The 144,179-nt window shown below is 37.1% G+C and overlaps 3 protein-coding genes across 5 annotated transcripts; all 3 read right to left on the reverse strand.

Moving 5' to 3' along the window:
* Positions 1-1,367: 1,367 nt before the first annotated feature.
* LOC127934337 (rho guanine nucleotide exchange factor 17) lies at positions 1,368-71,115 on the reverse strand. The gene is made up of 21 exons (XM_052531646.1): positions 70,079-71,115; positions 66,323-69,807; positions 22,985-23,062; positions 20,562-20,744; positions 17,613-17,729; positions 16,907-16,999; positions 15,729-15,905; positions 14,683-14,733; positions 14,489-14,598; positions 13,965-14,050; positions 13,484-13,602; positions 13,032-13,239; positions 11,714-11,975; positions 9,941-10,182; positions 9,629-9,854; positions 7,631-7,717; positions 7,492-7,559; positions 7,269-7,417; positions 5,440-5,614; positions 4,369-4,641; positions 1,368-4,152 (listed from the first exon to the last, which is right to left on the reverse strand). The coding sequence occupies exons 1-21, from the start codon at positions 70,608-70,610 to the stop codon at positions 3,941-3,943; spliced, it is 6,933 nt and encodes a 2,310-aa protein (XP_052387606.1). The 5' UTR covers positions 70,611-71,115; the 3' UTR covers positions 1,368-3,940.
* A 546-nt stretch (positions 71,116-71,661) lies between these two features.
* Positions 71,662-81,521, reverse strand: LOC127934738 (P2Y purinoceptor 3). The gene is made up of 2 exons (XM_052532309.1): positions 81,387-81,521; positions 71,662-75,980 (listed from the first exon to the last, which is right to left on the reverse strand). Exon 2 carries the CDS (start codon positions 75,955-75,957, stop codon positions 74,980-74,982), a length of 978 nt encoding a protein of 325 aa, XP_052388269.1. The 5' UTR covers positions 75,958-75,980; positions 81,387-81,521; the 3' UTR covers positions 71,662-74,979.
* A 5,404-nt stretch (positions 81,522-86,925) lies between these two features.
* LOC127934398 (protein FAM168A) lies at positions 86,926-119,423 on the reverse strand. Of its 3 annotated transcripts, XM_052531768.1 has the most exons (9): positions 119,126-119,423; positions 103,476-103,598; positions 100,602-100,693; positions 98,228-98,308; positions 94,895-95,020; positions 93,139-93,281; positions 92,044-92,218; positions 91,136-91,266; positions 86,926-91,029 (listed from the first exon to the last, which is right to left on the reverse strand). In XM_052531768.1, exons 2-8 carry the CDS (start codon positions 103,544-103,546, stop codon positions 91,154-91,156), a joined length of 801 nt encoding a protein of 266 aa, XP_052387728.1. In that variant the 5' UTR covers positions 103,547-103,598; positions 119,126-119,423; the 3' UTR covers positions 86,926-91,029; positions 91,136-91,153. The 3 variants fall into 3 exon arrangements, with proteins under 3 accessions (XP_052387728.1, XP_052387730.1, XP_052387729.1); XM_052531770.1 differs by lacking the exon at positions 94,895-95,020 and having other exon boundaries at positions 119,126-119,418; XM_052531769.1 differs by lacking the exon at positions 103,476-103,598 and having other exon boundaries at positions 119,126-119,410.
* Between the last annotated feature and the right edge of the window lie 24,756 nt (positions 119,424-144,179).

Genomic DNA, 144,179 nt, shown 5'->3' on the forward strand with positions numbered 1-144,179 from the left:
ACTGTGAGATGACGTGAATTGGTCTTGTGTATTTCATTCAGTTTGTATGAATGCCGGACAGTCATTCAAAACCATGTGCTGCTGACACACCAGAAACACAAGCACTGATCAAAAGTAGCAGTTAAGACATTTGTAATGACTAATATATATATATATATATATATATATATATATATATATATATATATATATATATATATATATATATATATATATATATACACACACACAGTACACCCCAAAAGTTTAGAAACTACTATTTTTTTGTTTTTGAAAGAAGTTTCTTCTGCTCATCAAGCCTGCATTTATTTGATCAAAAATACAGAAAAAAATGTAATATTGTGAAATATTATTACAACTTAAAATAATAGTTTTCTATTTTAATATACTTTAAAAAAATAATTTATTCCTGTGATGCAAAGCTGAATTTTCAGCATCATTACTCCAGCCTTCAGTGTCACATGTAACATCAGTCGATCACATGATCATTTAGAAATCATTCTAATATTCTGATTTATTATGAGTGTTGGAAACAGTTCTGCTGTCTAATATATTTGATCAATAAAAGGTTAAAAAGAACTGCATTTATTCAAAAAAAAAAAAAAAAAATTTCTAATAATATATTTTCTTTACTTTTACTTTTTATCAATTTAACACATCCTTGCTGAATAAAAGTATTGATTTTATTTTAAAAAAATAAAGAAAAAAAAATAACTGACCCCAAATTACTGACCAGTAGTATATAAATATATATATAGTGCAAAATATTTATATTTTAAAAACATAACTTCTTTTTTTTTTTTACTTTTTATTCATCAAAGTATCCTAAAAAAGTATCACATGTTCTGGAAAAAATATTAAGCAGCAGAAATGTTTCCAACTTTGATAATGAATCATCATATTAGAATGATTTCTAAAGGATCATGTGATAATGATCCTAAAAATTCAGCTTTGCATCACAGAAATAAATGATAATTTAAAGTATAATACATTTAAAAACAATTATTTTAAATTGTAATAATATTTCACAATATTACTGTTTTTTTCAAAATAAATGCAGGCTTGATGAGCAGAAGAAACTTCTTTCAAAAACATAAAAAATAGTAATGTTTATTACATACATACATACACACACACACACACACACACACACACACACACTTTTGAACACATAAAATGTCCTTTAGCTCCTTAAAATTGTGACAAAGCTTTTGAAAGTTATTTTAATCCTAAGCTAGGTGATGATTCAGACTTTCCACTTATCACACACAGGGCAAATATTAATTAGAGCAATCAGTAAAACTATTAAGCATAAATCATCACCTTTTGACACCAATATAATTAAAAGAAGACAAAAGAGCACGCTGTAAAATGAACTTATTTTAATTGCCACACACATAATATTTAGCTGTGTTCTACATTTTGTGAGCAATCATTACTGCGTGATTTTAAAAATGTGATGTTTCATAAATATGTGATACCCAGAAGTTAGAGAAATAGTGGAAATCTACATTATCTATTTATATTATCATTTAATGTCACTTTTTGTTGTTGTTCAATTCTGGTCAGAAACATCTCAACTTCTGGCTCCCAAAATTTCCTTCACCTCATTTCATTACAATTTACAAGTTTTGTTTTGTTCCCTTTTGAATTTGAAAACTAATTCATAAACTTCCTGGCACTGACAGCGACTCATCTGACGGGTGAGATCATGTGTGAGCGTGTTTGTAAAGGAATCATCAGAGGCTCTGGATTCTGGCATCAGTGAATGTTTAATCACAAAGAAACCCACAGTGACAAAATAAAACAACGGTGTGAAATAAGCACGACGACTGTTACAGGAACCACAGACGCAGAGCGGCTTCTCTTCTCTTCTCTTATACTGGAATAGTTGAAAAAATAAAATAAAGAAATAGTTTTAATTTAAATGAGACTTCACATGCCAAATGAGGAAAAAAAATACTTATAAAAATATGCCATTAGATTCATATGAACACTCGTGGACTGTGAGAGCACTATGTACAGAGAAAAGCAATATATACAATAAAGAGTGATGATGTCTTTCACTAGAAAAGGCTGTGAGGGTCACTAACAACAGTACGACTCGACTCGGGACTGTCATCACTGACTGATTTAGATGTTTGATAAAAAAATACAAATAAAAAAGCAGACTAAGTTTACGAAAATATGATTCTCTGAGGATCCTGTTTGTAATAAGAAGTTACGTTCTGCAATGCTTCGACGTTTCTACACACGTGATGCGGTCTGGGAAAAGTCTGACTTCACATCCTTCAGGTGAGCGAGAATTTGGGTGTGTTTGTGACTGACGCGGTTCTTAATAGGCAAACTAAGGCAGCTGAAATTGTTCATGGAGCGATTTAGTGATTTAATTGTCTTTCATAAGTGCGCGCAAGAAGCCGAAGGGCTGTAACCCGTCTGACTTCATTCTACATGTCCTAATCTACACACAGACACACTTCAGCCGTCTTCAGCAACATCATTTAAGAAACAACACAATTCCCTTTTCCTGAAATATCATAGTGATGAAGACGAGCATTGAAATAGATCGCAGCAATCCTGAAGTTATATTTCACCACAAAATTAATCATTTGTTTTTACACAATTCATCACATTTAACCCAAATTCTAATTGCTGTAATGCACAAAATTGTTACCGTTTAATGTGAAAAAAATACAGTAAATAAGAAAAGTATTATTTGGACTAGATTTAATAAAAAAAAAAAAGTGAAGTGAAGAATGAAACTGTATTACAGGAATGTGAAATCTTTTTTTTTTTTTTTTGGTTGGAGGGGGGGGGGGGTTGTGATGAAAACAAAGACGATAAAAAAAAAATCTTAAGTGGTTTTTATTTTCTTTATGCAGAATATTGATTTTGGGGTGAAATATGACCTGGATGTTACTTTGTGAGATTCACCTGAAGAATGTTTCAAAAATCGTACGACTGCGACCTCACTGACCCAACTTGAGTTGAGCGCTGGGTCTCACAAAACCTATATATGGAATGTAAAGAAAAACGCCAGACTACTTTATTTATAAATTAAGTGCTATAAAAAAAGACAACTAAAAATGAAAAAACATAAATACTGTACAAAAGGATTTTTGTCACAATACCTATATATGGAATGTCATTGCTGTTCTTTTACATAACATAGTGAAATCTTGTTTTTTTATATACACAAAGATGATTCGATAACCAGAAGAATAAAGTGATAATGTGTAATAACTCTAACTGTGAGTTTGATGATTACTGAAGTAGTAAATTGTGTGTGTGTGTGTGTGTGTGTGTGTGTGTGTGCGTGTCATATAGCAGTCTGTAGTTACTCTAGCCTTATATTGCACATTGGTTATGTAAGATTAACTCTCATCTCGCTTTAACAAAAACATCTTCATTCTCCAATGAAATCACAGTCTGTCAAGACCAGTAGTTGACCATAAAAGTGTGCGGACTGTCCTCTAACGAAGTGAAGGATGAAGAAAACACGTCTTTACACTTTGCACGTCCATTCAGATTACCCACAATCCTCCCTGCCTCATGCTATGCATTCAAACCCTCTCGCTATCCAACAAATCTTGCTTCCTTGCTTTTTTTTTTACTTCACCTTTTCCTGCTTTTTCTCTTTCTGATGTCTATCTTATGTTCTTCAAGGGTTTTTACAATAGTTCTGTCCACTTCTTTTAAAGCTGCTTTAAAGTTTCAACACAATATTCAAAAGCGGCCACAGGAAACAACACATGGTAAGCTAGATTTTACGTCAAGAAACAAAATGACCCATAACACAACGTAACGATAAACAAACACCCCATTGGTCGGCGTCCTACACGCTCATGCACAATGCATCAGAGAACAGGAAGGGGCGGGGTTTCATGGGAAGTGCGTGGGCTGGTCCAGCGGCTTCTGTGTCGAGGGGGCGGGGCTTCCGTCACACGCGCCACAGCAGTAAGTGGTTGGTGCTGTCGTCCCGCCCCACCGTCTCGCTGCTATTGGTCAGTCTGAAGTCTTCATAGCCGTCACCACCGCTGATGACCAGCAGGTTGGATTTGACGGGGAGGATGGTGGAGGCACGCCGTCGGGTGGAGTCTCGTCTCTGCAGGCCTCCACTGCTGCTCTCTGAGCTGTTCTGTGTGGAGTTCACTATAACAGAAATCACAGATTCGTCATCCGATGCCATTTGGATGCATTTTATTGAACGCCTCTATTTCTAGACATCTGTCTTGGATGCATCCAATCACAAGTATTACTCAGGCCTAACCAGGCAAGTTTAAACTACTTGATTGCACTAATGTAGAATTCTGTTGCCAGATCCTCTGTTAATATCACCCTCACTGCAATAGGCTGTGAGAAACTTACCTGATTCAGACGGCAGTGGGAAGTTGACGTCAAAGCCCTCTGGCAGCTCAATGCACGTGAGGAAGCGCACATGTCCGGTGTGTCCGTGGGCGGAGCCCATGGGGAGGAGGGGGGCACGCAGCGAGCCCAGCCCAGTGCTGGAGGACACGGGTGGGATGGCCAGAGTCAGGACCACCCCTGCACTGGTGCCGATCCACAGCAGGTCCTTACACGCCAGAAGAGCCGTGATCCGCAAACACGCTGCTTTGTGCTGCCGGATAATGGCATCAGAGCCTAAAAGACAAAAATCAGACAGGGGTTTTATTAGTTCTTTATAAAAGCAGAGTTATTTTACTATCACTGATATACTATTATAGCTCAATTAAAAAGCATTTTAATGAAATTTTTAATTAGACTTAATTTTATATTTTAGTAAACTTTTTTGTCATTTTATTGCTTTTTTTTTATATGGTTCTAAATATGAAAAAAAATGCATATTGTAAGTGAAATTATATATTTTTAGTTATTAAAATTGAAACTTTTGATATTTGGATGTTTCTGTTATTTTGATAACTGCATTAAAGTGATACATATACCGTATTTTTCGGACTATAACTCGCACCTGAGTATAAGTCGCATCAGTCCAAAAATACGTCATGATGAGGAAAAAAACATATATAAGACGCATTTATTTAGAACCAAGAACCAAGAGAAAACATTACCATCTACATCCACGAGAGGGCGCTCTGTGTCTTCAGTGTAGACTACAGGAGCACTGAGCAGCATAGAGCGCCCTCTGGCGGCTGGAGACGGTAATGTTTTCTCTTGGTTCATTTCTCTCGGTTCATGTCAAATTAATTTTGATAAATAAGTCGCACCTGACCATAAGTCGCAGGAACAGCCAAACTAAGAAAAAAAGTGCGACTTATAGTCCGGAAAATACGGTACTGTATAATACATCTAAAATCTTTAAAGTGATGGAAAGTTTTTACACAAAATAGAGATAGTTTTGAACTCGCCATCATCAGATTAGATAATACTCGTCTTGTTTTCAGGATGCAGGGCTGTTATTATAATGCACACTAACAGTACCTGCAAGCATCTTGTGCACGGCTGGTGCCACGTCGACCTCCGTCAGGCTCTCGTAGGTGGAGGCGTGATAGAGTCGCACATGAGCGCTGCCCTGAACAGCGATCCACACGCCTTTACCACAGCTCACGATACTGGTCACGCAGCGCCCGCTGTCCTGAGCCACCTGGAACGAGTGCTGAAGAACACATCCAAACACACAATGGCAAAAATGATTCAAGTGCATGAATGTCTATCGCTGTTCATGAATGTGATGTCAAGTGTATACATCATTGTCATATTTTAAACTCAATCTGCTCAATCTTCAATTCATTTTTATTTCTGTGTGGATGTTGCAGAGTTAGTGTCATTATTCAGTTCAAATGTTATTCTTATCCGATGATAATATTACTGAATAGTCTTTTAACCCTTTTTCTATTTTCTGAAAAATGTTTTGGCATTGGACTAAAAGTTACTGACTTTTCTCACGAAGGGTATAAAAACTTCTCGTAAAAGTGGCGATAATTTCCCAACTTGCTGCACATGTGATGTTTTCAGTCAAAAATGATGCATTTCTCAAATGTTATATTATAACTAGGGCTGTCAAATGATTAAAATTTTTAAGAAAATTAATCAGAATTTTCAGTGGATTAATCATGATTAATCACTATTTGCAATTACACCTGAATCCTAACCATTTTTATTTCTGAAATGCATACCAAAAGATAAATAACAGGACACAGATACATTATATTCATGTATTGATTCATCAATATGTGGTTCTTTTTTTCTGAATTTCAAAAGTTTAACATTTACTTAGATCAAATATACCTGAGCACTATATCAAACCATGCCATTTAACTACAGATAGTGTAAGAGTTTTAGGTGAACCAGTGGTTAAATATAGCCACATATCTATGAAATTATGCATAGAGAAACTCGAAAGAATGAACTCAGAAACACAAACATGCTCCACCATCACATAAGCAGCACTCTGGGCACTCTTGTTTTTGGGAGGTGTTCATTTGTTCTGCCACAATACTTTAGGATCGATATTTTCACATTCTGAAGGCTTCAAGTGAGAGTAAAACCAAGTAAAATGCATATGCTTTTCCAAACAGCTGTAATTTTCCCTGCATTGCATGTAGGCGTTCTGCGCATGCGCAGTGTGAAACACAGGACGCTATAACAGGAAAAAGTTCCAGCGTATCAACTACCAAAGTCGTCTCTGTTTATCGAGCTTGGCATGAATGTATTTGAGAGTAACTGAGGTAAAACATTAAGCTTCTTCGGTGTTTTCGTCGCGGCACTCGCCGCTGTTTTTTATTATCTTGAGAATTCAGAGATCGACGAGACTTTCCTGACCTGAATAATTTGTCACACTGCGCATGCGTGAAATGCATTAAAAAATTTGACGTAATTAACAACAAACAACTAATTAACGTCGTTAACGCGCTATTTTTGACAGCCCTGATTATAACCCAATATTTGATTCAATTTTTTTGTCAACTTGTTTTCTTTCAGTTAGCACAGGTTTTGCATTCATCTTTGGAATTGGTTGATCATAGGCCTCACTTATCAGAGCTAATGCATCTCAGTTTTTAAATGTGAATATTGTCAAAATTATTCGCAAGTAATTGTTTTTTTGCTCAAAATCTGAGGTGCATAAACTCAGATCAATGAATCTTATGATCAATCAGTTCCAAGAAGGAATCCAAACCTGTGCTAACTTGAAACAAATTTACAAGCAATTTTTAAAAAGGCGGTCATTTTTGATCAAGAACACTAAATCAGGTAAAGTATATCCAGCGTAAGGCTTAAACCGAAATGCCTGCATGTAGTTTGCATCTGACCTCTTGTGCTAAAGTGCTGGTGTTGATGATAAGGATTCGGTTCTGACAGCCACACCACAGTTTTCCTGCCACGGGAACCATTTTGGTCACAGGTCCGCTTGGAGAGCCCAGACACAGAGTTTGAGAGCTCTGAGGATCCCAGAAACTTCCTGTTGTGCAGAAGAAGCACAGAGAGTTGGCGAAAATCACTTAAATTAATCATTTGGGATGGATCTGAGCTCACCTGCTTCCCTCTGATAGACAATCACCTCTCCGTTGGCCAGGGACACAAACACTTTGTTGTCCAGATACCTGGGAATAGAAAAAGATGTTCAGTCTCCATGCGGACGTTGCGTCAGATCATTGAGGAGGAAGCTGCTTACAGGATACACAGGATAGAAGCAGAGTGCTGCATCTTCATACTGTTCTTCCTGTTTCTGATGTTGTCTGATGACTGGTACACATGAATACTGAAATAGAACATTCATTATTACAACAGCATTATGGTTATGAAATGCAATATTTTTTCCTTGGTAATCATGAACTTAAGTTACACAAATGTTAAAGTCTGGGGTCAGTTTTTAATGTTTTTGACATTTTTGTTGTTATCTGCAATTATTTAAAATAAAAATAAAATTGTGAAATTGTATTGCATATTAAAACAACTGTTGCATATTTAAATATATTGTAAGATGTAATTTATTCCTGCGATCAAAGCTGTATTTTCAGCATCATAACTCCAGTCTTCAGTGTCACATGATCTTCAGAAATCATGAAAATATGCCGATTTGCTGCTTAAGAAATATTTCTTTTTTTACTGTCACTCTTGATCAATTTTATAAATTCTTGATGGAATATTAAATATTCTCTTGAAGAGTACCATATTTGGTAACAATTTATTTGATCTTTGTTTCAATAATGAATTATAAATGTGTTGTTAATTTGGGTTGGGATTTGAGAATCAGTTTCATTAAAATAATGAAAAATGACTGATATTAGAGACAGAATGACTGGGCATGAAATAGCACAATCTCCAAACGAACAACAACAAATCTAACTTAGTTAACATTGACTTGAATAGAAATGAATCGGCCCAAAAGACATTCATACTTCTCTTTATCTTACTCACAATGCGAACACATGATCAACACCTGTGTAATGTCTTGATTCCAATGCATTTTAAAGGTGTAATCATAAACTGGTAAGCATTACAATGTACTTGAATAACATCCGAAATAACATGAAGCAGTTTATATTATTAGGAATTAAAATGCATTATATTTTCAGGCATCAATCAAACGCTCTCTAAGAAATCTGACTGTGTTTAGTTTGTTTTGACGGGCAGCTGGCAGCGAGGCAAGAGCAAGCGCTGAGAGAGAGAGAGAGAGAGAGAGTAAATGTTTGCATGGAAAGAGACGGATGCACTGAGGACACGAGCAGGTCTGAGCTTGAGGTAATGAGTGTCTCTGTGGGAACACGGCACACGGGAGCAGGGTCACCTCAGGTTAACCCCAAACAGAAGGAGCACAGTTACTATCGTTCATATTTTAATTAGGCCCATGGGCTTTTAAATGCTGCCTAAACACCAGTTTGAACACTCATAATAACTACCTAATATTACATTAACAAACATTGTCACATTATATAACGGATTATACATTTTTCATTCAAATAATCAGAAGTGTCATGAAAACAACGGTTAATTTTTACACTGATATGAATGTATTTTTTTCTTAATTTTTTTTAAATATAAATGTCTTATACACACACACAAAGCATTTTAATATTGTTTTTGTTGTTATATGTTATATTTCTTTTTCTTGTCATTACTTGTTGTGTGTATATATATATAACCTGCATCTAAAAGTTAACGTCATAAAATGAGCATTATTTACCTTCTTAATAATTTCTCTAAATTTCAGGTGTCACTGCAGCACATTACTTTTAAAGAAGAAAAAGTCTTCGTTTCAAACACAATAAATATATATATATATATATTGGTTTATACTGATATAATCATAGTGAGTTGGCTGGTGAAAATAAAAACCAATAATATCTAACTTTAACAGATCCAATCAAATAGCTCCATCTATAACATTAGGAGTTATTTCTTCTCTTATAATATAAACATAAGCTTAAAAAGAAAACTTAAATTAGAAATGTTGCCTTGGAAAATAAAGGTTAAGGTGTAAAGTTAAGTAATACAAATGAAATATTAGAAATATTTTTCCAAAAGCACACAACAAAATGACTACACCAGACTAAACTAAGAACTGTAAAAATAAATGCTTATTCATAATAGTATATAAATAGTACTTAAAGTGCCGCCCTACTGTGCATCCCAATGCAGAAGTGATTTATTCTGTCATGCGCTGCCTCACCAGCCGTCCTCGGTCCCGAGCCAGACAGAGCTCTGGTACGCCTCGGGGTCGATGCTCAGCAGGTCCTCCAGACTGGCACGGGTGAAGGACCCTCGACTGGACCGCCGCATGGCTCGGCCGTCCATGGGACTGTCCGCACTGAACGAGCTGGGGACGGGAAACTCCTGTTCCTCCTCGGAGCTGGTGGTCTCGGTGACCATGTCCTTTGAAACGGTTGCTTCATCATCTGACAGAAACAAATCACCATCAATACGACCCAGATTTCAAACACGAGTACTCTGTGTGATTCTAGAGACTGTAAGTGTGACTCACTGCCGAAGCCGGATGAGATGGTGGAACGGGAGGCTTGGCTCTGCAGTGTGGATGAAGGGCTGGGAGAGTCTTCATCATCGCTGTCGTCGCTATCGAAGGGCACGAGCTCTGCGGCGGGGACCGCGGGCGGCTCGTTGAGCTCCAGAGACGAGCCGGAGATGCAGATGTGGAGCTGGGGCTGTGTAGACGCGGTAGGATTTGACTCAGATGGGACGGAGGGGCTGGAATGACCCACACGTTCTCTGCAGGAAACAGAATGGACATTTTGAACATGCAAACTGCTTATTATGTGTGGAAACATTGTGTATTATACTGAAAGGCAAACCTGTTTTAAAAGGCATATTCCAGGGGATTTTCAACTTTTTCAACATGCAAGAGATGTGGACGATTACCACATATAATCATATAGAATTGTCCAGGATTATATATTAGTGTTGTTATTGTTAAATTTGTTACATCCCAGATCTAGGTGCTAGGAAAATAGCATAAATAAAGGTCTTTAACAGCGGACTGCTTTTTTTTTTTTTTTTTTATTTTTTTATAATTATTATTATTTTTAAAAAAAAAAATTTAATTTTATTTAATTTAATTATTTTTAATTTAATTTAATTTAATTTTTAATTACCAGTCAATTTCAATGGCAATAAACAGCGCACAAATAGAAAGTGAGGGCTTTAGGGTTGGGCTAAGGCCAAAATAATAAACAAAAACTGAATCTACCTCTTTCCCAAGAACTTACTACCCTAAAAAGAAAAGTCTATTTAAAAAAGAAAGAAATTACAGGGACTGAACTAACTCCCCCAACCCCTACAGCTTCCATGCTGACGTGAAGAGCTAAAAATATTTGCAATTGAAATAAAACAATTAATAAGATTCAATGAAAAACTAACTTAAAAAGTCGTTGCTTTGTTGCAAATTAAATAATGAAATGCTGTTTTATTGCAACATAAATAAATTTAAGATGAAGTCCTAAAATTTCTCAAACTGAAATAAAACTAAAACTAAATAGAAATACAAAAAATATACAGCCACAAAACAGGGTATTTTCAACGTAATAACACGTGTATGGCATGTTGTCAGTTACCAGAAACAATCATTTAGAATATCAGTCTTGTTATTGTTAACTAAAACTATATAAAAACAAATTTGGCAATTAAAATCAACCTGAAATAAAATCGAAATATTTGATAAAACATTTTTTGTTTTGTAAGTAAAAGTGCTAAAACAAAATGCAGATACAAAAATATCTTTAACAAAATAAAGATATTATATATATATATATATATATATATATATATATATATATATATATATATATATATATATATATAGTATTTTTTTTACTCAAGCACGCAGCAAAATGACTAAAATGAAATTCAAATGAAAAATATAAAAATAAAATCAAATTAAAAATAGTACTAAAATAACATGCACATAATTGTATATATTCACACACATACGTGTGCACTTATAAATGTAGATGCACAAATTGTTCAGTAAAAATGTTTGTTATTTGTGCTACAAAATTGTCTAAAACATAGATTATCCTTAATAGGTGGAGCTAGTGGACATGTTCTGTTCTTTTACATACATCGAAAAATGTTGAAACTAATTTCCATGCATGCCTCATATGCAGAACATAAACATCAGGATGAAAATAACCTCTATTGTTCTTTTAAGCACACTGTGACATTAGCAGTGTGAGCATGATGCATCTGGTCTCATGGTGCTCATTAGGACAGCTCCTCTATTATTAGTCCTGTCGGGTCTCACCTGTTCTTCAGGCCCGGCACGGCTGCGATGCAGATGATGCGAGCGGAGCAGACGGCGATGCAGGCCTCCACCGTGGGCTCGTCCCGGATGTTCAGCAGACACACCTGACCCACGTAGCCATCGCTGTTACACACCCACACCTCATATGTGTTCTCTGGACAGCTGTGACTGGGGGAGGCGCAGGAGAACTGCATCCCGCTGCGGGTCTTCATGATGGGAATGGCCTTCAGGAACTCAGGGTCCCACTGGTCTTTGTTCATGGCTGGACAAAAGATGGGAAACAGCGTGCTTTTGAGGAAAATGTGGGGCAAATCATCAATATACAGCATATTTAAAATGCTAACATGAAATATATGAAGTATATATTATTGGCCTTCTCAAAAATATATGCAAATTTGTATTTTATCATAAAAAATAGGTAGTATTTATTGGGCTTTGTTATGAATTTTGTGCAGCATTTATTGACATTTGCATTGAATATATACAAAAAAAAAAGTTAATATAATCTGTATTTATTGGATTTTACATGAATATATGCAGTATTTCTTGGACTATGCATAAATATCTATTGGATTTTTCCATGAAAATCCTAACAAATACTAGATCAATTTACAAAAACACATAAAAAATTATTGCAAATAGGAGCTTCAACAAATACTGTATTTATAAATCAATATGCAGTATTTCTTAAACTTCTCATGAAAATATGAGGTACTTTCAGAGCTTTAAACACACACACACACACACACACACACACATTAATATATTAAGTACTTTTGTGCCATTTGTGAATATATATAATTACTGTTCGATTTATCAACAGCCAATCAATTTTAGATGTAAAACTTAAAAAAAATAAAAAATAAATTCAGAAATATTGACAACTAAAATAGGTTAATTTTAAGTAATTTTAGTTTTTTTTATTTGTTTCAGTCAGTAAAGGTAAAACAAATTATAAAATAAAATTAGTAAATTACAAATGAAAATATATATTAAGCGAAGTTAATAAGCTAATAAATAAATAAATAAATAAATATTTATATATATGCTTGCTATTTTGTATTATTTATATCATAGTCTTACATATACTGAATTACGATAATTACTTACAATCACATAAATATTAGTAAAACAACACTGGTTTCTGTTTATACAGTGGATTCTCGATTTCTTGTTTTATAAATGTCAACGAAAGATTCATAACAGAAAATAATAATTTCCCCCTTTTCTCTCTGTAGGAAAAGAATCATTTGATGTGACTTGCTCTCAGATCACTGTACATCAATCAGAACAGAAACAGAGGGTCAGTCTGATTTACCGAGCTTCTTCTTGGCCTCCTCGAAGGCCTGCTCGAAGTTACTGCGGGTGTCAGGGCTGCTGAACTCAAAGATGAAGGTGGTCTCGGCTGAAGTGCTGGTCAGCTCTAGTTTAGTGGGCAGTAACGTCATGCTGAAGGCCACAGACTGTTTATCTGCCAGCTCCCGGTGAACCGACGCCATCAGATCCTTTATCACATCGTCCAAACTCTGACACACACACACAAACTCACTTCAGAATAAGTCGGCACAAGCAAAACAACTTGTTATATTTTCTTCTAAAAGTTGCTCTTTTTTATATCCTAAATATGCACAGATAGACTTAAATTTTATTTTGTTTATTTGCATGCACCATTATTTCCCCACCACTGCTGTCTACAACCAATCAGGACTGGTATGTAATCTGTCAGAAAAAAACCTGAATGAAGTATTTTTAATGCTAAATCAGAAAGACCTGATGGGGGAAACTGAGTGTTTCTGACAGCTTGCTTATTTGGCCCAGCGTGCTGAGATCTTCATCCAGACGGCTGATGGTTTTCTGGATGTTTTCTCTGTTCGTGGCTTGATTAGAACCTGTGATGAAGAAATGACAATGGGTCAGTAACAGAGCACCAAAGTTCAAGTGTAATAGCAAAGAATAATATAAAAGGGGGATAAAATAAAATAAATGAATAATGCATAAAATGTATTCATTAAATATAAAAATAATGCATGAAATAAATAACAGAAAAGAATAATAAAAATGCAACAAAAAAAAAACAGTTACAATTAAATAATTAAATGATAATTAAAATGAATAATTCATTAATTTAAATAAATAAACAATCAAGAAAAGGTAAGATAACTCTAGGACATTCAAGAAAGGGCTCTTAATTTTAAAAATGAACTCAGTGTGAATTTAAACTTTTAAGAGCATGTTAGATGAAAATCAGTACCTTTAACCACTTCAATGTCTTCTAAAGGCAGTTTCCACAAGAACTTGTATTTGCTGGAGGTGTCAATGAAACTAGCAGTGGAGTATCTGAAAGAGAGACCAATGTTCATCAGTCAAGGATATTTCCAACATCGTTAGTGTGCACTTGTAGTCCTAGTCTGGTGTCTGAAATGTTGCTGGTTCAAATGCGGTGCAGGGTTCATCATGAAAGGTCACCGAACTCTTAAACAAGTCACAAAAGAGTATTTACAGAGCTCTAATGTGATGCATTTCCATATTTCTGCTGCTGTCAAAGAAATAAGCGTCCTGCAAGTTAACGACACATGAAACAGACAGTCTCTGTGCTGTTTCCATGACTGTCCACTAGAGCGCAGTGCTATTCACAAATAAACTGCTTTTATTGTGGCCATCTGAACAGAAGAGCTCAGGGGACTCTGGGGTTTCTAAACCAAACAGCAGTTTCCCAGGCCCTTCTCACATCTCTGGACTATTAAAAGAACGCTGCAAATGCACAGCCGCACTCACAGACTCATGGAGCTCCGGCGCAGAGATCCAGACTTCCTCTTCAGCGTGGTGCAGATGAGCAGATCGCTGAACAGAAACAGAGAGCGGTCCTTCTTACCGCCCACCGTTTTCTACAGCACAGAGAAGGACAGAGGTTTAGGAAGCTCAACCGTTTGCTTAAACTAATTTGATTTCTTGTGCTTATTAGTGCTCACCGCTTCCACCACCATCTCTTGTCTCAGGAACTTCCTCTGGGGATTCAGGATCTGACAGGAAAATACATTATTAGGAGTTACTGAGGGCGAACTAGTCTTCATACCACTGGAACATGTTTGTGTGGTATCAATCGAACATATTTAATCAGATTTTCAACCGAAACTGTAAATACACTGAAAAAAGGTTATTGCTTGATAATTGTCTTTTTTCACAAGTACATATACCCAAACATATTCAACCTTGTTTTCTGAAAAACAATAAAAATATCTGACAGTGAGGTTATAAAAATAAACTTCCATTTGACAAATATATTCTCCTTTTTTTGTGCAATTTGTGCATTTGTCACAAAACAACACTTAATATCGTAGAGTAAGGCAAGGTATATTAATATGATAATTTAAACTGCTTTAAATAAAGGGATTTATTTATTTTTTAATCAATTTAGTTTTTGTTTGTTCATATTTAGTCCATTACATTTTCTTGCTCACTTTTTTTGTCTTTTTCCAACCGTACAAATATCTAAACATGATATAAGATGATATAAAATATTAAGTCTTGTCTTCTGAAAAATGTATCAAAATTTAAGCTTTAAAAAAAATCTGCAAATGTTGTCATAAGAAAATAACATAATTCAAAGAGAAAACAATATTATTTTTCTTACCTCACTAACAAATATAATATTTTTCTTGATTTTATGACAAAAAGCACTTAATTTTGATGCTTTTTTATTTTTCGTAAAACAAGACTTAATGTCATCTTGCTTCTCAAATAAATATATAAATCTGGATTAAAGAATGTTTCGATATATTATACTGGAAAACAAGAAGATATTAAAAAAGCATTTTTACAATGTATTAGTAACTGTAATGGTGGACTAGTCCTCCAACAATTAGGCAAGGAAACGGAAGTTTATTTATATGCCAAATTTCATAAAAGCGATTTTAAAAAAAAATCATAAAAATGAATAAGAAATAAAAATGGATTTAAAATCAGGTTTTAATCAAAGTGGCTGATGAATTGCCGGAGTGAGTCTGAGTGATCTCACATGCTCCACGCCTTCGATGTGCGCCTCGATCTCCTGCATGACGCGTGTCTCTCGCTCCAGCTCCTCGGCGGTGTGTCGGCCCTTGTTGATCCTCTCAGCCAATCGCTTGATGTTCTTCTGGGCGTCCTGCAGGAACAGGTAGTCTGGGTGATCCTCAGGAGTGTGCTTCAGAAGATCCTGAAGCACAGAAACAGAACGGTTCATTCAAAAACTAAACTAACAAAATTAACAAAGACACGTATAAAATCCATAGTTTCGGTCCTGAATATTCAAGAACAGCATCTCAGAGCAAAAGGACAATGAATTTAAGCATTTTGTCCCTAACATTAAGAGACGAGATGAGTAAACATGAAGAATTTTAACTAGCTGCTAAACTGTGATCACATACAAAACATGCGATTTGTGAAATATCAAATAGCATTCGTTTTTCCTGTTAAGAATTGCGATTGTGATTTAAAATATATTTTTTTAAAGAGGTCCAGATTTTCTTTAGTTGTTTGTAATTAGGCCATAAAAACATATTTATCAATATGACTCATTATATAATTATCATTTTAAATTTTATAGAAATTATTACATTTTAGTCCTGTAATTTTAGAGTTAGATTGTTAGATTGTAAAATAAAACTATAGTTTTTTTTTATTGAGTACTCTAACAATAGTCTATTATTATTATTACTACTACTATTACATAAAAAGTATATTTTATTTATTTATTTTACAGCACAGTAACATTACAATATTAAAATGTATGTCGTAATTTCCTAATTTCAAACATTATATCTTTGAGCTTTCATTTAGGGGAAAATCTGCTAAATTTAGGTTTACAAATTTGCTCAAATGGATGGCACATGTTTTGTTCCCAACTGAACATGATAAGTGACACAATGATACAAAGATTGAAATGATGCAGCGATGCATTTACTGTAAAAACAGTGTTTAAAGAAGCTACATGCTTGTGAATGAACACAGCTAGCAGTTACAAACACGCTGTGCACATGTTTAAATAAAATGCAGTTTTTGCGATTTGCCAATTGCACGTTATTTTACAATTCTGAATTTATTTCAATTAATCATTCAGCTCTGTCTGATGTGTTTCAAACGAACAAGACATGTTATCAATAAAAAAGCAAACAGGCACAAAAAGGTAAAAGAAAAATGGGAGAAGGTTAGTGTCACCTTAACTAGCAGCTCGTATCGTGGGATCCGCTGTACCGGCTTTATCATCAGATCACCCAGAGCTTGTTTCTCTTTATTCTCACGCATGCTTTGCTGAAGAGGAAAGAGAGAGACAAACAAAAAGTTTAGAAGAACAACTATACTTTATCTTGATTTTAACTACATGTGTACAGTTTACCCAACCATGCTTTACTAGATAACTTGGTTTCGGGTCAGTTTAAGGAGGCACCACTAGAGGGCAGTAACCCTCGAAACATTTTATGATTCGGCTGGGAGTATATGAAAGCATAAATATGCATATGAAAGGAGGAGGGAATTTATGTGTATATATATTTATTATAAATGTTGCTTTGGAAACTAACTTAAACAGTTTCAAGGTTACTAAAAGTAAAACAGAAAAAAGAAAATGAAACAACATGAACATAAAAGTGATTTCAAACCATGAATAAATAATACTAGTATAAATAATACTGTAATAACACTGGTTTAACCTCATGTGTGTCACCACTCATGTGTAGTCCATCTTTAAACACTTAAAATGAACCCAGTGTAGCTGTTTGAACAGTTTCTTTGCACATCTTCATATCATTCAAAGCTAAACTGTACCAAATGGCCAAGAGCTGCTAAAACAGCCTCTCGAGAGGATTACTGCAGTGTAAAAGTATTTCTTCCAACACACACGCACAGAAACAACGTTGTAATGTACCTCTAGAAACTTTAGGAAAGCAGGCTTGGCTTCCTTGGCGATTCTCACTGCGTCTTTGGCGTTCATGAAGTTGTCGATGTACGCTGAATAAATATTGGCGAGGATCTCTTTGGAAAACTGTGAGGAGAAAGCCGAGACATTAGCAGCACTGAACAGAACAGCTGTGCACCTTCACATATCATTGATAGAAACCTGTCTTATGGCTTTAGAGAATTTTTCAATGTTATCATGTTAAGCCACAAAACAAAAACCAACACAAATGTGCTTTTTGTAACTGAAACGGCTTCCTATGTGATAGCAGGACAACACTGAGTATTATCTTTGTCTGTGGATGGTGTGTGTCCTCAAATACATCTCTGGCGGGTCATGAGGAGAAACAGAGCATCTCCAGCGCTATGAGCGTGTGACTGTAGCGCACACAGGGGGATAATTTGCCCTGTTTTACGAGCCCTGAAGAACAGGCGGACACATCTGCACAATCTCCATTTCATGGATGCTTTTCATTCTGACACTTCGATGAAACAAAATAAAATAAAAACTATTTTAAAATGTTATGTACCACCACCTGATGCTCAGGTTTCCCTTTGTGTAGTTCACAGCTATACTGAATTTTAAAGTGCACATAAATGCAAAAAAAGTAAATCAAATCAAATAAAGAAAATATTTTTATAAGCTTTAGGTACAGCTGCCTAAGCGTTCATTGTGTCTAGTTTACAGTTGTGCTGAAACATTAAAGTGCACATGAATGTAAAATAAAATAGTAAATAAAAACAATGAAGTTAATAATAATTATTAACGCTCAGGATTCCTTGTGTCTAGTTTGCATTTGAACATTACAAGTACACATGAAAATAATAAATAAAAAAATACAATAAACGGTTTCATAGTTTATGTTCTGCCACCCGATGCTCAGGTTTCCTCGTGTCTTGTTTTAAGTAGTACATTAAAGTGCGCATGAATGTAATATAACAAACGAAACACAAGTTCGATAAAATAATTGAAATAATTTGATATTCTAGATTACTGAATATAAGGTGAACGACCTTTTATGTTTTGTTTTTGGTCATTCTGGCTTCAGCATGTGACTTGGCTTTTTTGTTATTTAATAAAATTAATAAAACAAGATAATGCCCCTTTCTTGCAGTACAAAAAGTCACAAAACTTTGCTATGTGTGTGTGTGTGTGTCTGTAATGTTAGATGAATCTCAGTGCTTTTAAAAGTCCCTATGGAAAAAACTAGTAAGAAAAATGTCTTTCAGATCCATAAAAAACTTTAAAAAAAATTATTACAAAATTACAATGAAAACACTCAAATTACAACATGAGCATGAGCGTAGGCATGAGCATAAGAGACACAGTGCGGCACTATAAAGCGACGCAGATCCTGAAAGAAACTCATAAAACTCTAACTACCTGAGTTGGTCGACTCATTTAGTCAGAGCCCATAAAAATCCTGCATTTGTGAATCTGTGAATCTGACAGGAACGTCTAAACAACACTGAACTAGCGGTGGTGAGGTGGTTTACTCCAGTATAGCGGGACAGGGGGTCAGACAGATTAAAACCCCACACAGAGACACTCAGCGTCCCTTCAGCTTCAGCAGACTTACACAACAGTCACTAGAGTTCCAAAGAATGGGCTTCGTAAGATTTTTACAAATATTTCAAAAAAGTTTTTTATGCTCACCAAGGCTGCATTTATTTATTAAAAATACAGTAAAATTTTTTAATATTATTACAATTTAAAAAAATTATTTCCTATGTTAATATATTTTAAAATATCATTTATTTCTGTGATGCGCAGCTGTATTTTCAGCATCATTCCTCCAGTCTTCAGTGTCACATGATCCTTCAGATCATTTACTGCTCAGGAAACATTTCAGATTATTATCAATGTTGAAAATAGTTTAGCTGCTTCATTTTGTTCTGTGGAAACTGTGCTATATTTTATTTATCATATATTTGAAATAGCTATCTTCTGTAAAATGATAAATGTCATTACTGTCATTACTGATCCATTTAAAGTGTCCTTGCTGAAAGAAAGTATTCATTTTGAATGGTAGAGATGATATTTAAGGTAAAATGTGGACCTAGCAGCAGGAGAAATGCTGTGTGTGTGTGTGTGAGTGAAGGACAGTGAGGTGAACCAGTGTGGCGTCTCTGTCGGCTAATAAGCTGACATCTCTTTAGGACGGAAAACAAACACCTGCTACACGTTCTGAGAGCCTAGCCTTCTCATGCACTATCAGAGCAGATCTCTGGTTAAATGCACCAGCCTTGTGTGTGGCCAATTACAGAGGATGAATGACATCATCATTATGAGACATGGCAGGAAGTGAAGAGTATTTCAATATCTCTTTTCTTGCAGCAAACTGAAAAAGATTGTTCATTTGCTATTTATGGGAGTACACTCTGAGTATGTAATAAAATTAAATTTGAACAATTTCTTTACATGTTTGGCAAACAAAGTGCTGCACAACAAAGTTTTCCAGTTGAAACTAAAACATGGATTAAAATTAATAAATGGAATTATTATTATTATTACTTTTAAGTACGTTCTGCTGTACATCAGTAATTAATTTCTTTCATAATTTAACTGATGATAGTTTTAAGTGAAATTTGATTTTCCGATTTTCCACAAACAAAGGGCCCAATATTAGCATCCAATTATACTTTAATATTCACTATATTCAGAATACTAATGTTGCATACTACTTAGAACAGATAGTATGCAAACCGAGACACAGCATTCGTTCCTCTCTTCCAGACAGTGGGCAATATTATCCTAAAAACATGCACGGATCCAGAAAACCAAAAAACTATTGAAAATGTTCACCATCTGAGCTTTTCTGGTACAGTACAGTATTTTCAGCATAGCCTAATATGGTTCTGGATGCTATGCTCATATAATACGTTGCAAATTGTTTTGAATTAGTGGTTAGGATCTCACCGACTGAATGAGCACATGACCGATCGTCTGTTTGTCGTGCCACTGGTTCACACAGTCCAGCACCTGCTCCAGGAACTGCTCGTGATGCTCGAAGATCTCAGGGATCTGGTAAAACATCTCATCCACCAGAGACGGGTCACAGAGAGGCGAGGTTTCCGGGTGCTTGAGGGGCTTCATGTAGCCCTGAAACCAGAACAACAACACAGAGAGACAGCGGTAATATGAGAAGAGCTGAAACTGGAACAATTGTTACATTTTAGTACTGAATGAATTATTATTGAACATTTTCATTGCAATGCATTATGGCCAGCTCAAAAATAAACCTAAATGAGTATGCATGCAAATAGTAAAGGATCTGCAATAGTAAATGACAGAATGTGTTGGTGTGTGCCTGTGGTGGTCTGGGACAGACTTTGATTAAAGGAAATGCCTGCCTCTCCTCTTGGGACGTAAACTGTGTCACATCAAATGCAGATAAACATTCTGCTTCTGTGTCTTTACTGTTACAAAACAAGTCCTTTATAAAACCAAAGATGCATCTCAATGACTTACTCAAGCTCATTCAAAAAAGTTAAGGTTAAATGTCATGTGCAACCCATTTTACTTCTATAAAACAACTTATTCATAGGTAATAGAATGTTAAATGAAACAAAAAGTACACATAATATTTAGTTTATTTATGTTTGTACATTTAAGTGCTTTACCTTCATATTTTATTTAATTTTTAGGTGAGGTTTTCTGGGTACTAAAGGGGTTTCATTTCCAAATGTCATTTCCAAACCATTTTATTTAAAATGACACGTTAACAACCAACAGGACACTTAAAAACTAAACTAAACAAAAAAACATACAGATTGTTTGCACTTAGTGATTCTACTATTCTGTTCATCTACGTTTGTATTTTTCAATGCTTTACCTTCATGTTTTATTTAATCATTACCTTTAAACACAAATATTTATTTGTAATTTTTATTTTTCCCCACCCTGTATAAATCAGAATAAATAATAATAATACATAAAACACACACACATCCACACAAACACTAGATAGGTAGCATTACATTACTATTACCTCAAATAATTATTACTGAAATGGAATTAAAAAGAATATAATTTGTTGATTTAGATCTCATGTTATTTCATGTATTTTATGGTACTGAATGATAATCATACGCATACATTATACTATGGTCTACATGATAATTTAAATTATACTTAAAAAAAAACTATTGCTTATTATAGTCATCTATAAAGTCACACACACACACACACACACACACACACACACACGAACACGAACACACGTTTGTTTACGTGTGTTCATCCCATAGGTGTAATGGTTTTTATACTGTACCAACTGTATATCCTATGGCCCTACAACAACCCTACACCTAACCCTAACCCTCACAGGAAACTTTGTGCATTTTTACTTCCTCAAAAAACTCATTCTGTATGGTTTATAAGCGTTTTGAAAAATGGGGACATGGGTTGTGTCCTCATAAGTCACCATCTCCTTGTAATACCTGTGTCATACCCATGTCATTATACAGAGTTGTGTCCTGATATGACACAGAAACAAGAGCACACACACACACACACACTCCCTGTTGGCACACAGTAGTGTGTCTGGTTCAGTTTGTGTTTTGACAAGCAAACATCTGGCCAACATTCTTCTAGCATTTCAAACGCCCTAAAACGTGCCCAGAGACATGCCAGTGCCACGATCAAGCGCTCTCGCCTGTCATCCGTCCGTCCACATTCACACCTCGAAGCTGATTGACCTGCGCTTGTGCTTCTCTCTCATTGTTGGCTCAGATTCGCCCGCTGCGGGCCATCTACAAGTAATGATGTTGACTGGAACACAATCATTTACCCCACAGCTAACCGCTTCCTTTAACACAGAACGACAGCACTAACGCTGGTGAGAATTACTCAGTAATGGGACATTTTAGAGCAGCGCTGGGTGATCGAGCTCAAACACTGCTGCGCTCCAGGACTTGCTCACCTTGTTGCCACGGCAACCGCTGCACCAGCTAGAATAGGTTGTTATGAGTCAGGAGAGATTGGAAAAGATGATGATTTATTGCTCTCTTTTGCTTATTAAATTCTGTATGCAGCTTCCGCTCTTGCTCTTTCAGTAAAATCATGTTTCTGTTCTTCTGTTCTGTTCACAAATGACATATTCTTAATGATAGAGTACTTTTTTTATTTTAATGAAGAATGTTCTGCAACATCCTTGGTTAGGCCATTGTGTTTAATGTGATGACTGTTATTTACTGTCCCAAGAAGCGAATCAAAATGACAAAAACTTCCTTTGGAGACATCCTCAGAGGTAAAATCAGAAGTCAAAACCAGTAGTCAATATTATCAGCTTTATATAAGCTCAAAGGCAGCCAGTATTGATTTATTTATGTGTTTCATACCTGAATAAGTGTGCGCAGAGACTCAACGTAAGATTGTTCAGTATCCAGCAGAGTCATGATCACATGTCTTCTCATATCCTGTAGAGAGAAATATAGAGATAAAACTTACAGCAAGTCACATAAAACATACAGTACGCACACACATAAACAAAATGAATGCACTTAAAATAAAGAACAAAAATAGACATTAAAGTAGACATCTAAGATCGCAGCAACCTCATAAAAACACTATGGCATAACATCATAGTGAGTTTTACTCCATTTTATCCAAAGGAAAAAATTCTGTAATAAAAAAACGTATAATGATTTGAAAGCAGTCAAGAACGTTATTATGGCATTTTGGATGCTTTAGTAATTTTTGGAAACGGAAACACACACGAACACACACTTTACAATGAAGCTCTAATCAAAATAAGAGTTTCCTGTTTACTGGTTCGTGTCAGAGACTGAGCCAAATATGTTTATGTTTCCGTCTAAGAGCAGATAACCTTCACTAACCACTGTGATTCAGCCCTGAGCGACACCACATCACAAACACAACTGACCAAGACAGGCAGAGAGACGTTTAAGAGAAGAGCTGATAATGGGCAGGATGTGTGCTGCTCTTTCATGATGGAGTATGTTAAGCAGCATCTTCTCTGAAATGCCCAGCTCAAACACGCAATGTGACACGGATGTAATCTGAACAGGAAGTCACGTCCAGCGTATGCCACCCAAAGTCACGTATACCATGAAACAGGCCAGAGGAGAGATCATTTACTAGGCTTGCTTTTTAAACTGGTTACTGTGAGTAGAAAAGCTCCAAATGTTTATTAAAACACCTGTACGGCTTCATAAGAGTTTATTTCTCAAAGTATGTCAGTAGCATCTCACACAAAAATCACCATACAAAATTGGTTCCACATATGATTTCTTGAGTGTAACGGGGACTCTTGAATAGATCCAAGTATAAGCTTTATTAACACAGAAGGCATGGTCAAAACAGGCAAGGTCAATATCAAACAAACAATGTAATCCAAGGCAGAGAAAAAAAAGAGCAATCCAAGGGAACAGGCAATGTTCAAAATCCAAGTGAGCAGTCCAAAGTAACAAATAAACCAATCAATGAAACAAGGCTACGGCAATGGCAATTGAAAAACACTTGGTAGAGTCTACAACAGCAAAATAGTACTTTTCGCAATGTGAGAGTGATTGTGTGTTATTTAAATAGTCCTCCTAAATGCAAACAGTTGTGCAAGTAATACGCTCCTGGTTTAGGGTGTTATGGGAGATAAAGCCAGTGAAACAATGGTACAGGTAAATGGAGTGCCCTCTAGAGGATCTCATGTGCACTCCAGTTGGAGATCCTGACATTCCCTCCATCCTTAAGCCAAATCAAGCATAAGTCCAGGAGTGCGGTGAAGCACAGGCGGAACAGGGGGAGGGATGGAGGGCCAGGTCCATGAAACAGTAGCAGACCGTGGAGTAATGGAGGACTGTGGAGCAGTGGAGGATCTAGGCCATGATGCAGAGCCGGCGGAGCAAAAGACCACCACTGCAGAGCAAATGGGATGAAGGACCACTTCAGTGGAGCTGATGGTTACCACAGTGAATCAGACTGGACTGGAAATAAGAGCACAGAGAGGTCATGACAGCGACCTCAGTGGCTAGTGTGGAGTATGTAGTGGCATTAAACATGAAATTTCCTTATTTAAACCAAAACTAAAAATGTCTTTCAGAAAAGTGTCATTGAATTCTACCTGATAGCAAAGTTTGCAAAAGCCACTTAATTCTCAATAGAAAGGTCTCTCTGTTGAAGATGAATCAGAAGATCGCCTGGATCCATTTTTGTACTGTGTTAAAAAAGCTGCTGGTTCCGTGTAAGGTGAAGTATTTCTGTAACGAGGATTCTTAGATAGATCCCAGTGCAAACTTTATTAACACAAAAGGCATTGTCAAAACAGGCAGGGTAAAGATAGAACAAACAATGTAATCCAATGCAAAGACAAAAGAGTAATCCAAGGCAACAGGCAATGGTCAAAATCCAAGTGAACAGTCCAAAGTAACAAACAAATGAAACAAGGTAAGGGCAATGGCAAAACAATACTTTGCAATGCGAGAGTGATTTTGTGTAACTTAAATAGTCCTCCTAAAAGAAAACAGCTGTGCATGTAATTAGTTCCTGGCAAGGGGTGTTATGGGAGATGTGGTTCTTAAAACAAGGGTACAGGTAAATGGAGTGCCTTCTAGAGGAACTCATGGGCACAGCAAAGCTGGGTTAAAACAACATATTTTAAATTCAAACGAAGAGCTTATTTAAATGGGTTAATGTTTAAGTTAGTTTATGTGAGATGGATATGTCTATCTTTTTTTTCAGCTTGTGACTGTGAAGCACTTGGGCAACGTGAGTTATATTAAACTGTGATATATAAATAAATAAATAAATAAAACTCCAGCTGGATATCCTGACACTGAGCAGCAAATCAGCATATTAGAATGATTTCTGAAGGATCATGTGACACTGAAGACTGGAGTAATGATGCTGAAAATTAAACTTTGATCATAGCAATTGAAATGCAATTTTACATTATTTTCAAATAGAAAAGAGCTATTTTAAATCGTAATATTTCAGTTTTTTGCTTTTTTGTATATTTTTTGTATATCTTATATAGAATTAACTGATTATATTTTTTTGTAAAAAATTGTACTATCATGGCAGTATAGAACTGGAAAAAGGTCATGTCCACCCCCCCCCCCAAAAAAAACAAAACAAATGGAAAGAAAGAAAGCAAGAAAACAAGTGGCTGATATGTGCTAAGTGTGCTTGTATCTCTCAGACTGATGCTCATGTCATCCAGTCCATTTCCTCCCATAAAAAGCAGACAGTTTGACAGAATCAACTAACCAGCATGCTCTCTTGGCTGACACGTTCGGCTCTTAACTGCACTGAATAAACCTGAAACAAACCTACAGACCTGCTGTGAGTTCCTCTAAACAGACTAATTCTGGACTGGTTTAAAGTAATTTCCCAAGAATCTTGTTACTTTTCACCCAGGACAAATCAAACCGGCACACACAGAAGGATCTGTATATGCTGCGAAGAGTTTTAGGAGATCACTGAGCCTTTGCCTGAACTTGGTCCTAAATATAAACTGGCCATAAAAACACATTTAAACTGCATTTAGAGCGAAACGCCCTCTGGAGTCTCATCGGGGGGCCAGAAATGTGCCCAGCAGCTCCAACAGCATGTGTGGGAGCCACAAAACACATCCAAAAAAGAGCTCTGGGGTATTTCTGAAATGCCCTGATGACAAAGACAGAGCTTGACATCCAGTCACAGGTACACCCTGTGGATTTGGAAAGACTTGTCTATTAAAACTATTGTTATTGTTATTATATAAAAAAATCAGCTGTTAACAAACAAACACATAATGATGTTAAACAGAAAATATAAATGTGCACTGAAATATGAATGAAAACCTAAACTTTAAACTCCTGCCTTTAGTTGATTCTTTTATCCAAAATAACTTTATAATGGAAACTATAATATAACTACAGTATGTATACACTATTTCTCAATACTTCTACACTGACTAAAATGAAAATCATTAAAAAAAAAAACTTCTCTCAGTACTACCACTTGGATTTCAATAGTAGCCTGATCTCATAAACACAAACACACACAAGTATTATGTGTGCTTTAAACCCTTTAATGCCTCTAATAATCATAATGTGACTAGATTGGTCACAACAGCTAGATACACACACACACACACACACACACACACACACACACAGTGCTGGTCTCAAAGTCAAAGCACAGCTTCATAACTTCATGAATACAATTCATTTAAACATCAGCGTAAGCCATGAACATTCCTGCTGTTTGGCTTACATAACGTCAAAAGGTGCCTTATGCACCCATCAAAGCTGGTCCCCTGATGAATTATGGGGCAATATCTTTGTAATGAAATCATATAATGAATGCAGGAACATCCAAATGCTTTTCTTGTAATTTAATAAAAAAATAAAAATAATTTGAAACTACAGATTTGAGTATTTCATATATATATATATATATATATATATATATATATATATATAGAGAGAGAGAGAGAGAGAGAGAGAGAGAGAGAGAGAGAGAGAGAGAGAGAGAGAGAGAGAGAGAGAGAGAGTATATTTCACTATTTTCTGTTTCAAACTTCTAACTTTTTAGCATCTTTAGGTTGTAATAACATAAAAAATATAATAAAATACGGGTTTTAATTTTAAATATTTATTATAAAATAAAAACATATGCAAGAAATCTATTTAATCAATATGAAATGTATTTTTCATACTGAAACTGATGAAAATGCACACCACAGTAAGTTGATCCACACATAACAGCCTCGGAACATGGTCAATAATCTTATATACAGGCACTGGACTAAAAATACATTCACAAGTCATCACTACCAAAATGAATACAATGGGCCATCTTGTTAATGCTATAAATGAATTACAGCAATAAAATAAAATTGAATCATGAACAAGAACACGAACAACAATATCACATTAGACCACAGAAATTCCAAAATTACATTTCCCTTACATTCAACTTCCGAAAGTGCATTCATATTTGCCATGTTACATTCATTTATTTGATAAAAACAAATGGTATTAATAAAAACACTAACAGTGACAACCTATGCAATATCGCGTTCATAATCTAATGAACATGATATAGCGTAGCTTGTCAGTGATCTACGGCTCTGTGTGTTAAATGCATCTGAGTAATTTCCATCTGAAAGCATGTGATGGAGATTGACCGGTACTATTAATCACAGCAGTCTGATTTCAGATTTAATTTGACATCAAGGTAAAAAAATGTTCTGAATCTGAAAACATCCATGTTTGGTTTAAATACCCATGTCTGATCAAAGGGACACCTCTGTCCGAGGTGCTGGCTGTAGCGTTTGATTGGTTATTTTATTAGCAGAATGAAGCAAGAGTGTGTTTAAGTTATAAGAAGATCTCATTACCTTCTAAAGCCTGAGGTACACTATGCATTTCAGCCAAACGCAGTCTCTGTGCCAACCACTATGGCTTGAGAAAAACACACATACACATGCTAGAGCACGTTTACTGCGCTCTGAATCAAGCAGGTGGAATCTGCAATTTGATCCTTCGTCAGCAATCAAATCAACCTCGCTTTGATCTGATCAGAAATGGTCACCGGTCGCTAATCACAACGAGAAAATTCTGCACGGTCAATCATGAAATAGGGGCAGAGAATGTTCAAGCGTTACATGGGAATCTGTCTTCTGGACACGGTTCAAACAGGTGCTGTCAGTGTTCGGCACGCTACAGATACAGGTGGTGTGCTGAACTGGTTAAAGCATATGGCTAGTAATCAAAAGTTGCTGGTTGAATTGGTGCATGAGCTATAATCGTGTTATGCTGGGGTAAAAGCATCTGCTTAATGACTACTTATTGGCATGATATATTAAAATCAAAGCAAAAATCTGGTGATATAGTCAACTATCAGTGCTAAAAATAAAATCACATCAATTTAACTGAAATTAAACAAATGCAGCAGAGAGCAAACCGAGCACTGAAAATGCAGGCAGCTAGTTGCTTAGCACCAGAGTCTCCCTCCACACCATAGATGATCTCCACTGTCGTCATTCCCACATCACAAGAGCTGAAATCACACAGCCTAAAGTCAGCTCATCCTGCTCTTCTTTCAATCCTTCACTCAGTTCATCAACTGGCTTTCAGGAAGAAATATACTGTCCTATAGAGCTTCTTCAACAAGGTTATGCAACTATGACAATGACTCTGGAAAAGCACATGGCGCTGTGCATGAGTCTGTCAGGCTGACGTTGCCTGATCACTTTCCATTTGCAATACTGATCAAAACACCACTGACCAGTTTGTCCAAATCAGCAGCTGACAAAAACAATAGGTTAACAAATAAAATAAGCAATGAAATAAAACAGATTTAATAAATTTAATAAATAAATGAAAAAATGAAAAATTTGAATAAATAAGGGCATGCATAAATGCATGAATTAATAAGTCGAGACTACACTGTTCCCAGTTTTGCTGGGCTTTGTCCTGAGGCCATGGCTATTTTCAAGAGACCATCCCACGATATTGTAACTGTACTCATAAGACAGATATACTGGGTTCAATAACTGTCTTTGTTTATCTTAGCAAAATCTCAAGCAATACAAAGGCAACCAACATTAAAACAAAATAACACAATAATTCACACACTGTGTGCTAATGGACATGCATGATCCCTCATATTGTGTGGCTTCTAAGCAATCAGACTTTTGTTATTTTCATGTAGCAAACAATAAGTGGGTGAAAAAATCCCCTAAAATTGCATTTCAGTAAGGATTTAGAGACAAGAACAACATAGAGACCAGAAATGGCAACACTCTAGCAACATACTAATAACGACAAACGTAGAACAACGAAGCAAGAAATGCTACTATAAAGAGATGTACACATGCAGATATTTCTACTGCACGCAGTACCAGACGCTCAATGCCAGCTCTGCCAGGCCTTTACAAAAACAGGTCATGGGATCACAGCCAGTCGGCTATTTCTGGCTGGAGTAAAACACTCACGAGCAATAAACACGCTGAGAAAGAGCATCGCAGAGTAAAACAAAGCCAAAAATGAGCAAAAAGAAAAGAAACGCAGATGGAAAGTAAAAATAGCAGGAAAATATCCAAGAACACGAGGTAGTTTGTAGATTACAGAGTGCAATGAGCCTGGAGAAACAAAACTCTATTGGCTGCAGCGAAAACCAACATGAGCCAATCATCTTGCAGATTCACACCGGTCAGCGATGGACCTAATTACATGTGCCAGATTGTGAGACAGTCTTAAGACAGACGCCCACAGGGTCAGTGCAGACAGGTAAATCCCCTCAGTGTCTGGACATAATCCAAAGATTCTCCTCTCTGCTCTGTCTATCTGTGACTACCCATCTACCATCCTGTCTATCTATCAACCTTTCTGTTTTTAAAATATATCCTTCTTCTATCTATCTATCTATACACTGACCTATCTACTGACATGTTTATTTGCCAACCTATCTATTCCTCTAACAGCTTATCTACTATCTATCTCTCTATCTATCTATCTCTCTCTCTCTCTATCTATCTATCTATCTATCTATCTACCTACCTACCTACCTACCTACCTACCTACTGAGAGTTGTAAGAAAAACACAAAAGACGAATAAAAGTGACAGACTGAACAGATTAAACAAGTAACAGTTTAACTGCTATGAAAAAACCCTGACGATAAAGCCTCACAAACGTAGATGCTCTCTTACAACAAAAACAACACAGAAACCAACCACGGCAACAGGTTCAGAGTACAACAACCATCACTGGTCTCTGCTGTAAGACTCGTACCTCAGAACTGGTCTGAGGGGCGCTCAAGCCGCCCCCAACCCTGTTTCTATTGGGCTCGACAGCAGCGCCCCTGTCCACCTCTTCACCCACCCCTCCTCCTCCTCCTCCTCCGTCATCACTGGTGCTCTCTCCGCTCTCCTGCATCTCCTCCAGGGCGATGGTGAACTGGGCGAGGGTCCGTACCATCTGCAGCATACGACACGTGTCCCTCGCCCTCCTGGTGACGGCGGTTCTGACAGCTATCGGCACCCCCACCCCAAGCCCCCCCACCCAACAGCTCGATCACCTCCACCAGGAGATACGCAGCAACAGGCTGAAGACAGTCAGACCCCTTCCATGAGGAATAATTTGCAAAAAAATAAAATAAAAAACCTTTTGGGTTTAAATCCAAGACTGTAAAAATCCAAAGTTGAAGAGGGAATGTTTCCCCCCTATTTAAAGCCTTGAGCAGTGTTGTTCGCTTCCCTTCTGAGACAGGTAGAATCGATGACAGAGAGAGATAGACAGTAAACAGAGAGACGGCAGGGAGAGATCAGTGTGTAATGAGAGGCAGCAGACGGGCACCAACTGAACACAGCTGAGCTCAGAGCAGCGCTCACAGACCTGACCAATCCATGACCGATCCCGCACTGGCTTTATTAGATTGGCTCAGCCTGTTGGGGATGGAAACCTGGAGGTGTGGCTGTGTCTCCATGGCAACAAGGGGGTGGGGACTTGAATGATTGACAGATAGATTCTCCATACAGAATACAGCAGTAAGATTACATTAGGACTAGAGGAAAGAGAGCAGAATGCTAATTATTATTTATATTGATAAACATTTCAATATTAATATCATGCAAGTCAATCATTTTACTATGGTAAATGTCCCAAAAAACATGGTATCACTAAGGTTAAAGGAAAACGCCACCGACCGTTTTTCGATGTTCTTCTTTCAACTTAGACACGTCGATACGTACCTCTCACGTCTCAGTGCATGCACTTAATCGCTGTAGCATGCAGTGCCACTATGTTAGCATTTAGCTTAGCAGTTTCAGGAGTGATGACGTTACTGCGCCGAGGTCGAAGTGCTGCGAAATCACCACATTTTATTTTGGGTCACCATACTTACTTGTTTAACTACTCGTGTAACCGTCTTTGAAATAGGGAAAACATGGAAGTGTTTGATGGCTTCTAAATTCATCCCAGTTTGGATCCAAAAGAATGAATGGTGCTAAGCTAAATGCTAATATAGTGGCGCGGTGCGCTACAGCGATTAAGTGCATGCACTGAGACGAGAGAGGTACATATCAACTCGTCTAAGCTGAAGAAAGAACATAGTGAAATTTGGAAAATGTCTAAGAAAAAGCATGACCCTAGTAAATGTCCCAAAAAATTGATATCATGGTTAATGTAAAGAAAGAAAAAAAAAACTGTTATTACTAAGATAAATGACCTAGAAAGATGGAATTACTATGGTAAATGTCCAAAAAAAATGGCATTTCTTATGGCAAATTAAAAAAATAAATACTACTCGTATTAACGACCAAGAAAGATATTACTACATTAAATGTTCAAAACACTAAAGTATTAAGGTAAATATCCCAAAACATGGTATTACTAAGGTCAATGTCTAAAACATTGTTCTACAATAGTATTTTCAGTAAAACAATGAAGTAACAAATTAATTAATGAACAAATGAATGAACAAGCTGTGTACTTCCTACGGTTTTCAAAAAAAAATTCTTCCTCCTTTCTTCACATGTGAATCTGGGCTTTTTCCCTGCAGGGTTATTTTTAGCTGAGAGGTTTTTCAGCACTTTTTGGGAGCGTCGAAGCCATTAGCAGCAAGTGCATTTGTGCTGATGCATTATTGACGTGGAGAGACGCTTTCATCACCCAGGCCTCGACAGAACTACGACAGTGGACACATGAACAGAAAGACAAGTGCTCCTCTTACATCCTCCACATCGTCACTGCGAAAGAGCAGACGCTTGTGTGGTGACCAATTACATAAAGAATTACAGTACACAAGTTCTTGGCATGACGTTTCTTTCATTAGACATTCACAGGGATGTTACAAACCAGTCACTGACTGATGCTCCGCCAACAGACAGAGACCCACATCTTGCAATGTCATCCTTTATGGGGTGTTGTCTTATAATAGAAGTGTATATACCAATGTATGTTCTTCATTCAAGCACATGGCTCACAGGCTGCCTTTCAAAACCAATTGAACTGCCCACCTAGACAGTATTATGCCCAAACATGAATCCTCATGTATGAAATATCGACTTGAGATGCTGTGTCACTAATGTGTGAGAGATGTGTCGATGAAAAACACACTAACACATTTCTCTAATGCCTGAAGTGTCGGCTAATTTACATTCAACAAATCTTACTGGAATGCTTGTTTTCATTTTATTCCAGAGTCAATCTGCGTGTCTGTATCTGTACTTCTCTTGTAGATATTTGTGTCTGGTCCAGATGTTTGATCCTCTGTTAAATGCTGGTGTTGAAACAGTGCATATTTATATATCGTCTATTATTCATTTTGATCTAAAAAGCAGGGTTATAATTGTTAACTCAAATGAAAAATGGTTTTGCTCATAGAAATAAAGCTCAAATAATGAGTCAGCTGGGGCCAGTAAATCAGACAGATCATAACCTGCATTCAGACTGCTGACATTTAATAGAGAGTGAAACATGAGTCAGAAAGAGGGAATAAAATAAAATGAAAAAAGGAAGAGTCATTTTGACCATAAACCCAATACATAAAAACCAGAAAAATGCAATTCTAAAGCCGTCACTCTGGAAAAAAAATTAAAAAGCAGCACGAAAGCTGCAATTGCGAAGGCCTTGAGGCAGATCAACAACTAAGGAACTCTCTTTAAACAGACAAGGCCATAATTCTATTGGAAAACATTCAGTGCTAGAATAAAAATAGAACTTAAAACATAAATGCTGGGATGCACGCCATCAAACTTCGTAAGGCCAAGAGATTTATTAGCGGTGTTTGTTAAGTCGAAGAATCACTATGCTCATACTCCCTAAAGTATTAAAGTCTGGCGTGTAACTTATATTGCACAGGGTGTACTGTGGATATGAACACACCTAACAACCACCAAAAACACCCTAGCAACCATATACTATACACACACACTACCATTCAGTTTTTTGGGGTAAAATCTGTACTATTTGTGAAATAAAATTTTAAATTTTTCTATTTTCTATTCTATTTAATACAATATTTTCAGCATCATGACTCCAGTGTTTAATTTTACATGATCCTTCAGAAATCATTCTAATATGCCAATTTACTAAATAAACATTTCTGATTATTATCGACGTTGAAAAGAGTTCAAAAGATCACCATTTGTTTGAAAATGAAACTTGATGCGCTTTCTGTAAAACATCTTTCCTTTCAGCATCTTCTTGAAGGGGTTGCCTTGTGTCCTCAATCTAAACTTGTAAGCGGTCTTGAATCTGCAGACAAAACCTGACCCAGATATCCTTTTGACTAAAAACACCTCGTTTATTAACTGCTCATGTTCATCAATATGACTCATCGATTTCCTGCAGTCATCTCACAATGGCCTCGCTTTATAAAACCCAATCGGAAGCCTTTCATTGCTTTTCCACATGCACCGTGCTGCAGCCAGACAAGAGAGTACATACAGTATTAATGAAAGAAGACAGCAAGGACATCAGATTTGCTAAATAGCAGGCAATAAATTCAAACACAATAGAGAAATGTGGTTAGCAGCAATCCGCTCGGCCAGCTGTGACCTACATGTTGTGCTCTCAAAACAAAAATAATGTAGCAATAATATTCCCTGACTGCATTTAATTCTCATTCTCGACTATTAAACTAAACAAAAACTCAAATGAATAATGAATAACTGTGTCCTCGGAAGAGTAAGACTACATAAGAACAAGATACACTTAAAATGTGTTAGTGTTCCTGTAGCTCAATCGGTAGAGCACTGCGCAAGGTTGGGGGTTCGAATCCCCAGGAACACATGATAGGTCAAAATTGATAGCCTCAATGCACTGAAAGTCGCTTTGGATAAAAGCAGTCTGCTAAATGCATAAATTTAAATTAAATTAAATTTAATTTAAAATGTACCGAGAGCTATTTTAGATGCAAACTTCTATAATTCTGTTAGAACTTTAACCACATGACCAAAACGAAAAAAAAAACAAAACAAAAAAAAACAGCACCTTTTAAGACACTTAAATTCTCCAAAGATAAATCAGCAAACACAATGTCAGCAATCCTGAACATATAACATGACTTACACACAGAATGTGTTATCAGCTTTTATAAAGGATTGATAAATCTTTCTATAACACGATTCTATATCTTAATTTATAATTAAATTTAAGGATAGTCTGTACAAATCATGTCCCTTTGGTAATATGGTTCATACTACAACAAGATATGGGACAGTGACTGTTGAATGATTCAACACTCCTACTATTATTGTTGTTACAAAATTACAAATGTTCCTGTAAAAAAAAAAGAAAAAGAAAAAAGAACAAATTAATTAATAAATGATCAAATAAATATACTTTGAAATCTATTTCTTTTTTAATGTTTTTGAAACTAAACCTAAAATAAAATAAAATAAAATATTACTTACAACACTTTTAGTGAAAACTACAGACTTCTAAGGGGAAACTATTTATGATTTGATGTTTTTGATATAAAATAAAATGACATTACAATAAAGCAACACCTTTTATGTGACAATTACAGACTCTATGTTTTGAGATACAGAATAAAAAATAAAATAAAATAAAGTCTGATCAATTTTCCATAATTACTCCTAAAGAGAGTTCTGACTGGATGTTATTGAAATATGTGCAGCTTATACTGAAGAGAAGGAAAGACAGACCAAAGGACAACCTGAGAGAGAGAGAGAGAGAGAGAGAGAGAGAGAGAGAGAGAGAGACGAGTAAATAATGTGGGTGAATGAACAATGACACACAACCTCTCATAATGAAGACACACTCAAGCATAAAAGCTATTAACTGCACTTCTGCCCACCTGCTGTTTTTCAAAAAATGTCCAACACACACACTCACGGAAAAGTAGTGGCACCTGAAGGGGCACAACACAAAATCTGCAGCAGATTACAAATGAGAGAAAACTGCAAAAATAGACCAGATTTTCTAAATATGAGCACACCTCTCTAAGATTTTAGCAATCAGAAAATAGTTGTTAAGTTTAATAATATGTATGCGCAATGGTAATAGTGACTCTACTGTGAAAATGTGTTTACAGGGAATCGTGGGAAGATTATGTGATAAAATCAAGTAGCCCTTAAATCTGAAAGTAATTTGATGCATTACAAAGCATCTGTTTTAAATCACTGTATCTTTGCTACAGCTTCACTATGGTCAATAAAAAGAGAGTGTAATTTGGGCGATGAAAAGCTATCAAGCGTGAAATAACAGACTATCCCGACCAGCAGGGGGTGCCAGTGAGCTCAAACCCAAAAAGTTGCGCTTTGATGTCCATTAAAATCAACATAATAAAAGATCATACCAGCAAACTTCCATTCTCACAACATCTGGATGGCAACTGTTTGCAGCGAGAAGTGACCAGCTCGGTTACTGCGTTTCTAAACATGAATCTGGACGCAGACAGAGAAACTCTGAGTGTTACTGTATCACGCGGCTGAAAGGAGCTATTGTTTGTGTGTGTGTGTATGTGTGTGTGTGTGAGGCAGATCAGGGCGCTGCTGGGAAAATGTGTGTGTGTTGAGGAATCGGAAAGATGAGCCATATGATACCATGGGAAAAAACTTCATGCTACTTGATATTTTTGGGTCAGGGGCGGATGACATGATCATGCTTTCACAGCATCATAGAATCACAATAACAAAAAGCTGATGGAAGCATCATCCTCTTTAGACAAGTACCATGGTAATTCCCTGATATTATGTGGAGGACTTAGTTTAGAAACATGGTATTACCATCTCAGCCAAGGAATAACACCATGGTACTTATTTGTAAGGGCAATGAAAAACATCAATTTCTTGAGTTTCACAAAACCTTAAATGCACTGTCACTGGAAAACATCTCACACACTTGGATTGCATGTTTTGTGGAGGTTCATATGATCTCTCTGAACGGGTTAAAGTACAGACATTAAAAACATCTGGGCTGGAGTGAGCTGAAACCACAGCGTGCATCAAGACTTTGATTATTAAAGCATATGATGGATGCTGAACCTAATGGGGAATATAATGACAGATGCGACCAAATAGGAACAAATGCAACTACAATCCCCATTAAAGTAAGCCTTAACAATTCTCCATTCACTTCGTTCTACGCAAGACAGAAATGCATTAAGGTTTGGAATTACATAAGGGTGGGTAAACGATGACAAGATGTTTATTTTGGGGTGAAATATTCATGCATATTCTAAACAAACTCAGAAAATACTAAACTTGGCTGCCGACTTCAAGTAGACCTAACAAAACGTTGACCTGGCATTAAAATCAGAGCCAGACTGCAAAGACAAACTACGCCAAACATTAAAACCACTCTCTTTTATTTCCTAAATGTCTGATTCAAGGTAAAGCCAGAGAGATATTAATCTGCATTATAGTCGGGCAAAGAACTCGCTGCTCTATTAAGTTCAACTCTGAGCCGGAAATTCCTCCTGTGTCTCTCTTTGGCACTCCTCCTCCAACACCGAATGAGAAACGCGGCTCTATTTTTGGGATCTGGGTAAATATCAGGGAATATGGAGGGAATGTAGTGTTGTCGTTTTTCCTCTGCATTCTTTTTTCCATCATCACTAAGGACATGGGAAACCAAATGTGCTTTTCTTAAAAACACTCTCTAACATACACACACTCTATTCCTTACTTTCTATAACACAAACACACATGCAGACAGGTTCAGAAGGTTAGTTAGGAAACAGCAGCTCATGGTGTTGAGTTACACAGTTTAACATTGTCACTTTTTTTGTAAATCAACTGAGGTTTCTCATGTCAAATCAACCCCATTAACTAATTAACACAGCAAACACACAACCAACCACATATAAATATACTTGACTCATTATTGTGTCCTTAAGCATATCGGATTACATTTCAAAACACAATCCAAGTATTAAAAGCCCTATGAAATCAGTTTTATATATATATATATATATATATATATATATATATATATATATATATATATATATATATATATATTAGGGGTGGGCGATATCTCGATATTTAAAATATATCGAGATATTTTTTAAACACGATATGGATTTTGACATATCGTATATATCGATATATTGTTTATATTATGATTCCGCCACTTTGCTTGTTTGCCTTCCCTGTGCTGTGCTCGCCCCCGCTCGCTCGCCCCCCGCCTCCTTGCTTTTGTCCCCTCTCACCTCGCGTGTAGAGAACTAGTCAAAAAAAAAAAAAGACAACTGGCTCCATTATATGGAGATACTTCAGTTTTAAGGCGTAGGGCGAACGGCAGGCAGATGTCTACTGTAGGGCCCAATGAAACGCGGACGGAATCGCAGAATCCAGTCATAAAAATGGAATTTACAGTTTAACGCGGAATGTCACGGAATTGGTCAAATTTTAAATGAATTAATCAAAAGTCGGTCATGCACTTACATCAAATCACGAAATGGACTAATATCTGCAAATATTAACCCGGAAAAGTCTATTTAAATATGAATCCTGCATGTTCTGCGTGTCTGTGTCAACGAATGGAGCAGAAGCGCGTCTTCATTCATTAAACACTGAAGCTCGCGTAACGCTCGCGCTGATTTCATTGTCTTTCCTCTCTCTAAATAAAGACGTGAACACATGAGGAACATCTGCAGAACTGCACTGAGAGTCACTTCATGAGCATCTGACCGTTTGATTTGAGTAAGACTAGGTAAACCCGTCAAAATAAAAGTATTTGACAGAAATCTATTTCTATTGTACAGCAGAATGTAGATAGCCCACTACTACTACTATTAAAATGAAACGAACATAATTTTATAAGGAATAATCACACAACATTTCTCCCATGTTTTATTTTTAATAGTAAATCCCCTTTGTTTACCAAAAAATAAAGTTTGCTTAATTTTAAATAATTAAAAGATAAATTAAATGAATGTTTTATGCCTTCATTTGATAATCAGAAAAATGTAAATACACAGAATTTCTGAAGGGAAAAAAACATTTCACATAAGGCTATTTTAAGAATTGTTTTTAACTAATTAAGTTGTTTTTATGCATTTAAATAATTGCACATGCTAAAACACAGAATTAGGTAACAATAAAACATATGGTGAAGAAAAAAATTAAATGTTTCATAGGCCCCTTAACATGTAATATTTGCCATATTTGTTTTTGCAGTAGTTTTTTGGGGGTTATTTTTCCTGTAAAGATATCGAGATATATATCGTATATCGAGATATAGCAAAATATATCGAGATATATTTTTTGCTCCATATCGCCCAGCCCTAATATATATATATATTCCTCAAAATTCTGATTGCTCCATTTAAATTCTTCTGGATTGCATTTACATTTCTTCATTTTAATTTTCTGGTCTTCGTTTTTAATTTTTAAATTCAAATTTAGTAAAAAAGAATGTCTATTAACTGAAATTGAACAACAATGACATTTTTCAGGATCTATGATATATATATATATATATATATTTTTTTTTTTTTACAGTAATAGTGCCCTATGAAAAGTTTTCTTTTTCTTCAGAAATTCAATGTTTTGTGTTTACATTTTTTTTTGTGTGTGTGTATTTATGATTCAATAAAGATGCATTGTCAAAAATGGTGGTCATCTTCGGGAGAAAAAAATATTTTATTTTATTTATTGTGTTTATTTAAATGTATACAGTATGTGTGTACTTCTAACATGTTTGGTTAGTAAAATAAATGTAAATACAAATCAGAGAGTCTTCCATGTCTGGATGTATTCTTGAGTCTATAAGGTAACAATAATATAATAAGATAACCTTATGAGAGTGTGAAAGAGAACAAAATCAAGAAGGGAATAGAGCAGAAAAGAGTCTTTGGTCCATTCAAACCCACTGAAATCTTCTGGTGAGAGTTTAAAGGATTATCAGGTGCATTACAAACACAGCAAAGCTTCAGTTCTTTCCTTCTGCTACTACAAGAGCCCACAAATCCAGCCAAGCCAGCCAAAAATCACTCTTTAGATTTAACAATTAAAATGTCTCTAATCAAGATTACCATTTTAAAAAGTATGTCAGAGAAATTCAAAAGCTAGCAAGCTGCCTACTCTACCTTTTAAGACAGCATCCAAATCCCAAATAAAACCTCACAAATCACTTCATGCAAGTCAAATAGTGCTTCTGAAGTGAACCACATGACTTAGCTAATAACACAATACTCTAATAAGCACAAAATACATGATAGTATACATAAACAAGAGGACAAATTATCCAGATTTTTTCATTAGATTAAATCCTTTTTATCAATCACTTTTTAATTATATTACAAATTATCTTTCACTGCCTGCCATCTTGGAAGCTTGTTGACAATGCATTTTGGGATTGCATTAAGGCCAAAACAAGAGAACTTAGAAGGCAATGTTTTTTTTTGTGTGTGTTTATTTATTTGTATTTATAGCTGTTTTATATATAGGAAATTGTGTGTGTATATATATATATATATATATATATATATATATATACACACACACACACACACACACACACACACACATATATATATATACACACACACACACACACATATATATATATAAAGTTCACAAGTAAAATATTAATTTAATACTATTTTAAATGGAATGTAAATAAATCACAAAAAGTATATATATAGAAAAAAGTATAACAAAAAGAAAAGAAAATCACAAAATAATAATATATAGTAAAAAAAAAAGTTTTTATACTAATTCAAATGAAAATGAATCAATATAAAGTATTTTAAAATAATACAAAATCAAGAAAAAAAAAAAAGATTTTTATATCATTAAATATCTCCAATATAGTCACTAGCTAGTAAATGGTTTTTGAAGTGCAGCCTGGCACACTACAGTGTTAAAGTAACTGTCATGTACACCGCTGGAACCTCAGAGACTGAAAGAGAATGAAAGAGAGATGCTGTTGGGAAAGAAACAGAAAACCATCAAACCAAATCATTTTCTCTCCTTTGTTTAGTTAGTGTTATACTCTGAACAAACGGCTCCACACCTAACACGACCGGCTCCGGTTTACATTGAGATGGCTGCGGTCAGACTGACGCTTTGAATATTCAAACCACAAAGCTGCTGTGCTTTATTCACTAACAAAAGCATTCTGATGACAGATAATGACAGATAGTCAAGTTTCAAAGCAACAGTCTCAAATGTGGCAGTGAAAAAGAGCAAGAAAATGACTCAAGATTTGACTCAAGATGATTTAAAAACGCTGCATTCGATCGAACTGCAGTGGGTTCTGCCCTAAAACAATTATAAATCTGTCTGTGAGCGCAGCACAGGACAAAGCAAGACCTTATAAAGACTTCTTTTAAAGAATGCATTTGTGATTGACTGGAATGAGAAAGCAGAGAAAGAAAGATCAAAGCAAACACTTATAAACAAGGTGCTACACACCACAAGCACACATTCACACAAGGCACTGATTGATTCAGACTCAACATGAAACACATTCACTTAGAAGAGGGTGTTTCATACCCACTGAATGGGGATCTACTCGCCTCCTGAGCCTTTTAAGGAGTTCTTATTTGAAGGCTGAAGGTCAAGTTCATCCTCCAGAGCAACTCCACACATCCCAGTGGTCACTATTTCAAATGATTTCTGTAACCTTAAAATAACCTGCAAAATGATTTTAGATAAATGATTATTTCAAGATTTTAGAAAGATCACATTACCAATAATAAATGTATAAACTTACAAAAAAAGTCTGAAACAATTACTAGGCACCAAAAAGATGGCAACTATATCATTTTAAACATTCTAATTCTATGAGAATAGGAAAGTTCACACTCATGACACACTTACATTTTTATCTCTGTAGTGAATGCAAATTTTATGACTTTGAACGTGGCTCACCCAAACAGATTTTAGAGCCGGAACTGGCTGTTTTATTGCCCAATTCCCCTCATATATAAAAACAGTCCTGCAAATGAGCAACTTTTGAGAATGAAGTAGCAGCAGGAATGAACCACACCTGAGAGGACGGAGGAGGGAGGCAAGTAAACATCCCTCCGTCGGTTCAGATGATCCTAGCGTTTCATCCTGCTGCTCTATCTGTTTTAATATCTCCAACCTGCTCAAAGAGATACACCAACAGACACTTCAAAGAGAAAAGGAATAGAGCGAGGAGGAACAGATAAGCCAGAGACTGAGCGAAGGAAACAAAAACATCAGAAGTGGCCCTCGCACCTATGAGGAGAAAGTCAAACACACGGAAGCCCCTAAAACCACAATATACTCTGGAGCCGGACCAAAGCACCATCTTTTACACCGAGTGTGTCCAAAAAACAGCTTCTGATGACAGATCTGAACCGCTGGGAGAAGGTCAACGGTGAGAAAAGCCAAAACAGAGACGCTAGGAAGCTCAGAAAGCGTTCCGGCTGACCTGAAGAGAATCATTTCCTCACTACTGTCATCAGTCACGGCTAATAATACATCTGATTTACAGCAGTTCTTATTCTTGTAAACACACACAGACACACACACACACACACACACACACAGACACACACACAGACACACACACAGACACAGACACACACACACACACACACAGGGCTCTGTTACAATCGCTTGTGAGCTGCCTACAGAGGAAACATTTCAATGCATTATGCATACACTAAATGTGAAAGTTTGATTTAAAAATAAATGTAAAACCCATTTCACAAATGTTTTGGGTATGCTGTGTAGATGTGTTTTATCCCTATTGAATATAAATAAATAATAATAATCATATCATAAAATTGTAAAAAAATTATATTATTGCAATATTATTGCATTGTTATAAAAAAACTGTACTGTAAAATAAAATATATTATTATTATTATTATTATTAATAAAATGTCTGTTATTAAAATTACATTGCTAAAGAAATGCTACTGCAGTAACATTGCACTGTAAAATCAAAAAGGATTAATTATAATATAATATTGCATTTATATTAAAAACACTACTGTACTGTAAAATAAAAGTATTCTTATTATTAACCACAGCAGCAGTATTGTCTTTATATTTGTACTCTGCTCAATGCTGATAATTTTGATTTTGACAGGATCTAAATAATAAAAATAACAATTTACAGAATAACATAAAAATTACATAGGCCCACTAATATTAATAATAAATATTATTATGCATTAATATTAATAATGTTTGTTAGAAAGATAATTTGTAAAATTAATAATGAGAGCTTTCTTATTAAAAATGTTTTCAGTCACTTATTAGGTTTCGATGTCACACAGGATGCTACTATAAAAAGGCAAACTTTTTTCTCTCACAATCATCGTGTTTATGAATAGAATTCAGAACGTAATAATGAAAGCATTTTTATTGTACTGCCCTGATTAATGACATCATTTACTGTATCACTGATATCAGGCCAGAACGGACTGATGCCTTCCCAGAATCCATCTGGGGTCTGTTACTGAATAGCTTTTTCATGCATGAGAGAGGAGGATAGAGTTAACCTATTCTTTACTGATTAAAAGGATGACAATGAACGAGTGAGTGAGAGAAAACGAGAAGAGGGGTAAACGACATCAAGGAAAAACAACACTTTTTCAGATCATATCATGTTTCATATATTAAATTATTTACAAATTATGTCATCTATGACGTTCACATCAACATGTTTGCGCTATGTGCATTCCATCCCCACCTCCTGCGATCAAGCTTTGTCGCGTCTCAGTTTTAGAGTTCATTAAATTCCATCAGAGCTGTTTTCAAGACCCCACTCGGCCCAAACCAAACCGCAAAAACTTAAAACAAATAAGACAAACCCCCTACTTACCCACAGGACCTAAGATCATTAACCTGGACACAGTCCACAACATACAGCATTGTGGACTGTGTCCACAACATACAGTACAGTCACTTCTGTTTTTAGTCCAAAATATAGATATATATGTATTAATTATACAAACCATAAAAAATATGCATTTTTTAAAAATAAATGTATATATACTTTTAATATTTAAATTCTTAAAATGTTAATGCTTTCATTATAAATGTTGTTTTTTAAATAAAAATACTCTAGGTTTATGCTCAGGGCTGCACATAAGTTTTATTAAACCCACATAGTAAATCTATTAAATATAACTTAAAAAATAAAACAAATAATAGCATTATTGCACTTTTTTTTTTTTATAAAATAAAGTGTGATCATACTACTATATATATATATATATATATATATATATATATATATATATATATATAAAGTATAAAAGTATAATTTATATTACTATAAACTACGATTATTTTATAGAACACTTAAATCATATGATGCTAATAAGGATGTAACCAAGCCGGTTGAAAATCAATTAAAATATGTGACGATTCAAATCAGTTGAGGTACTAAACAAATCGCGCTTCAGTGAGGGGTGGGAGTTTATATAAATGTATGTCTGAGGGGAACTTACTATCTTTAGAGAGGTTTAGATGGTATTGTTTTCATCTTGTCTCTGTATAATGCATATTAACGTTCATAAGTGCAGCGCTGCTTTGTTTACAGCGGAAACCAGGGAAATGTTTTAAGTGCCACCTACTGGCAGAAGGTGTATCTCCTTCTCTTTCAGCTCGTCTGCTGTTTCTGCTTCATGCAGATCTTTTTTATGTATAGATTCACAAAGCTGAAGCTCGTGTTGCATGTATGCAGCGTCTTTGTTTGGATCATGATTAAAATGCAGTGGTTGCCTCTAGTTTTAAATTGAAAAAGCACATACAAAGCTTTATTATGTTTATATGAAGAGGTTTCTTTTATTTTTGTTATTTAATATGGGACTTGTTTTAAAATTCCTATTTAGGTTTATTTACGTTTACATTATATTTACATTTTGTCATTTGGCAGATACTTTTACCCAAAGTGACTTACAAATGAGGGCAACAGAAGCAATCAAAACCAGCAAAATAGCAATAATATACAAGTGTTATATTAGTATATTATTATAGAAACGTGCAGCATTTTGTCCAAGCTATAATAAAAGGACACATTTAATGTATAATTTGTCTAAAAGCAATTGTGAATTGAAACGAATTGTGAATTGACTGAATCGTTACATCCCTAAATGCTAATATTCACATTTTTTTTATTTATTATTTTTTTATTTTGGTTGCCAGGAATTAAGTATATGAATAGGTATATGCAATCATAAATCTTATACTGTATTACAGTTAGTCGATCTAAAATGGCAATTGTGCATTAACAGCAGTCAACTTATTTACCCAGTACATTTGTTTTTATTTTGGTCGTACCACTTTTGTGCACCGCTGTTTATGCTGCTTACATCTATGACATCTAAAATCATAAACGAAACATACTTCGGCTGGAAAACTATATCATAAATAGATTTGTTTATAATTTTCAACATACTCTAACTGATTCTTCCAAGCAGTTACCCAGAAGGCTTAGTGTCAAATGAAAATAAGTAGAGCAGTCAAGAAGTTTGTAGCCAAACGCACACAAGACAAATAAAATGTAAGACAGACAGGACAAATGACAGTTGTGTCAACATGTATTTACTGTAAAACCCTGCACATGTTAAAGCATCACACTCAGGTCAGGCCTGTACAGAGAAACATGGCTCTGTTCCCACGGGTCAGTGAGTGTTTTTGCTGCAGGGCTTTGAAAACGAGCCCTTTGAGTTCAACATTAACCTAATAAAGCACAGGACCCCTAAAAAGCTGGAATATAATGTCTTTAAGTAAATATATGGCCTCATTGAGCTGAGAGCCGCTGAGCTCTGCTCTTTAAGACACATAAAGCTGTCTGATGACATCACTGTCGTATGACATCTTAAAGTGACTTTGACGGCTAATGCCTTCAACATGCATCATGACATCATGTCTATATTCATAACAATCCATAATCCATGCTCTTAAGACCAACCAACACAAACAGCAACGGATCGCTGTCAATTACACTTTGTCCTGTGAATACGTCAGAGACTTCATAAAGGCTTCATAAAAGCTACCAGAGGACCCGAGAGGCTTGAAAACAGTTGATACTTTTTTTTTTAGGATACTTTGATGAAATCTAAATCAAGAAGCAGATGTTGAAAATCGTGACTGATGTGAATTCATTAATAGTCACACTGGAAACGGAAGATCTAGTGCATTGCATTGTGGGATACTGCATTCAGCACAGTGCAATCTGTCATTTTGGCGAACGAGACATCTCATATAATCAAACAGAATGAATTCTTTTTGTTTTTAAATCAAAAACATGTCCAAACTATGTTGCTTTGTCGTTTTATAGGTGTGCAGCAAATCCTTAATCTACAAATATCTGTCATGCCAATAAAGCACATTAACACTGAAAAACTGGGGAGGAGGAGCATCAGAGGAGGGACAGCGATCAAGCACAAGCGAGCAGCCATGTGCTCTCGCTCTCTCCTAATATGGCAGGCTTCTCTCTGACTGTGATCCATGCGGGCTCCGGCCCAGAGACGGCTGCTCCCTCCCGGAGTGTGATTAGATCAGAGTCCCTCCCCCTCCATCTCCATCTTGGCCGGCTCAAAAGAGCCTCTCTCTCGCTCTCCTACAGACCCAACCTGGCACAGGTTTGACCAGCCTCTGCCTGCTTCGGTCCCCCCTCAGCCGAACCACTGGCCCGTAACGCAAGAGTCCAGAATATTCTCCATTTAAAGCAGAGAGAAAGAGGGGTGTATGATTGTATCACCCCCACCCTTTTCCCAGAAGGTTTTGGCTCCGTACCAAGGAGCTGGAATGAAATGCAGGAATTCAGGTGCAAAATGAATGCAGGGATCGCGTGCGGTCAAAATCATGCACACACACGCACACACACACACACACGGCTCTGTGTGTAAATGCAGAGAAGCGGAGAGGGTCTGCTTTTTGTTGGTGGTGGAAACCATGGTAAATTTTAGGGTAAAGTTTTACCAGGTAAGTATCATGCTAAGTACAGTATATGAATTCAAGTTCTTATTGATGTATAAAGCACATTTAAAAACCAATAGTACTGGATTTGAACTCATGTAGTCATCATGTTTAACTCTAGTATTTGTTTTATGAATTATGACTGCCATACAAAAATGTCTTTACATTAAAAAATAAAATAAAATACCATAAAAACACAGTAGTGGCCACACCCATAGACCGAATTTATTTTAAACTCAGTTAAATTATAAAAAAACAACCTTTTTTGTTTTTCTTCACACAAGCTCAAACTTCATGTGCATGCACATTTTTGAGAAAGAATAAAGTTATCAAGTCAATCGCCAGAGCTGAGTCAAGCAAACAAACAAGGAATCATTTTTATCTGCTGTCACACCCTCTTCTGCTGCTTCTGTCTCTCCCTTCCTGTGCCTCAGGGTTTTCTTTTTCTTTTTTCTTTTTTCATTAACAAACTCTTGAGCAGCTCCGTTCTCACAGTCTGAGAGACGGAGAGGACTGTTTGTGTTCATGTTGGAAGTAAACATTATTCCCATGGTCATACCACTATAAATAGCCGGACATGAGTCCCTATGAAAAATGCTCATTCCCTCCCGAGTCTTCCACCACGGCCTGGAATCGCTATGACAACAGGGAATAAACATTCGGAGGAGGAGGAAGAGACCGCAGGAGCCTGTATCTGTACATCATCATCTCTCCCTCAATCCCACACTGCTGATGAGGAACAGAGATTTCCGGAATCCACAAACGCAGCACAAGATGTTAATACTGTCCCTTTCGCAAGAAGCAGAACGTTACCACGAATAAAAGAGCTGCAACCAGGCACAAAAAAACAAAAACAATGTCTACGAGTTATTCATTTAGACGCTGGGGAGTAGATAGAGACAGAAAGATACAGAAAAGGAACAAGATAAATGTGGCAGCTTTTGATATGACAACGCGACATTCAGCTGGAAATATATTCACTTCTAAAATAAACTGCCAAAAAAAATAAAATGAATAAATTTATATATATAATTAATAATAAATAAACAAATATTAAATATCAATTAAATAACAATTTTGTAAATAAATTATACATCTGATCTTGTTTTTTAATTTTTTTTTAGTAAGGTTTATTACTATTATTTTAAATTAAAAGGGTGTGTATGTGAGATATATTACACAACAGAGCAGAAACTAGAAACTGTAAGGCCATTCAAACACAGTTAAACACTAATCCACGTGTGTTTTCTCCTGAAACATATCCATGCGTGTGGGGTCCAGAATGACTTGTTAGTAGTCAAAACACCTCAACATTAAAACATAAAGAAAATGACTGTAAAATATACACATACTGTATATACACAAGGTCACTAGTTGATTGTCGGCCCCCGGTGAGTTGATTCTGTTTCTCGCTTGTTTCTTCTCACATCTCACACTCGGAGGTGGAGGGGTGAGAGGTCAAGGGTCAAATAGGGTCAGGGCCTACTAACCTACCAGCGAGCAGGAATGCAAACGGCACACACATGTAAGCGCAGCCTGCTGGGATCACTGGGTCAGGTGACACAACAGTCTATAGCATTATGAAGCAGGGGTTTTAAGGGACTCGTGTCACTGCAGTGAGGAGAGGCGAGATCACAAGAAGTCCAATTATGCCCTGCATCTATGTTCATCTGAAAACATTTCATTTTAAAGCCACTTCTGTGGTGCCCGAGTTTAACAGACCATAAAGAAAACTTTAAAACATATGATAAAGACACGTTAAGACGTACAAAAGAGTTTAAAAGACTTAAAACGATCTGAGATCTTTATTTGACAGACTCTGCTTTTATGATGACTTCCGCGGAGTTCAGTTCAGCCTCAGTAAGAAACTTTTTTTTCAAATAGCTTTCAGCTTAGAAGCTTTGTTAAAGCAAATCAAGATATGCCCTTCCTAGACGCCTGCATTCATCTGTGGAAAAAATGATGATAAAGAATCATTTAAGAAAGGGTATCACATCTGAATTGTACGGTTTGCTGAAAATTCATGTTATAAATGAGCAGTTTAAAGTTTCGGATGAGGATTGGAAAGTAGCTTGTATTAAAACTCACACTATGTCTATAAATACACACCTTAAACTTCTTCATTAGAAATGGTTAATGCATGTAGCAATGGTGGATTTAAATAGATATAATAAAAAAATATCAGACATATGTACAAAACACTCACTGTGTTTGGCAATGCAGAAAGATTCAATTATTCTGGGAATTTGAGAGATATTACTGGACCCTAAGCTTTTTCTGTTGGGCTTATTCCCAGAGACAGAAAATGAAAGTAGAATTGAGCAAGCATTTATACACCTCAGCTTGTTTAATGCCAAAAATGTGTCGCTTTGTTGTAGACAAAGATTCACAGACCTATTACTACTCAACGGATGAGACAGATGCTGCCTAGCCTTGCATTAGAAAAGATAACTTACATATTACTTTTTTTTTTTACTTTGTTTTATCTTTCTAGAGTAAAGGCAGTGATTTTATGGTTGTATGGAATTTGGAAGAATGTATATGATTCAATGTATTTCAAAGTGAAAATAAACAAAATTATTGCGGGAACACTTTTACATTGTTTAGTAATATACTACTATAGTATTAATACTACTGTACTCTTTTACTTAACATTTAGAATTACTTTTAATATTATTACAAATTGTAATAATTCTATTTTATTTTACAGAAAAACATTAAAATGACCATATTAATATTCCTGGCTGTCAAAATTAAGGCGGAAAATCCAGAATAAAGCTTTAATGCTTCTCAACAACAAATTTATAAATGACTCATTACAAATTTGGGAAGCTGTTTAACACCTTTTCAAATACAGAAAGAGACACTGAAAACACCAGAAACAGCTGCTCACATGTAAGAAAAGCAACAACTTAACATATTCTGGATTCAAAATGATGATTTTCACCAAAAGGTGACAAGTTTGCATTCCTGTAACTAGTATATCAGTCCCGTAAACCGCAAAAGTAACAATAAACGTGTGAGAAAAAGAGGGGGAGAGAGATATTATTGCAGTATTGCTCCTCCTCTTCGCAAAATGCAACTTGTCAAAGAATGAGAACCAGATGTAGGCCTGACGACACACCAGGCCTGAAGGATAAAAATAGGCCGAGATAAACGGACGGGACAGTTCCTGTGATGAGGGGGAGGACGAGGCTGGTGGCATTGACTTTTGGCCGTTCCCATCTGGAGGCCTGCGCCAAACTCAACAACTTTCTATTCAAGTTTCAAGTCCCAGAGAAAGAGATTTCCAAGGATGGACAAGACATGTTTCATCAAAATACAGTTGTCATCTCTTAAAGAGTTCAAAGTGATACAAAAGAGGAGCACAGTCCATATCGTTCAAAAGCTATAAAACATGTCTAATAAATAAATAAGTCGTGTTCAAGTGTCCCTTAAATCTAATGGCTAATAACCTCGTCTCCTGTTACAACTTGAAGAGCTTCATGCTGATGTCATTGAATACTCCATCAGTCCGTTTCCAGAAAATCAGTCAAACAAGCATCTGAGCAAAAGGTTAAACTGTGACGAGACGGTCATTAATCCTCACTCCCTGAGACAGGAGTCCAAATTGGGCTCCTCTGCAACATGTACAAGAGAATGTACTTGACATTGAGCTTTCTTACACAACCCAACCGGAGAATTAAAAACTCACAAGCCTTAAATAAGTCAAGAGTGATCTCTTAAAGACGCATAATGGGAGAGAAAATGAAAAAAGCAGCTGCAAAAAAAGAGAGAAAACTCCATGTTATTGCAGCTGTGTCCAGTCTACTGTTCCTGAAGAAAAGAATCAGGTCAAGGTCATTTCCCAGCCCAAAATTAAAAAAGAGGAGCATTAAGATTTTGTACATTTACTAAAATTACAACTTAAGCTAAAATTTTAACCATTAAAAAAAAATCTGTTACTTAAAACAAAAATAGAAGTTAAGCGAAGTAAAATAAAATAAAATATTAAACACTTTTTGTGCCAAAGCAAACTTTCCTATTTGAATTTAGGTGAACTTAAATGTACTTAAACATATAAAACAAAACTACAATAGCATCTCAATGATACTAAAATAACATTATGACATTATTATGACATAATTGAATTAAAATTAATTACATTCTCCCAACTTTCAAGCACTATTCACTATTGTAAAAAACGAATGAATAAAACAATGAAATACTACTGAAATCGCAAGGCATTCAAATACTACGGTAATAAATTGTGACAATACTATTACTAAAATAAATTAAAAATAGCTTATTTATTTATATTTATTATTAACTAATTATTTATTTATTAATCATTTCTTTAGAAGAAAATTAGACAGAGCTGGTGTAATGAAAAAAAAAAACCCAAAACAATTGCATAAAAATGGTGAACAAAACTTATTTTCTTCTTTTCAAAAAAGTCTTTTCAATTGTCAGTTTCAATTTGTGGTCAGAGATTTCAGAAATCTTTAAAAGCTGCTTTCCACATTCATTTTTAGTTCTATTCTCCAAACATGGAAAATAAAGTTAATACTTCAACAAAGCAGAACTGAAAAAAAGGTCCATTGAAATATGGAGGAGCAACCACTGAGCTATAAAATCCTCCTGCAGGAGGAACCCTGAGTAACTCTGAAGTTATTTGACGCACACACACACACACACACACACACACACACACACACTGTAATCCCAAACTCGTTCTTCTATTACCTGCTCAGGCACAGACTCCTCATTCATAGCAGGTCAATCTCAACATAATGGCATGATTTAGCCGGTGTCCTCCAGCAGTCATCTCTGCTGCGCTTTTTTCCTCTTTGTACGAAACATTCGCAAGTGGCTTCCGCCCGCCTGTCTTCCTCTGTTTCCTCTCCTGCGTTCCTCAGGCTCTGGAATCAGCAGTCATCACCATTATCACAATCATCATTAGGAGGGTAATTAGGGCTATTATGATTGATGAAGGCTGATCCGTGGGTCATGCTGAAGACGTGGGACCCCGAGAGTCCAGCCAGAGGACATACGGCTCACCTCTCTCGACATGCACAGTTTTGCACACTCACAAATGTTTAAATGCGATCTACGATTTTGCCAACACATATAAACTCCACGTTAAAACTTAGCATCAAGTTATCAGGTGACACTATAAACCTGTCAAGAACATGTCAAGGTCATTTTGTGCTTTAGGCTATGATTTTTATGAGAATTAATAATATTCTCCTGCCAACTCAACAAAACTCAACATTACTATAAAAAAAGAAAGAAATGTTACTTAAATTAAGTATTTATTTGTGAGGTTAGCATTTTGTTGCACTACAGTGAATTTGGTAATTTCAATTAAAATAATCATTTTTATTTATAATAAATGTTTTAATACAATAGAAATATTGCATTACAGTAATAAGAATCTAATGAGATTCAGAATTGAGGTTGGTTCCAATCGCTTTACTGTCATATAAACAATGTCACAATGCAAAAATAAATAATGTTAATATAAAATGTATTCTTAATGTTCCAAATATATATTTTAAATAACTTAGAATAATTTATTAAATATTTTTTTAAATTTAAACAAATCTTAAATTGAAATAAATATTTTTAAAAATTGGATAACTAAATCATATACAATTCAAGTGTCACACAACGGGACCAAATAAACCGATCAAACCAAGTAATGCTGAGCAGTTATAGCAGCTAAAATATATACAATCCCTGATTGTTCTGTCATGAAAAGTTCATAGACTGACCTAGTTGAACAACTTTATTACTAAGGGGGGTGAAAATATCTGAATTTATTCTACTGAAACCGATCAGATAAGCATTGCATGATGAAGGGGGCACATAACCTTCTAACTTCCCAATTTCCTGGCATTCGTCTGACGGATGGAACCTCAGAGGAGGGGGTGACCGGCGAGGGGTCCTGGAACCGACCCATTCTCTGCCTGCCTTTGCAAAGCACCAAATCCAGCTCTTTAATCGAGTGCATGTCTGATTTAGAAACTTTTACGCTGGCATTCTTTGTCTATATTAAGGTTCTTATATTGGAGAAAGAGCAGAGCCAGAAAAAGGAAAAACAAACCAAACGTCTATTTCAGGACTGTCAAACATCACTTTGAAAAGCTGCACAAATTCAGTTCCGGACCACCCTTAACGCGGCGTGAAACCCAAACACAGATAATTATACCACAGCAACGTTAACAGTTCCTGAAGTGTTACGTTAGCCTCCAATCATGCTAAAGTTCCTAGCGCCTGACGTTATCCTTGCAGTTACTCCTGCTATTATGGCCTGTTGAAAGTAGACTGTGTAACCTACACATGTGAGAAGTGGTCAGGTAACTGCTTGGAGGTAACAACAAAAATACTAGCTCGATGGTTATATAATGAGATCAAACATTTACAGGAACGAAAGATGCGATTACATTCAACTTAAATAAACAGTTCACTCAAAAATGAAAATATTTCAAATGTACTCATCCCTAAGGCCATTCAAGATGTAGATGAGTTTGTTTCTTCATCAGATTTAGAGAAATGTTGCATTGCATCATTTGCTCAACAATGGATCCTCTTCAGTGAATGGGTGCCGTCAGAATGAGAGTCCAAACAGCTAATGAAAACATCACAATAATAAAAACATCTTATTGATGGACATTAACTGATAGACTGGAGTGGTGTGGTTTACTTGTGGATTATTGTGATGTTTTTATCAGCTGTTTGGACTCTCATTCTGACGGCACCCATTTACTGCAGAGCATCCATTGCTGAACAAGTGATGCAATGCTACATATTTTCCAAATCTGATGAAGAAACAAACTCATTTACATCTTGGATGAGTAAATGTTTGGCCGAACTATTTCGTTAATCAACATTAAAAGAAGAGAAGCAATATTAAAAAAAATTGTTTCCTAAACACTTCCTTTGTTTCCTTTCGTCTGTCAGAGAGTGCCATGATGAAGGCCCCGGAGCCCACACGCTCAGCTATGCCCACGACCCGTTACAGTACACACATTGTCCGTGAGGAACAGCAAGTGGGTTCGGACAGCAATGAGGAAACGCTTGAAGAACGAGGATGGGCTCACTGTACCATCGACTCAGTCACACTCAGAATGTTTCATTAGATGCTATTCATTTACAGTCAAATAACACGAACACTGTTCAATAGTTTGGGTGGGTATTACATTTTAAAATGGCTTTGAGAGAAGCCTTTTATGCTTAGACATGATCAAAAATATAGTAAAAACAGTAAAATTTTAAAATATTTTTGCAATTTAAAATAACTGTTCTAATGGAATATATTTTTAAATGTAATATATTCCTGTGATGCACAGCTGTATTTTCAGCATCATTCCTCCAGTCTTCAGTGTCACATGATCTTCAGAAATCATGAAAATATGATGATTTGCTGCTTAAGAAACATTTCTGATTGTCAATGTTAAAAACAGCTGTACTGCTTAATATTTTTGTGGAAACTGTTTTTTTTTTTCTCATGGATTCGAGGAATAAAATATTCAAAATAACAGAATTTACTTGAAACAGAAATAGTTTGTAACATCATAAATGTTTTACTGGTCACTTTTGATCAATTTAATGCATCCTTGATGTATAAAAGCATTTATTTCTACAATAAATAAATAAATAGTGACCGCAAACTTTTGAAAGGCAGTGTATGTATAAAATATCTTTCCAATGTAAAAATCTAAATAAACCACATAAAATGTAAATAACCTGATCAAATACCAGTCAAGTATGTCCTAAGAAATCCTAAAAACCAAAGTTAGATGAAATTAAAACAAAAATGTTCCAGAGTTAACTTTAACTCAGTCACCAAAACAAAAAACACTGCTCCCTTCCTGAAGATTCCACAAAGACATTGTGATTTTCCAAATAGAATTTATGCAAAAAAGGCGATTATTTTCCATGTTGCCCAAACGTGTGGAGAACACTGATCCAGAGTGAAATAAAATGAAATATGGATGTCTTACCCACATCACACGGACAGCTGCAGCATTCTGGGTTTATAAAAAGAGAAGAGAACCACAACATAGAGGAGATAGCAGATTGAAATACACTTAAATCCAATGCTATAAATCATGTCTTTTGTCTCCTTTGTCCAAGATGACAGACAAATATGCTTTTTTAATAACCGCACATGCAGGAGTCCAGGGACTTGAGATAAAAAGAAATAAATGTTAGATGGGCCCAGAAAGTGGATGAACTATTCTCTCCCGCATAAGCAAACAGAAGACTGTAATTACAGAGGGTGGTACCATCATAATGAGGGACAGAGAACGCATAGTTATAACTGACAGCGTACAAAAACACCAGGGACAAAGAAAGAAGAAAGCTGATATAACGACACAACGATAATAATTAGTGGCGCTTGTTAAAGCAAACATCACTATTATTAGTGCATGTACTTCATATTGGGGGTTTGTTCTAAACCTCTAACCTCAAGTATGAAATTGTGGCATACTCTTCATTTGTGCTATGGACAGAAAAGATACCTTAAACCACGAGGCTTGTTGAGGAGAGCTGTAACTAATACTTAGTTACTGGATGATTTTCACCAATAAAAAAACAGGCACAAAAAAAAAAAAAAATAATAATAATAATAATCACTAACTGACAGTGGGAATTGAGCCGAATCTAAAAGACTGGATTATCACAGAAACTTCAGATAGCTGGACTCTTTTGACTTGGATCAGTAAGAAACCACCTAAATCATTCAAAACAAGCTAAACTCATCACCACAAAGGCCTTTAATAATAATAATAATAATAATAATAATAATAATAATAATAATTTTTAATTATTCATTTGTAATTATAACATTTTATTATACAATTATAATAAATAATAATATTGATCATTTTATATATATATATATATATATATATATATATATATATATATATATATATATATACATACATACATACATACATACATACATACATACACATATAATTTCATTATTATTATTACAAATTCTAAACATTTTCACTGACAAAAAAAGATTGTCTAAAATGGTCTTTTGTCCTTCATTTCGATACATAGCAATATGTTTAATAAATCACAAGGTCACTTTCAAACCAAGCAGTGAATGTGACCAAAACTGAGTGAATTCAGCAATCTGAAACTCCCAGTCGCGCAGAATCCTACTGGATTTTACTGAGCAACAGTAAACATAACCATATCTTCATAATAAAAGCGATGCTCAGCAAGAAGCGTCTCAGCAAACAAGCACCAATAAAGACAGGACCAACCAAAGGCATTTAAAACGGCCCTTCTCTTTTCCTGTTTCTCTAACTCTCTCCATTTGTCCTCTGTCCCATGCCTTGAGTTCATCTCCATTAATCAGTGCGATGCAGAAGGGTTATATGGAAGATAAACACATCAACACAGACTAACGCTGGAGCTGTGCCAGATGTACCATGGGAAAGGGTGAACTGCATCATTCTGTGACCCTGTTCTCATACTGAAGCTGTCTTCCATAGCATACCACTCACAAACACACGCCACGAGCCCATTCTCTGCTTTTTAAGCCACAATTTTCAATTCACCCACTCACACCTATGCGCTCCACTGGCAAGATGTTTGCTTGAGTTGGCAGAATTCTTGCATAATGCTTTTAAGTTGAAGAAATGAGGGATTGGTCCAGGAGACACGTCAAAGTGTGTCATTTTATTCATAAGAATGGAACGAGAGAAAAAAAAAAGTAAGACGTTGGAGGTCCTGTCAGCAAAACACACATGAAAATGAGTGAAAAATGCCTCGGATATTCAGAATCCGTCATTCTGAGGAGCTGCATGGGAGAAAACATGGAGACATTTGAGCCAAGAGCACTTAGCAGACCACACAAAAAAAAGAGAAGCATATAAACAGACAGAGAGAGAGAAGGACATGAATCTGGCATTTTGAAATGTCTGTTTTCATAAAAAGAAAAGTATGGGAAAACGTATTTGTGTGCGTGTTTGGAGAAAGGCATGTACAGTTACTACAAACATACATTAAATAATTAGGACATCACTAACAGGAAAAGTAAAATATAATGAGTACATATTCTAATATTTATCAAAATGCTTTTCTCTAGTCTTCATTTCTCTAGCGAACTAAGGAGCTGTGATGACTTGCCCGAGTTAAATGCTACGTGACATCTTGTTTACAAGCTGTTTTATTGACGTCTTTCTTCGGCTGAAACACTGATTACATGAGGCATGAGATGTTCATTCATGTTTATTTCACGTTTGAACTGAGCCGTTTAGACAGTGATCTGTCACGACACATCTAAGAGTCCAAACCACATTTATTGTTCCAATTTCCTGAAAATAAAGGACATATATATTGCTTATAAAGCTATTATATTTTGTTGATTGTAAGGTTATAAAAACCCTTTCAATATACTATTTAATAAAAATGAAAATATAAATATTTTAATCATAATAATAATAAAATATATTTAAAATGTAATATAGTAAATGTGGTCACTTTAGTTTTTTATGTTGACTTTAGTCATTAACACATGTTAAGAGCATGCAAATACCACATATTCAAAACATGTAATAGGCAAGAGAAAACCAATAATTCTCAAAAAACAAAGGTCTAAATTTCAGACTGTAGTTACACACGAGATATGGAGAAGAAGCACCTGTTTGATGACCAGGATGCCTTGAGCAACATTTCACTCAGTCCGCTCCTGAGGGAAAACTCCTGCGCTTTTTTTAACTGGAAGATCCAGCAAATAAATGTCGGCTGAACGACATGTGACCTCTAAAAACAGTTACATACACATGTATAAGTCAAGAGGAGGTGACATGAGGAATTCAAAAACACCTGTGAAACAAAAGCAGCATGCATTTTTGAGCATCTTACACACTGACCCCAACTTCAGTTTGGAGCAAAACATGGAACAGATCAGTAGGAAAATGTTTCCCTTCCACAAATCTGCTGTGAGATTTGATCCCTGCGGTATTTTACGCATGAGTTTAACTTATGTTTAAGAAAACACTCAAATAAGCCTCACCTAATGATGGACGTGGGTTTGCATCAAACCTCAACAGTAAAAACAATTGCACTGAATACAGGGCCGTCGCCAGAACAAACCAAATGGGGGGGCATTTAATTTTCATAGGGGGGCACACTTTTTTTTAATGATCTGAGACAGACCATAACATAAACCAATATTAGGCTATAACTAAAATAGACCACAATAGTCTTGTTTTGTTCAATTATTCAAATAAAATACTTCACCGTTTGATCTCAACGTCTCTGTTTATTGTCTCTTAACATTTCCAAAACCGCCAAAAAAACAATACAATACTTTATGCTTAACTAAATGAATTGCGTGATTTATATATACATATACATATACTTACACACAAACTGCATATTGTAATTTGAATTAATAAAACTACTAACACAAAAATAACATATTGAAAGGTCTGCTGCTGGAGACTTGCCATTGGCTGTTGTATTTGAATAATTAATGAGGTAGGTCTTTGCAAGGTTTGGGTGCTGTTTTGGGATGTTTTAACAGTCATTTATGAATATAATTATATTTAAAATTATGTTCTGTGTAATAATGCGTTGAATAATGAATCGTCTGAATCATTTCTGAAGGTAATGTGTTATGCATTTCTAGTGTTACCGTTGTAGTGATTACTGTTCATGTGAGCCAAGTTCTGCTGAAATAACGTTATTAGGGCAGTGATCTAATTCAATAACATTCAATATTATACGTCTAACTGCGCGTTCACACCGGCGGTGTCGGGAGCGTGAAAACTCGCCCTTGCTGTTCTGTTCACGATGCTGTAGAAAGATTCGTGAGCGCTCAGATGGTCTGACGTAGTCACGTAGACTGAATTCTTATTTTGTATTAAAAGTGGCCGCAAAGCAAACAGACTTGCTGATCTTATGCGGACTAACCACAAGGAGGTTAACGTTATAAGTTGATCTCATTAAATGTTGTTGTGGACGAAATTTTAAGATCCTTTACTTAAAATAAACGATCTCAGACACCTTGGTACACGTATCACTTTTAATAATTTTTTTTATGTCCCTGTACGCAAACAGGGACACATCATAGATTACTGCAAACGCGAAACAGAAATAATCAACCTGTCCTCTATTTTGCTTTGGAACTAATATGATCGGAGCTGCGTCCTCTGGAATCCTCTCAAGCGGTTGACTTTTACGTTCCGATTGATTGCTGCCCAACCGCGTCATAGCTCATTACCATAAAGTTGCCTTGATTTAAACTCTGCTCGACGCTCTCAAAGGCCAAGTCGCGCCGCGCAGCTCCTCTCTGGTTTACATTGAAAATGAATGACTTCCGGCCACTTTGACGCTCTCGACGCCGGCGGTGTGAATGCACAGTAATGCAAGTTTGGTTAATTGTTCTGTGCGTTACGTTTAGGGGGGCACAAAAAGTCATTTGGGGGGGCACTGCCCCCCAATGCCCCCCCTTGACGACGGGCCTGACTGAATATCCACTTTGTGTCCGAAATATGTTACGTTATTATGAAAGTTAAAGGGAACGGAATCAATGTTACTGATAACAGCAGAGGAAGTTGAGTCCAGGACACCATGGTCACCTGACACAACCCAAGGTCGTGACTCCTGTGTGAATGCATTTTCTTGTAAAACATACTCATACAATAATCTTTGCTCTACTTAAAAAAAAAAAAAAAAAAAAAAATTACATACATAATAATAATAAAATGAAATAAATAAACAAACAAACAAACAAATAAATCAGATTCGGTCAGAAGGGCCAGCAAATAAGCATATGGGAATTTAAAAAATAAAAATAAAGCGGGGCAGAAAATAAATAAAAATGGTACTTTAAGCCAAGGGTCAGGAGTCATTATTATTAAATATATTTAATATAATTAATTGAATATTACACCTCCATAATAATTTATCATATTCTGAAGGGAAGTGGATCATCTGCCCATTAAAGCTGCTCATCCTTTTTATTTCTCTCTCTCTCTCTCCTCTGAAAGCCATCTGCAGACAGCTCAGGAGCCGAGGAACATTGTGGAGGGATGAAGTCATTTTTGTCATTCTTCCAGAAATGAGATTCAGCCCTGATATCAGGTACGCTGACAGGGAGGGAAGGAGGGAGTAATGGATGACAGCATGGCTGTAAAAAAAAAAAAAGATTAAAAAAAAGGAAAGTGATACTTGGAAATGAAAGGAGGGAGAAAATAAAGAATTGATTGAATGTAAATGAAGCAAGCGAGTGGAAAAGAGCACAGCAACATGGAGAAGAGAAAAGGGGCTCTAGTTGTTCCCTGTTGTTTTCATTTTAACAGGCACCAGGAATGTGGCCTTCTCTTCCCTCACTGCTGCAAAACGGCCATGAACACAACAACCAGCATAAACCAGAGAGAGAGAGAGAGAGAGAGAGAGAGACAGAGGGAGAGAGACAGAGAGAGAGAGCTCTAGTGCTAATTCTTTAAAAACCTAAAACCATTAAAAAACAAATTTTATTAAGTGAAATATCTCACAACTCTTTGTCATGTTGGTTATACTATTTTGCTTATTGTCTGAGCAGTACAGCCAAACCAGTTTCTCTATTTTACAAACAAAGCTTTACAAGGTAACAAAATATAAATTAAAAAAGAATGAGATATTTAGGCCAAAGTGGGTGAAGATAAAAATGTCATTTTTAAATATTTGTTAGAGGAAAATAAGAACAAAGACACAAATTACTAATGAACATACTACAGAAATAAAACAAACAGTGCTTTATTTTCCAGGTACAGTAGCTGTATTTACCAGTAGCATTCAAGAAACTGAATGAACAAATTTAAACTTAAAACATCTCAAGATAAATGAAATAAAAAAAAAATCTCAATTACGTGTTTTAAGCTCTTCAAACTGAACATCTCAAGTAGAGCCCTGCGCGGGACTGTTTTCTTCATCCAGCTCCCGCCCGCGCCCGCCGAATTTCTGACCATTACCGCCCGCTCCCGCAACGTATGTGTTACACTCCCACCCGCTCCCGCAATATGTATGTCCACTCCCGCCCGCACCCGCAAAACTAATAGAGATGCATTGATTTTGTGTCTTCTACTGTCCCGCAGGAAAAAAAAAACACGTATTTTTATTTTATTGTATGTTTCGTTTCCCTGGCCTGCATGTAAAAAAAAACAACAAAAAAAAAAACAACAACAATACATTCAAATATAATTTCGTTTTTATCAAAAACTTTGCACAGAAAAATAGACTGCTTTGCAAAAAAAAAATACATAACATGATAAACTAGGCTACATGAAAAACAGCAGTTTTACAATTATTAGCCAAATGTCCCAGGTATTCTGTTTGAAAAATACAAATAAGAATTAAAAACATTCAAACTTAGGCAGCCTGCTCAATAACACTGGCATCATCACGCCTCTTGACCTAATTAATAAATGGGAATGAGGGGCTGTGCTCAAAAAACAACACTAATAAATGACATAAGGTTCTTTTCTACATCATCTATTGACATCTTCTCCATCATGTCGCTAGGCAACCTCCCTATCCCGCTGTGTTTTTTTTAGCCGCCCATTCCCGCCCGCAGCAAAATTCAAACCACCCGCTCCCGCGAGATTTGGCGGGACCCGGCTGGACTCAATCCTAATGCACCCCTCTAATCTCAAGGCTCAATGTCTTATAGACTATCCTCCATTGAAGTCACATGCCCCTCGGTTGGCCAACTCCTGTAGTCTGGCCTTCCTGATCTCTGGCCTTGACTAAACCAGCTGGCCACACTCTCTCTGGCATCGAAATCTTCCAGACATAGCCCCTCTACACTGATTCTTATCAGATCGTCCACTGTGTCTGAATGAAGGGATGCTCTAGTGTCTGATTTGAACAGCTAAACAGTCCCTAAACAGCTTATACTACTGTTTTAGCTATTAAAATGGTTCAGTTTTGTAGGTAATAGCAAAGTGATTATATTTCATGTAGTTCTTTTTTTTTTTTTTTTTACCAAGTTTTACATTTAGAAAAACGTTTGGAGCATTTTTTGTTTGTTAAATATATCTATTTTATAGTTTTTTAAGTAATGACCAAGCGGCTAGAGGCAGACAGGGAGCCTATGTTTGATCAATTTAGCCTTCACTTCAATTAATCATCACAACTTGCCTAAAATAAAATCTATAGATATAAAACAGTTCAAGCATATAACAATGTTTAAACCTTAGACCCAGATAAACGTGCGGAATATCCAATAGTTTGTGTGGAGACGCTTCAGGACATGGAGGCGACAGCATGATCACTTGCATTTTCTCAGTGGTTACACCGTAATTTTTGCTCATAAAGGTAAGTGTAATACATCATGCATAACTGCAAAGGGTCTACTTTTATTTGTGTGCACTCACAATATCAACAAAACGTTGTGATTCTATAAAATAAAGAAAACAAACATGATGCGCTTTCTGCTATCTCGTCTTTAAAAGGAGTTAAAAAATTAACTGAAACTCAGTGAATACATACCTCACAGACATGATAATTCAAATAATCTAATATCTCCTTACGATTTCCCCCGTCACATTTATGGTAATTACTTTTGCCAGTGCTTTACAGCAAGCTTAAGCCTATTGTGTGTATTTGAATGCAGAACTCTTCAGCTGCGCTGATGGCACACCGTACTGCTGCTGCTGTGGGACAATAAAGACTGTCGAGCCGCTCTTGACAGTCGCAGTAGCACTTGGATAATAAATTAATAAATAATTTATTAAAGTAGCACAATTATTATTATTTTTTTGATGGATGTCTAAAATATAAAAGTAAGGAGAAGTCTAAAATAGGTAGGAGGCCCGGTCCATTTCTGAACTATGACTAAAAAATTGGCCCTAAAGCCCGGCTCGAGGGGCGTAAAAAATCAGGGCCAGTCGGGCTCAGGCGGAAATGCAGGGCTCTAGTATCTGTTGTTGATTTTTTTTTGTCACACCATTGAGGAATAAGGTTGAACTCTAGAGCCCTGAATAAGTACTTACGTTACTGAATAATAAAAATAAAGCTAATATTACACTTAATATTTTTACTTCCGACACCGATTTTATTAATTAAGAAAAAATTAAAGTGGATAAAATCATTATGTTTTGAATTTGAACTCAAACTGATTTTTCTTTAGACTCTGCTGGGGGGAAAAACAACCTTGAACCAGCCTGAGATGGTTTGTGGCTAGTTTAAAATGGTTAGCAAGCTGATCTGCTGAAAAGTGTCAAAAACCCCTCTGAAATTAGTCAACAGTCCTCTTAAACCATCAAAACTTGGTAAAGCCGTTTTTTTCCTCGGCAGGCGAAAAGCATGAACTGATGAATCACTCACAACAGCAGCAGTGACTCTGTAAGCAAGTTTAAGGGTGAAAAAATCTACAGACATCTCCCAAATATCCAGACAAGGCATTAAAACACAGTGACTCACAAGCATCTGAGTGAACATACAGAGGGAACTACTCTCAGTTAAAGAGGACGACACAGACATGACCGTGTCCCTGTGAGACAACAGTCCGTTCGCAGGCAGACAGCAAACACATGCCCTCATTCTAACTGAGCCTTTAATCCCACTAAAGACACTGAGCAGCAGTTACAGCCAGAAGAGCATCAAAGCTTTGACAAGTCATGCAAACACAGTGCACAGTCATCTGGAGTGTGTGAGTGTGTGTGTGCCGTCTCACGCCTGGCACTTTGTTTCCAAACAGTCTGTCGAGCAGAGCGGCACATTTCAGCCTCTGCAGCTCATCAAACATATTAGTAACCACAACAACTTCCTGTTTCTGTTCCCCAGCTTCCTGTCTGTGCAGGATCACTCGGCGCTGGCACTGATAAAGGAGCAGAGACATTTATAACACACCTACACACACACATCAGACACAAACAGTGTCCCTCCCTTTCCAACTAAAAACACATCCAGTTAAGACCTGCAAACCAGTATAAGTCATAGAGCTGTAAAACAAATGTAGATAGCCATCAGATATTTGGGATCACTAGTTTTTCGTTTTTGACTGCTGACTTTCTTGGTAAACGAAGCACAGTTTGAGACTTTGTTTTGTCTCTTCTGAAACTCTTAAGCAAGCCTCCATTTGCTCTCCATTTAATCTTATTGCTGTCTAGGAGGGGAAAAGATATTAAAAAGTTTTATTAGCAGTAGAAATAGTCAACTTATCCATCAGTTCGTATCAGAATTATAAAATTGTGTTTATAGGCATTTACAGTGGAAGCCTTTGGGGCAAAACATTGCTCCAGGATCGACATTACAATATTCACCGATTTACACAAGACATGAGAAACATTATGTGTTAACATGTCCCCAGTGTGACAGAATCGTTCACTGACTTTGTCTGTACAATGTTATATCCAATCTTTCAACATCAACATCATACAAATTAATATTTACATGGAGCAAACTCCAGCCACTGGAATTACACCAGTAATGCATAACCAGCTAGTAATGCATTATCCACCAAAGTATTCCCAATTCCATAAAGGACAATTTGGATGACTTTACAGATCAAATAATGTTTACTCAATAATTCAATACAAGTGCTTTAAAAAACGAAGCACAATCTTCACATTTTCTAAGTGCAAACCCTCTAAAAAACTAACCCCGTTGATTCTTTTTTCAGATTATTTGAGAGCATCAGAAACTTACTTCGATTTTTCATTACACAAAAACTCACACATTTGTGTTGTACATGTAGGTTATTTAGCAGGCTGTGCTTTTGTTACGTTCTTTCATCTCAGCTTTCTTTGTACAGCTGAACACAATGTGTTCACCTTTCTCTAAGACTTCTCTATCTAAGAACTGTTTTCACAGGTTACTCACAAAAAGCTCAATCGGAGGGCGTTTCCTCCTCCACAGCCTGTCCACAGGTTTTTCCTTCTTTTTTGGGGGTGTGTGTACTGTTTTCTGATCATCCCAACCTCAGGAATCACAGCCCCTGTAATAAACACCCTGTGTTTATGGTCTGAACCTCTGCAAGCCTCAATATTCATTAACCCACTAGTGTCAGACGTCCGCCATCTCCTCTTTCAACAAAAAATTAGTACAGTAATACAGGCAAGATAATTACCCTGGCCTCAACTTTTACATAATAAATGCCATTGCTGTGGTCAGTGATTACCCGATTATCCAAATCATAGAGAATGTCACCAAACACATGGAAAGAACTACTTATAAGTTCAAAGAAAACACAATCCACTGGCCCCAAAAAGTATTCTAACACTTGACTTAAAGTATAATGACTTATAAGTCATACCAAGCTTAGTGGCATTTCTTAAAAGGAAAGATATACACGCCTGGATTGATATTTACTTACATAATGCAATGGCGCTCAAAAATATTTAACTGTGGCTGAAGTCTACAAATACTTTTTGAGGCCACTATATTGATATACCAATGTTCTGTAGACACAATCTTTGGACAGTGTACTGAAAGGAAGAAAAAAAACATGAAAGAAACATCAAATAGCCCTACACATGTCATAAAGCAGGCATTAATCTCTGGAAATATGCCTGGAGCTAACAGATTAAAACGGAGGAACATTTAGCTCTATTTACACTTTGTATTTTCATTAGCCAGAATACAAATGTGTGAGTGCGAGTGCCTGAGAAAATAGTCAAAAGCATGTGCGAGTCTCCAAGACTCTGTCAATGATGGGCTCAAATTAGACTGGATAATCCAAGATGAATGACAAGACCATGCAAACATTTTCCCAATGTGCACTTGATAATGACCCTTGCAAGGAAAAAAGAAAAAAACAGGAATTTTGGAGCTATAGAGGCCAACAGAGTTACTTAAACTCATCTGCACCCTTTATATAATCAGCCAATATCAGACGGCTCCAAACAGAGTCCTGTGTGGACCACAATACTGAAAGGACAAGCTGGCAAAGACAAAATCTCAGGAAAATACAGCACCATAAAAGGTGGACTGAGGGAAACTATGACCAAACCCAGTGTCTGAGACAGACCAACCGTGCTACAGAGGGCTTGCCAAAGCCATACAGAGAACTAATCCATCACTGAGAGTATGCAAGACTTTGGAAAACATCACGACTCTTGGACATACACTATCAAGCACAACACTCTTAAATATTAAGTATTTGAAAGGTATTTCTCCCTAAGGTCAATTTTTGAAAAGGTTAGTCTTTTCTAACCTTCTATACAACGGATAAACCATTATATAAATACACAAAGATATAAAGCATTATCTTCAAAATATGCCAGTTAAGAATGCCAGAATATTAAGATTTTTCATAGAGGCAGATAAACAAAGGAACATTTGTGGCAGACAGTGGGAGAAACAAGCGCACACACTCTACAGGCATTGGACCAAAATGAAGTTAGGCTAAGAAAAAGAAGAACAATATGACTGCAGAAGAACATGTTGTGGGCAAAATAAATGACCTTCATATTTCTAAGAAACATTGTTCTGCTCTTTCCATTTGAAGCAAAAACAAAGTCGGAAGCTGTAAATTCAGCCACGCTACACAACAAATAAATTCTTAATTTTGCACATGCATACCCACTCATGTTGAAGGCCTTGAAACTCTCATCCAAGTTCTTCATAGAGTGATATATCAGTTTTATCCTTAATTTAATACAGTCTCATAAAATAAAAAAATATGAAAAAAAAAACAGACTTAATTTTGCTTTGCTCACAAGTTATCGTCCACGATTATGAAGTAAAAAGCTACGTCCATCAATAATAACCTTTGCTGTGCAAACAGCGGTTTATAGAAATATATTTGCAAGCATTTACGTTATAACTCGCCATAAACAACTGATTCAAAGACGTATAAATAGCCAAAATTGAGAATATAACGTATCACTCACCACCCTTGGTTTGGCCTTCAGAGGAACAGCGGAAAGTTCATCGCTGGACTTCCTCTCTAGTTTTGGCTCAGCAGTGTTGGTAGGAACTGAAGGTGTGGAAGCGGTGCCCTCTAGAATAACCCCAACAGTAGCTGGTGGGGTCTCCGCTGGGGGCTCTGGAGAGTTCAAGGTCAAGATGTATTGCTCAGTGACATCTTCTAATGATGGAGTGTCCTCCCCCGGGACTGTTTTGCTGGGTAGTGTAGACTCTGTGACATGGCTAGAACTCTGGAGGTCCTGGGAGATTTGGGCATGTGAAGGAATTATTGGCACAAATGTGGCAGGTTCACTGGCATGACGCACATGTTTTGGTCTGATCTTTGAGGCTGGAAGCTCGGGGAGAATGGATGCAGAGGACTGCTCTTCACCTTGTTCATCTAAGTGATCCCCGTCATCACAAGACAACTGATGGGTAAAGCGGTTTGTCCGTTTCTTGGGGCTCCGGCGACTAGCTCGAGGAGACAAAACTTGAGCTAGCTTGGGGTCAAAAGTATATGAGGCCTCCCCTGGGGCTTTTGTTTCTCCATTATGACTAAGATCGGAGGGCAAAACATGCTCAGACTGAGAACGAGACCTTCTGGTTGGACGATAAGGCTGACGTTGTTCACTATTCAGTGCCCAAAGCTCATCTCTTTGCTCAGATAAAATGGGCTCACTACTGGAAGGTGGTATAGATTGTTCTAGTTCATTAATTGGCTCACTGGGATTCTTTTGAAATTCTAGGACTGTATCTGTCAGTTCTCCACGTCTACTAGGGTCGCTAAAGCTCTTTTTCTTAACAGCCTTGCCGTTCGCCTTCTCATCAATAAGATTGTCCATTGTTCCAGGTTCACAAACAATGCTCTGAATCACAGTACTGTAATCTTTCAGGCTGTCGCTACACACAGAAAGGTCACTGGCGGCACTGCCTGTATATTCAGAAAGGTCTGCTGCAGAAGACTCCACACCACCACCCACCTTGAAACTCAGAGAGAGTGAACCAAGCAGGTTGCTATCCATGGAGAAGCTCTTTCCGCCATCCTCTGCAACTGAACGATGTCTATGAGGCATAGGATCACTCAAAGAGCGGTATGCAGACTCACCATTAGACTCTGCGTTACTGCCATTGCTGGAATCTGAGCCATTGTTTCCAGCTGAGGAGAATTTCCTTCGTCTGCGAATAGCACTAGGAGTAGATGGAGCCTCCAAGGCCCCCTGGTTTACATTTTTACTGCTGCTAATGTCTCCTCCTATGGCTACTCCCTCATTCTCTGTCTTAGCAGATGGAACTTCCTCTGATGTTGTATCAGGCAGCTGCTCTTTGTACAATCCTGACTGATTCCAAACATTGAGAGTCTGACCCAGCAAGTCTTTAACACAGGATAGACCCCCATATGAGCCACTCTCTGGCTCTGTGACAATACCTTCATCTGTCAGGCTAGATTCATGACCAGAGAGTTCATCCAATGACTTATCACAGAACATGTTCTCCTCTGAATTTCCCTTCTGTAAACATTTTCCACTTTTTCCATCAGCCTCCTCTTCCTTACACCCAGTAAAATCAGAGGGCTCAAGTATCCTCACCTCCTGCTTTGCCTTATCTTCTTTTTCAGTGTCTATTTTAGTGTCACTGCTTTTTGTCTTGAAATGGTCTTCCTCATAATCATCATCGTCCTTACTTTCTCCCATCTGACAAATGTCTCTTATCACCTGTCTGGCTTCCTGCACATAGTAGTCTTGGAGAGGTGTAGGCATTGGCTCGTCGTAACCGTAGGTACTTCTGCAGTCATCGCTCTCCACCTCCCTGTCAGCAATCATCACCTGCTCGCCACTGCCTTCAGAGTCTAGCCGATGCTCAGAGGAACTCCTTAAACCTGGCCCGCTACCATAATATTGCTGCCCTACTGGCTTCTCAGAGTAAGAAAAAGACTTTGCCCTCCTCAAAGTAGCAGTGAGATCCTTAAGGGAAGGACGTCCACGGTGCGGCCGACTTGTCCTGGAGCCCATTCTGTACACAGACGTGCCTTGATCAGAGTTTACATTGTCCTCATCATCTTGTCCCTTTTTCTTCATTCTTAACTCTGATAGATCGGTCTTAAGGTAGCTAAGAAGTGATAGAGTTTCTGAGGCAATGTCAGGGTTGGACATAGAGATCCTGTTCCTGTCTTTCTCATTATTTAAGGAGTGACAGAAAACCCTGTTTTCTGAACTACATGTTTTATATTCTGCTGGGTTTAAGCTTGGCACAAGTTTAGAGTTAGCTCGAACTGTTGCACGAGAAAAGTTATCTCCATGACCAAAACTAGGCGAGCGGTACATGGTGGCATTGCCATGGTATGTTTTACTCAAAACAACTGACGAGGCCCTGCCAAAGCTGTGGATTTTGGCTGGCTGATCATCTTTTAATGTCTCTGTGCTAGAATACCTGCTACTACTTCTTGACCCCAATGGACTGGATGTAAATGAGGGTATTGTGACTTTTGAAACCCGTGACACCTGAGGAACAGGGCTAGTTCCGACTGACCCTTCAAAATTTCTATAAAGGTGCCTAAAGTTGTCCTTAGTCACATGGGACCGTTGAGATGGGCTGTCTCGTGTCCATGGCAAGCCCGTATAGCAACCCCTAGAACGGAAACCCTCAATCCTGCGGCCTACCGTCTGAAAATCAGAAGGCTCCATCATTAGAGGTTGATTGTCACTGTCATCTGACTCTTCATTGCCTTTGCTGCAATTGCTTTTCTTCTTTTTCCTTAGCGAGCGACGTCTTACGTCTCTGCTGTGGTGAGCTAGTGCTGCAGGGCTGTCCTCTTCACTGCCTGAAGACCTTCCTCTCAAAATAGCCCTGATGCCATGCTTGTCTTGGGAGAAGTTATCACCTGTCCGTCCTCTCAACTTCTTGTCCTCTTCTCCAGAGCTCAGTCTTCCCCCAGTGTCAGCTAGTTCCACGGAGGGCCCTGTCTGTGGTTGGGAGGAGTTATGTGAGGAATGCAAGCTATCCGGTGGCTGTGGCTGCTCTGCCCTCTGTCTCTGCTCCTGCAGCTGGTAACGGTGAGACTTGGGGGGCAAAGCAGTCGTACTACGTGGTGGGGGAGCAGGAGGAGAATCACAATTCAAAAACTCGCTTTCAGCACTTAAAGTATGAAAGTTAGAAATTGAATAGTCTGCATATAATGTACTGTTGTCATGATGAGAGCTGTTAGTCTCTTGCCAGCCTCCTCTTGGCTGGTGGTGGAACTGTTTGTCACTTTCGTCTGGAGTTGAGATGCCCTCTTTAGCATCGAAATGCTCTAAGTGTTGACAGGCAGATTTCAAGTCATCAGCATCTGAAGTTGACCGATGTTGCTTTCTGCGTCCATCCCCAAATAGTTCTCTAATCTTAGAAACACTTGGCCAGTTTGAGTCAATATGAATAGATGTCTCTCCATAAGAAGGGTGATAGACACGACGAGATTTGCATTTTGGGCTCCCTAAGACAAAAACAATGTGTAGTTAACTCACAGTTATGATATTCATTAAGTAGACACATCATTTATCCAAATCGACTGTAAAATGCAAAACAGCACAAGCAAAGTGTCATTACGGCGAACTTGATACAGTATACAAGCTAACAAAGCTAACTTTAAGTACAAGCCCATTTAGTAAATAGGCTTGAGCAGTAATAGAAAGTGTCTTTGTTTACGCCTGACAGTTTGTTGGGTGCTAAATGATAACTAGTGATTTCAAGACAATGTATCTTACCTGTACTTGTACCACCCACAGTTTTCAGAAGCCTGTGTTTATCTTCTCTGTCCGAATCCGACCCTGACACGGACTCTTGAGCCGAGCAATATCTGTTGCTGTCCTTAAGTTTCTCCGTTGCAGTCTCCGAAAACTCCTTGGATAAGAAGCCACTCTCATTCAAATCTGAATCTTCCACACTTTTTGTGTTTTTAACGCTTCCAGTGTTGACAAAAGAGCTCTGTGTCCCGCCTGTGCTCAAACTGAACTTCTCAGAGAGCTGACGAACGGATGAAGATATTGCATGAGAGGCTTTCTTGAGGTCTGCGGTCGAGAGGCTGGCCGCTGAGATTTTGGAAACATTTCTGGATACAGTAACAGCGTGCGTCGCTTGTGATGGTTGCGCGCTGTGCTCTACGGCGTCTGGGGGAAGGGCACTGCACCTATCCAAATCCTCTCCAAACGATCTGCGCTTTGCGCTCCAGCTGTCCAACTTTTTGAAAGAGACGCTTCTATGAACAGGCGCTTTTCTCTCAGTCTCCCTTTCAGCCATTGCGATGCCTGTCCTCCCACTTGTCCTTCTTGCTATTCTCTCAGTTCATTGTTAAATAGTCCGCTCTTTCCTTCTCCTTCGTTTTCCGTGGTTGCCTCTAGCCCCCTGAAAACAACTTACAATGCCCCCATTTAACCACAAAAGTTGTTTGGCAGTGTTTTCCGAAGAGGAGGACGAAAAAATCCAAGAGATTGTTTAAGAAAACCGAGTTATATCCCCGGAACTATGCGCGTGCTCGCTTCTCCTAGTGTCCATCCATGCATTTAGAAAGAGCTCAAAGTTTGAGCAGAAAACTCCCAAGTGTTTCAGCCCGACACACACTAGAGCAACGTTTGAATAATGTACATTTTCCAAAGTAATTCCCATTTCCTTGGCCGCCTGTCTTTCTTCAAAAGCATCCTTTATTCCCAGCTCGAATAAGTGCGCTCAACATTATTTTAGCACAATTAAAGGTTTCCGTGACTTGTGGCTTTTTACATGCAGATAGTTGCTTGGATAGAGGGCGGGACTAAAACATGGGGTCGGGTCTTGAGAGAGAGACCCCTGGGGAAAACGAGGGGGAATCCAGCTTTTCCTCTTTCTGATGTGAGAGAGCAGATAGTGATGACGATTATGTGTCAGTTTGTAAATGCACATTGGGAAACCGTTGAACAATATGATCATCTTAGTTTTCTTTGCGCTTTTGGGAAGCTCAAACAGATAAAACTAGTTATTGCCTCTTTAACCAAAAGCCCTGTTTGTCTGCACGGCCTCCATGCACTGGCTATGCAGTAAAAACTTCTGCAGTCCTTTGTTTCGAAGGCTTCCTTTTTCTTCTTTTCTTTTTCGTCTATCTTGCATTTTAGTTGCATGCCTAGAATGCACTCTAGTGGCCATATTTTTGTTTACTCATATCTAAAGTTAACTGTACTCTGGTATAATTTTCTTTCAAATGTCTGGTTTGGTATTTTTTGTAATGCAATAACATTTAGTGCATCTGAAGCATCCAAAGACTTTATGTGTCCATTGTAGGTCTTTCTTAATCCTGAATGTTACAATAATATGAGAAAGATTGCAGGAAATTAAGTTTATTGATTTGTCTTTACTGGACAAACAACAGATCAGGTTAAGAACACATTCCATTACACAATAACCAAAAACATTCACAAAGACCTCATTTAGGATATAGATTTGAATAGCTTCATTTTTATATGATACTTATACATCTAGAGACTGTAGATTTACACACACACACACAAAATAGTTTGATAAAACAAAAGCAAACATTCATTGACAAAGAAATAATCATAACTAGTAAAATAACAATTAGTAGCTATGCTTACTTGAAAAAAATATATTTTATGCACATACTACAATACAGACACAGATGGAATGATTTTGTTAGTATATTACATAACACTGACAGAGTGGTTTTCATCATTGCATGTCATATATTGTTTGAAACAGGAAACAAATAGACAGTTTAATGTGGAAAAATCACATCTGATTTAAAACTTGTTGGTAAAGTACGCCATCTACTGGCCGTTAATAGAGTCTGAGACAGAAATACTTCGTTTCAAGACAGGTTGAAGTCGCTGCATGTTCACGTTACAAGTCAGCAGTTAACAGTGTACAGTATGTTTAAAATAGCACAGTACTATTAATATTTCTAGTATGTATACGGTATCCAGATTGTGTATGTATAATACATAGATTAATCTACTACATCTGCCAAAATACTTTGTACACCCAATATTTTTTTTAATTAGACAGTCACAAAACTGGATTTCAAAATGCAAAATAGCATTTAAAAATATTTTATTTAAGGATAACTGAATTAATAAAAACAGGATGTAGTATACAGTATTTACAGTGCAGTAGTTACTCCGAACATAAAAGTGCTAAAATAAATGTTCTTCTTCACCATTCAGATATAGGGCAAAATTCATTAATATTTAAAAATTCATAAACATAATACTGGCCAAATGACTAAAACACATGCCCACTCACTCTTACAATAATGCTAAATCATTTGTTTAACCACTCTGTAAACCCAGCCTTCCAGGCATTTCTTTTTGTAGTTTTCGGTCATGTTAAAGCTTCAAATAACCAGCGGTCTACAGCTACGATTAAACTGCTTCATAAAAACACAATGACTGCACATGCAGTGCAAATATGTCTTTCTATGTGAAGTCCGTCCCTGGATCAATTATTGTTAACACTAGATCCTTCTCTTGTAGGACATGATGTTACATCATAAGGATGTTGAGCTGTACAAAGTGTTATAAAACCATCAAACATCTGATAATGACCTTCAGATAATGTGCAGCAGATGCAGTGTTAAACAGATGTGTAATTATTCAACTCCAAATGCTTTCATTCATCTCTATCTCTCATCCATAATTCCACACTGTCTCAATGGACCTATTTATCCTAAATATCACACATGCAAAGTACTGTTCAAACATTTGTGGTTGCTAAGATGTTTTTAAAAGGAGTCTCTTCTGCTCACCAAGGCTGCATTTATTTGTTCAAAATACAGTAAAAACTAATATTGTGATTACACTTTCAAATAACTGTTTTCTATTTGAATATATTACAAAAAATGATATTTATTTTTGGGAAACTGATCTTTTTTTTTCAGGATTCTTTGATGAATGAAACATTCAAAACAACAGAATGTATTTGAAATATCTTTATAAAATTACAAATGTTTTTAATATCACTTTTGAGCAAATAAATGGATCCATGCTAAACAGAAGTATTGATTTCTTTATATATATATATATATATATATATATATATATATATATATATATATATATATATATATATATATATATATATAATTTGTTTTGCTTCGTGTTTAGAAAAAACACTTTTTTATTCCTGCAAATCCAGTGCAAATTAATTCTCAATAATGAATCAATAATTTAACAATTATTATTATTATTTTAATTAATTAAATTAAATTTAAATGCAATTTTAAACAAAAAAATCGGAAACTGGCAAGATATTTTTGCTTTCACAGTTCTGTAATTCTTATATCAACATTTCCCTTCTATTGCCCTCATAAAGATCAGATAGATAAGCTGATCACGACACTCGCTCAGCTGCCATGCAGGGGTTAAACGCTCAGATACCAGACACACAGCTCTACCGTGGGCTGTTGTCTCAAAGCAAATGTAAGTGTCCGTAGGGTGATAGTTTTAGTCATCATAAATTATATTTTTGTAACACTGAATCAATCAATAAGAGTCACTTCCTTTAACCATTATGTACAACCTTCACAGTACAGGTACTTAATGCATTGGATGTTTTCTATTTAAATATTGACTTTATTTATGGTTTTAACAACCACACAGCCTACTAAGTTATCTTAACATAAGACACTACAGGTTAACAGGGTAATTGTTTAACTAATAGATATAACCATACTTCCCCAGTTAACTAATCACAGTACATTAAGGCATTACATTTTGTATTACATGGTATATTTAAATATGCATATGTGGCATTATCTAATTAAAAATGTGCTAAATTGAATACATTTTGTATATTTCTGTCAAACTGTCAAACACGTTTATGATGCTTTTAGGGAAAAAAAAAGTTAAACCAGTTTTATTTTAGCATCATTGATTGTTTGTAAAAATTTGTAATTGTATTATTCAGTTTGTTATTTTGGTACTTTAAGCTAAAGTTAATGAAAATGATAAATGTTGCCTCCACAACTATCTGCCATAAAATATTTATTTCAGTTAGCATTTATTTTATTTTAACTAACGAAAATGTTTATGGGTTCAGTTTTTGTTTTAGTTAACTATTATAACCCTGGAACAAACCAAAACAAAAGTTTTATCTACTGTTGAAGTGGAGATTTATGGTTCAGTATATATGAAAAAAAAAAATCATTTTGAGAAAATATCCTTTAGAGATTTGAACTGTAATTAAAATTTATAGACACAAATAGATGTCGAAATAAACTCTTAAAGGTGCAGTAAATGATTTCTGAGGAACACTGAGGAAAGTGGGATCAAGTGGCAAAACACACTTGTAGCCAATCACCAGAAAGGGGCGTGTCCACTGATGATGCTGCACAGCATGATGATGAATTTGGGGGCGGAGCCATCAAGATACATGTGTGATTCTTTTGATTGGGGGAGTGTTTGTTTCAGTGATTTAAACTATCAACAGCGTTTCTCAGAAATCTTTTTTTTTTTTTTTTTTTTACTACATTCTCAGAAATAAAGGTACAAAACTTTCACTAATGGGACCTAGTGAAGGCACTAATTTGTAAACTTTAGCCTAAAAATCAATGGCTATAACTGTAGTGCCTTAGTGTCTATGACTGTACCATGAGAAACTTTCGACCAAAGCAGGTGTCCCCCAGTCAGATTTGGCTAGTCTTGTCTCGGAGCGAGGTGATCTTGAGCAGCAGACTCCTGGTGCTGCGTCTGTACTGCGGCTGGGTGAAGTAGAACAGAATGGGGTCCAGAACGCTGTTCATGCTGGCGAAGGGTCTGGTGCATTTGTAGACCACAGACAGCAGGTTCCTCAGTTCGCAGGGGGCCGTGGGAAAGGTCCTCACCAGCAGGTAGAGCGTCTTTGTCACGTGGAACGGCAAGAAGCTGATGGCGAACACCAGCATCACAATGATGATCATCTTCACAGCTTTATTCTTCTTCTCCATGGCTGATACTTCTCTGGCTTCGCCGACCTGCCAGAGAACCCAAGCCATTTTGCAGTACAGCACCACGATCACTAGAAAGGGCACGACGAAGCCCAGACAGGTCAAAGTGATGCCGTATGGGAAGTACGCTGTGGAGCGCTCTGGAACGCTGAGGTCGTAGCACACTGTTCGGTTGCGCTGGATGCCGGTGGCGGCGAACTCGAACGTTGGAGCGCAAAGAAGCACGACAGCCACCCAGACGCCAGCGCAGACCAACCACGCCAGCCTGCGTCCACCTTGTTTGGGCCACACCGTCAGCGGATGGCAGATGCCCATGTAGCGCTGGAAGCTGATGCACGTGAGGAAGAAGATGCTTCCGTGCAGGTTGCTGTAGAACTGGAAGCGAACCAGGCGGCAGGTGAAGTCACCGAATGGCCAGTAGTCTTTGCTGGCGTAGTTGTATATGAGAAGCGGAAGCGAACAGACGTACAGGAAGTCTGCCACCGCTAGATTCAGCATGTAGATTTTGGTCCGTGTCAGAGTGCGTCGGGAGCCCCATATCCGCAGGATGATGATGAAGTTGAGCGGGAGACCAAGAATGAAGACTAGGGTGTAGACGGAGGGGAGGAGGAAGCGCTTGAAGTCCTCCTTGTAGGTGCAGGAAGGCAGACTTGAGGCGGAGTGGTTAAGAGATGCCATCTTATCAGATATTGCTTCACATTCTGAAAAACAGAAATGTTTATGCATCAGTGTAGTCGTACATAAACAGATGCATGAATAAAGTTGTATTCTGATTAGCATTTTACTTATTGTCATTATTAATGGTGCTTGTCCATGCACCAGCTTATTATAGTTAACTGAACACATTTTTTAAAAATCACTGCTTGAAAAAAAACAGATGTTAACTTGAATAAAAAAAAGAACTTAATCTCATTTTCATTTAGTTTAATTTGAAATACTAAAATAAACTAAACCTGAAATAAAAATCGATAAAAACTGAAAGAAAAAACTACAATTTAAATGAAAACAGAAAGCATATAAAAAAACTTTTTCGAATTATTTTACTATATAAATTATACAAAAATAACACAGCCATGTGTAATAATGCTAGGTTTTTTGTGCATTTCTCACACACATGCTTATGTTTCATACAAAAGCATTTAGTGTCATCTAGCATCTTCTATTTATACTATCTATTTATACGATCTAAACTGCTATCAAAAAACTAATAGAAATTAAAACTTAAAAAATCATCATCAATAATATTTAAAAAACAATACTGAAATAAAACCTAATTCATAATAATAATTAATGCTACAATAGTATATAAATAAAACGAAAATGACACATAATATTTTCAGATTGTAACTGACAACACGAACATGTAAATAAAAAAGTATTATAGTGAATATTTCATCTTCACATATGTATTTCTTTGGTGAGTATGCATGAAAAGCGAGATTATGTACAGTCAGCCAGTCATGATCACAAAATAAACAAACTCTACATTATCCCCATATATCATTGTGTATTATTTCATATTATATTATTTTAAACAAATGGATCTCTAAATGTTGCAGATAGCACATTCAATCAGCATGCAAACCACATTTATACAGTCCAAATATAGTAAGTTAGAACCAAATTAGAGAGAAATATAGTTCATTCAAACCCAATTAGAATAAAAACATTAAAAAACAGCAGGACTGATGCAGACCGTGAGTGAACTAACTGTGTTAACCAGACTCTCAGGAGCCACTGGGAAAATTCATTTATCATACTGCAGAGAAAAAGCACACAATGATATCTTTTACTCCATATTCTCTGGTATTGAATAACACTGAATATTAAGACACAGGTCAGATAGTTAAAACTTAAACATGACTGGATTTACAGACAATATTTTCCCATGTGACTTGCCTAGTGTAATTTCACATGAAAATATTAGAATTATATTTATATTGGTGTCGCTAATAAAAATGCAAAACACAGTTTTGAAAATTGTAGCCAGGGAAGCATTACTTGTTCAGTAGTGGACTTTGTTTATTATTGTGTAAAGACACTTTACAAAAAGATGGGATGTGGAGGACATCATCTGCACTTGAGGTTATAATATACTAATATGGCCTTAAAATGTATAATAAATCCTACTTAGCATACTCATTTACAGAAATGACTCGAATGAGGCATTATTTACACCCACTGACCAGATCAGCCACTAGTGGCAGGAAATGGAATTGCAACATTTCTGTTATTCACAATCCTGATAGCATTTTATTCCGGATAATCTATTTTTTAGAGACAAATTTTTTTTTTACTAAAAATACTACACACTAAAATAAAGCTAAATATAGCATTCTTGAACATTTACAAAGCAATTTCTAAGTCGCACAGTTATGCGTTCCTTTAGCTCAAGTGGTAAAGCATTGCGTTAGCAAGTGGTTCGAATCGCAGGGAACACATGTTAGGAGAAAATTGTTAGCCTGAATGCATCATTTTATTTATGCTAATAGAGAAAGAATTCTCTTTGCGGTACATTAAAATTGCAAAAGATTTCATTGCACTTTTAATAGACAGTTAGAGATGCATAGATCATGTGACACACGCTTGCTAAAGACACAGGAAAAGAAAGATTTTACATTCCTCTTTTACTCCTTTCAGTTCCCACTTTGAATGAGTTAATTCATATTTAAATCAAGTGCGCCATTCTTACTACCAAAGGCAAAACATTCACGAGAATGGAGATAGAGGACGGCCGCAAAGACTCCTCTAAGTCTCCATTCATGTTTTCTTTGCCTTTATGTTTAAATCCTAATTTTACTTTTAACTTTTAACTTTACTTTAAAGAAAAAAAACTTCTATATAACAACAGAGTACAATTAGACTAATTAATCTGTATCCTTGGTAGATAAATTATAGATATAGTGTGTCCTTATGTGTTATTTTTTAATTGTAGGCCTATGTACACATGCAAATCAAAAGCTTTTAAAAATCTTGCTGTCTGGATCAATTTCCAATACATGCTCTTTCAAGTAGAAACCTTATTTCTGGTTATGCCATCACTGCAGGTAATCCAATCAGCAAATCTGTGTTTATTGCATAATACCTTGTCTTTATGAGCTTATCTACGCTATGATTAGTGATAGCTTCACTGCAGTAAAGACTTTCTATAATGTTCCTGTCTTTAATCACAGTGTCTGACGTCATTATCAAGAAGTGTTGAGCAACAACAGACACGAGACATTCTGTTTCACAAGAACGACTCTGTCTAAGCTTGTGTGTTTGTGTGTGTGTGTCTGCACACTCTTAGTAGATGCTGTTAATCCAGTAGTTTGGCATTAGTCTGTCTTCAGTAACTGTTGATGAAGTGCCCGATTCTCCTGATTCTTTATCATTAGTCAGGCCCAACCCAGCTCATCAGCTCTTCATCGTTTATCTCAGAGACAAAGCAAATGGCTGGATTTGTCTAGACAGGTTCAGGAACACACATCTGATCGCCCTCAAGTAGAACTGAGCTCTGAAAAAGAGGAATGTTGGTTTGGTTTTCTAACAAGTTTATGTTCGCAGTGGATGCAATGGTGTTACTGGTATTGTAACCTTTGCCAGATTGTTGCTATGCAGTTTCTAAAATGGTGTGAGTTTTTGCCAGGGCATTGGTTACTATTTTACTGGTCACCTAAGTGTTGTACGCATCGTCAGAGAGTTGCTCTGCAATTGTTTTGGTGTTTTCTGTGGCTGCTAGGATGCTGGGATGCAGTTGCTAGGTTGTTGCTTAGTCAATCACCTAGCCAGCTGTCCAACAAGCAAAATTTGTAGATTAAATGATTGCAAATTTGCACAAATCTTTAACCCAAAATAACAATGATGGTTGCATTTTCATTAGAAACCGCCGGTAAGTCAAAAATTAAAAGTCTATATAAATGGAAAAGTGTCATTCTTCGACTCCAGCCAGGGTTATTTGAGTTCTTGCCTGAAGTCAAAAATAGAAGAGCTGGAGTTTGTCATATTTATTGTAGAATAATTTTTTATATTATATTTTTATTTATTTATATAATTTATATTTATATTATAGAATGTTATTTTTTTATTATTGTATCTTGATCAGTTAAATTTGATGGAATGAATCTCTTTAATTATTATTCCAAGGACAACCCAAAATAACAGTGATGGTTGCATTTTCAAAAATAAAAGTCTTTGTATATTGTGTCTGGAAAAGCATCGTTCTTCTACTCTTTCACAGGGTTATTTAAGTTGTTGCGTGAAGTCATAGTCACAGACAAAAATAGACAGTAAGGCCAAGAACGCAGCTGGAGTTTATCATATTAATGGCAGAATGTGACATGCATCTTAACTGCATTTATATAACAATGTTGAGTGAGCTGGCGGAGCTTCATGGAGTGGTGGTTATGGCTGTTGATTTAAGCAAACAGAGATATCTGTCAGCTGTCTGGTGGCCAGAAGAGCATTCAAGACACCCCAATCAGGCCTTGTTTGAGTTAAGTGTTGTAAATGGGGTTTATTTTTTGTGTGACTGCATATATTCTTTGTGACACTTAAGCAAATATCTGCAAGGGCGGTGACAGAACGTTTTGAGAGAGCCGCAACTTGAAAGTGCAAGAGTCCTAATTTAGCAATTGCTCCACATGACAAGCTCTTACGCAAATTTAAGACAGACTTCTGAGTGATAGAATTAAGAAAGAGAGCATTATGGGTTCATGTTCACAGCATTTACCCTTTTCCAAACACCCTCTTCCACACCTTTTTCTGGGAAATTTGTCACAAGCATTCTTTATAAATACCATTGCAATTGAAAAATGTTCAAATTTCCGGTCAGGTCATGAATTTGATGCATTTGTTTTAATCAATTTTGAATACTTACATTGTGATTACACCTATGACAAGTGACTGAATCCTGGTTATACAATAATGATATAGCCTAGTGTCAGTTTGTGGGCATGAAACTGAAAGCAGATACTGGCCAGAGGATCGTTACCTTGCAAGCATTTATCAAACTAGTCAGGTGCAAAAATAGCACACTAAAGCATGGGTTTGCTTCCAAGCAACATCAAGTGGTGACATTGCTTTACAGCACAATTACAAATATTTCAACAAAGCAATAACAGAAGGAAACTTGCCATTTTGGCAAGGAAAGGAAAGGAAAGGCATGTTTCTGTGTGGGACATTCTCTCTGCTGAGGGCTCAAACAGCCCCTTGGTGCCACTGGTTGTCAATGCGACGAATTTAAGGTAAAAAATAAAATAAAAAAAGGAGTCTATTGTAGATTATGGCCTGGATTAAGAACTTCTTGGAATGTTTTCTACACACATTTCTTCCCACACTATGATGTTATTTCCCTTAATGAGGTGTCAGTGTTTGTACATGTGCATGAAAGAAACACAGAGCACAAAAACCATTCACTAGAGCATCACTAACTTACTGGAATCTGCACTGCAAACAATGACTTACAGTGGAATCCTGCACTTCTGTGGAATCACACTTCCTAGACCTGTTTCTAAACGAGTTAATATCAATCAGGACAGAATGATACTTTTCAGACACAGATGTGATTTACAACATGGCATAACTGGACAAAATACATTAATACGTGACCGACGGTAAATCAATCAATAAATCAATGATTTAAATGATTTCACAGCACATAGTTAAATTATAAACCTAAATGGTTTTTGTCTTGTTTTATAAAATCTATATTAAAAAAGATCATGACCATGTTTTAAGTAACTTTTGATATAAATTTTAAATTTTAACAACAAAATCTGAATTATGGATATAAAATCCAAAAAGTACAACAGGTGTTAGTCATTAAAATTTGTTATGGGTTATTGCAATTATTTGTTATTGCAATTAAAATCAGTTTCTGTAATGTTTCATTGTTATTAATTTATTTATAGTAATTGAGCAGATTTATATCATTCATTTTGAAACACCAGGAAAGGCAACGGAACATAATATATATTAGTATTATTCATCAGTATTTACAGGCATAAGGAATGAGCTAAACATCACCATGCACGCCCATAATAAATAACTGATGCAAATAATAAAATGCTCATTGCATGCCTTATAGTAAACAAAGTGTAATTGTTTTAAGAGTCTCCTAAACGTACCTTTGCATCCACTCTTTCGTTATTTCCCCAGTTGAAAACCGCTAAACAAATCTGTCTGCGAAGTAAAAGTGAATCTCCTCAGAGAGGTAAAGAAAAGAGTAGCATTGAATTACTCAGCACCGACTCTTCTTCTTTCTGAACTTGCGCGTCATCGACATCGTGTTTACACTAACCCGCCCCCGTCTCATTAATATTAATGACGTAACGTTACGTTCCGTTTGATTGGCTGAAGGATTTTGATTAGTGCTACAAATTCTTATTCTTATTCTGTGTGTAGATTTCTGTAGATAAATGTATTCATACGATGTAAGCACACTCAGGCACATTGTGTAGCTGTTTATTATCACATGGAAAGACAACATATTGAGAAACGCCATAATACCTGTATTGTCCAAAACAAATTTCCCGTAAAAGGGACAAATAAAGTGAGAGATAATAGTTCAAAATGCCCCCGAGTTAAAACGGCTCCTGCAATGAAGTGAGCGTTTTCTACCATCAACAAACAACTGTCAATCAACTCAGTTTTCTTTTGTACAGGATTGCGGCCTGCAGGCAATTGGCTGCTGTTTCACCGAGAAAGGTTTCACCAAACTTCCCCAGCTCTTCTGCAGCTGACTAATTTTAAATGGCATTACAGGTACAAACTGATTTTATGTGATCCTTGCAGATCTCTCACGTTTTTGTTCATTTTGTAATGGTGAAGAACAAGTCAAAGCAGGAATGACCTGAAAACCTGGGTGAGATCAACACTCAGAGATGTCCTTAAACCAACAGTAAATTTGAGCAATTACACTTTATTTCTTACTGCATATCAAGTTGTAGGACAAATAGTCCACCTTGGTATTCAAATGATTTGTGAATCAAAACAAACGGGTTATTTCTTTCCACACACATTGTGTGGCTTCAAAAGTAAGAAAATAAAAACTTGGCAACTGAAAAACCTCTCAAAACTTGGCATATGAAAGAAAGTGAGTGTTTATGAAAATGTTTGCGTATCTTTCCAGTGAACTGGAGCAAATATTCAACAGATGTTGGGTCATAGAGTCAATTTATTTTAGGCTTATGGATCCAGTAATGTTCCGTTTAACAGGAAGAGGTTTTGAACGCATGCAGATTCGAGCGAATCAGTTTTTATCAAAACCCAATAACAATAATGAGTTTTTTCATTTTCAAAATAGAACTTTAATAAAATAAAAAAGTTAATAAATGCATTGTATTAATTATAAAATACAATTGTAGCTCTTGACAGTTACCTATGGTCATGACTTTATTAAAACATTTGTCTAGTTTATTTTGCAGTCTCAAACATTCAGAAATCATGCAAAAGAAAACGATTTTCTTCAGTTCAGTTCAGTTTCTTCAGTATTATATAATAAAACCATGTCCACGTGTTTTTTGTTGAAGAAATTATAGAGGCGGTGTCATCCATAGCAAAAAAGTGGCCAAATATGAGCAATTAAATGAACATTTGAATTAAATGTTTGGCCAATATTGATCCTCCTGTAAGTGTAACAGCTACCATTTGACTCCCTTTGCAGGCATTTGTTATAACATGTTATAAATGTGTTTTAACAGTGTTATTAACCAATCATTATTGCCTCATTGTTTTTATATAATGCATTTTTAATAATTTCAAAGGCTATTGATAGCTTAGGTCTGTTTTTATAACCAAAATAAATGATCATCTTAATACTTACTGTAAATTATTATTTGAAGTAACAAAACCATGGATAATTTGCAGTTACCATGGCTATAAGAACAATTATTTTTTGGGTGTTATTCTTGGTTTCATAAGGGAACACGGAAAGTCAGAGAGAATTTTAGATGTTAAAATTAGGTGGTGGAGAAATTATTGCCGACATTAAAACATTTTATTATTAACACAAACAGCCAAAAAAGTTTCACAGGATTGTGTCTGGAAGTGTTGCACATTCTTCGTTTTACCTTTAACAAATGATTTACAATTTATTTTAATAAAACATTTATAAAGTGTGCATTCCTCCTGGAATGCTATTTATATTTAACATTCCAAAAACTTTAGAAAAAGTAGCAGAGTTTACATATGATTTACAGTTTATTTGAATAAATATCAAAAATGTAAAAGGTTAGCATTACAACTGAAACCTAGGTTTACAGTTGTTTTTATGACTGTAAGTAATTCTCCTTAAATGCTATTGACATTAAGAAAAAAATATCACATGTAACTTCAGAGACGGCCCCTAAATTTGATTTGATTTGCTGATGTCTTTTCCACAGGCATAGATGTCCATTCATCAGTTATGAGTATTCCATGCAAACACGAAGGGTGAAAGGTCGTGAGCGCAGATTGGGGGAATGGTGGTGCAGGTTTTTTTGAGTAACTGGGATGGTGCCCCCTGTGAGTTGGTGTCTTATGCAAACTGCACACTCTGTGTATGAGCGGCGGTACTGTAAAACAACGTGAAAATGAAATAGTCTTTAAGAAAGTAAATTTCACAGTAAAGTTGCTGGTAACAAAACCAAACCTCAGTGATAACAAATTCTGTGCTTATATAATATATTAATATATTTATTTTAGCAACAGACATAAAATATGATTTATTTCAAAATAACATGTTACAAATTTTTAAACAAGTTGAGAAAAAAAAACATCCTTTTGTCTGGTTCAGTATAATTGAATTTCATATCAACAAATGATATTTTCTTACAGTAATGCATTAGAGAATTTAGCTATAGATCAGATTATAAAAGGGATGCTATATACAGGCAGTGCACAAAAAATTGTATTAACTAAACACATAACTAAACTAGGCAAACAAACACCCACTCATTCATAGGGAGGCTGGAAGTAGATGACTGAAACTATTAGAGAAACCAGATAAAGCAGTTATGTAAATGAGTCAGTTAACCACCTGAGTGAAACCATCAGCGATGTTTTATAACAAGGTCTACAGCTTATCCTAAACCTCTGTTTCTTTTACTTAAATGTACGATACTTGCATTGCCTTGGCCTTGAACGAGTGTCCGGATGCAGTCTCGGATGAAAGTCTTGATGGTTTTGAGGTTCGGTGGTGTAGGAGTCTCGCTCACTTTCTTCCGCGTTTAAAGAGTGATGAACTCCAAAAAGATGTTATTTTGACTCTGTGGTGGTCGGGAGAGTTTTCTCCAAGATGGAAGGTGTAGAAGAGCTAAAAGAGACATCAGCTGAGATCCAAGGATCGTTGGTGAATGTAAAGACAATGCCGAAGCATGGTGCTAGCTCACATCCTCATCTTCTCAGAATCTGACAGAACCACAGACTGAGAACAGGTCACTGGTGTGAGGGCTTTATCTTCTATCAAGATCACACCTCCGGGGGATCAAGGAGCCAATGTTGTCTTGAACTTTTGGAGGGAAACTTTACGACTCTTTGTCTTTGTCTCCAGCATGGTGTTTTGAAAATGAAACTCAATTGGGTGGGGAAGAATCTTAAATATTCTTATAATGTTAATGTGTTGCATCAACATATAATATACACTCTCATAGATACCAAACGTGGTATAGCTGAGGTTATATTAACTTGTGATCTATCATAAGCATGCATAAAACATATACAATACACGAAACCATATACAAGAAGGTAGTAATCATACACTATGACCTGGGGATATGCATGATAGAAAAAATGGCCTATAATTAATGTAAGAAGTCATGCCGCATTATGTGTCAGAGAGAATTAAGCAGTAATGAAGATTCTCTCTAAAGTTGATCTGATCGGGCTCAGGTGTCCTGGCTGTCATTCACAGACATATAGTCTGGTGTTGGATGAGGGGTTTGTGATTGTTTCTTAATTTAATGAATAATTGATTTGTTAAATCTAATGAACAATTGTGTGTAAATGCTACAATTAATAATTTAAAGAACCATTTTCGAATACACTAATATTTTTTCGTTACTTACATTAAGGTTCCATGAAAAACATTTAAAAATCGATGGAATCTTTCCATTCCACAATCATCAACCTACATTTTTAAGAGTGTTTGGTGACATTTGAGGACGCTAGGCCCAAAATTCCCATAATTATATTCCTTTCTCTTCTCTCGTATAGGTGAATCCAAATCTGGCCTCATTTTAATCTTGTTTCTTTTTCTTTTGACCACGTTTGTCAAAGTAGTGAGTAAGGAAATCAAATAAATAGTGTTCCTGTAGCTCAATTGGTAGAATATTGTGCTACAGAGCGCAGAGTTGGGGGTTCGATTCCCTGGGAATACATGATAGGTAAAAATTGATAGCCTGAATGAATGCACTGTAAGTTGCTTTGGATAAAAGCGCCTGCTAAATGCATAAATTTAAATAAATGGGAATGGGATTGGGAAACACATCACATTGCCCACGTAGAACTTGTAGGAACACGTGCATTTATGTTCCAGTCATGTTGAGTGGGATGCAGAAGTTCAGGTTCTTCAAGACATCAGGCCTGATTAAGATCTAACAGACATTTCCGTCCATGACAGGGCTGGATTATGGACTCCGGGGCTCTTGAACTGCCTCTGAAACCTCAATCTGTGTGGTCCGAGACCTCCAAAGGAAACATAAACATGAAAATAGTTGAATCCATCTCTATCTGATCTCCGGTTGCCGGGACTGATTCTTGATCAACAGAGACCCCAGCAGAGGGCCTGTATGATTCTGCACACATGCACTAATGCTAATTAATGAGGAAAATTGGATTGTGGGAAGCATGCAGCTGGGATAACTGGGGCGATTAGGGCAGGAAATGGACACATGCAACACAAACGACCATTACGTCCTTTCTAAATTTACCCAGAAATGACCTCTAATAGTGTTTTTGGGACAGATTCCACAGTCTACTAAATCTTCACTGGAAAACAATTTCTGGGGAAAATAAAACAGAGCATTCATGGGAAGGCAAATATAACGTGCTATATTGGTTTCAAAGCAAAAAAGTTATATTGATGATTCAATATTCTTAATAAAGTTATATTTCTGTCACTATTCTTTTCTATTCACTAGAAATTTTCAGGGAAAAAGGCATGATACTTTTTTCCACATAAGTCTAAGCTGCTTGAATAGAGTTCAGAATTTTCAGAAGATGCATAAAACTGATCAAATGTTACAGTACTACTACTTTATAACGTTATAAAAGATTTCCATTTCAGCTAAATGATTTTACACATGTGTTTGTGTGTATAATATATGTTAAAATTTCAAAATAGCTTTTAAGTGATTTCTCTGTGTCATATGCATGGTAGTTATTTTACTTTACTTTTATTTATTGTTATTATTATTACTATTATATCTTTTTTTATCTGTGTAAAGAACTTTGAGATGGACCTTTTAAAGGTGCAATAGAAAATAACGTTTATTATTATTATTATTCTTATATTAGGACAAATTGGGAACGTTTTTGCCATTAATGGGAAAAATGTCTCAATTAACCTGAACTCACCCTTTCTATATCATCAATGCAACTTGAAAAATAGCATATATAATATTTAAGCATATAATAACAATTAACAATAATTCAAACATTGTGTGGTAGGAAAAAAAAAAAACAATATATTTTTTTGGAAAGATTTTAATAGTTATTGAATGTTCTACATCTTACAGTAAATATTATACAATTACAAACTTGGCTTAATTATGTCACAGAGATCACTAACTGATCTTCAAAAACAAAAACAAAAACAATAAAAAACCCCAAAATAATAAAAACAGTTTTACACTTCATTTCACAAGCCTGATGTGGGTCTCCTTGCTCAAACGGTTGAACGGCACGGTCCGGACCGCACTGGCCAAAACACGCTCGGACCTGCCACAACCTTGCAGGAATGAGATCTTGACGATGCCAGAACCACGCAGTAGTGCCTAATACATACTATATGGTGTAAGGGCTCTTTAACACTCACTGAAGGGAGTTAGATTCTGGAAGACTTTCCCCTTTTTGCTCTACATTTAGGATGCAAACAATGAAGTCTTATTCTCCGTACAGGTCAAACACAAAAAGCTGTTTTCCTAAACATTAGTGTGAAATAGCAACCCTTCGTTTGTTTGCATTTAAGCCTATGGTACATAGCACAGGTTTTCAGCAAGAGCGTGAAACCAGTGCCACGATTAGTTAAGAAATACCTTAATTAACATACTGGTGAGGTGACACTGACTTCACTAGAGCTAATAACCCATCGCATGCATCACGGGCGCTAGTAAACAATCCTTTGATCGATGCCCTGAAACCAAAGAACAGAACAGTGCATGGGTTTGCAATAGCAACATCAAAACGATCCAAACAGAAAAAAAAAAAAGCCTCTTCCACACCACGACCAAAAAAAAAAAAAAACAACACCCAGAAAAGACCACTTGATTTCATACAGAAGACAGGTGGATTTATTTTAGAATGGGAGAAATTCAGCAAAAACCCTCACTGGAATAATTTGTGGTGAGCGTTACTTGCTATTGGGAAAATACAAGTGTTCAGGATTAAAGGAATAATTCATCCAAAAATGTAAGTGCAGTTATCATTTTGACTTCACATAAAACAAGATGTTTTCAAACAGCGTTTCATTTTTGGATGATCCGTCCCTTTGAATTCACGATGACCCTGCATTAAAACATTGTAAACCATCTTCGCTACAATCTAATTTTCACAGAACGCTGAGTAAAAGTCTGCCACTTTTTGAATCGCAGCTTCAGATGGCTGAACTCGGTACTCCGTGTCATTTGGCCGAAAAGTAGAAGAGAAAGACAGATTGGGGAGATGCATGAAGAGGAAGAGGAAACCCTTTGAAGACTTGTGCTCTGAAATGTCTCGACCACATGGACTGTATCACTCCACCCCAGATCAACTATAAAGATCTCCTAGTTAAGAAAAATGAACATCGATCATTAGTTCAAACTTTAAATAACACTTACGGAAAAAGCGCCTAAATTACATGTCAGAGTTGATGGTAATGTCCTCTTATTCGGATTTAAAACCCTTTATTCAGGTTGCAGTGTAAAAGGTCACTCAGAGGTCTGACGGCGGTCTGCTTGCGTTTCAGATGAGTTTCATATGTCGACTACAGTGATTAATTGCATCAATCAAGTCTTGTGATGCAAACTTAGGCAAACACACAGAAAATATAGTTCACTGCTTGATATAATACTGTATAAGACCAGAAAAGGAAAGAGTAGGGCAGAAAAATGACATCATATGTCATCAAAACATGCTGTGAATTATGCAATTTCATCCAATAATTAACCGATGAGCCAGTTTGACTCATTTGCATTACTTATTGATGACTTCACATGAATAAAATTCAATCGTTACACAAATATTACACACACTGAAGGACTTTTGACTCGCTTTACCTGCTTTTGCCAAACAAATCTGCTCTTACTAAAGGAAAATGATTATACTGCAATGAAGTTACAGTCATTTTCAGATGAAACCTGTCAAGAGCATGTCTAGGTATTTCACCCTAAAAAGAATACATATATTTTGCATAAAGAAAATGAAGCCTATTTTAGATTTTTTCTTCTATTATTATTTTCATGACAATTTCCTTTATAAATGTAGAAATATTATCCACGCATCATGGTGATATTTGTTGACAGCAAATATCTGTAAAAAAAAATCTATTACAATATTGCAGAAATTCTATTTAGAATAATAAACAATAATAAATAAAAAATAAGGGAAGTATTACATGAATTACAATATGTGGTGAAATTAATTATTCTGAAAATAAAAGGAAAAAAAAGCAACAAAAAAAAAGGCTTCACTTAATTTATGCAATTATATATATATATATATATATATATATATATATATATATATATATATATATATATATATATATATATATATATATATATATATATATATATATATATATATACATATTCCCCATGAGATTCAGTCACTCTGCGCCCTCACTCTCTCCCTTTACTTCAACGAAAACTACCAAGGGGTATGTGCTGTAATGTTAATGTATTATTAAAAGCAATCCATAAGCTGCAATTCAACATGATGCAACCATGCTTTGCGAGGGCATAGTTTCCATCTGATTACACTATACTGCATTCACCCGCATGACACATGCATTACTAGACGTTATGACTTTCACATAAGATCAGACAAATCGCTTCTTCCCACTTTTGAGTGTACTATATATCGAAATAGTGGTTGCTTAGCCAACAAAACAACGAAAAGAGTGATACTGTTCTGTACTGACAATAATATTACTTCCAGAGACATTACCAAGACTAATGGTTTGCAGAGTAAATGCTTGATTTTCTTAATTACATCATTTAATATGAGAGTGTACCGTATAATTGGTTATTACGTTATGTCTATTTGTCAATGTGCAATGCTTCGGTATGATAACATTTCATAGAATACTTCGATACGTCACTTCTGAGTACACTATTCATGGATACAGGCGAGGCCTCGGGATAAGAAATCAAAATTTTCTCTTTATCTCTCTAAAAATGCGGTAAATTACAATTAAAGGCCATTCAAGCAGGCCCTTCGTATTATTGCATTGAACAACTCCGTTTCTACGCTTAAAATCTGTGCAACTACAGGCCTAAAGGCCCAAGGATTCACAGAGGACCAGGGGTTAGACCCACTCTCGAGCCGGAGCTGATTGGAAATGAATGCCGGAACGCCGTCCCTCCCTTGTTTTATTCGCTTATTTTTTTATTTTGTTTTTTAGTGCTACCTATGATACCATAAAGTCCCTTTGCATGGGATGCGATCCTAATCGTTCCGTCAGAGTAGCGTCCGTCCTGTCTGGCCTCAAAGTTGGCACACGTTTCGATCGGGTTCGATGTCAGCGGGATCGACATCGCACCCAGAGGCTCCAGCTAAGTGCCACTGATAGATTTTTTTCCTCAATATTCACTGTGAGCGCATGCGCGCACACTAATATAATCGAATATACACGTTATAGTTTGGAAGCTTACGCTATCCTGACACATAAGCTAATAAAGTAACCAGCTCACGCAAACGTTCTCTATTTAGTGAATAACTAAGATTACTGAATGTACTCGATATCCTAATGAAGGTTAAAGCACGTTTGCACTGCCCTACTAATGATATATTCCTTACAAATCTACATGAACAGCTACAAGCTGGAAGACACCCTTGTTATCGATGACAGAACGAAATGGGAGAATTGAGTTTAAATGAAATCAAATGATTCCCAAGCGCTTTGGGAAGGCTGAAATGAAACGCCGCTGTATATAAATAAAATGAAATAAAAAACGAAACCCTGTGCTGATATCTAAAGTTTATCAAATTTGGCAGCGTAAGTGGATGATTATGATCCGAGTGTTGCTGATATTGCGTCGGTACATTCCTGCACGCACATCAGCGTTTATACTGAACACAAAGACAGATCGTGATTGGTCGAAATCATTCTGGAGTTCTTAGAGAAGTAACTATGGAACAATGAAGAATTAAAATAACCTAATGCAAGAACATCATCCCAAAAAAATGAGAAGAAAAATAATAAAACAATTAAAAATTAAATAAAAGGATAAAAAAGCAGCTTTTACAAAAACACGTGACCCTTGCACTTTTTTTCTCTTTTGTTCTTGCAAACAGACGTGGCGCCTCACTGTTGAGCACAGAGCGCCGATGTAAGACTTGAGTAGTTGCATACAATGTTTGACTCCAGATCTGTGAGAGAGAGAGAGAGAGAGAGAGAGAAAACGAGAAGTCGGCGAATGCTCCTGCACTGGGTGGGTGGAGCAAAGATGAATGAGTCATGTGGGCGGGGTCTCACATGATTGGCAGGTGGGCTCTACCAGTGAGGTGGAACGTAGCTGTATCCAGGTGTTCCTTGTGGTCGGTACGTTGGCACGGTGACGGGGTGTCCTCCGATCTGAGTGTGCTGAGGGGTGGTCAGCAGTGTTCCTTTTGGGAGGGATTAAAAGGTCATTTTTTTCTTAAATCAAAATTATTTAATTACACTATTACACAAAACACATTAAGTCCTGTAACCAATAAGAACAATAGTGTGCTGCCTTGCTGCTGAACTAAGAGAGCCTATAGTATGTATGTAATATAGCCTTTAGTAATAATATGTAATTTTTTATAAATCCAATTAATAAATAAAAAAATTATGTTAATATATATTTTTTTATATATTTAATATTTTTTTTTTTATAAAATATGAATTTCATTAAAACAATTTTTTATTAATTTCTAATATATATATATATATATATATATATATATATATATATATATATATATATATATATATTAGAAATGAATAATTTTTTTTTATAAATGTTGCATTAATTTAACATTTTTTCATTATAAAATTCCCCCAAAATATTAAGAGATATATAATGAAAATAATGTATATTTAAACATAGACATATATGTTGCTTAATAAAAAATACACCTTAATGCTGAACTAAAACAGTAGTTGAAATAGCATTTAAATAAATTAGTTAATAAACTAAAAATGTATTAAAGACATTTATTCTATAATTTGTGAAACCTACTGTTTTTTATAATAAAAACTTATTTTTATTTTATAATGTTTATATACCTAATATACCTATTGATGAAGTAGGAGAGTAGTAGCTGTATTTTTAATACACATTCAAGTACATATTAATTAAATTTTTTTAAATATAATTTTTTTAGCTTCAATAATATTCTAACTTTTGAGCGTCTCACCAGCAGACATGGCCATCGTTGTCCCGGCCACCATGCCCATGGCCATCCCATTGGAGCGAGGTGCGTGTACAGGAGCGGGGTAGATGGCGGAGGGGATGCTGTTGGGCTGGACCACGGTGGTGTGGTGGATGACATGAGGCTGGGCGGCGTACACAGGCTGCGTGTAATAAGCACCCTGAGGACGAGATCAACTCAAATTACAAAAGACCGGTGACGGGAGCTGAAGGCTCAACGTTTAAAACCTGTGAGGGATGATTCACTGGACTGGGATGGTGGGTGTTATGGGAACAAATCCCAAAACGCCTGGATGTGTGGCAAATAAAGGGTATAACCGTATTTTCCGGACTATAAGTCACACTTTTTTTCATAGTTTGGCTGGTCCTGCGACTTATAGTCAGGTGCGACTTATTTATCAAAATTAATTTGACATGAACCGAGAGAAATGAACCAAGAGACATGAACCAAGAGAAAACATTACCGTCTCCAGCCGCCAGAGGGCGCTCTATGCTGCTCAGTTCTCCTGTAGTCTACACTGAAAACATAGAGCGCCCTCTTGTGGATGTAGACGGTAATGTTTTCTCTTGGTTCTTGGTTCTAAATAAATGCGACTTATAGTCCAATGCGACTTATATATGTTTTTTTCCTCATCATGACGTATTTTCGGACTGATGCGACTTATACTCAGGTACGACTTATAGTCCGAAAAATACGGTAAGCAGACTACAAAACATCAACCATTTATTGCACTCAAAATAACAATATGGTACTTTTTGGTACTCAAACAGCATTTGCATTCCATTTTGTGATGTGAATTATTTGGGTGAAACAATATTCTTTGAGGAAAAATTAACTTATTTTTTTTAAACTAGGATTTAATTTCACATTTGCTGCTATTATTGCTGTCACCTTTATTGTATTCCTATTAAATGCATTAACTATTAGCAAGACTTTATAATGCTTGCATAGCTATTGTTTGACCTCGATGATGCAGAATAAGTCAAGTTGGATTTCTTACTTAGTCAAAACATAAAGCGTTTTGCTAATCATGGATTGTGGAGTAATTCCAGCTGGTTCCAGGTTAGAATCGGGTCTTACCTGCGCATAGAGGTTCTGCTGGGGATAGGCACTTCTGATGGGGTACATGGCCGTCTGGTAGGGGTTAGGAGACGGGGAATAGGGTGGAGGAGCTCCATTGGTCTGAGTAGGGGGCACTTTATAAGGTGTTCCTGCAGTATATCCTGAAACAGAGAAGGAGACAGAGAAAGAAAGCATTAGGTCAAGCAGGCATCTGCCACAAAACAATGGAATAAACACTATTTATGTCTAAAAATATATTCCTGTCCATGTCTCCGGTTTCCAACACCTCCATATCGCCACCTTCTGGTGAGCAACAGTAAAGCACACTAGAGTTGCAAGGATGGAGTGCACTGTAATTCTACAAAAGTGTGCCAAACTAAACTAAAACACATATGAAGTGCACACATACACACACACTTTCCCCTTTTCTACACACACTGTCTGTTAGGCTTTTATTGGAAAAATGTTGACACAGTGCACAAGAATGTGACTTCAGCTGCACATATGGGAAGAGTAGATGGCCTGAGGCGTTATTAGTTAGACAACACACCAACAGATTCCCTTCATACCAAAGACATTACTACACGTTTGATCAACCATTGATGCAACACACCGGATTCAGCTCTCTTTCGTCTAGCTGAGCCTTTCAATCTGTCTAATTCAGTCCCACAACACTCATTAACATTGCAGTCTCAACTCTAGAAGCCCTGCTGACTGTCTGTGGAAAGAATGAAACCTCACAAACTCTAGTGAGCTGCCTACCTAGACAGTATTTTAAGACATCACAAAAGAAACACTAAAAGAAAATCTGTCGCATTTCAAAATGAATTAAATCCATAATTTTTTTTTTTGTACTATACTTTTTGTACTTCAACTTATTTCATATCAGCTAGTTCATGTTCATTTAGTTGATGCATTACAATAACTATAACTGAAATCAAAACTAATAAATATGACAAAACCACACGACAAAATTACTAAAATTACTTAAAATGAAAATAGAAAATTATTCATAAAAACTGTAACGGTATTTCAATGATTTGCACTTTCGGCCAAATTAGTATAGTATTTATATTTTGCAGTAAGTATGCAATGTGAAAAAAATCATCCATTATAATAATAAATCAAAATAAATAAAAAATAGGCTTGTTAATTAATAGGCATAATACTTACAAATAATGTTTTTTATTTTATTATTTTTAAATTATAAATATTGAACAAATCAATATAAAAATATATTGAATATATATATATATAATAATTCTATTGAACTACAAAACAAAATGAGTATTCAAATTATTAGTAATATTATTATTATTCAAAATGATAATAAACACGGTAATTTTTTTCCCTTGCATTTACCAAGTCATAATTCAGGTCTTAAAATATGGAAATCTATATGAATACCGAAAATTGCATCCCCGAATGAAATAAATATATATATAAAATGTATTTGACTTAGGATGCTCCCTTAGAAATCAGTTGCCTACGTAAGCAGCAGAGCAACTCACTGGGTTTGGAACAGAACTTTGTAAAGTGTGTTTACACAGCATGCGTGAAAGTCTTTATGTGATCAAATCCTGCAGGGCCAAAAGTGTGTGTGTGTGTGTGTGTGTGTGTGTGTGTGCGTGTGTGTGGGCGCTCACTCAGGGGAAACAGAACAATAAGGGCAAGTGTTCTTTCTGTGCCGTGTGGGGAAAGGGTGTGTGTTTGTGTGTTATAGAGTCACAGGGAACACACAGCAGTTACAGTAGAGTATAGTAATGATATTTACTGAATGCTGTAGATGAGGCCTGGTATTGCCTGCTCTCTGAGCCAGCGTCCATAGCCAGGTCATAGGAGCCTTCTGCGGGCCCCGGAGCAGATGCCGTCTGGGGCCAGGCCTGCTTCACCAGCAGCACTGTCCCAAACAAACACAACAACACAAGAAGGGTTACACACATGCGTCACTATTGTGTGGCCAAGTCTTAATCTCCAAAATCTGCCTGACTGCCTGTCTGTCCTCCTCTCAGTCCATCAGTAAACCTGCATTAACAGAAACACCAAAGTAGGGTTCCAGAAGAAGAAATACCATTCAATTAAAGACAGATCTACCCTAGCAACCAACACTATCAACCCACAATCCTGAAGCAAGCAGTTGCTGAATTAAGCATGGAGAGTTTTGCAGGGCAGGTAAGTGAAACTAAAAGTTTCCAGCAAGTTTCCTAATATGGGACGTGGCATTGTGTAAAAGACGACAATAAACTACATGCACTTTGTTCTACATTGGTATTCTTTTCTAAAGGCAATAAAAAAAGACAGTAATGCACATTCAAATCTTCAAAAACAAAAAAATTTAAATAAATAAAAAATGACAACATTCACAAAGATTTTTTTTCTTAAAAAATAAAAGTACAAAAAAAAATCATGCTAAAAAAAGATGGTTCAATTCCTCCCAAAAACTGAACATCACTGAATATCAATAAATCACACTATTGTTCAGAATCAAAACACTATCATACCGCTTACTTAATGCTATGGAATCTGCACTGTACACAGTCCAAAATAATAATAATAATAAAAAGCATATAAAACAATAAGCATTATTCACTTCTATCTGAAATGGCAATATGCTAGATTGCTGTCATGTGACCCAATCACTTTATTTCCTATCCTTAATTCAATTTTGCATCAAATTCAGTTCAGAATGACGGAAACCTGGCATACAATGCAGTATATAACATATTGTATCTTTAATTCAGCACGTGGAGTCTAGTGAGATCATCCCAGCAAGGTTCATTTGCACTTTAATCCAAGTTCAATCAACAAAGAGACATTAAAAATAATCTATGGTTCATAACGTTTTTTTTGAAAAATGGAAGATTCAGTGTGTGATACTCCATGTAGTGTGCTACAAACATCTACTGGACATTTGGACAAATGTAGTTATCGTTATCTGTGGTGTTTGTGATGTCATGCTACATATACTGCAAAAAAAAAAAAGTATTAGAAATATGGTAGAATGCTAACTCGTATGAATTGAGTTGACATAGAGGACCTCAAAGGGAGGTCATGAACTACTGGCCATTAGATAGCCACACACCGGGTCACTCCAGGAGGACTGTCTGTCATAAGATTGCTGGAATCAGCTGTACGTCAGATAAACGCATCAGCAAACTGATTAAAAGGTATTTCTTCCCAATGCAGCAATCCTACCAAAGCCGCGAGGGGGGCGATTGTGTGAACTCATGCAATGTTCCCAAACACAAGAGAGCACAGAGGGGCCGAGAGAGAGAGAGAGAGAGAGAGAGAGAGAGAGAGAGAGAGAGAGAGAGAGGGAGAGGAGAGAGAGAGAGAGAGAGAGAGAGAGAGAGAGAGAGAGAGAGAGAGAGAGAGAGAGAGAGAGAGAGAGAGAGAGGAGAGAGAGAGAGAGAGAGAGAATGGCATGGGACTCTGCCGCATAGACGCTGCGCACATGATTTTACCGCATTATTACAGCTCTGCGTTATGCATGCATCAGGGCTTTAGATCTGATTCAGATATCTATTATGATAACCATGATACTAATAATGATTCATTATTATACGGTACTGTTGGAAGTATGGTCTAAAAGATACATACATATAATGGATAATAATATAAATTTTGCCCATACTGATAACTAAAATGGCAAAATATAGCTGATAACCCATTATAGTCACGTCAATAACGTGGGAAAACCTTTCACTTAATGTAAAGCTGGCACTGAACATAATTAGAAAACTGACAATGACTTATAGTTATGAGAATATTTTGTAATTATTAAAAGAAATTGAAATACATACAAATAGCTAAGCTTCATCACCACTGATGTTTTTATTATTCTTTATTTTATGGTCATGTGAAATATAGAAATAATGTTCTATTAGTGAAGAGAGAAAATAACATACATAAAAATCAATAATAAAAAATAATGGATTTTGTCGGTAGGATAACTAAAATGAGGCAGATTAATTGCTAAAAGTTTTTAAAATCAATAATATGAATGAAAACGCTCCAGCTAATAATCACTAGCCTTATGGCACAGACTATTATCTTTTTTGTAAGATGTATTTTAATGGTATGTAATGGAGATACTGGGTGGAAACCAAAAAAACTTTTTGAGGAAGTGTATCAGATTGTGTAAATAAAGTGTCGATCAACCAAATCACATTCAAAAAAGCCAGAAACTACACCAAACATAAAAAAATCTGAATAGAAATACACACACACACACACACACACACACACACACACACACACACACACACACACACACACACACACACACACACACACACACACCTGTTTCTATCAGCAAAATGTCAACTTGATCTCTGATCTAAGACAGACTGTACAAGCATCTGAAAATGGCAGGTGGCATGTCATAACATTTCAGACAGAAATTCTACAAGCATCTGTTCAGCGTGGCTCTAATCACAGCTCAGACCTCACAAACCAATCCACTAGAGCACCCTTTACATCCTGATCCAAAAGTGTCTGCTAACAGCACAGGTCTGCTTGAATTTTTGAACAAAACAATATTAACAGCCATGCTAAAAGCTGAGTCACCGCTGGCTCAAACAAGTCTGTTAACACAATACTAATGGGAAACGATCTGCATTAAAGTCAACCTTCTTCACATGACTCATCCTCACTGTGTCTGGTTTGTCTCCAGACTGAATTTCACACTCAAATGAAGCAGATCTACACCTGAAAAACTTTGAAATGTAATTTGCATACATCACTCTAGATCAAAACACAAAGAGATTTATAGACCAAAATCATTTCAGGAAGCAGCTCATAAAGAGACAAAGCAGTGGCTTTATGAGTTACACTGTTACACGGATACAAATGAAGCCATTTTTCGAACCCTTATGTTATGAAGATGTTGTATGTACGTCACAAGCTGGAAGCAGCACTACAGTACAGAACACTGTTGAACTCTTTCAGCATCATCAAAACGAGGCTATAGACAGTGTAATGTATTAATGCTTCATTGGTGTTAATGGAGCACTAATGTGTTCGGCATCATGTGTTTTTTTGCTAATGTAAGTGTGTAATACTCCATGTACACTGGTCAGCGTTGAGAAAGCATGTGTGTACACACCTGGTGGGTATCCCGGGCTACCTGTCTGATAAAGATTGGCTGTGTAGGTCGGGGCAGTCGTAGGGTAACCTCCTGGATAACCTGTACACGGACAAAGAGACAGCAGTTGAGAAATGACACTAAAACATCTTGAAAAACAGCATGAAATCAAAACGAGTGGCCATTTTTAACGACCGAATGGTACTTGCTAATAAAGTAATGTTTAAGCAAGATAATAAATCGAGTAAATACTGTGGATATATGTCATTTGTACTGATATTAAATGATGTATACCATTGTTCAAAAGTTTGCACAATTTTCTCTTATGATCATCAAGGCTGCATGCATATGATTAAAATGCAGTAAAAACAAATGGTAAAATATCATTACAATTTAAAATACCAATTTTTCTATTTGAAAGTATATTTTATTCCTGAATTTGCAGCATCATTACTACTCATTACTCTTCAATATGCTGATTTGCTGTTTAGAAACTGATTATCATGTTGACCTACAGAAAACAATCATCTGATGAATTGAGAGTAGAACAGCATTTATTTGAAATAGAAATCTTTTGTAACATTATAAATGTCTTTATTGCCACTTTGGATCAATCTCATACATCCTTGATCAATAAAAGCATTAATTAAAAAAAAAAAAAAAAAAAAAATATATATATATATATATATATATAAAGAGATGTATTGGTTGAGCACTAATCAAAACCGACCTTCTTTAATACAAAACATCTGGAGATTTGATCAAGTACATGCATTCGCTGGAAATCAAACCCAAGATCTCGGCACTGCTGATGTTTTTGAGCATAAACCAAATTAGACAAATGTTTCAGTCATCAGAACATAAGTTCATGACAGCAAATGCAGATTCCTTTCTGCTCAGTTTTCCAGACGTACTGATGCAAGTCACTCTCTGGAACCTGCGCCATCATAAGAAAAGGACAGAGCGAGTCGGAGAGAGCGAGGCGAGCTCTTGATTGGACAGGATGGGCACAGATGGTCTCCATTATGACTGGTCTGTCTCAATAAGACACAGTCGGATGAGTGTGAAAACCAGCGCATCGCTCTCATACAGAACAGCATGAGCTATCAGACGTACAGGGCATCATGGGAAAGAGCGTTCAGGTCTGAACAGCTCTCAGCCAGGGATGCATCTGATCAACACTGAAGGATGCAGGTTCAGCTCGTCAAACGCGAGTCTGTGAGATCACCCGCTTCTTACGACTTCTGCAACACTGACATATTATTAAACTGAACACTGAACTAAATTAAGCTGAATAATACTAACTGTGATTCATAATAGTTTCATCATTTATAATTTGAAACAACCTGTAATGCATATGTACATTTATATTAATAAATGTGACCTGACTATAAGCTTTTTAGAACATTTAATTAATAATAACCTAATTAATGACTGAAATAAATATTTGCTATTAAAACGGATTAAATTATGATGAAAGATTACAAAGACCGATATATATTTTCTTTGTAATAACATGCACTGAAGAATCATTAGCAACAAGAGCAGAAACGTGTGCTAAGAAAGTGAATACGCTGAAATATTCGTTCTGTCTTTAAAGCTGAAATTTGTCATTTTTGACAAATGAATTCAATGAATAAATTCAAGACTACGCTAACTAGCTAATGTCCAGCTCCCCTCTGATTGCATAAGTGCAGCAGAGTTTTGAAGAGTTTTAGAAGAGATCTCAACAATGTCTTAAAATGTGCATCGAAACCAAAGTCGATTCATTTCCCGTCAAACTACGTTGCGCAATAATCTACATTCATTGTATCAGCTTATATCAACAACTGTCACATCTGTCTCTATTCTTATTTTTCCTAAAGTATTTTCTAAAATAAAACTGACACTTGAATCTTAAGTGAGAAAACCTCTAATTAATAACATTTTCCTCTCGGTAACGGCAGAAAGGCATTATGAAAAGACTGAAAGCGAGGGAGAGAGAGAGAGAGAGAGGTTGGCATGTAAACAGTCTCTATTGACCCAGAGAATCCCTCCAATAAGAGGACATCAAATATGAGCCACTGTTGCCATAGCAGCAGACAAACACCTGCCACGAGTGACAGAGATGCACACGGCTCTACATGCATGAACACACACACACACACACACACACACACACACACTCACAGAACAGAGGTGAGAGTAATTCACACACTGCAACATTCCTGCTCATCAGACAAACCCAGCCGTCAGTGATGATAAAAACTGCACTTATTGCAGAAATGTCCTCTTATTGCTGAATCATTACATTTTAATGAGAGATCTTTTTTTTTTTTTTTGCATGCACTGTTGAATTGTATGGAGTAAGACATGAATTAATAAAGCACGGTGTTGTGTGTCTCTCATCACATACCTGCGTATGCCATATTCTTGGGGTTTCCGTAGGGGGTTCCCGGCTGCACTGGACTGTACACCGGGTTCATGGTGGAAGACAGCCTGTTCTTACTGAGAGAGAACGAGACATAGAGAGAGAGCGAATGAGTTAGAGCAGGGTTGATTTAACACAATCCTCTGCCTAAACAAACCAAAATTATGAAAATACACACACGCACTCATACGCACGACTCAATTTGTAGCCCGTACATGATGCATCATATTTCCTGTATAAAACACGAAAAGCCCATCGCAGACCATTTTTACCTGGTTTTGAAGAATTATGTCAAGCCTGGTTTAACCTTCATATGTGTTTGACTGCAGCTTTTCACATGATTGGGTTGTATTTGGATGATAAAACCTTGGGTTTCAAATTAAGTATTAGATTACCATTAATGTCCATTTACTTGTCTGAGGTAGTTTAAAATGTTACTTTGGGATCAGTAAGATTTTTTTCATTATGCTCATCATGGCTGCATTTGTAATTCTGTAATATTCCAAAATATTATTACAATTTAAAGTAACTGGTTTCTATTTTAATATATTTTTAAATGTAATATATTCCTGTGATGCGCAGCTGTATATCCAGCATCATTCCTCCAGTCTTCAGTGTCACATGATCTTCAGAAATCATACTGATTTAATGCTCAAGAAACATTTCTGATTATTAACAATGTTGAAAACATTTCTTCAGGATTCTTTGATTCGTCTTTGAAGGAACAGCATGCGTTGGAAGTTTAATCTTTTGCAACATCATAAATTGTCATTTTTTAAATATCAATATAATGCATCTTTGCTGAATAGTATTCATTCATTTAAAAAAAAGTGCAGACTACAAACGAATGAGCAGTGTTTAATCAGTAACTACATCTGATCATTTTACTTCTATACTCTACACACCATCTGAAAACATGCAAAAATAAAGTGGTGGCCACTCTATACTTTTACTTCTCATACGCATACAAAGACAGGAAAAACCCTTTATCTTTCATTGTGCACTAAAGTTTAACTTTGGTCAATCCATTAGCGAATTAGCAAAGCCACAAAGCCATGCATTAATTTTTCCATCAAAATAAGCAATTTCAAAACAGTTATCATTTATTATTTACTATGCAATGTATTAATTATTGAAAACACAAGTCCTGGAGTGTAACATCACATCTGGTAGCTAATAATCCCTGCAGGGTCTGGAAAAATCTTGCATGTGATGGATATTTACCAAGACTTCAAAAAGAATCATCTCAAATTATGTAACTTAAAAAAAACAAAACAGTGCTAAACATGGAAACAGCACTAGATTTATATTTCCATCGTGAGACTTCATTTGTGATCAGATGCTTATGGCAAACAGTGTGTGTGTGTTATCCTCTCTCATTGTGCGTCTGTGTGAGTCTGATCTCCACTGACCACTCTGATGGATTCATCAAGTCAGTCAATCAGGGGAACGACAGGAATAGAGGAAGAACAGTGAATAATAGGGGAGGATCATGCGTCAGATCCCTCTCCTCGCACCTCGGCCACACACGACGGAAACAGGAGACGGCCGCGGGCACAGAGCTGTTAGCATGTGTTCAGATGTGCCATGAGTGTGTCACGAGCTCGTGTGTGGGAGAGGTGATATGTCAGAGGGGAATGTGGCGTCAAAGCGAGCGGATTCATGATCTATGATCACACACTCACGAACACCATCATGAAAGATGAAGATCACCACATCCAACTTGGATACTGCATGAAACATATCAAAGATTCAAAAAGAATATAGCTTTCAATTGCCCTAAACATTTTATAAGCATGTAAAAATCACTAGTAGAGAAGTATATTATAATATTGGAGAAAACAGCATTAAGTCATGAGAGCTCATGAGTTACAGTGGTTTTTACTATGTTTAAGGGGGATCAGTTACTTACATCGAATAATCATTGTAACACATGGCCTCTCATGGCTTACAGCTTTAATAAACAAGTATACACTTAATTAGAGACTGAAAAAATGACATTATAATACAATGGATGAGCCCTGTTTAAAAAGGCACTGTAAAAGTCAACACACACACACACACACACACTTGAATACTATTGACAACCATAACCATGTTTATTGTGATTATTCAGCAAAGATACATTAAACTGACTAAACTTGACAGAAAATTATATTTGTTCTTGAAATGTTTCTTGAGCAGTAAATCAGCATATTAGAAAGATTTTTGAAGAATTGCGTGACACTGAAGACTGGATGAATGCTGGAAATATAGAATAAATTACATTTTACAATATATTACAATACAAAACAAATGACTGTATTTTTCATCAAATAAATGCAGCCTCTGTGAACATTAAATATATATATATAAAAAAATATTACTGACAACTTTTCAACGGTAGTGTATATTTAATAAATTATATATTTAATTGAACACGTATTATAATACCACTTTTTAATTTGTGGTAAATTAGGATAAAACTACCCTTTATTGCTTACAGTCAACATGATATCAGAGTCTATTTACTTTTTTTAACACACATTATTCCAGTGACATCACTGAGACCTCTTGTTTTTTGGCCACACAGCGGGAATCCCCTGATTCTATAATGGACATTTTCCTTTCGGATGTGATCTGGAAATCTATGACATCATCATTATGAAAGCAAAATGGGTTATGAATGACATTTCACGGTGACTTTAATAAGAGGTACAGAACCAGCAACGAGCAGGTGAAACCCGTGTGCCGCTCTGACACGAAACACAAACTCAGAATCCTGACATACAGCTGGAATCAGAGTGAACACAGCATCACTAACGCAACACAACACAAACACATACACACACACACACACACACGAGCACTAAGACTGACCTCTTCACGTTCTGACTGGTGTCTGTTGGGTACAGAAAACTGAATTTGTCAGTGGAATGCCCGCTTGCCATTCTCAGTGAAGGAAAGGCAAATGAAGGAGGTAGGAAGAATGGATATGCAAATCTGGAAATGACAAAAAAAGAAGGAAACAAACAAAAACGAGAGCAGGTCGTGAATAAAAGGCAAACCATCAAGCACAAGCACAGCAGAGCAAAGCAAAACACGGCAAAGCAACATAAAGCGAGCAAAGCAGTGGCCTGAGCGAGCGAGCGAGAGAGAGAGACATAAAGTGACAAGCAGCAGAAATCAAAGCTCACACACCTTCACACACTGATGGACAGATCAGTACGGGGTGAATGATGGTGTGTCGGGGACAAGCGTTCTGGGAATGTTCTCGCATACATGTAGATTTGATTAACTGCAGTCAATATTCCTTCCCTTAATAAGCCTCAAACAGCTGATTAAAACATCACAATAATCCTGCGAAGCCAAAATCCACAAAATTAACCGCTGGACTAGAGTGGAGTGGATTACTTGTGGATTATTATGATGTTCTCATTCTGACGGCACCCATTCACGGCAGAGCATTCATTGGTGAGGAAGTGATGCAATGCTACATTTCTTCAAACCTGAGGAACAAACAAACTCATCTGTATATTGGATGGCCTTAGGGGGAGTAGGTCTTCAGCAAATTAATATTTTTTTTTAGGTGAACTATGCCTTTAAGTAGGAATGTTTGCTTTGCATAAATGTGCTTAAAGGGACAGTCCATTAAAAAAAAAAAGATTCTGTCAATTCACTCACCATGTCATTCCAAACCTATATTTAAGTTATTATTTTGGGTAAAATAAAACACGATATTTTAAAGAACATTGGGAATGGGAACCAAACAAAATTGAAGCCTATTGGCTTTTTTATGGACAAACTATCTTCATTTATGTTCCACAATGTAAAATTAAAGACTAGACAATATGTTACCCATGATTCATGCTCAACAGAGGCCAGATTTTTCTAAGATTTTTCACCAATGCATTTGCATGATTTATTTTCATGAGATTTTTACAAATCACTTTACAAGTACTCCAATATGAACAATTATGCATATAAACATTGTTTACACACAAACTGAACCGCGGCCATTACATTTTCTTACCTAAATAAAAGTATATGCATTGGGTTGCATGACTAAAAATCACCAAATGCAACGAGAAGAATCGAAAAATTTCTGCACATGTCTAGGGTGCATCTGAAAGCACACGGTATCACCTCTCAACACATCAATGTCATATGCATATTAAATGCATAGTTAGCTTCCCAATTAACTGCTAGCTTTCCATTTTTATTGTATGAAGTCTTCATCCTACTAAGCAAACCTGTACATTATTATAAATTCTGTTTTTAAAGCACTACAAAAATAAAACTAAAGTGGGATTCTTGTGGAGCATTTGACATACATTCACAAATGCTGGATTGTAGACTCCTGTAATGTCTTTATTTATCTTTTATTTCTTTATGTAAAGTAGTGCAACCAGGTAACAATAATGCATGCAACAACAGCATGCAAGCAAACCAACAGCGCTCTCTAGTGAAGGTACTGTGCACCTGCGCTTGCCATCATCAGATTATCATCACTTCTGTTTAATGGACGATTTAAAGTGACATAAAGCAGGTTTGACTGCACTTTGTGCATGTGCATGGTGTGTTTTATGTGCATGGGTGGCTCTGAGGCGCTGGTGTTCTGCAGACCACCAGTCATTAATCAGGCCGTGACAGATCACCTTGAGCTGCTGGAGGATGAAGGTGCCCCTCGCAGCAGCACACAGTCACCTCTCCTCTCTTCCTCAGTAGGCCAGAATGATTGATAGCATGGTGAAGGAGTCCAACGGGCAAATCTACTGAAACTGCAGGTGTGTGTATTCAGATAACGTTCAGACGTGATGTAATCGACTGCCTCGCGATTCAACGATTCTTATTCTTATCAAATATGCGGATGGAAAATTAAAGACCAGATAACATGATTCTTGAGCAATAGAGACAAGATGCAGGGATGCTATTCTTTTTCAACAATAAAATTGCATCTCAGTGTCATCAAGCTGGCAAATTTTCCATTCATAAAAATATTATTTAGTAAATTAAATATTTTACAGCAGAAAATAATTAAGAATATGCGTAATCAATACAGTCATCTATTATAAACCATTTATGTTAATTGGAAAAAATAAACATGAACGGTAATGTACATGTATTTAGCAGATGCACTTATGCAAAGCAACTTACAAATACACACACACAAACATATATACATACATACATACACACACACACACATACATATACATATACACGCACACACACAAAGGATCCTTCTCATGGCTCGATGAGCGAAATGCAGCACAAATCTGGAGGCAGAACACATTGACGTTCCCTCATTATCAGGAGCAGGTATTATTCACTGCTCTCTGTGCTCTTCTACAAGCCAAACACACACAGTGGCTCATGACGGGTGGAGAATGGGGTTGTGAAGAGCACACTCGGGGACTAACCAGCATTAAACGGCACCAGACTGCTCTTCCTCCGTCCCCATAGAGTCGTTCATGGGAGAAAAGATGTGCAGGAAAATGGCTGACTGCTAATACACGGCTGGTTTAATAGATAGCAGAGCTCAGAGACGGCAATAAAAACATGGCATTAACTGATATTAATGTATGCAGATGAGAGAGAGAGAGAGAATATTACAGAGAAACTGGTGCTCAACACTTCCTTCTCGTCTTCATTAAGGGTTTCTTTTATGATCCTAGCTTAATTCTAGGCTTGGATATCGAGAAATGGTTCTGGATATTTTTAACAATTAAAAAATTTAATTAAATGATTTATTATGTTTGTTTACAGTTCTGGAATGTCTGCTTTCTTTTATTCATGCAAATGAAACAAACTATGCATTTACAAACATACTTCCTCAAAATTACTATATATATATATAAATAATGCACAATTGAGCTTTCTTTTTGTAATTTTTTTTATTTTCATCTTGACAGAAATGGACTATGAAACTGTAACTTTAAATTAAAAAGCATGCTGGATTGTATAAACTATTCTTTTTTTAAAATTATAAATTAGTTATTCATATATATGCATGCTTATTTATATTAATGTTAATTTCTTTATTGCAACTGTTATAATAAAATATGTAATTAGGCACAAACATACTACCTCAAAATTATAAATATATATATATTCATTTTACATGAACTGTTCCTTTAAGAAAAGTGTAATCACTATAATCTAAATCAGAATCCTTCTGTCATCTCTCCTCTATTTGACTGACTTTCAGCATCTCTCCTGTCCTCCTCTAAGAAAATCAATGCCTCCTCCATTCCAGCGTCTTTCCTCCTCCTTTCCGTCCCTCCCCCTTTCCCCAATCTCTATGAATAAATATATATTTTTTTTTTTATCAGGGTGAATCTGAACACACTGCAGTGCCCTTGAGCTCTCGCTCCTCTCCTCTCCTCTCTTCTCCTTCTCTCTCAGGCTGAACACCGTTATGTAACACGTTGCTCTTTATAACACATTGTTGAAAGGTGCATTGCATACTGCTGATTATATCTGCCCTGCAGCATCAGGAGACGAGAAACCATGAGGGGAAATCCAGGCGCTAATTCTGCCTATTGATACAATATTCAAGATGATGTGGATCTGGATTTGATTTTATGATTCAGCATGAACAAACCATGTGAGCACAGCTTACTCAAAGCCTTTAGATCTACAGAAAGAAAATCCTACATTTAAAATGCATTCTACTTCTAGATATAGGTATATTGCAAGATAAAAGTAATCGGGACCAAAATATCAAATAATAATAATAATAATAATAATAATAATAATAATAATAAACTGTTTAATGGACATTAAAATATTATGCTAGCAAATCTTTTAAATTGGCAAGTAAAAATAAAATAAATTAATAACTCTAACAAAATAAATCTAACAAATCCTGTCAAAAATGTCTGGGTCATTTTTGACTACAAAATCGTAAAAAAAAATGAAATAAAATAAAAACAAATACATAAAAAAATTATATTTTATAAATCCTAAAAATCTTACAAATAATAAAACGTGAAAAAAATGTTACTATAAAACGTATTTAAAGGATTAGTACTGCCAAAAATCTTAAAATAAATAAACTAAAAAATAAGTTATGCTTTATGATAGAATAAGATCACCGCTATCATTAAATTAGATCAAATTAAAACACAGTTTTTTTTTTATGCAAAAAAAAAAAAAAATATATATATATGTATTGTTGCTAGTGTCTTTGAAAACACATTAGACAGCAGTCTAGTCTGCTGGAGGTTGTCCCTGCTGACTGGGCAGTCAGGGTAAATCTAAGGACACACACTCAGCACTTTGACCCCGTGGTGACCCTGCGGTGGACACTGCATTGACTGCGCACATCAGCTTCCTGCAGCACAGGATGTGTTTTCCTGTGACTCTCAGACTGTAATTCTCTGTTCTGAACGGTGCGACTGCAACAACGAAGCAGCTCAGATTCTGTTGATGAAAGCACAACCAGAAGCAGTTCCTCTGTCTTCTGCTGCTCACTCATGACTTTCATTCACTCAGAGATCCTCAGGCAGGGGACAAACCAGATTTCATTTGTCCAGTCAACAGCTGCAACATCATATCTCATTTTCACAATCCAAAGTTTTTTTATTTGCTAAAAATGTACACATAATGTGTCACTGAATGGTCATCGTTGGTGTGTATTATGTTATGTGATGTGGACAGTATCACAGCAGTTATCACTGGACAGTATCAGCAGATGTTTTAAAGCCTGATTTCACTAAAAGCATAAAACTCTAGAGTGGGGCTTAGGTATGCACTAAACCACACAGTATATATTTAGTATAATATCCCTCATAAAAATAGCATTAAACATGAAAAGAATTTTCAAAAATGGCCACATTGCTGCGTCATTTCATCATGAATCGATCTCTGCGTGCAGAACTCGTCGCTAACTCATGAGTTAATGTGAGGGTGGGACGGTTCTCCCGGTGATGAACACATCCATCTCTCTTCTGCTCAGCTCCACAGCACAAACAGACTGAATTAATGATGGCACTGAGAAGAGTCTGACCACAGAGGTGGGATATCACTGACGGATGATGATTCTGGGAGCGCTTTCCTTTCACTAAGATGCACAACAGTCAAATAAAACATTCAGAAATGCATGTCAATTTTAAGTAAGAGCATGCAATATTAATGTTTAGGCTGTGTATAACGCCTGTTTAAGAGTGACAGAAAAGAACCGTTCCTCTTTCTGTCTTCGGGGGGCGACAGGAAAAGAGGGTTTTCTGCCTCCATTACTCTGATCTGACAGGTACAGCACACACACACACACACACACACACATGGTGCAAGAGCGGGTGAAGCACAGGGGCGTCTGAATTATTTAGATAATAAGCGCTTAAAGAGCTGCTGTGAACAGAACAGACACCACCACCTGTGTATCTGTGTGTGTGTGTGTGTGTGTGCCAGTGATCACGCTGTGGGGACAAAACAGCCTCTGCTGTGAGGTCCAGCTGTGTGATCTGTGCAAACAGTGGGAGAAAGACAAGCTAAGCATGCACACACAGCCCGGTGTCAAAGACTGACACCTTCACACCAGAGCTGTATCTCACAGCTCACAACAGATCAACTCAGACATTTGGAAAGTTATAAAAAATAAAACAAAGTAATTCTGACTTTATAACTCACAATTCTGACTTAATAACTCGCAATTTAAAAATATAAATATTCATATAATTGTAAATATAAATATTTGTACTATAATTATAATATTATACGCAGTAATATATACTACTAATAATATTCTACAGTAATGGGTACTGGAGAGGAGAATTCGGCCGATAGTGGAACCTCGGATTCAGGAGGAACAGTGTGGTTTTCGTCCTGGTCGTGGAACACTGGACCAGCTCTATACCCTTTCCAGGGTGCTGGAGGGTTCATGGGAGTTTGCCCAACCAGATTTGGAGAAGGCATTCGACCGTGTTCCTCGCGACATCCTGTGGAGGGTGCTCTGGGAGTATGGGGTCGGCGGCTCCCTACTTAGGGCTGTTCGGTCCCCGTACGACTGGAGTAAGAGCTTGGTTGGCATTGCCGGCAGTAAGTCAGACCTGTTCCCGGTGCATGTTGGACTCCAGCAGGGCTGCCCTTTGTCACCGGTTCTGTTCATAATTTTTATGGACAGAATTTCTAGGCGCAGCCAAGGGCTGGAGAGTGTCCGGTTTGGGGACCATACGATTTTGTCGCTGCTTTTTGCGGATGATGTTGTCGTGTTGGCATCCTCAGACCAGGACCTTCAGTGTGCACTGGGACGGTTTGCAGCCGAGTGTGAATCGGCTGGGATGAGAATCAGCACCTCCAAGTCCGAGGCCATGGTTCTCAGTCGGAAAAGGGTGGATTAGCCACTTCAGGTTGGTGGAGAGTTCCTGCCTCAAGTGGAGGAGTTCAGGTATCTTGGAGTCTTGTTCACGAGTGAGGGAAGGATGGAACGTGAGATTGACAGATGGATCGGTGCAGCTTCTGCAGTAATGCGGTCGCTGTACCGGTCTGTCGTGGTGAAGAAGGAGCTGAGCTGTAAGGCAAAGCTCTCGATTTACCGGTCAATCTACGTTCCTACTCTCACCTATGGTCATGAGCTGTGGGTCATGACCGAAAGGACAAGATCCCGGATACAGGCGGCCAAAATGAGCTTTCTCCGTCGGGTGGCTGGGCGCTCCCTTAGAGATAGGGTGAGAAGCTCGGTCACTCGGGAGGAGCTCAGAGTAGAGCTGTTGCTCCTCCACATCGAGAGGAGCCAGCTGAGGTGGCTCGGCCATCTATTTCGGATGCCTCCTGGACGCCTTACCAGGGAGGTGTTCCAGGCATGTCTCACCGGGAGGAGGCCCCAGGGAAGACCTAGGACACGCTGGAGGGACTATGTCTCCCGGCTGGCCTGGGAACGCCTCGGGGTCCCCCGGAAGAGCTGGAAGAAGTGGCTAGGGAGAGGGAAGTCTGGGCGTCTCTGCTTAGACTGTTGCCCCCCGCGACCCGGCCCCGGATAAGCGGAAGATGATGGATGGATGGATGGATTATTTTATATATTATCAATAATTGTTTAAGATTTTATTATATAATTTTACAATGTCTTGTATTGGTTTCTTTTTATATTAGAACACCACTAAAGAATTTATTCACTTAATAATAATTATTCATTTCAATATTGTATCATGATTGATAACCATGCATAATGGGTCTGGCTATGTCAGATCATCTCAAAACATGTATTAGTATTAACCTAGAACTAATTTACCGCTCGGCCGAAATGTTTTCGAATGAATCTGAGCTAAAACAACATCCTCTAAATAGCTATACAGATTTCATAGCCTGCCATCTAAACGTTAATCAATAAAATCCATTCATTCGCAGCACAAATGAAGTGTTTTAAGGACTCCGTGAAGCTGTGAATGAACTACCTGACATTCAGCGATGACCTGAGTGAATAAAAATCCTCCCAGACCGGCTGGGTTTTAACAAACCTCATTTCATCATCTCAAGTCTAGAAGATCAGTCCAAGAGGCAACATTTACAGATTCAAGCTGCACGACAGTCATTTTCCAATTCCAAGTTCTGAACAAGAACAGGCTCTCCGTTCTCTACGGTAATAACAAGAGGAACAGTCAGACAAAGAGAAAGCTATTCATCCGCCGGTGCCAATCCACGCGTGAATTTCTAAAATCTAATTTGGTGAAAGAAGCGCTTCAACAGCTGAGAACGCTTCACACTCACATACAAGCAAAGGACACATGGTTATCCACACACAGTCTATAAATACTGCGTTCCTACACCTGCTTTCTGCTTCCAGATGATTTCCTACAATTCATCTAAACGTCAGTTTCAATACACACTATATGTGGGATTGCTTTATATCTGTTTCTTATATTGCAGACCACGTACACAATGTATGAACACGCTGTGTGTCTCTAAACAGTATCAACATCAGTTTCAGGGATTTTAAACCCGTATCATTTTGGTGGTTACCTAACACAGAAAACTATTCTGATTTTCAGTCAGTTTTGAAAAACGTATAAAAGATTAATAAAGCATTTAAAGAAACTATAATATATAAATTCACTAACACGGTCATGAAATATAATATGCAGTAAAACTTTTACATTGAATAATTCATGTAAGTGTGCTTAACATTTTTCTTTCTTTCTATTTTTGTGAAACTGTGATGCACTTTATTTTTTATAGTTCTTTGATGAACAGACAATTCTAAAGAACTGCATTTATTTGAAATACTTTTTTTTCTTGTAACATGTCTTACTGTTTGAGCAATACTAAAATTATATATTATATATATATAAAATCCCACCAGCCCCAAACTTTTGAATAGTAGTGTAGTCTAATTTAGTTTCCCGCAGAATAAAGTCTGTGTGAACTCTCCTTTAGGTCGCACTGAACCAGGAATGTTCCTTTAACTGGGTCAAGCACTAACTTTTGATTTGCACAAGAGAAAACGTGTGAAACAGCTGCTGGAAATGTTGGTCACTTGTTACAGGCTAACAGGTTCAGGAGGAAAGATCTCACCTGAAGGGACAGCCTTCAAGCCTTAATCTCACTCTCTCTCACAAACACTCATAAGAAGCTTAATTAGCTATTCATATACAATAGTCACACAATAAGCCTTCCACTCCCAGCGGTGCTCTAACAGGACCTGAATGAGAACAGGGCACGGAGGGGAGTGGTCCTGTCCCATTGTTTTAACTGCCCCGCAAGAGCTTGTCCTCTCCGATTCTAAAAAGGTCCATTCTGTCTCAAATCCTGCCTTTCACCGAGGCAATACCTCGATTTTGTATAGGACATTATCCTGCAAACAATTGCCTCAAAACCAACATGGTGTGCGGAGATGCCCCTCTCACGCTTCAGACCCCGGGTTCTTCTGTTGCCCCTCGACTCACACACACAGCGCCGCTAACTACAGCTCTGCAAGAGATGCATTTTTCAGCTTCTTTCCTTTCTTCACCCTGACACCTTCTTCCTCCGTGGAGAATGGTTTTCTTATCAAAGAGCTTGACTGGAACTACTACACAAAGCATACTGCTTTCAAAGTATGCATTGTGTACAATATGTGGATCTTCTTGAGGTTGTTAAAGGCTGTGTTTATTTGAACAAAAACTATAATAAAACCGTAATGTGAAATATTATTATGACTTAAAATATCCGTTTTCTGTTTGAATGTATTTGGAGAAGAGACATATTTCTGTGATGCGCAGCTGTATTTCCAGCATCATTCCTCCAGTCTTCAGTGTCACATGATCTTCAGAAATCATTCTAATATTCTTATATGCTGTTCAAGAAACATTTCTGATTATTATCAAAGTTTAAAACAGTTGTGAAAACTAAACTGAACTGAAATCACTCTCTAAATTAAAGTCATGTGACAACAATGTAGCAAACTGCAGTTTAACAAATATCTCCGCTGCCTAGTGCATGTTATTTCACACCAGAAGTGCATTTTATTCCACTGCAAACACATGCATTCTCTGAAGTTCTCTGTCCTCCGTCTGCATCGTTCAGTCTTTCGTCAAACCGCTGCATTCTTCAGATGGTTATGTGTGAGGGAGTTCACACTGAACACGCTCAGTTCTTGTGTGACACTAAATTACGTTTGCAAGGCTGTACGGCACCCAAGCACACACACACACACACACACACAGTGAATCACTCTTTACCCAAATCTGTTGGTTCAGCAGGATTTCTGTGCAAATTATGACAATGGAGAGGAGCCAGCGGCTGGTCGAGATTGTACCCCCCCCCCCCCCCCCCCCACACACACACACACACACACAGGATAAACGCAGCTGTAATGTCCTTCATCTTATCAACGGATATTAAAAACAATCACATTCCGATGATCTGACGGGCAGCAGGAGGACATGAAAATACGCCAGCAGGTCAGACCTGAAGGCACGTGTGTGTGTGTTTGTTTGCTGCTTGAGGGTCTACAGTACTGCTGAGAAAGCGAAGGTCAGCTGATATGAGTGATGGAAAGGGCAAATTAAAGAGATAAAACAGATTATCACTCTACTGAATACAATCATCTAATCTAAAAACAGCAAGAGTCTGTCTGTAGATTGATTATACATGAACTTCTGAAAATACAGCTTCAACTGCAACCAAAAGGCTTCTTCCGACATTAATTCTCAAACATGCATTTAAACAGATGTGATGTGACTCAACTTAAAATATGAAAAATACTTTTATAAAAATTATTATAAAAAAACTTTTATAAAAAAATTTAATTAATAAAATACGTACAATTCACATAAATAAAAAAATAAATCTTTTTTTTACCCAGAGATTTTTTATGCAGCACGGAGGCAGCATAACTGCATCTACACAATAACTACTGTGGGAAAAAAGCCTTATTGTGTATAAAGAAAGCATTGCCTTCTTCCATTGAGTGATTACCATGCACAGCGTGCAGAAAACATTTTTAGATTATATTACATTTCTTCCATTATGCCCAAGCACATCTTCATTTGCATCACTTATATTCCCAAATTAAATGTGCATACCACACAGAACTTTTATGGTTTTTATAAAAATGTGGCACTAGGATGATCTGACTGAATGTTTTAAAAACTTTAAGAACCATTAAAAATAGTTTTGGTAATGGAAATAAAATAATAATAATAATGTCTGAAGAAAAACTTAAAAGTGTTTTATTTCAGGTAGCTGCCAATGCAACATTTATAATATTTATTTAAGTTGAAGTGGTAAAATGAATAAGTGAAAAAGCTAAACTGAAATATACATAAATAGGAAAAAGGAAATGCAATATGAAAATATACAAAAATAATAAATATTATATGAATAATACTAAAAATCACAGTGGGTTTTAAGAAAACCATCTGGTGCAATAAAGAAACCCTTTAATCAGAGCAAAAATAATGAAACATCAAGAACCTAAAAGAGAACCATAAAGTAACTGTGAAGAACCAGTAAAGAACCTTCAGCAGACTTAAACTGCCCCTGAAGCACGTGTTCCTCTGTCTCAGCTGTGCCATGTCTTGAAATAGACTTGAATGAGTATTTGGGTGGCTGTGAGTATATGAATGTACTGTACGTGTTCATGAGCTGTAGTTGACTGTAGCTCAATTACAGCAGCTTTTCAAAGGAACCGGGGACGCTCACAAAGCCAGACTCCTTTGTTTACTTCCTTGAAAAGGAGACTAATCGGTTTTTTCGTTTTGATATGTTTCGTGTGACTAAACCTGTAGGAGTTTCATTTTTCCCACAGAGAAATTCAGCAAGGCTGTGATTTCAGTGTCTGCCCACAGAAAGTCCAAAAATACGCCCATCCAGAAGCGTCTCAGCCTACACGCCGCTCAGATGATGTTTAGTAGATGTTTGTTCACGCAGTATGTGTCTACATATACTACAGCATGCACACTAACAGCAGCACAATCACTCCGTTATCAAATTTTAGTCTAATTTCTTACTAATTCCTAAAAATGAAGCTTTTTTTTCTTAAGTCAAAGGTATGTTTTCTACTAAGACTTTAACCAAATAGCAGTTAATTAGCACCAAAAGTGAGTACCGTATTTTCCGGACTATAAGTCACACTTTTTTTCATAGTTTGGCTGGTCCTGCGACTTATAGTCAGGTGCGGCTTATTTATCAAAATGAATTTGACATAACCGAGAGAAATGAACCAAGAGAAAACATTACCGTCTCCAGCCGCCAGAGGGCGCTCTATGCTGCTCAGTTCTCCTGTAGCCTACACTGAACACATAGAGCGCCCTCTCGTGGCTGTAGACGGTAATGTTTTATCTTGGTTCTAAATAAATGTGACATGTTTTTTTTTCCTCATCATGATGTATTTTTGGACTGTTGCGACTTATACTCAGGTGTGACTTATAGTCCGAAAAATACAGTACAATATGGTCCCAGGGAGCATCATCACCACCAGGATAATCTCACTAACTCTAGTACAGTCCAGCTTTCACTAGCTGGTTATTATCCCCTTTAACACCTTAACTCGGACTGATCTGTGACTCGTGCTGTTCACTCGGTTGAGGTTGAAGGCATTTGTGAAAATCTGAAAAACAGGCTTCTTGTTTAGCTATATGGAAAGGCTTGCATACAAATCTTACTAGAAAGAAAAATAAATACACGAAAGGTGCATTAGACCAAAGAATAGCATATAATTGTCTAAAAACCCAATGGTTTTATTTTTAGACTAACAAAATAAATAGTTCTGCATATTAAATAAAAGTCACTTGTAGCACATAATGATAAATACATTTTCTGGCTTCAAATTTTATTCTACAGAGTAGACACAACATTCCTACATTAAAACTAAATAAATAATTGTGCGTGATACAGCGAACAGTGTGCAGAAGGATGCTTCACTGTTTCCCGTAAAAAAAAGAAAAGAAAAGAGAATCACGTAAATACTGATCTCAGGAGGAGACACTGATGCCCTGCAATGTCATCGCAGATCTAATGGGATTCCCCTGTAGCCAAAAGGCAGGATCGCTGAGCATTTTCTGCTTCTGTTTATCAGGGGGAACCAACATCCCCTCAGGGTCTGTGTGTGTGTGTGTGTGTGTGTGTGTGTGTGTGGTTAATCTGAGCTCTATAAGCACTATTACAGGGAATGCATCATAATCTTTGCATTTCACTGTGGACTTGGCTCACAGCCTCACACAGACAGTTCATCAAAAAACATCCATCCGTTTATCCACTCAAAAATAAAACCACCTCTGATGAAAAAGGAGGCGCACAAAAGACACATTAATGCCAAAGTGTGCAGACATGTACTGTGACACAATTAACTCGCTGCCACACACTCACATTCTAACATCTTTGACTTTCAACCCTTGTGAGAAATTCAGCGTCCCAATTATTGAGAGTAAGGGTGAAGAAAAGCTTCTAGGAAAGTCGTGGGAGGAAAATGCAGCAGTGAATTTAACTGAGTGTCCTTCTCTATGCTACAGTTCTCCAGGCCATCATTAAAGATGCCACTGAAGAACACCAAATAAATAGTGCAAATACTCTCCTTTTACATGCATTCTTAATACCAAATCATTTTGAATTACTACATCCAAACCAGAGAACTTCTACTTGAAATTCTGAAGAACGTGTAGTAAACATTTTCAAAATTATTGCAAAATTATGTTTAACAAGAAATTAATCTTTCTACTTCCAAATTTCAGGTTTAATCCAATATGCTACTCCTTGTTTCTTTGGAAAATTCCTGAGTGAAAGCTGTTTTTTTCCCCCTCTCTCACTAAGATGTTTGGAGTGTTGCTAGGTGGTTATTTAACTGAAAAATAACCAGCAACCTACAAAGATTATATACTTAAAAAAGCCCACTCTCAAGAAAAATGTGATTTTTTTTTCATTATAAATTGGATAATTTTGCAAAGTAAAGAAGTATGCACAGAGGATTCATTGTAAAGGTTTAAATTTGAAGCATGAGCTGTTACTAGTGGTACTGGCTTGAAGTATGCACACTAATTAAGACATTCTGTAATTAGGCCATTTACATACAGACTGAGATCTCAATCTTAAAAAGCACATTTGTGTTGTTCCGGTCCATTAGAACACCTGCTCCTCAAGAAATCCTTTAATTAGACAAAAACCCAAACGCTTCAGCATACTTGCAGCTCAATCCATAAAAGTGTAATATGTCGCAGTCATACTGTGATGGGGAGCTTTTCTGAACAAATTGAATTTCGAGCAGATAATGAAACTATCAATGAAAACAAACGAAGCGTTTTCTGTGTCTCTTCAGCCACTATAACGTTAAGACCGTCAATCAGAAAGCTATCGACACTTTTATTGCAGGAATGGTGGACTGGACAGCACATGATCAGGAAGCCAATCCAAGCTTCATCGATGCGGAGCACAAACATCTCAGATATTAACTAATACTGGGCAACGATTAATCGGGATTAAACACATCCAAAATAAAAGTTTTTGTTTACATCGAACAGTATGTGTACCGTGTATATTTATTATGTATATAAATCCACACACATACAGTATGTTTTGAAAATATTTACAATGTATATATTTATATTCATTTAATTTATATTATTTAGAAATATATTAAATATATAAATATAATATATTTTTTCTTAAATGTACACATGCCTGTGTATTTATATACACATAATAAATATACACAGTACATACACATATACTACGTAAACAAAAACTTTTATTTTGTATGTGATTAATCGTTGTCCAGCTTTCTGGACTTTGGATTATGAACACTTTACATTACATTGCCTCTGTTGGTTAGAGATATAACAACAAACGTAACAAATTAATTGGAATTATTTTGACGTTAAGTTTAAACTGAAACAATGAAGAGATAATCAGACTACAACAATAAAAACATAACATCCATTAATAATAATAATAATAATAAGTATTATTATTAGTAACAGTAGTATTAGTAGTAGTATTTATTTATTAATTTAAAAAAAGCTTTACATTAAAGTGCCCAATGACCTTTTATTTCTGCATATTGACACAATTATAAACAGATTATTAGATATAATAAAATCCATTATAAAATAAAATAAAAAATAAAAAATAATAATAAAAGTATTTAGAGGAGCTGCTTAATAATTAATGTTTAAAAAAATTATATTCTCTCTATAATAAATTTTATTTATTAAACAAGTGGACAATCGTCTATTGTTATATCCATAACTGAAGGTGGTAATAGTTAACATTGATCAATATTGTTTTGCATTCCTTTACTAAAGCACTGAGTACCCATATACTGTCTTATGAATGGCTGCAGATTTGAAAAATTATTTCAGAAAGATCCACAGAAATGCATGGATTATGTCCAAAACACACTGACTGCTATTCAGTATGGACCAATGTGCTGCTTCCCTTTGTAGCAATCAACCAGGAATGCAATGACAAAAATATGCCCAATTAAAATCGATAACGCCAAAAAAATAAAAAATAAATAAATAAATAAAAATAAATAAATAAATGCAACCAAAGCAAAAAAACAAACAAACAAAAAAAAAAAAACATTGAGACTAGAACTGACACTAGACCGCGCATTACATTGTACCGCTGAACAACAAAAGATCTTTATTGCGTCATAATCGCTGTTACATTGTTGCACATGAATGCGTCGGATTCTTTGATCGCGCCCTAACAGCGCTTATGATCGGCTCTCTCGTGTGTTTAAAGGCCTCAAACTCTCCCAGACACCATTTTGAGCGTCTCTGTGTCTCAGCTCTATGGAATGTCCAAATGCATGACAAGGGAATGAACAAAAGTCAGCTTGAAAAATCCCTCTCATTCATGGATCCGTCCCGAAAACGATATTCATCGATATTCTGAACTAGAATAGCTAAAGCGAACGCATTCGTTTTCTCTGAAATCACCATCAGGCAAACCAGAAAGAGCTTCACCATCACTAACACACACACACACACACACACACACACACTGGCAGGAGAAAGGCATTGCTGCTGTTTGATGGTGGTGAAGCTCTAATGGTGGCTGATGGATGGTGTTTCTGGACTTTAGGAAGGAAAACTACCTCAAATGTGACTTACCAGAGTGAGACGGTTTAGATGGGTCACCCTGATCCAGTCTGTGTCCCCGGTTTAAAGCGATCTTCTGGGTTGCTGAGGGTCGGTCTATTCTCCGCGAGTGTGAAGGTTTCCTCCTCCGGTTGATTTTTCAGGCTGTATGGAAGCACATAAAGCGATGGGGGATGGGGGATGCCAGAAGAGACGAGAGGAAGGGAGGGGGATCGAGAGCGAGAGAGGGGGGCAGTAACATAGAAACACAAGGGGAGGACCTCTGTGTCTGACGCACGACTGAACGCACCAGTCATTCAGTGCACCATCCATTCGCCATATGCAAAAATCATCCAATATGGCCAAATATGAATGCATGCGTCTGCATGAAAATTAACCACGCTTCGTTCTGCCCTGATGACTCGCATGCATTAACATCCACGCATGTGCAGGGACTGACCAAAACGAAAGTCAGAAAATACGCCAGCTTTCATGTTTAACTTACCTGAGGCCAAGCACTGCTTCTTCATTTTAAGCTGGAAACCCAGGGCTTTTATCACACTAAACATTATTAAAATAATATTAGTATTATTCAGATGCACGAACAAGAAAATAAATACAATTGACCATACCTATTGTTTTCTAAATAAATAAAAATAATAATAAATAATAAACTAAAATATAAAATAAATGCAAATACACAGTGCTTGCTAGATTACTTACAAATTGTAGTACGTTACTGATTCTAGATTACACGACAAAAACTGTATTAAAGTAAATAAGGGCGAATTTACTTGCTTGTATAATAATTTCTCATTTATACAAAAACCTTCACAAAGAAACTAGTGAAACTTTGGTTCGCGCGCCCTCTGGTGTCTGTAATGCACCTCTACATTAGGGAGAGAAAGATACGAACGAGTTTTTTTTTTTCTGTTTTAGAAGATTCAAGCAATTGAAACAGGGAATATGTAAACGAGTCTCACATTTCAACAAGTGGGTCAATGAATAAATCTCAGCATCTTTCTGAATGGCTAATTTCCTCGTGAACTGGATAGAAAGAAAGCAGCTCAATCCGCTGGGAAAGATCAACATTGCCATCTAGTGTTTCCAACATGTTAGATCCTCACATTTCATCTGTATCAGATTTCTTTTTGTGTACTTAACAGATGAATTGAAATTTAGAAGTTATATAACATAAATTCCATTACAAAGAAAATGAAATTACATTACACCAAAGAGCACAATTAAATTTCCATCATGGTAGATCACAGAACAGATCACCATAGTGCATGCACCTCTGATACCTTTTTATATTTTTCATTTAATGCGTCACATTTTCATGAAGTTGTAATTCTAAAAAAAAATACTCAACCTAAATAAACTTAGACTAAAACGTTTAGCCATATTAACATAAAAACTGATAACTAATAAAAACTAATTACAAAATTCAGACGCAACAAAATTACTAAAACTAATTACAATTTAAGTGAAAACAGTAAATATAAAATACAATTTAAGAAAAAAAAGATACTCAAATAACACTGTCTTTATCTCAGAAGGGAAAGCTGCTTGTTTTTCTCCTATACCTCAAGCTATGAGAGAAAATCCTCCCTGTATTGACAACGAATCGCCACTAGAGGGCAATGGAGGTCTATTCTTATTGGGCTAGAACATCTGTTGGGCTCCACCCAAAGTACTGCGTGTCCTCAGTTCAAATTTCTCACTTGTTTTTGAGAATCAGAACTGAGAATCAACCAGGCAGAAGAGTGTTGGTTTTTTGAGGAACTTCAAAAACTACCAAGGTGCTAAATGTCCAAAAACATGCTACTAAATAGGTTACATTGGTATGAACAGTGAGGTAATTAACATGAGGAATAAGTATATGTAATTGATGTTATTGCTTATGTTTGAGTGGTTAAAGCTGCAGTAGGTAACTTTTGTAAAAATATATTTTTTACATATTTGTTAAACCTGTCATTATGTCCTGACAGTAGAATATGAGACAGATAATCTGTGAAAAAAATCAAGCTCCTCTGGCTCCTCCCAGTGTCCTATTGCCATTTGCAGTTACAGACCGCTCCCGGTAAGAATCAACCAATCAGAGCTGCGGTCCGTAACTTTGTTTGTGTTCAAAATGTAGAAAAATGTATATAATAAGCGAGTACACCATGAATCCATTTTCCAAACCGTGTTTTTAGTTTGTCCTGAATCACTAGGGTGCACCTATAATAAGTGTTTATATTCGGACTATTTTAGATTGCTTCGGGGATACCGCGGCGGAGTAACCCAGTACCTTTGTGATTCTTCATAGACATAAACAGAGAGAAGTAGTTCCGGCTACGTTGTTCTTCAGCAAAACGCAAGCAGTTCTGTTTATTAACCGCTAGAGCGTCAAAAGTTACCTACCGCAGCTTTAATTCCACTACTTCTTTCCATGACAGAACAGAAAAACCTGTTTATCTCACCCAAGTAACTCCTGTGGCAGATACGTTTTTTGAAGTACAAGTAAAGCTAGTGTGAAGCTAATGTTATATTTTCTGCATATGTGAGTGCACAAGGGTCCGCTAGGGTCAGTGTGACTTAAAAAAATGATCATCGGAGGGTGCACATGGAGGCTCTGGCCCTTTCCCAAATTGCATCCTAAACCCTTGCGGTCTTCCACACTTTTGTCATGTAACGCTGCTTTGACTTTGGGTAAAAGTCTGCTGCAGAGCTTGCCTCAGTGCGGGCTCGGTAGAAGTGTGCATTGAGGGTGCATAACGCCCACAAAGGGGGCGCTCGCAAGCACCCTTCTAAAAGCTAAAATGACTAATAGGGCACCCTATGGTCTCATGGATTTAATGGACACATGCAAGCGACAGCCATTGTAAAACCACAAGTGCACATGAAGTGTGCCATTTGTGACAGGGCCTCTTTGTGGACATCCATGTGCTTCCCATTTTTTGTGACAGTGCGGACAAGTAATGCGGTCACTAGGCTACAAGGAACTAGAGCATCTCGAGGCAGTTGATATGTAAGCATTGCTCCAGGTCTGACCAGGAGCCAAACGCTGGTCTTCCCTCATACAGAGCTCCCCAACCTGAGTTGGAGGCATCTTCTGTGACCACCTTTCTTTTGGAGGTCAGTCCCAATGGGACGCCAGATTGAAATGTGTGTTTTTGTGACATACTTGTCCCTGTTAAAAAAAAACAAACAAACAAACAAAAAAAAACTATTCAACATAAGAAAGGAACTCATACAGGTTTGCAATGACACGAGGGTGAGTAAATGATGACAGACTTTTCATTTTTGAGTGAACTATCCCTTTAAGTTTGCCGGATAGCTGCAGGGGACGTCTTCTGGCTTCTTCCTCTGCTGTCAGAACTGTGAGCAGGCTGAACTTATTCTTCTCTACTTTTTGCTTTTATAGTAATCGGCTCCTCCCCTTTTGGCGGTTTGAAGTGGCAATGGTTCATTCAGCTACATGAACGTGAGCAAATCAGGCTTCAGTAACAGAGTAAACAGGAGTTTCCCAAAAGCGTCAGCGACACAACGGGAGAGACCGTTAAACAAAGTAACTTGAAGTCAACAAAGTGAGTAAAACTTTACACACAGGTTAATTTCTGTTCTCATAAACATCATGAAGGCATCCCGATATGTGTAGTCCAGCTCATTGTTACTTCTCTACACGTCTGTCTGGTTCCAAACCCTCAGATATTCCAGACTGTTTCATCTTTTTTTTCTCATTCTGCATAGAGTAAGGAAAAAAAAACATGCGTTTCCCTTTGTATTTCTTTTCTCCCCCCCCCCACCAGGTCCCACAGAGATACCGATGTGACTTTGAATGAAGAACCTGAGGGCTGAACGTTGATGTTGGTAGGTCTCATGAGATGCTACAATCTCATATGACTTCTAAAAAGCCCTACAACAAGCCCATAGAGCCTTGATTCGGCAGCCGTCGAACACAGCCGAGTTAAAACGGGACAGAGAGAGAGAGACAGACAGAGAGAGCGCAACAGTCTTGATGTGTTCGTTTGGCAGGAACAAGGACAACAGGTGATAGCCATCAAGAAGACAAGAACATATTTCAGAGAGACTCTTGTCACAAAATAGTTGAGTCGTCAGATAGTTTGTTGTCAGAGCCACGTTCTCAGTTCAATATTGCATCATGGAGAGGTAACTGCAGTCAATGACTGTTTTGCCAAGGACAAGCACCTGAGAGTTTTACATCATTTAAAGTATCCTGATGCCTGGAAGCAAGAATTTCAAACAACTGAAAAAGTGAATGTCCTCTCATTACTGATAGAGCTGAGTGTTTTTATCTTGATGGGACCTGCTGTTGCCCTGCTAAAAGAACGTGACTGGTATGTTGAGTTTTAGATGCTGGTGTTCACATCAGGCTTTTGAGAATGTTAAACCAACAAAGACATCCTTAACCAACAAGCTTCACTAAGTTTTTCTGGTGAATAGCATGGCTGTGCAAACTAGATTCATGCTACAATTCTGAGATGCCACAATTGCAGCCATATTGGAAAGGTCAATAAACAAATGTGAAGTGAATTGATAAAGTAAACGTAGCTAGTGATTGATACAAATCAATGATGGGATCAACTAAATCTTTTTTTTTAATTATTATTAAGTTAAATGATTAAAAAATAATTCAAACACAGAATGATTTGCTAAAGAATCATTCAGGCCAATCTGTGAATCAGTTGACTCATAGAAATGAACCAACTAAGAACCATTCATTCACAAATCTAAAATCACTAAGTTTCACACTGTAAAAAAAGATTTTTCAAAAAGGTTTCAAATGCATTCTGTATAATATTTCTGTCTTTCCACAAAAAATTCCATATTTAATTGAATGTGTTATTTTATAATGCTGTTTTTTGTTTGTGTGAATTTTCTGATTGAAAATTGTTCCTACACCATTTTTTTTTCTCAGCCAAAACAATTATCTATTAATTGAATATATATTAGAGTCAGTTATGTTTGACCAAAACTATAATGAAAACTAAATAACATACATTAAAATAAGTATTAAATATAAATAGTAAAATTGAAAAAGTTAACTCAAAATATTACTAAATACTATAATTGTACATCTATAGTACTTAAATAACAAAGAGCATAACTAAAATTCACTAGATGTAGACCTTTTTTTAATTCCCATGACTTTTCCAGGACTATTTTAAAACGTATTATGCTGTTTTGTCTTGGTTCAGTGGCTTGTTGGGGTGGTTGTGTCTGAGCAATGATTGGAGGTTGACTAGTGATTATTTTTGATGAGTCTAACCAAGTCTTTCCAAGATGGCTGGTACACGGATAAGTCAGAAGCAGCACGCATGTATTCCATTGCATGGTTCCTCTTTATGTCATCATGACTTTCTTACTGTCAATAATGGTGGTAGAAAAGCCAAAAGCATAAAACAAACAATCAGAGGAAGCATTCAAAATGATCATGCTCTGTTTTAGTGCTCCAAATTAAAAATAAGATAATAGAAATAAAAAAAAAAATTTAGGCCAAGGTGGATTGCCGTTAAACGCCATTAAAATATTTATTATAAATGTGTATAGAATGCACAGAGTCACATATATGAGCACTATATTTTAGTGTGGGAAACTTGGCTAAACTCTAGCTCCTTAACTTTAGGTTTGATTGAAATATTTCCTTTTTTTTACGAAAAATAAAAAAGATCAGGCAAAAATCAGCAGACCTCCTGCAGTACTGCCACTGACCCCTGTTGACCAATTTCATAAAACCTCCAGAAGTTAGTCAGAGTGTATTGTCTAATCAGGAGAGATCAGTTTAAATAAAGTGAATGATCTGTATATTCTAGCTTGTAATCGCAGACGCTATCTCATTATAAAGCCATGGTCGATGAGGGCTTCCAGTTTTGCTTCATTAAAGATGAAACAGTAAACAACATATGCTGATTGATACAAGGGGCTCCATGTGAAGCACAGTGCCAGACTGAACTTGTGAAGGTGCGTCTCTCTATCCGTTAACAGCCCATTACATTCAGGACTGGAGCTCTTATGCACATCTCGATGAACACCTCACCACCGACCTCTCATCAAAGGGCCATGGAGATGAGAAGAATGGAGGAAATAAAAAAAGGAAATCATTTAGAGCTAAGTTCTAGGAAAATAGTCAAAATATTGCACTGAAATACACTCGAAACATTTGAAAATAAAATGCAAAGAAATTCATAACTGTATTTTTTTTAACTAGAATAATCAAAGACAAACTTTGAATAATGGCTTGATAAACATGTTTGACAGTTTAAAAAGCCTTTGAAGTTTGAAGGTTTATAGACCTAACAGACAGCTAGCTGGCTTGGTGGATAGATAAGATGATAGATGGAACAAGACATATAACAATAGATAGATAATAGATAGATTGATAGATACATAGTTAGAGTCAATTTTAATTTCACGTTGACATTTCACCAACACACACACACACAAAACACTGAATGGCTCTGAGTTTAGCTTGATGTGACTTTGAAGCAAAGCTTGGTGGAGTTTTCCAGCTGTTAACATTTGTATTTACAACAGTGACCACAGTCACAGCGATATAATGCTGAGAACCTCCTGTAGATTCATTTTACTTTCCCCAACTTTCCTCTCTGTGTCAATATACCTTTCTATCTCACTTTTTTTTTAAATACACTGACTTCAACCTTTGCCTTGAGTATACATTTCTATTCTTTCATTAACAATGTTAATACTTCGATTTCAATGTCCATGTTTGATTGGAGAGACATTTTTTTAGCGAATGGATTGGGTTGTAAGATTGACGTCACTCCCATATACGACTGAACTCTGTGTGTACAGAACGAGTTGAAACTCTTGGAAGAGAAAAGACATATCAATTCATGCAGTTTCTATGTCATTACGCTGAGAGAAAACATGGAGGCAGTTGTCTCATAAGTACCCAGAAGAAACCACTGCAACTTCAGTTGTACTTTATTTTGAGATTGACCAGAAGGTGCTTTCAGCTGATGCTCTAGTCCGGGTTTCAAAAACTATTGTTCCTCTCAGTGTAAAAAACTGCCTATTTCTGTTACAATGGGGAAACTGTGTCTCAGCTCACTGTTTATCAAGGAAAAAACTTTCAAATGTTGCGTCCTGCTAAGTCTGCACTTCTCTGCTGGAGTGAGGATGAATGGAGCCAGTGGGGGAGAGAGTGAGAGACCAACAGAATTTAGAAAACAGCAGTTTCACGCACTCTCCACCTGGGACAATTATGCCACACCAGCAAATTTCTTCACTGCACTCGTTCCATGTATGTGGCCTTTACCATGCCTAAAGCTTGAATATAACTCTCTGACACTCAGTAGTCAGCTGTTTTCTGTGCTTAGAATATCACACTAACATAATGCTTACTGCACAGAGCCAAATAATTAAATATGGCCACACTGTCGCCGCCAATATTTGAAATTATCAATGCTGCTCTGCTGCACTCCATTATGCAGCGCTCTGCTGATGACAAAAAGTTATGAAGGCCTAGGACAGACTACTTCAGCTGTCTAACCGTGCTCATCAGTGTCAATGTGAATGAGATGACCAATCAAATCAATGCAGGGTAATACTATTGTAAGAAGTTCGAGCACGACGCTTCAGTTTTAACGGCTGAAAGTGTGTGTGGTAAGATTTATGTGGCTTAACATAGAATATATGACAACTTTTTAATTATAGAAATGTTAAATGACCGACAGAACTATGCTATGATGCAAACTACTCGACTTTTGTTGTCAGATTTGATCGTTTTAAAATGAAAATATGGAAAATGTGTTGAGACAGAAAATGTTAGTCGGGCGTATTTTAAAAAATCTAAATATATTTGCAAACATTTCTAAAGGATGATTTTACCTCAAATACTAGGTTTTCTCTCTTTCTTTCTTTCTTTCTTTCTTGGTTCCCTTAAATTCATTTTAAATCCTTATTCACTGTAATTCCTTTAATACCATTTTTATTCTTGTTAATTTTGTTTTGGAGGTCTAATTAAATAATGAATCAAATATGTACTATATACAGTTTCCAGTTCATTAATTACACTAGAATCAATGGATGGTAATGTTGAGTATTGCATTCTGGGATACTCTACTCCAAGTAATGTGTTATAGTTAAATATGGCACATTTTTCCAAATGTAATAGATCATAGACATTCTAATCATATTGAAAATTGACTGTGTATGCATATTAAGAGTAGTTGCCCATGCTATTACAAACAAAGCTAGACTTTTCTAAGTACATACTGTGGGCAACTAATTTGATTTATTTATTATTGGATATAGTGGAAAAACACAATGCTTAATATTAAGGAACCACTTTGTATTTATAATTCGTCATTTTCTTTACAAAGTGTCCTGGATATCCATGCACTACTACTTTTATTTTTTTCCAAGTAACCAAACAAACATTTCTCATCCAACTGTAATAATTCAGAAATCATCTCTCTAATTATTCTCTATATCACAGCAGACACACAGGATCAGTGGGCAATTAAAATCTCACTCATTATCAGAGCCACAGCAGCGCAGACTCACCTCTGAAGCAGAAGTAATGAGGTATGAAACTATATTAAATAATGTTCTCTTTGACCTTCGTTACTCTTCTTTCGTTGTTGTAAAAACAGCACATCACCTTGATGTTTACAAACTTGCAAGACATGAGAGCTCATAAAGCTTCTGATGAAGCACTTTCCAGAGTCAGAAATGTTCTATTCTTGTTCTAACTTCTAAATCTAAATTATCATTTTGAACATGGACCACCAAAACGCATCTTAAAATCCCATCCAAACACTTTGAAACATGGTGATCATGAGGGAGATGTGGGTTTGAATGTGACTTCTGTCCTGTCCTAATCCCCCTTTCTCCATTATTTCCTGTCATCTCTCTTTTATCAATGTCTATATTCAGAATTGCATACTACTGTACTATAAATAAAACTCTAAAAGGCCTATACACAGACAATTTCATGCATGCATTTACAAGCTTCAGTCTGATTGGCTGAATTCAACACGGTTTCTACATATTTATAATAAATACACAATCAGAATGCACATTTAACAGTATTTTTTATTTTATCTAACCTACAAGTTGAGAAAATGTCTAGACCTTTGATACTACATTTGGAAACATCTTAGCATTTTGGAGAGTTTTAGTAAAAATACAAATTTAGAAATGTAATGTGACTAGTAAACCCATTTACATTTTACAGTGACACAAACAAGACAAAAAAAACCTTTTCTCATGAAAAAACAAAAAACTACATGAAATGATTTATTTACAAACCTTTGATGAACTTGGGACAATAACTTTTCATACAGAAATATGACAGGGAAATGCAGACTGGATTGCATTTTTGCATTGCATTTTCATATTTCAAGGAATTATTAGAAACAATGCAACTTATAGTGGGGATCCATAAAAACATTCAGCAAAAATAAAGTATCTACACCATTCCTCAAAGTAGAACAAGTAATCAGAGCAAACATAATGAGTCTGAAACTATTTAAAAGGAGATAATGCACTGAGAAAGCAGAAAGCTAGTTTACAAGACATAATCCAAAATCAGCAATTATTGTGCATTTACTTTTTTAAAAGACCTGCGAGGATCAACAGCATTGCCTGTACACAGAAAATGGTGAAAATGTAATTGTAACGTCCCTATAATAAGCTACTCCAGCTGTCTCGCATCAGATATAATGTTTGAGAAAATTACGAAGCAGATGGCAAAGCTGAATTTAAAGAATGAGGAATTTAATTTGCATAATGTTCTTTTTTAGAGAAAATTACAAAGACAATTCTCACAAGTTGACCTTGAAGTTGTTTTCATCCTACATGACTCTAAACCCCAGGGAATTGAAATCAGGACAGATCCTATAACCCGCACCAGCACTTGAAGGTAAAAGTAAGTGAAAGATTACAAAGACTTTATATTGAAACTCTGAAGACTTTTTAACCGTAAGTGCCATCGGCATCAGTGAAGCGAATTTCTGTCAACTTGAATTTCAAGCCATACTAAAGATGCCATACTATAACACCAGATGAAAAGTGAAAGCTATATTATTAATAAATATGCTAAAGTGGTGTGACCCAAACTTGAACTGAATATGTTAAAATAAGAGGCTCATGTTAGAATAAGACGCTGATGTGAAACGCAGCATAACATGGCAAATTTAAAGGTATAGTTCACTCAAAACATCATTCACTCACTCTGAATTCGTTTCAAACCTCTGCATTTCTTGTTTTTGTTTTTGTTTTCTGCGGAACATAAAAGAAGATCTCTTTAAAAATGTATGTAACAGTTGCTGGTAGCCATTGACTCCCTTAGTATTATTTTTTTTCTCCAAACTATAGAAGTCAGCAGGGACCATCAACTGTTTGATATGCACCACAGTTTCAGAAGCCTGCCTTTGTGTACTTTGTACAATACCTTTGGGCAACCAGCACGCAGAACAGTCAGTTATCTGAGGTAAAGCCTGAAGATGGTTCGAAAGCAGATGTTTTGACAGAGGAAAGACATTTACTGCTCTAAACTTCACAGCTGTGCATGAGTGTGTGTGTTTGTGTGAGAGTGTGTGGCCCAGTGGTGCTGATTTGCTTGCGGTTGTTTAGTGTCCCACAACTTTTTAAGCATTAGAGAGACAAATCCATTGGTTTTTGTTGTGATATGTTAGATGAAGTTTCAAATTAATCTAATATGAAAAGCAGAGAGATGCAAAAAATCCCAGATCACAAAGCTAGCTAACTACTTTAGGATCACGATTAGCATCATAGATTATCTAAATAAATTCACTGACGATTTGTTAAAGAAGGAAAAAAATACAAAATAAAACCTTAATTTTATTCAGGCTGCATTGATGGAAAGTGCCTTGCAGCTAGTGTGGTGGATGGTTTTAATAAGTCAAAAAATGCAAACGGAAGAGTGAGGCAATCCGCATTTCAGTTTGATCTGAAACTGTTGTGACTTTATATGTCAGCTGAGCTGTGAATCACAAAACCATCCACTAACACTGCAGATTTCTACATTTATTTGATCAATTCAGTGTATGGCATATTGAGAAATACTTTAAGATATAAAACTGACTTGGAAAATTTATCCCTTAAATTAGACCTTGAAGGAATAATCTGGTTCTGATTTTCTGATTTAACATCTATGAGTCATTTCAACATGTCCTTCAAGTTTGTGGAGCTCAACTCAATGTAAATGGTGTTTTATTGATAGTCTACTGGTCTCATTGCATAGATACCATCCACATGGTCATGATAGAAGTTGGAAAAACAAATACTTTAGATGTTATATTGTGGAAATAACTTTGGAACGTTAAGCTCTATCACTTGTCATGGCTATGTTTTTAAAACTGTGGATATTTATTTGTGGTGCTTCCCTTTTTCATTAGGCTATTGTCACGACAGGTATTGGGGAAAAACACAAAGAGAGGGTAGATCCAAATGCAGGTAAGGGTTTTATTTAAACAGAGGGGTAAATACAAAATAAACAGTCATGAGAGACAAATCAAACAAAAAGGGAACCGGATGAAACGGGGAACTCGGAAGAACGGCAAGGTAGAGGAAGTCTGGTGGAACGAGAGAATGAGACACATAGGGTAAGACAAAGCAAGACTGATGGACCTGAAACACAATGACATCAGACAAGGACTCCGTGACATAGACTAAGACAGACTGGGTATTTATACACAGAAGGATAATTGGGAAACAGGAGACAGGTGGGGTGAACAATCAATCAGGTAACAAGGAGGAAGGTGACCATATAAGGGAACAGGAAGTGATCTGGGACAGGCACCGTGAGAAGGAGGACATCTAGTGGAACCCCGGGGAACAACAACCCAGACACTGTGACAGTACCCCCCCTCTACGGAGCGGCTACCAGACGCTTAAAGACAAAACATGACACAGAGACCAGGAGGGAGGCGGACAGGTGGAGGCTCAGGGGGAGGGACGGAGGGCCAGAAAAGGAACACATGGGGGACAAACACCAGAAATGATACATAAAACCGGGAGATCAGGAGGGAGGAGGACCGGAGGAGGTACAGGGGGAGGGACGGAGGGCCAGACTAAACTAAAGAGAACAGACAGAAACAGAACTCAAAAAACACAAAACATAAGTCCATGAAGGACATGTTGAGGCGTCCACTAGGACGGAGCAGATGACCACCACAGCCGTGTGGTCAAGGCCAGAGCCCTCCAGGGCGGAGCGGAAGACCACCACGTCTCTGTGGTCGAGGCCGGAGTCCAGTAGGTCGGAGCAGAAGACCACCACGTCCTCATGGTCATCACCAGAGTCCCCCAGGGTGGAGCGGACGACCACCACGTCCTCGTGGTCACCGCCAGAGTCCCCCAGGGCGGAGCGGATGACCACCACGTCCTCGTGGTCACCGCCAGAGTCTCCCAGGGCGGAGCCGAAGACCACCACGGCCTTGTGGTCACCGCCTCGGGAACTGTAACGGACACCGCCTCGGGAACAACATCGGGCACCGCCTCGGGAACAACCTCGGGCACCGCCTCGGGAACTGCATCGGGCACCGCCTCGGGAACTGCATCGGGCACCGCCTCGGGAACTGCATCGGGCACCGCCTCGGGAACGACCTCGGCCTCGGGAACAGCATCGGGCACCGCCTCGGGAACTGCATCGGGCTCCGCCTCGGGAACAGCATCGGGCTCCGCCTCGGGAACTGCATCGGGCACCGCCTCGGGAACTGCATCGGGCACCGCCTCGGGAACTGCATCGGGCTCCGCCTCGGAAGCAGTATCGGGCACCGCCTCGGGAACTGCATCGGGAACTGCATCGGGCTTCGCCTCGGGAACTGCATCGGGCACCGCCTCGGGAACTGCATCGGGCACCGCCTCGGGAACTGCATCGGGCACCGCCTCGGGAACTGCATCGGGCACCGCCTCGGGAACTGCATCGGGCTCCGCCTCGGGAACTGCATCGGGCTCCGCCTCGGAAACAGCATCGGGCTCCGCCTCGGAAACAGCATCGGGCACCGCCTCGGGAACTGCATCGGGCTCCGCCTCGGGAACTGCATCGGGCACCGCCTCGGGAACTGCATCGGGCACCGCCTCGGGAACTGCATCGGGCTCCGCCTCGGGCACCGCCTCGGGAACTGCATCGGGCACCGCCTCGGGAACTGCATCGGGCACCGCCTCGGGAACTGCATCGAGCACCGCCTCGGAAACTGCATCGAGCACCGCCTCGGGAACTGCATCGAGCACCGCCTCGGGAACTGCATCGGGCTCCGCCTCGGGAACAGCATCGGGCACCGCCTCGGGAACTGCATCGGGCTTCGCCTCGGGAACTGCATCGGGCACCGCCTCGGGAACTGCATCGGGCACCGCCTCGGGAACTGCATCGAGCACCGCCTCGGAAACTGCATCGAGCACCGCCTCGGGAACTGCATCGAGCACCGCCTCGGGAACTGCATCGGGCTCCGCCTCGGGAACAGCATCGGGCACCGCCTCGGGAACTGCATCGGGCTTCGCCTCGGGAACAGCATCGGGCACCACCTCGGGAACGACCTCGGCCTCGGGAACAGCATCGGGCACCGCCTCGGGAACTGCATCGGGCTCCGCCTCGGGAACAGCATCGGGCTCCGCCTCGGGAACTGCATCGGGCACCGCCTCGGGAACTGCATCGGGCACCGCCTCGGGAACTGCATCGGGCACCGCCTCGGGAACTGCATCGAGCACCGCCTCGGGAACTGCATCGGGCACCGCCTCGGAAACTGCATCGAGCACCGCCTCGGGAACTGCATCGAGCACCGCCTCGGGAACTGCATCGGGCTCCGCCTCGGGAACTGCATCGGGCTCCGCCTCGGGAACTGCATAGGGCACCGCCTCGGAAACAGCATCGGGCACCGCCTCGGGAACTGCATCGGGAACTGCATCGGGCTTCGCCTCGGGAACTGCATCGGGCACCGCCTCGGAAACAGCATCGGGCACCGCCTCGGGAACTGCATCGGGCACCGCCTCGGAAACAGCATCGGGCACCGCCTCGGGAACTGCATCGGGCTCCGCCTCGGGAACTGCCTCGGGCTCCGCCTCGGGAATAGCAGCTGCCTTTCTCCTCCTCCGCCCTCTACGATGGGGAGTCGGTGGCGTTGAGTCGGCCATCTTGTGCTGTGGTGCTGGGCTGGCGGCCATCTTGGGCTGTGACGCTAGGTTGGCGGCCATCTTGGGCTGTGGGGCTGGGCTGGTGGCCATCTTGGGTTGTGGGGCTGGGTTGGCGGCCATCCTGTGCTGTGGGGTTGGGCTGGCGCCCATCTTGTGCTGTGGGGCTGAGCTGGCAGCCTTGTCTGGACACTCTGGTGTGGTTGTTGCATTCCACTGGGCACGATGGTGCAGGTAATTGGTAAACCCCCAAAAGTCCAGTATCTCTAACCCCTTCATCTCCCATGAAGGTAAAGGATCATCCAGGCAATTATTAAATAAATCCTTTAGTGCTGCATCATTGTAACCTAGCCCGACTGCCATAGTCCAAAACAATTGCGCCAGACCACCCACCTCACTTCCCTCTTGATGAAGGGTGATTAAGTTCTGGTATCTCCCCCTCCGTTCCTCCATGGTGGCTGGGGAACCGATTCGAAATCCCACACCGCTGGATCTAGGCAGGACGGAGTCCTTCTGTCACGACAGGTATTGGGGAAAAACACAAAGAGAGGGTAGATCCAAATGCAGGTAAGGGTTTTATTTAAACAGAGGGGTAAATACAAAATAAACAGTCATGAGAGACAAATCAAACAAAAAGGGAACCGGATGAAACGGGGAACTCGGAAGAACGGCAAGGTAGAGGAAGTCTGGTGGAACGAGAGAATGAGACACATAGGGTAAGACAAAGCAAGACTGATGGACCTGAAACACAATGACATCAGACAAGGACTCCGTGACATAGACTAAGACAGACTGGGTATTTATACACAGAAGGATAATTGGGAAACAGGAGACAGGTGGGGTGAACAATCAATCAGGTAACAAGGAGGAAGGTGACCATATAAGGGAACAGGAAGTGATCTGGGACAGGCACCGTGAGAAGGAGGACATCTAGTGGAACCCCGGGGAACAACAACCCAGACACTGTGACAGCTATACTGTTTATAACCCTTATATTGAATAAAAGTTAAAAAATTTAAAGTTAAAATTATTGTCTGTGGTATTTGACAACATGTCCCACATGATGTGTTTAAAAATTTTCATTTCCAATAAGTCCACATCCTAAAAAACATCTTAATCCAACATTAGTGGGTCTTCCGTCCCTCTGACAAAAGCTAAAAATGGCTGTAAAACCAGACCAGCCTGACCAGACTCAGAAACCAGTGATCTGATTAAGCTAGACAAAGGTCAAATTGAACAGTACAGTTACAATAAAACAGTATGATGATAATATAATATGTTTCCTATACTATATATTTGAGGATTTCCATTGAATATAATGCATCTTTCTTTTTTGGTACCTCATAAAATGTAACCTTGAAACATTCAAATAAACAGCAATATAATTTTTTATCGTACAAGAAAACATCAATATTTTGAAATGTTCCTTGATATAATATATAAGCTTAGTCGGCTAATTGGATTGCATGCTAGATGTATGCCAAAAATTAAGCCAAAAATGTTTAATATACCTGGAGAAAGATATCCATTAGCATTTGCATTAATTTCTGGCAATTACTTGACTGGCACAGCATTCCTTGAAAGCACACCACCTGTTTGCAGCCAGTTTTGCTCAGAGCATTCAGTTCTGGGAACACATTTGTTCAACCAATCACTTGAGCTGTAATTGTCAGATGACTGATCACTCAGGAAACAGAAAAAATGCCCCATGACAACACTGATTAGATGATGGCAGCACAAGAACAAAACAGTGGTAAAACATTGTGTTACTATTACACCAAAAAACAACAGACCGAGTTCTTGTCACACTTCTTAAAGAGCCTCAAAAAAGAGTACTACTTTGAAATGGTTGTCATACAGCAAAATCGGGTAGTTAAAATACCAATCACTAGGGGCAAACTTACCAATGCTACTGTAACTAGCCAAACCAATCAAACCCTGCTGATGAGAAAAGTCTACCCAAAGACTACCCAAATCATCAAGAGATATTAAAATAATTATCCTTTGATATATATTTTTATCAGGCACTGAATAGAACACCTAAAATGTTCTGTATCCCAATGGAATCAGTGATCAGTGCCGGTGTAATATCAATTCAATCTTTCTTGTGAAAACCACCCTGGGTTAATGTTTTATCTGAGTTAGCTACTTGCTGTGTTTTTGTGCTGGATAATGTAGTATTCAACACTAGTGTTTGATCATATATTTATTTATTTATTTATTTTATTAATAAATGTATATAGATTTTTATTATTATAGATTTTTTTTTTCAAACTATATCTGAGCATTCAATACTGATTCATAAAAATATGTAGCCTGTATGTATTTTGATCAAAGTGAAATTGTCAATGAACTAAATGCAGAGTAATGTAATCTCTGAGTCCATTATCTCTTCTGCAGTTCTGTGGGAACACAATTTGCACACGACTCATTTTTTTCTACACTTGAAAGTAACCTTATTACAGCTTCTCTGGAATACAATCTCTCTATCTCATAATGAAAATGTAGTTGTTGTAACACAAATCTAATGAATAAGAAATTAAACTGGATTTTTTTTCCAGCTCTACAGCTAATTACATTTTTAAATTAATAAATAATGAAATTAGGTATGCTGTTGTTTTGGCAAGTAACCACAAAGACCATCAAATGACCATCAAGTAGTGATTCATCTGCTTGAACAATGATGTGAAATGCATCAGGTGGTTTACACACTTACAGATTGTTTGTCATGTTTGGTAGTGTAAGGTTGTCACAATTCCCACTGCCATTTCCGAAATCACATTTAAATGTAACATTGTACTGAACAGTCCTTGTAAAATTGCATATGATTACAAGTTGAAATAAAAATGAATGTAGCCTTCAAGTATTTGTTAGTACGTAAGTGAATTGCTTCAAGTTCTCAAGCAATTATTCCAGTCAGTAATGAAGCAATAAAGGTTTGTTTGGCTGAGCTGCATCTTGTATGAATCTCAAATTACCTTCTAAAGTCATTTGAGTCTTCATATGAAGTGACTTGTGGCCAAGATGCATATTGCGGTCTGGCTCAAATGCATCTTGGAGGACAACTGTAGATAGTTTAATCCAATCAGGACTGAAATACTATTACTTGTTTTTCATTTTAGCACTGACTTGGTACCAAAGTACCATTGTTTTCCAAATCTCTAGAGTGTCATAATAAATTATTATTGCCAAATCAAAAAGATGCTTTTAGCTGCATTGCTACAGATTCGTCCAGTTTTTTTTCCGCTGCTCTGCAAAATTAAACACATCCAGATCAATCCGAGATTCCAGTCTAAGACACCTGATTTCAGGAATCAATTAGTTTTGACTAAATGTTTATTTACTGTTTTGGAGGATGAAACTCTTTTCTGTCATATGTACTCAAATGCTGCTTCTCACATTGGACTACAAAGAAGAAATGTCTTCATTTTACACATACTGTTTACGTAATGGGCTGGGGGTGACAAATAAGATCCAAGCAAGCTTTATTAAAAGTGTTGTAGAGACAGGCAAGGTCAAATACCAGCAAACAATTATATCCAGGGCAAAGCAAAAGAGTAATCCAAAACAGGCAATGGTCAGGGCAGGCAGCAAATGTGCCAATGCTTGTATCAAAATGACAACATTACATGATTGATGGCATTTGAAGCTTCGGACGTCATGCAGTATTGGACGATTGGGACAGCTGGTTTAAAAAAAATGTGTGCGTCGCAACCCCAACGGATGCAAGGTACCTCAAGCAGAACATAAAGGTTAAACAGGTCACCCAAAATATTTTTTCAGATTCCTACGTCAATTATTAACTATGCTCACATGCTGCGTATATATTATTGATCAATATGTGGATCCATTGACCAGGCTACACATAACACATGTCCTGGTCTCATTGGAACAAATTATTTTACATTTATGCAATTAGCAGATGCTTTTATCCAAAGCAACTTACAGTGCATTCAGGCTATACATTTTTGATCAGTATGTGTGTTCCCTTGGAATTGTGTCATGGACGTCCAAAGCTCTGTATGGTCACATGATTTTGCTAATCGTATATACTCTGCTTCACTTTTCTTAGTTAGATATGGTGGAGAAAACAAGTCTGACCACCAGCTGTCGCTAAAGCTCATTGTGTTAAAAAGCTATGAGTGTGTTAAAAAGCTCTATTGTGCAGAGAAAAAGCTTTTTTCTCTGCACAGTTTGATGAAAGCTTAAAATGGTGCAGTGTTAATAACACTGTGGGCTATTGCCACCTCTTTAAATCAATATATTAATACTGGTCACAAACAATTCTGACAATTAATATTGTATAATTTCATTTAATGAGCTTTAGGCTGTTTGAATGGGCTGTTAGAGCTGCATTGAAACAGCAGTTTGGACCTTTAGCTTGATAATCCCCACCAAAGTCCACTATATGGAGAAAAATCCTGGAAAGTTTTTCTCAAAAACTTTTATTTCTTTGCCACTGAAGACAGAAAGACATGAACATCCTGGATGGCATGGGGGTGATTAAATTATCTGGAAATTTGATTTCTGGATTGAACTAATCCTTTAAATATAGACTTAACATGCAGTCACAGGTACAGTGCACTTTGAGTTCGACATCTTTGAGTGTGAGGAGAAACGCATGCTTCAGTGGACATTTGCACTGTGAAAGCAAAATTGGCTGATCAGTGACAGATGAAATTCAGCAGTGACCGCTGCGATACAGCAGAAGACAAAAACACAAAGACATGTCATATTTTCTTTCTTGAGGTGTTATGGGAAGGGGAATGGAAATCAATCACTGCTTGTCCAATACCAAACACGAGTCGTAATCCCCAGTTCCTCAGAGACTGTGTTGTTGGATCAATAGATGCTTGCTCTGAGCAGTGTGTTATGTTATATACTCACTGTGATGGTAACAGATGGCAGGTTATCATTTCTTATCTTTAAGGTGGGTCTTTGATAATTAAAGTCCAAAGTACATTTGGTTGGCATATATGAGAGGTGAATAATTGATTGACCACGGCTCTTCTGAATGTAAAGTTTTCCAGAGAGAGCTCTCCGATGGTTCTCCTGAAACATTCATGGGAGCTCAACTTCAGTGAATTTCCATTACGCATTTGGTCATGTATGAAAGGGAATGTTTTTATCTCAAATCTTGAAAACCATTCAGTATATATTACAGTTTTAATAGGATTTTTCTAATGCATGAATGAGTTTCACAGAAACACAAATAGCAAACAAACTCGCCGAATGCATGGAGGAATATCCCTTTGTCATGAGAATAGAGACGGAGAGAGAAAGGACGACCAAAGGGCTGGAGGGAGGCAGGCACAGAGACATGAAAAGTTCCAAAACAGACAATAATAATCATTTTTCTTCTCAAGCTAAAAAGGGAAATGGAGGAGAGATTGACAGCGATAGAGAGCGAGACAGAAAGGCATAAAGTGACAGATTTATGAGGAGGATAATGGAGGGTTGCCCCTTCTTCTCCTCTGTAGAGTTTTCTGCGATGGTAAGATCTCTATACATTATTCATCCAGAAAAGGGTAATTGGAATCAACTCATCCCTGATTCAGATGGAGCTTTGGCAAGTGATGCAAGAAACTCTGTCAGTATTTCCCTGGAAGACAGATGGCTGAAAGACGCACAGTGATTGATTTTTTCTGAGCACAAGCAGGATATCTACCTGGATCAATATGCTCTGAGTTTCTCTTATGTTTTTGAATTTGGGGTTTCCATTGTGTGAAGAGTGGAGCTTGTGTTTGGTTTGACAGGAATACTGATCCAGGAATGCGTCCTACCTGGCATCATCACGTTAAAATGTTCAGCCTTGCACTAACAGAAAAGCAGTGAGCCACGCATGGCATACATTACTTACCAAATTGTAGTAGATGTTGATATTAGAAAATTTACAGGATTTTATGTATTACAGATTATTATTATTATTATTTGGTTTGGGTTGTATTTATTTATTTATTTATAATCAAAGTTTACTTTTTAATTATATGAAAAATAAATGAGGGAATTTCTTTTAAGCTTGAAGTACCGTATACACACACTCACAAACACACACACACACACACACACACAAATTTGTATTAATTTATTCACAAGCAAAGCGTACAACTACAAAGATTAAATGCCAGTGTTTTGAAAATAATTGCTAAGGTTGTCAAAATAAAGCTTTAACTTTAATTACATTTTTATTTGTTAACCATATGAAAAATGAACACCCCCCCATGCACACATTTGTATTTATTTATTTATTGTAGAGCAATTTTTCTGACTTTCTGACTTAATGTAGCAGTAAGAAGTTAACTTAGTGATGAACCTTTTGTCGGTGCCATGCAGGCATCCTATAAGACCAACTTCATATATTTGCAATAATATAGAATTCAATTGATTTTCTGTCATAAGTATATTAGCTACAACAGCTCAATCAGTCAGATTTATGAGCTGCGCCTCTCCCTGAAGCAGGTGTGTAATGTTACCATTGCCAAACCTGGTTTATGTAGTGATCTATTCACTTCATCACGTTCCTCCAGTTCTGTTAAATGTTCAATTTGAACGTGATCCTCAGCCAGGCTGCTCAAAGTAGCGTCATATATCAGAAAGCGCTGTCATGTGCTTGCTCTTTCCACGTATGAGTGAATGGTTCTTATTTAACGATGTGCTAATTAACATTTATAATGTGGAATGAATCTCACCACTTACTGCAGCATGCTCCGGCACCTGGAGTAAATCCCCTCGGGGACTTTTCAAGGTTATTTTACTGCTTGTTTTTTCATTTGAACACACAGGAGTTAATGAAATTACATTCTGAAATCTTTGCTCCAAGCCAAGCACTGCCATCTTGTCCTCTGGCTCCTTCAGTTCTGGTATTTTTTTGTTTTTAATCTAGATTTTATTTCTTTTTATTTCTCTCTCTATTCCTCCTTTCCTCCTGAGCATAACATCTTTACCCAAAAATGGTTTCAAATTGAATTGTAGGCAAAAGGAAGATACTAAAAAAGATACCAAAAAAATACCAAAGCATTTGAATGCTGAGGTCCTCAACACAACCCAGATCAGTAACTACAGGCTAAATCAGACATCTTCACAACTGCTTCCCAAGATCAATCTCATCTGTTCCTATCAAAATGAACTAAAGCCGAACAGTGCATGCTGCTGTTGATTATCCAATGCTTCTGCGTTACGCCCACATAACCATTAAAGAGGTAAAGCATACTTTTTTTGCATAGTTTCACATTAAATGCCTTAAAATGTTTAATAGTAGCCCGACAGAACAGAAAACTGTCACCAGTAGGATTCCTTTAGCAATTGCCCACAAGCAAACATCTAAAGTCACAGCTGCAATTAGCTTAGATTGCTAGATATGTCCTCATACAGCTCAAAAAGCAAAATAATAAAATGCATGATATTATTAAAGAGTGGATGACCTTTATTGTTAACAACGTTCTAGATTGTGTCAGTAAGACACTGTTTGCCTGTTTGCTTCATTTTAATGTGGATTCATTTTTTTAAAAAGACACATGTACTGTAGATGCAGGCTTTTCAGAAATACTGAAATTATATCAGGTGATACAGTGCTGACTATATTGAATCAGACAGTAATGTTGCAACATACAAGTAGGAGAAACATGGTTTTACCATGTGACTATTGCTTTGTCTGTAACAGGTCGTTTGATATGTATTGCGTTCAGTTTTTAGCCCAAAAAATTTGTTCCTGGAGTACACCACAGTACCTCTGTTTTATTAATATGCAAAACTATCATCCAATCAGAGCAGTAGGTCTTAACTTCCAAGTATTTAATGAAAACCTATCAAAACTTGTTTAAGTGATGCATGTAACATTTGTATATTAAAAATACTTGCTTCTAAATTATATATATAATTATATATATAATATATACATATGTGTGTAATATATACACACACACACACACACACACACACACAGAGAGAGAGAGAGAGAGAGAGAGAGAGAGAGTCATGACCCCTTTAAATATGGTTTAAGTGTCTTTTATGTATCTGGTTCTTCATGGACTTGACCTTGAAGACATGTCATTGTCATTATATAGAACATTTTCCCCAGCAAATACATCTAGATATATTTAGATAAATTATATTATTATTTTTATTAAGTTTATTAAAGATAATTTCCTTTATTTGAGCAGATTGCAGATTGCTAGTTTTGATATGTACCCCAGTGTTCCTTCTAATGTGAAAAACTGGCAATTTATTTTCCTTTCAATGCCTTTCTCCAGTCAAAATGTTTCTTTAACTCAGTTCGACACACTCATGTCACTGAACTGTCAGTCTCTCACTTAGTAATGGCTAACTTTAGCTCTATGTTTTTATTCTACATTCCGTTAATCATTTTGATAGGTGTAAATGACGTTATAATTAATACAATTTAAGTCCCTTAGCTAGGCTACAGTATATTTCTAAAAGTCTGTCAAATCCTTTTAATGACATTCTTCCTTAAAGTACAACACAATCCTGTTAAATTTCAGTTCAAAATATTCCGTATAACAGGAATGACCCACCTACAGTCCTGAGGTCCTTTAGACCAGCCATCTTCCCTCTTCAGTTCGGTTCAACATAGTTACAGAGAAAAGATTTGAAGGAGAGAGAAAAACAGAAAAGAAAGTTTGATTGAGTGTGACACGTTTCATAATTCATCACAGTGGGTTACATCATCTGAAAGCTGGAGGAGCCCTCCTGCAGTAGCACTGGACGCCTGAGGAGGGTGATGTTGCTCCACGAGCTTTTGATTTCTGCTCTGGCTTTGATTCTGTAGAAGGAGCAAGTTTACATGTTTACATGTGCCCTCTATTCTTCTCAACCCCCTCATTTGTCAATAATAAAAATATAAAAATTCATAAGAATCAGGAAGCTGAAAGAAGCATGTTGCTAGAAATACCAATGTGAGCCCATGTGATATTAACCAGGAGTTCGAAACCCTGAGCTGGTTTGATATCCACTAGCACAGAGTCAGTGGTATAGAATTCTGTTCTCTCATTAATAGAAGAAAACCAGTGTGTTTGTGTGAGAAACAGCACGCAGAAAATGGCTTGCATTGATATAAGCATCAAAATACAATTCTCTTTGACTGACAGTATATTTACTTAAATCATGTCATTTTTTTCTTACTTTTTCAGTTAGTTGGTTGTTAACAAAGAAACTCTGATATTTTTAATGTATATCAAAAAGTCATTCATTGTCATTCTTTTATTTTGTGGAGTTTAGCCAAGAAAGTTATGTCGATTTAGTCTTTCTACATTGTTTGAAGTACAGCTGTAGTGAAAAGAGCACTCTTAAAGGTGCCATAGAATGGAAAATCACTTTTATAAGGTGTTTGAACACAGCTGTCATCAAGCCAAATGATGCTCTGTGTCCTATTAGCATATATACCGCTCTGAGTGAGAAGCTGCGGTGCGCCATTACTGTTCTCTTGATACAATGTCATTGCCAAAGAGCCATTAAAAGTGTTGTACTGTGAAATACCAATGAACATAGGAGTCTCCATAGCCTGCGGAGGACACAGTGGTTAACTTTCATTTTTGAAGGAAATGTTTTGGCCCCCCCCCCCCCCCCCCCCCCCTCAAAAAAAACAAAAAAAAACAAATCCTATACTGTACTTTGTTCTGAAATTGTACTCCAGACTCGACTGCCTAACGAACGAGGGTTAGTTCAGCACTGGAGTTGTGCAAAGATTGCTTCTGAAAGAGGGATCGATACCAATGCTTCCTGCGCAAACGTCCAGACTCCAGACAAAGAAACTAAGCATATTTTGTTTTCCAAAATAGCTTTTTGGCTCTCTGTAAGGGTAATGTTGCTAAAGCTTGTCTGTGCCTGTTTTCGCTAATGCTGCCTTCATGTGCTTCCGGAATGATCGTGAATAGGAATGTGATAGTTAAAAGTTGTGTTTGGAAGCAATGTGTGAGGTCAGTAACACAGTCTAAGCATGAGCTCTTGAAGCTCCAGACTTTTCTGAGAAAACCCTCCCGCAGACATGAAAAGCAACAGTGTTAATAGCCCAATTCCACGGTAAAGCTGCAGACTTGGCAACACTGGAAGGGAGGCAGGAGCACCAACTCATTTTAATTTAAAGGGGACATACACATAAACAGAGCGTTTTGGCTCACACACACTCTGGGGACATTAGAGAACTATTTAAAATACTGTATCAATGCATTCTATGGCACCTATAAGTGTCAGAAGGAATTTGTTACTAATAATTGTTATTGGTTAAAGCATTACATTATAGGTAGTCATGAGCAAATAAAATATCATAACACTATAGAATATGCTTTCAACAGTTTAAAGGGATATTTCACAATTCATTACTGCCACAGAAAAATAGTAAGGACATCGTTAAAATAGACAATATTTTTTGTGCGCAAAGAAAACAAAAATAACAACTTTGTTCACCAATTCTTCTCTTCCGTGTCAGTCTCCACTGCCACAAAGCATGCGTGTTTCATTTTTGGGTGAACTATCCATTTATCAGGCTTGAAGACAACCCTTCTCTGGTGTTTTTGCACGTCTTGAATTTTGGACTTTTTGAATGTGGCATAAAAGGAGAAAGAAACATGGAGATGCTGGAAACATTTGAGGATTGAACAGTATAAACACAGACACACACAGGACCTCCCCAAACCCACATGGAAAGAACCTATATGTCCATATAATATAAGAAAAGGCCAATTTCATAAATGTCACATATATTAAAACCTATATCAAAACCTATATTAAAACATATATGTTTATATAGGTTCTTGCCATGTGGGAACACACCAGCTTGTGACTGAAACATTTTTCTAACTGGTCATGGGAGTAAAATCTGTTTTCAGCATGCCTCGAGCCAAGGTACAGTAAACATTCAGTCATGTGAATAATTAATATCTGTCTTAAGTGTGCTGCCAACAACATTCAACCACAGGAAAAGACCTGATACCGCTATGTGTGTGTGCATCGT

Source organism: Carassius gibelio, chromosome A18, assembly GCF_023724105.1.
Source record: "Carassius gibelio isolate Cgi1373 ecotype wild population from Czech Republic chromosome A18, carGib1.2-hapl.c, whole genome shotgun sequence".
Taxonomy (NCBI): domain Eukaryota; kingdom Metazoa; phylum Chordata; class Actinopteri; order Cypriniformes; family Cyprinidae; genus Carassius; species Carassius gibelio.

What these genes read in the sequence shown, in the direction of transcription:
- LOC127934337 (XM_052531646.1), bottom strand. Translation starts at nt 70,610, where the DNA reads ATGGCTGAAAGGGAGACTGAGAGAAAAGCGCCTGTTCATAGAAGCGTC. An exon ending in TGTGGGTGGTACAAGTACAG is followed by an intron (nt 69,808 to 70,078) that starts GTAAGATACATT and finishes TTTTTGTCTTAG; the next exon opens with GGAGCCCAAAATGCAAATCT. An exon ending in TGTCTATCAGAGGGAAGCAG is followed by an intron (nt 7,418 to 7,491) that starts GTGAGCTCAGAT and finishes TCTGCACAACAG; the next exon opens with GAAGTTTCTGGGATCCTCAG.
- LOC127934738 (XM_052532309.1), bottom strand. Translation starts at nt 75,957, where the DNA reads ATGGCATCTCTTAACCACTCCGCCTCAAGTCTGCCTTCCTGCACCTAC.
- LOC127934398 (XM_052531768.1), bottom strand. Translation starts at nt 103,546, where the DNA reads ATGGCAAGCGGGCATTCCACTGACAAATTCAGTTTTCTGTACCCAACA. An exon ending in TAGCCCGGGATACCCACCAG is followed by an intron (nt 95,021 to 98,227) that starts GTGTGTACACAC and finishes TGTTTGGGACAG; the next exon opens with TGCTGCTGGTGAAGCAGGCC. An exon ending in GGCCTCATCTACAGCATTCA is followed by an intron (nt 93,282 to 94,894) that starts GTAAATATCATT and finishes TCTCTGTTTCAG; the next exon opens with GATATACTGCAGGAACACCT.